This window comes from Phoenix dactylifera, chromosome 5 (assembly GCF_009389715.1).
Source record: "Phoenix dactylifera cultivar Barhee BC4 chromosome 5, palm_55x_up_171113_PBpolish2nd_filt_p, whole genome shotgun sequence".
Taxonomy (NCBI): Eukaryota; Viridiplantae; Streptophyta; class Magnoliopsida; order Arecales; family Arecaceae; genus Phoenix; species Phoenix dactylifera.
The window spans coordinates 10,495,588-10,639,766 of NC_052396.1; the positions used below are offsets into that span (position 1 = coordinate 10,495,588).

The window sequence follows — 144,179 nt, forward strand, 5'->3', positions numbered from 1 at the left end:
AAGGAAAGTAGGAGGCTGGCGGAAGGTGCAGTGACCCTTCGGGTTGGCAACGGGGCAAGAGTTGCTGCTGTAGCTGTGGGCACCTACCCTCTGCGATTACCGTCTGGATTTAGTTTATTGCTTAGAGACTGTTATTATGTCCCTGCTGCTAGCAGGAATTTGATTTCTGTTTCGTGTTTAGCACAGGATGGTCATGTTTTGACCTTTGACAAAGACTGCTGTTCTATTTATTTCAGAAATAAATTAGTTGCACGTGGTTTCATGATTGATAGTCTCTATCACTTGCATATTGATGTGTCTGTGAATGTGTCTGAGCAAGTAGTGAGTGCCATAGGATCTAAAAGATCCAGAGATGAGATAAACCAGAAGTATTTGTGGCACCTCAGGCTTGGCCATATTGGAGAGGACAGAATGAACAAAATGGAGAAAGATGGGCTTCTTGGCCCATTGACTTCTGAGTCATATCCAGTTTGTGAGTCCTGTCTTCAAGGAAAAATGGCTAGATTACCCTTTGTAGGTCATGGGGAGAGGACCACTGAAATACTTACCCTGGTACACACTGATGTGTGTGGCCCATTCGATGTGCTAGCCAGGAGTCGTTATTCATACTTCATTACCTTTACCGATGACTATTCACGATATGGGTATGTGTATCTTATGAGATACAAATCTGAGTCTTTTGAAAAGTTCAAAGAGTTCAGAAATGAAGTAGAAAAACAGACTGGAAAAACTCTTAAGGTTCTTCGATCAGATCGAGGAGGAGAATACCTTAGTGGGGAATTCCGGGATTATCTCAAGGAAAATGGCATAGTCTCACAATGGACACCTCCGGGTACACCTCAACTCAACGGGGTGTCAGAAAGGAGGAATCGGACTCTATTGGATATGGTCCGATCCATGATGAGCTTCACTGATCTACCTATGTTTCTTTGGGGAGATGCCTTATTATCCGCAATTTATTTATTGAATAGAGTTCCCTCTAAATCCGTTCCTACCACACCGTATGAGATATGGCATGGTAAGAAGCCGAGTCTTGGTCATCTCAAGATTTGGAGATGTCCGGCCCACGTCAAGCGACTACAGGCGGACAAGTTAGAGCCTAGGACCATAAGTGCTCGTTTCATTGGATATCCTAAAGAGTCATTAGGATACAATTTTTACATCTCAGAGGATCACAATGTGTTTGTGAGCCGATATGCCGTCTTTCTGGAAAAACAGTTTATCCTTGATAGAGGCAGTGGGAGAAAAATTGAGCTTGAAGAGAGAGTCTCTGAAAAGCAACGAGTCATGGATCCTATAGAACCTATTCATACAGAGCCAGTACACGTAGTACCTCCTCCACCTCGTAGATCTAGTAGGGTCTCCCATCCTCCCGATAGATACTTAGGTATACTAGTAGAGGACACCGAGGAAATGTTCCTCATGGGAGATAGGGAACATGTACAGGATCCCAATACCTACGACGAGGCGATATCTGATATCGATTCCGAGAAATGGCTGGAAGCCATGAAGTCGGAGATAGACTCCATGTATTCCAACCAAGTCTGGACCTTAGTAGATCCACCAGAAGGTATAGTACCTATTGGATGTAAATGGATCTATAAAAGGAAGATAGGTTCGGATGGAAAGGTAGAGACCTATAAGGCAAGGCTAGTAGCGAAAGGGTATAGTCAGCGCGAAGGCATTGACTATCAGGAGACCTTTTCACCTGTAGCCATGCTGAAATCCATTCGAACATTGCTTGCTATTGCAGCATTTCATGATTATAAAATATGGCAGATGGATGTGAAAACTGCTTTCCTGAATGGATATCTTGATGAAGATATCTATATGGAGCAGCCTTTGGGTTTCACTTCCAGTGATAGTGATCACAAGGTCTGCAAGCTGCAAAGGTCCATCTATGGACTAAAGCAAGCATCTCGGAGTTGGAACACTCATTTTAATGATGCGATCAAATCGTTTGAGTTCATCAAGAACGAAGAGGAACCGTGTGTTTACAAGAAGATTAGTGGGAGTGCTGTCGTGTTCCTCGTACTGTACGTGGATGACATCCTCCTGATAGGAAATGATATTCCTATGCTAACCTCGGTCAAGGTCTGGTTATCAAAAGAGTTCTCCATGAAAGACCTTGGGGAAGCATCCTACATTTTGGGGATAAAGGTCTATAGGGATAGATCTAAAAGGATGCTTGGCCTATCACAAAAGATGTACATAGAGGAGGTACTGAAGAGGTTCAGTATGGAAAACTCCAAGAGGGGTCTATTACCCCTTAGGCATGGGATTCATCTCTCCAAAAAGATGTGCCCCAACACATCTGAAGAGATTCAACGCATGAGCAGGATTCCTTATGCTTCTGCAATAGGAAGCCTCATGTATGCCATGCTGTGTACACGACCTGATATAGCCCTTGCTGTGAGTGTCACTAGCAGATATCAGTCGAATCCAGGTGAAGAGCACTGGACAGCTGTGAAGAACATTCTTAAGTACTTAAGAAGAACTAAAGATTTGTTCTTGGTCTTTGGAGGAGCATTGGAGTTAAAGGTAGAAGGATACACAGATTCAGACTTTATGACTGATATTGATGATAGAAAGTCTACATCTGGATATGTGTTCTTGTGCAATGGTGGTACGGTAAATTGGAAGAGTTCCAAACAACCGATCATTGCTGATTCTACCATGGAAGCTGAGTATATCGCCGCCTCTGAAGCTGCAAAGAAAGCCTTCTGGTTCAACAAATTCATTGCAGAGCTAGATGTAATGCCATCGGATGCCATCACACTCTACTGCGATAATAATGGCGCCATAGCTCTTGCTAAGGAGCCAAGGTCTCATCAGAAGTCCAAGCACATAGAGCGGCGCTTTCACCTCATACGCGAATACCTCGAGAAGAAATATGTCGAGGTACAGAGAGTAGACTCCGCAGACAACGTGGCAGACCCGCTCACTAAGCAGTTAAATCAGCAGAAGACAGAAGCCCACCTTGAGAAGATGGGACTTAGATATATGTCTGATTGGCTTTAGTGCAAGTGGGAGATTGTTAGATGTATGCCCTAGAAGCCAATCTGGCGGACACATTATTAATTCTAGGACATAAATTTGTACTTGACTTTATTATTATCGAATAATAAATGGGCATCTTTTCATTCATATTGTTTATGTGTCTATGAATCGTCCAAAAAATTAATAAGATGATGGTACATATTCTCAAGAGTTGAGAATTTGAGCCATGTATCATTGGTGATTAATTTCTAAATGCTCATGATCAATGGATCATCACGAGGACGGTGATCGATCCGATCAGTGCACAGATCGCTTTCCTTATGGATGGACGAGACTCGAGTCCACAGTGTAGGGACACTGAAGTGATAGTGCAGGTGCTTGTTAGAGAACAAGGGTACTGAGCGTGACCAAGACAAGAAGTCACTTGGATGTCTATCCACTCGTCAGTGACTTGCTTGATGTTGCAGTAGTATGACTGGTCCTTTGACCTGCGGTGCTTCAGCTACTCACAGTGAGGTTATTGTAGTTTGACTACACGTATACATGGTCTCTAGCCATATGGGTCCTTGTAGTGTAGATTGGCTGCAGTAAGTTCACTGTAGGAGTAGGGTATGCACTTACATGGAATCTATTGACCTTGATAGAAGAGGAGTGATCCTATGTGATTTATTAGACTGAGTTCTAAGACCTTGGCCAGGGCAGTAATATAAAGTGGAGAAAGAGTTTTTCACTATCGAACTCAAGTCAAATAAATCTAGACATATGACAGACGACGGGGTTTGACGAGTTATCCATGACCTCCGGTCTGTAGGGATCCACGATAGAAGGACTATATCATACGATTGCTGCACCTAGAGGTTCATCATTCTATTCTGCTGGGTGGCCACTACATACTGCTAGGTGTCACTGGTGGATGGTGAGACTCACAGGGATCATCTCGATGGTCGATAATCCCAGGTGAGTTGAGTTGGAATTGTTTCAACCTATTGAAAGGAGTTTTCAATGATATTGTGATAGAGATCATAATATATCTCACTACCAGTCAGAATGGAACCTATGGGGTCACACACATTAGAGGTATTGACCTATCCAATGGTTGAATGTGATTAGGAATCACAAATAATCAATTAGATTGATAAATGAAAACCCGCTAAGAGTTAGTGGCTAGAAGAAGGAATAATTGTAATCGGATTGTAATTTAATTTAATTAATTGGATTTAATTAATTGGACTAGATCATGAGTCCTACTTGGAGTAGGATCTTTGGAGTCCTAATTGGATTAGAATTTCAAATTAAATTAGAATCCTATTTGGAATAGGATTTCTAAAGTCCAAATTGTCTTAGGGCTGAAAATTGAACAAGTCCTGATTAGATTAGGATTTTCTTAAGTCCTAATTAATTTTAAATTTAATCTAATTAATTTCATGACTCCTAATTGGATTAGGATTGAAGAGTTCAATAGAGTCAAGGCTCAATTAAATTCTAATTGGATTAGAAATTGGAGGAAATTGAAATGGGTTCATAAAAATCCTATTTTGACTAGGATTGGACTCATGCATTGGACCCAAATTAAAACCCCCTTTAATTTATTTAAATAGCAGATTTAAATGAACTTGAGGGAGGGGCCCACGCCCCTCCCCTTGGGGTGTGCGTGGGAGAAAGAGGAGGGGCGCACGCCCCTCCTTGTTAGCCAAAAGAAGAGATAAAGATGAGTTCCTAAAAAATAGGAACTCATCCTTATCTCTTAACTAATTAAAAGGGAGCATGGAATTTCGAAAAAAAAGTAGGTTTTTTCTCCTCATTCCAGCCGTGAGCACCCTCCTCCATCTTCCTCCTTTGAGCCACAATCAAGAGAAGCAAAAGAAAAGCTTGGGACGCCCTCTTCCTTCTTCATCTTGGTTCCAAAAGGAAGAAAAAGAGAAAGGCTGCGGGTCTTGTTTTCTTCTTCCTAAATCCATCCTTCTTCTTCTTCCTCTCAAGCCAATCAAAGGTTGATTCAAAGGAGAGGACTTCAGCCATCCATAGTCATCTCTGCAAGGGAGCTAGCACCCCGGTGAGATCCAAAGGCTTCGATCGAGTCAGTACTTCGTGTGGATACCTGTAGAGGCCGGACGCGTGTGCGGCTTCCACTGAGCCTTGATCAAATACCACGTAAATCAGATTTGCGGAGACCATCTACCCGCACAAGGTGAAGATCTGATCTTCTTAATGATTTTAAAATGGTTTAAAATAATTTAATTCTAATCTATCTACAAATGAAAGGTTTTAAAACACATTCATGCGATGAACGGATCCCGCATATGTTTTTCCGCTGCAATCTGAAAATTATTTCGAATTTTTATGGCATATGTGGGATCCTAACAGCAACATGTTGGATGTGGAAAAAATTCAAGGTCGAGATGAGATCTCGTACCTTCCGAAGATACTCCTGCATTGTGGGGTCTCTGGCTTCGAAGTCACCCAGGATTTGGTTGACGACGAGCTGAGAATCGCTGAAGGCCCTCAGGTCTTTCACTCCTAGCTCTCTGGCTAACTTGAGCCCGGCGATGAGTGCTTCGTATTCCGCCATGTTGTTGGAAGCAGGAAACTCGAGGCGTAGAGCTTATTCGGCAACCACCCCATCCGGGCTGGTGAGGATGAGACCCGCTCTGCTGCCCCCCGAGTTTGAAGAACCATCGACGTGCAGAGCCCACGCCAAGCTCGGGGTCTGCTCTGTTGGCGCAGGCTCAGGTTCGGGCTTGGCCTCGTCCGGTACAGTGCACTCGACTATAAAGTCGGCGAGTGCCTACGCCTTGATCGCCAGTCTGGATCGGTACTCGAGGTCAAATTCTCCGAGCTCGACGGCCCACTTGGTGATCCGGCCTGCGCGGTCTGATCTTTGCAGGATCTGCTTTACTAGCTGGTCGGTCAGCACGACCATCGTATGGGCTTGAAAATAGAGCCGAAGCCTCCGAGCTAAGATGACCAAGGCATAAACAGTCTTCTCCAGCTTGGAGTATCGGGTCTCAGCATCCCTCAAGACCCGGCTGGTGTAATATACTGGTTTTTAGAGCTTGCCTTCCTCCCGAACCCGAACCGAGCTTACTGCTACAGGGGAAACAGCTAAGTAAAGGTAGAGGAGTTCACCCTGCCGAGGCTTTGTGAGCAGGGGAGGGGACGCAAGAAGGTGCTTGAGCTCTTCGAAAGATTGCTGGCACTCGGCCGACCATAGAAAGTTCTTTGGCTTCTTAAGAGTTGCAAAAAATGGAAGGCAGCGCTCGGCTGATCGGGAGATGAATCTCCCGAGGGCTGCGACTCAGCCCGTGAGCCGTTGTACCTTCTTGACTGTCCTTAGAGGCGTCATCTCTTGGAGTGCTCGGATCTTTTCAGGATTGGCTTCGATTCCCCGCTGCGTAATTACGAAGCCAAGGAATTTGCCCGAAGTGACTCCGAACGCACATTTGGCCGGGTTGAGCTTCATTTGGTACCTTCGGAGTGTGGAGAATGCTTCACCGAGGTCGGTCACATGATCTTGCGTCACCTTGCTTTTCACCAACATGTCATCAACATAGACCTCCATGTTTCGGCCTATTTGGGCTTTGAAGATCCGGCTGACCAGCCTCTGATAAGCTGCTCCGGCATTCTTTAAGCCGAATGGCATTACTTTGTAGCAATAGGTACCTCCGTCGGTGATGAAGGCCGTCTTTTCTTCATCTTCTGGCGCCATCCGGATCTGGTTGTATCCGGAGAAGGCGTCCATGAATGCCAACAGCTCGTGTCCCGAGGTGGAGTCCACGAGCTGGTCGATACTGGGGAGTGGAAAGCTGTCCTTTGGGCAGGCCTAATTTAAGTCGGTGTAGTCCACGCACATGCGCCATTTTTCGTTAGCCTTTTTAACGAGGACCACATTGGCGAGCCACTCTGGATAGGATATCTTCCGGATGAAGCCAGCCTTGAGAAGTTTATCAACTTCCTCGGCTGTTGCTCGTTGTCGTTCAGGAGCGGCACCTCGCTTTTTTTGTCGCACGGGCTTGCAGGACGGCTTTACTTGGAGTCGGTGGACCATGACCTCCGGATCTATCCCCGGCATATCCGTGGGCGACCAGGCGAAGACGTCCATGTTGTTCCGCAAGAAATTGACGAGGCGATCCCAGGCTCTACCCGATTCTTCTGAGGGCCGACCCGTGCCTCCAGGGTTTCAGCCGAAGGCTGGTCTGTTGTTGGGACCGACACCTCGGCCGGTCGCTTCGCCTCATGGGTCGCCATATAGCATCGTCTTGCTATCGCCTGGTCCCCACGGACTTCGCCAACTCCTTGGCTGGTGGGGAATCGCATAAGCAGGTGGTGAGTTGAAACCACGGCTCGAAGGGCGTTGAGCCCTGGTCTTCCAAGAATGGCATTATAAGCCGAGGGCAGGCATATCACAAGGAAGCCCATCCTCACGGTACTTTCCTAGGGGGCGAGCCCGACTGTGACCAGGAGATCGACCTCGCCCTCTACTGGGACCGAGTCTCCAGTAAATCCGACCAACGGAGCATTCATCCTCTGTAGTTGCTTTTCTGTCATCCCCATTTTACAATAGGCATCAAAATACAAAACGTTCGCCGAGCTTCCATTTATCGATTAAGATGCGTTTTACATCAAATCTATTCATGATCATAGAGATGACCACATCATCATCGTGGGGAGTTACGACTCCCTTCAAGTCTTCATCTGAGAATGAGATGGCTTCCGAGGCGCGTAGGCGCTTCGAGGAGGTCCCTTCCCCTGGAGCTTCTCCAACCGAGGCTCCGCCTCGGATGGTGTTGATGGTGCCGGCGATGGGCCTATTGGCGTTTGGATCTTCAGGTTGTGCGGCTCTTTCCGCTGGCCTTTTCTCTTCACGTCGGCCTCGTACAAACCGATCGAGCACCCCTCGGCGAATGAGTGCTTCGATCTCGTCCCGGAGCTGGAAGCAGTCCTCCATATCATGGCCATGATCCCGATGGAAATGACAGTACTTCCGGAGATCGCGCCGGGCTCCGGGATCTCGTCTCGGGGGCGGGGGCCGAAAATAATCCCGGCCCTCAATCTCCATGAGGATTTCGGTCCGAGGAGCAGTAAGGGGAGTGTAGTTTTCATACCTCCCTTCGGGTATGCGGGCCCGTGGTGGAAACCTCGGGCGGAGCGGTGACCTCTGCCGAGGTGGTTCCCGTAATTGGGGTGGACTCTTCAGACGGGGCGGATTCTTGGCTCGGTGCGGGGACAGGCTTCTAAGATGGCCGCGCTCCTCGCGGCGCCTTTTCTGCTTCTTGGGAGTCTGCTCGGCCCCGCTTCGCCTAATGGCAACAGCTTCCTCGGCTTTTGCGTACTTCCGCGCTCGAACCAGCATTTCAGTGAGGTCCGCGGAAAAGTTCTTCTCAATGGAGAAGAGGAACCTGTAAGACCGGGCTCCAGTCTTTAGTGCTGACATGGCAATTGACTGGTCAAGCTCCCGGACTTTCCATGTCGCGGCGGTAAATCGGTCCAAATATTCCCTAAGGGACTCCCCCTCCTTTTGTTTTATATCAAGGAGGGAGTCCGAGGTCCGCCGCTGGGGTTGGCTGGCAGCGAAGTTGCTGGCGAATTGTCTGCCGAGCTGCTCGAAGGAGGAGACAGTGCTTGGCTTCAGCCCGGTAAACCAAAGCCGGGCTGGTCCTCGGAGTGTTGCCGGGAAGGCTTTGCACAGCATGGCCTCCGAAGCTCCCTGTAGGGCCATTGGGGCCCGATAGCTTTCCAGGTGGTCAAGGGGGTCGGTCCTGCCATTGTAAGGCTCCACCTGGGGCATCTTGAACCTTGGCGGGACCGGTTCATCTTCAATCTATTGGGAGAAGGGGGACTTCGTGGTGAACTCGAAGTCACCATCACGTCCCGACCTCCTTTCGTGGAGTGCCTGAATCTGGCGCTCCAGCTTCTCGACCTTCTTGTCGAGCTCATCATTCTGGGGGATCGCCGCGGCGGTCCGCTCCGGTACAGGTTGCCCTGGGACCGACTCAGCCTCTGATGGTTGTGGCCAGCCACCAGGACCCCTAACCGGATGCTCTCTCCAGAGGGAGGCCTGAACTTGAGAGTCCTGACCTCGAAGGGGGAGTCTGCTTGTAGGAGGCACCGGCTGAACTGGAGCTGGAGGGAGCGGTGCTGTCGGGATGCTCCTGGGTTGCAAGCTTTGGAAAGCAGTGGCCAAGGCCTGGACTTGTTGCACCAGGGCATCAAACTGCTCCGGCCGAACTTGAGGAGTTGACTCGGCCGGAGGTGGCGAGTTCTGGACGGAGTGTCCGGGACTGAGTGGAGGACGTCGAGAGGCATTGGAAACTCCTTTACTTCTCAATTTCATGGCTGCGACTCGGGCCCTTCCTCTAGCGCCAACTGTTGCTGGAAATTGGACCTGGGGGCGACCGTGGGCTGAGAGGGGAGGAGCTCCGCTGCTGGAACAGTAGGTGGCGGCGCGTCAGCTGGAGGCGTCCTCCTGGAGAGTCCTGCAAGAAGCCGGTGGCCGGGATCTCCGACGCCGGCCCTCCGATGCTTAAGTCAGAGGGGGGGCTAGTATATGAGTGGAGTAAAAGAGGAGAATGTTTGTTCTTGTGTCTGTCCCTTTCTTTTTTTCTCCAGGTTCCCTTTTATAGAAGGATATTATGTTACCTGAGAGGTGACAGGGCAAATTGTCTTTTTCGTGATAATTGGGCACGATCATGCTCATTAATGGCGTTGTGGAGAATAAGATCGGATCAGACCGGAGTCAGCGAATTATCATGGTTGATCGGACCTGTTGGAGTGGTTGAACCGCCGGCCGTGGTGGGCCTGGGGTTCGTAGATAGCAAGTGCATTAATTGCTGAGTGAACCGGTGATCAGGGAGAGCCATACGCTTTGATAGTCTAGTGATCCGGAGATCATCTTGAGCTGTGTTCATTTAATGGTTGAGTGCATTGAAGGCCCGCAGGGGTCATACGCATTAATGATAGGGCGTGCCGAAAGCCTGCGGAGGTCACGTGCCTTAATGGCTTGACGACGGCAACAGAGTACGGTGGAGTCAGGTATCTAGTTGTCAGATTCTCTAAGGGGTTAGGCTGGGGTCAAATATTTGGACAAGGCATAGGCTCGGCACCTGGTCGGGTGCCGAGCCGAGCCAGTTGCTCAGTGGAGGGCCTCCAGTTTGAGCGTTGCGAGGTCGGGCGCCTTTATGGTCGGCGCCTTCCTGGTCGAGCGCCTTTCTAGTCGGCGCCTTCCTGGTCGGGCGCCTTGGTCGAGCGCCTTCCTGGTCGGCGCTCCCTGGTCGAGCGCCTTCCGGGTTGGCACGACTTGGTTTTTTCCCCAATGGTCGGCGCCTTCCTGGTCGGGCGCCTTTCTGGTCGGCGCCTTCCTGGTCGGGCGCCTTGGTCGAGCGCCTTCCTGGTCGGCGCTCCCTAGTCGAGCGCCTTCCGGGTTGGCACGACTTGGTTTTTCCCCCCAATAAGTATTATTATCAATGATGAACTGCATCAATTAACTGTACCCCAATTAATACAACATGGGATTTATACTCCATCAATTAACTGTACCCCAATCAACTACAGCCAAAATGTTTCCTATCATAGTTGGAACATTAATATTATTTTTTTCTTGCATGAATCCATGTTATGACAGTGGAAGAGTACTTTCAATCCATATTTGATATCTGAGTAGCCAAACAATTTCTAATACCGTGGTTACTTGATGCTCGGTGGTATTAGGAGCATGCAGACACCCCTCTGCTATTCAATGACAAATTGCGATTGCTAACCTAGAACTGAACTTGGAATGGTAGTAACACTCCTATCTGCTCGGCAACTAAAAATTTTAGCTTCAATTATTTTTGATGATGCATTTCTAAAAATCTATGCCTTGATAATCAGAAATGCGGTCCCATAGGGGGCTGCTAATCACAAATGCCCCTGGTTAGCGGAGGCTAGAGAAAAGCTACCGATCATCATTGACCTTATCATTGGAAAAACAAAGAAAATAAAAGAAAATTGCTGCCTAAATACCAATGCTTCTGAAACCGGACCGACAGCGAACCAGCAAGCTGTCCAGTTCCTAGGTCGACTAGTCCGACCGCTTGGTTGACATCAGTAGACATCATGACATCATAATTATGTTTTATTTTAAAAAATATAAAAAAAGAGAAAAATCAAAAAATATAGAAAAAAATCTCAAAACATAGGGAGAAAAAATAGTTGTTTTTCTTGTTCTACAAGAAGAATGTTTATCCTACTGCAATGAAATGAATGTTGCTCTAAATTAAGACGAGATCAAGAAATTCCTCAAGATTTGCCCAATTTCCAAGTGAAAACAGAGAGAGAGAGAGAAAGAGAGAGGTCCGATCATCACAAGCATATAGGAATCAAGATATTCACCATAAGATGCGTACTATTTTCACATGAATCTAGCCACATTTAAAAAAAAAAAAAGAAAAAGAAATCAAGAAATCTTAAAGCAAACTGATCAAAAGTAGCACTCATTAAACAAAATGCAAAAGAAAGAGTAGCACAAGCAAATACTATTCTGAACGACATGGCTCCTCCTCCATCTCAAAGGCAGAGAGAGATGGATGAATGAATGAATAAAGAGAGGAACGGGGAGGTAGGGAGATTAAAAAGGCTGAGTAATTTGGTCGGAAAGGTGAACAAAAAAATAAAAAAAAGGAACAACAGAACAAAAGAATATTTTTTTTCTCTGTATTTTTTCAGAAAGAAAAAGAAAAAAGAAATCAAGAAAATATTTAGAGGAGAAAGATGGAGGAAGACCATGGACGAAGAAAAGGTAATTAAAGGAGAGGAAATAAATAATCCCAATCCCACTCACTGGCTCCCAAAAGACACTAACAGTAGTAGAGGGGAAAAAACTAGAGCGAATTTGTCATGCAAAGAAAAACTGGAAGAAAACGTTGGATCAGAATGAAAGGAGACGAGATTGGTGTACCTTCGATGATGAGTTTGAGGTGTCGATCTGGCGTCTTCTTCTCCTCCTCTTCTAAGTCAGCCGGGACTGCGGGCGGGGGTCAACGTAGGAATTCGGGTGGTCGGATTGGTGGAGATGGGACTCGGCGGAAGTGGATGGCGATTAGTTGGACCATCTAAGCCTTCGTAGAGGAATTAGGGTCCGATTAGTCAATCACATCGGCCCTAGGGTGAACCAAAAAAAAATGTAGGAATCGGACCGAAGCGGCCAAGGACGGTTGGAGGGAAGGAGGAGGGGCCAATGGCGGTGGAGTGGAAGGAGATATAAAAAAAAGGAAGGAAAGGTTTTAAGCATTGTTACGAGGCCCAAGAACTAATCCCCAAAAAGTTTTCTATGTCACCTATTGTACCATTATACTCGAATCACGTCAATCAAGTTGTGTGAGCAACCATTCTGGGGTCGTGTAGCATTCTAGACTAGTTTTTCTTTTTATTTTTTTTTGGTTTTTTTGAAACTTATTTGCATTCTTATAGGCCTCCAATGATGTGCTTTTAGAATAGCAGTTAGGGATGGAAATGAGTTCGGACCGGCCCGAAGCTCATCGGGCCAAGTTGACTTCAAATCGAGCTACGAGCTAAGTCCAAAAGAGTTTAGACCAGATTTGGACTTAAATATAGAGCTCATTTATTTTTCGCATTGGCTCAGATATTATTGACCTAGCTTGGGGTAGGCCTGGGCCCGAGACCGAACAAGACCCAAAATGGAGCCTGAATTCGGTCCAGACCTAGCCGTTTTAGTTCTTAAATAGTCCCATCCTCAGTGGCTCAGCCCGAGCCTTTTATATTATATGGCTTGATTAACTTATATTTGCTAATATCCCCATTGTTGAAGGCTCAATTGCTCGAACTGCTCAAATGAAGCGAAGTCTCCCATCTCCCCTCCTCCATGGCATTACTAGGGCCTTTTCTCCCATTCTACCTGCTGCCTCTCCCTACTCTTCCTCTTCGCCTTTGGTCCTATGCAAGAGCCTTGCCCTTCGAACTGTGTCGTCGTTGGTTGTCGATCACTATTCTTCAATCAAAGTAGGGCGGATGCCAAACGACCCTCCTCTCGTTGGTTGATGGATCTTCCATTCAACTATTGAGGGTTTTTGGCTTACTCCCTCCCTAGCCTATAACCTTCCTTGGCTTCTCTTGTGTTGAGTTCCTCCAAATCTTTCCATCCGTTGATGTTTCTAGGGTTTCATTCCATCCAAGTAAATCATATTGTGATCTCTCGATTTTATCCTTTCATTGCAGTGAATCCTGTTCTAATATATCTACCTTGCATTATATTAAGTGAAATAGCTTGATTTTTATATGGTTCTTGATGCGCTCTTTAGATCCTCCCCCACCCCTTCTTCTCTTGTAATTTCTTTAGATTAGGATAGTTCGTGCACTGGTTCTTTGAAATGGTTTGTAAGGTTCTCATTATTATTATCATGGAAAGAAAGCCTATGTTTAGAATGAAATGGTTCATTTTGTTAGTCACATTATAAAGGCTAGCTTCAATATCCATCTAAATTTGAGTTATAAAAAAAAAGAAAAGAAAGAAGCATATGCTTGGAGTTATGCAGCAAGATGTTAGAATCCCCTAAGAATGTTGTAGACTTTTTGGATTGCAGAAAGCATGGATAACAAAGTATCAACTAACAAAGTTGGGGTGTAAGAGTATATATCAAAATGAGAAATATGTAACAAATTGTTCAGTTGTATTTTACTTATAATCCTGTATACACATGCTATCTAGAACGGTTAGAATTGACCAAGACATGTGTAGATTAAATCTCACACTGAATATTTAACTTCAGTCATAGAGAACTAGTGAGACTATATCTCGAGTTATAGTCATAGAAAATGAGCCCAGCCAAATAAGATCACAAGCACCACTAGTAAAAACTAGAATGTGTCTCTGAGGGATATATTGGAACAACACACCAATGGATGCTTTATTGAGTTATTGTTAAAATCTAACCTAAAAGCTTAAACAACTAGGTGAATAAGCCTGTGAGTCTATAATCACTGGAACTACAACCACAATTTGCTTTTCTCTCCATTCTTCATTTTTATTCCTTCAAAACTTAAAAACAAAGACAAATCATGGCTATAATGAAATATATGGTACATTACTGCTTAAATTGGGAAAAGAGATGTCTGCTGATGTTGTCTTCTTTATAAACAATTCTTATGGATCATTCTCTTGTTCAACATGTGCCAACTAAGAAGCACACAATTGTACCAATCCAATATGGAACTATCCTTCAACACCATCCCTATCCAATATGGGACTATTCCTCAATACCACCCCTCACATGTAGAGAGAGAGGCAACGTGTGGATTAGTAAGTAGGAGCATGAAGATATTGGCAAGCAAAATGGATTGTGGCTCTAATACCATGTTAAAATCCAATCCAAAAGCTTGATTTAGTAGGTGGATGGGTCGAACCCATGAGTACATAAGCACCACTAGAATCCTTCACCTATCCAATATCGGACTATTCCTCAACAATTATAAAGGATGGTATATTACAAAGAACCACAATCCTCCCAAAGTCCAATTAAAACATAAGTAGTTATGGTGCTATAGGTCATAAAAAATCAATTGATATGGAAGAGATTTGATTTACATATAATAACATAAAGACCTAATTAGGACCCTCACCTGCTACACTGCAAGTTGTCATCTCACAAATCGCTCAAAATATTCCATATTATTGTGTATCTAAAAAGCTATAAAATGAATGTATTCTTTCTTGTAATAAGGCTTAATAGACAAACTATCTATTGTATCCACCAAATGCCATGTTGTTTACACTCTTTTATAGCTCACATCCAACTCATATAGCCTTCCAAAACTTCACAAGACAAGAAAGCTTGAAGACTAGCATTTTATAAATACACATTGATCAATGGATACCTGGTGGCTATATGATGTCGCCCCCTCCTCCCTCCCATATGTCACATTATCTTTTTGGATTTTATTAAACACCTTGATATACCATTAGAGGTCATCTCTCCTCATTTGAGCTGGATTGATATAGAACCCTATGTGTTAAATTGTAGCTAAAATTACTGACAAAACAACACATTAGCAACACCAAAAACGATCAAATTACCAATGGTCATTTGACAATGGATCTTTCAAAATGACTCAGTTCACACACATGACAGTCATTCACACATGTAGGAAGATTTCCAAAGTGGTAACTCCATTCCCACATGTGAATTGTGCGATAGAGAGTTGGGTTTGAGCTAAGGTTGAATTACCAGGAGGCCATAATGATGTAATTAGGTTGTTATGGGAATGCTTAGAAGAGAGATGGGTCATTAGGCTTTTTGAGTCTATGAGGGTATGATGGGTTTGGGATGTGTTTTTGATGGGCCTTAACACTGCTTGTTTTTAGAGGCTAATTACGCATGCTTGAATGAGAAGCATGGAGTGCTGCCGACCTAATTTGTAAAGTATCAAACAAATGCCTGCAAAAGTGGGCTTTGGTGAAGCAAGCCTATTAGGCTTAATATGCGCTTGCTTCCAAAGCAAACAAAAAGTTTTGGATGGATCAGTAGAAAAGCATATAGGTTGAAGTGGTCCATTGCCCTAACAATCTCTCTCTCTCTCTTATTAAATTTTCTAAGTTGGTAAAATTGATTCCAAACTATTTGCGAGGAAGCAAGTCAGCAAGCCTGTAGCCTTGCTATGGGCATGCTAGGAAGCTTGTTTCACAAGTCTCGGATCTAGAATGGATGCATGGGTGTGCCATCAATGTTGAGCTAGCCAAAAATAGGATAATCATAAGATCATAATGAGAGCTGCATAAATTTAGATGCCTTGACTTTCAAGAATTTTGCTAGCATCACACCACCTACTTCCGAAGAAAATAGATAAAGTTAGATAGGACATAGCCGAGGCTATGATAGAAGAGATCTACTATTGCTATTATACCTAAGAGTAAAGTAGAATACTATTGGTAAACTACGAACAAGCTAAAGTAAAAGTAAGGCAAAGATAGTTAAAGATAAATAGGATTCATTGATGTGTCCAACGATGTTTTCCTTTTAGCATTATAATATGATATTTATAAATGACCTTTATTAACTACTGTGATACTTTTTCTTACCATTGCATGCCATATAAGCCATTATTGCCAAGAGTAGTAGGTAATACTACCACTCCACTCACATCCGAGTTAGTGGTAAGATGAGTACCATTAATTAGTTCTTCCACTTATCCTGGTTATTGTACTACATGACCTACTATCCTTATGCATGGTAGGTAATGCCCCCATTCTTCTCACTTCTTAAGTAGTCTGACTACTCCCAAATAATGCATATGGAAACCACTATCCTCAGACTCCACTCCACTAAAGTTCTCATCCAAGGTCGATAGCTTTCATTTTCTTCTATCTACACTATAATCATTCAACCTACACCTTTGGTGTTTCAATCTATACTTTTGATCTGCACAACCCACTTGATTATCTACTACTTGGCCTACTCTAGAGGGCCTTCCAAGGCTTATTATTTGATCAACCTTTGGAATACCATTATTGTTTTGGATGTGGTGTAAACAATGCCTCCCACATCCCATCAGTCGATGGTTAGGAGGAGGTAATGGGATGCATCTGATAGTACATCCATCTATCTCTTTGATATCATTCAACTTGGCCGATTTGGGAAAAAAAAAGCCGATAGAGATCTTTCAAACTTGAGCAATTAGTAGAAATCATGAAACTTTAATAGAGGTAAGACCCATCGTCGTATTTTTCCACCAGCATAGAGACTTGATATATATATATATATATCAATCCAGGTAGCCTTGGAGATCTCCATTGAGAAAGTTGCCTTCCAACATGGAAATTCACCATGCATGGCTACTGATGAAGAGTAGGTGAGGGTACCCCTTAGGGTGGTTATTCTCCAGCCCTTGAAATAGAGGCAAGTTTTGTTGTTGGCTAGTTGAATTGTTGCTCACCATCTGTTGCCTCTAAGAGACAATAGTCCCTAATAATAGGGATTTGTCAGCATAATTCAACTAGCATTTCTTTTAACATCCATCGTGGACTAAGATGGTCGAAGTGTCCCTTGGGCTCTATTGTTAGCCTCATGCTGAATAGAACATGTGCAATCGCACATTCTGACTAACTCTTTCATCTAGCATTCTCTTAAGTAATCTCTCTTTCACCTCGATATTTAGGCCCCAAGGATTTTCCAAGATAAAATTTTCAACCACATCTTTCTAGTAAGCCAAAGCCCAAAAGTCAAGTTTTCTAAGAATCCTGATGCTTTTGTATTATAAAAAATGATGAGCCGTTATGTCCTTTTCAAAGGCATGGTCGGTTGGGTTTGTTGCATTATGCATCAAGTCATTCTACAACACATGGTACTCGATTTCAATAATCAAAATAAGCCTCTTGACTTGTTCCGCCATCACAACTGACGATGAAACATGTCGCTCCAGTAGTAGCCTTAGTGCCATGGCCACTTTGTTTATAGCTACTTTGTTGATTTTTTTGTGTAGTGATATGACAATGCTAACTATCCTATTAGGCATACCAAATAAAACTTATTCGTGAAGAAGCAAGCTGACAAGCTTGCAGCCTAGATATAGGCATGCCAGAAAGATTGTTTCACAAGTCTTATGGCAAGGGTAGGTGTGTATGCCTGCCACTGATGTTGGATTAGCCAAAAAAAAGATGATTATAGAGAGATAGTAAGAGTAGTATGGGTCCAAGTGCCTTGACCTTTAAGAACTTTAACTGCGGTCACATTGCCTACTTCAAAAAAAGATAGATGGGGTTGGGTGGGGTATAGCTGAGGCTATGATAGAAGAGACATACTATTATCACTACTTCTAAAGATAAAGTAGAGTCCAATTAGTAAACTATAAGCATGATAAAGTGAAGGTAATGCAAAGATAATTAAGGATAAACTAGGTTCATTGATGTATCCAAGGGTGTTTTTCCTTTAGCATTATAATATGACATTTATAAGTGACCCTCATTAACTATCTTGAGGCTCGTCCTTGGCCATGGCATGCTAAATAGGCCACTATTGTCAAGAGTGGCAAGTAGTGCTACCACTCCACTCACATCCTAGGTAGTAGTAAGATAAGGATCATCAACTAGTTCTGCCACTTGTTCTTGTTGATATACCACATGGCCCACTATTCCTATGCATGGTAGGTAGTGTAACCACTCTTCTCACATCTTGACCGGTTTGACTACTCCTCTCACATCATGGATATGGCAACCATCAACCTTGGACTATGCTCCACTAAAGTCCTCATCCTAGGTTAATAGTTCTCTTTCTCTTCAGTCTATATTACATTATTTGGCCTATACCCTTAATGTTTTAGCTTATATCATTGGTCTATACAACCTACTTGAAGACCTACTACTTGCTCTATGCCAGTGGATCTTCCAAGGCATTATTTGATTGGCCTTTGGAATACTATTGTCAAGCTAGATGTGGTATAAGCACAACCATTCATCACTCCATTAAAATGTCAGATTATGCTAAAAGTTAAATTGATGTTAGACTGTATCTACTTCTCTTTGCACTCCTCCTTTATTTATCCCTTCAACTATCCTTTGGACCAAAAACACCAAAATGGCTCCACTAAGCCTACATGAATGACCACAAGGTTTAGACCAAAAGTACTCCTTTATACAATAGTAGCAAGATCACCAAATTAGTATCGAGTGTTATACCAGCCAAGTACCACACCAACCCATGGTATACTGGAGGCTATCCCACGCATAATCTCGTGGAGGCTATCCCACACATAAGCTCGTGGAGGCTATCCCAATGTGTTAGCCCATGATACTGTAAAGATTTCATGCATAAACCTGTAGAGGTTATCTCATGCATAACCTCGTGGAGGCTATCCCCATGTGTCAACCTATTGTGCTATAAAGATTTCACGCTTAAACCCATGGAGGCTATCCGATGATGAGCTTAGTCCAAACCATACCTTGTTTGTTTAATTTACATATGGCTCTTGTCAAATCAGTTACCATTATATAACGATTTTTTTTCAAATTCAAAGTATCTTTGTTCACATAATTATGTTCTCAATAGCTAATATGTATGATAACCATACGAATATATTTGTACTGAAAGTTATTTACAACATACCATCATAGGCTAAACCAAATTTATCTATGCAAATCTCATGAAGTAAATCCAGCAATACAAACCAATGAACATATATATATATATAATGACCGAGTATAGAGATTCTTACCTCTACCGAATACTGACTAAACACAATGATTATTGACCCACTTCACGGTCTACGAGCTAGGGTGCAGAATACCCTAATCAGAACTGTCTTGCATATATGACTCCTCCTCTACAGAATTAAATTCGATTATCAAAATAAAATTAAACAGTGGACTGTAACTTAGACCACCTATCGACGTCCACTAGGGTCCATTACCTGATCCTCCAAGTCCTAGTTACCACCTACCCATGTCAAATAGAGAGAGACACCAATATAGAGAAAAAGAGGAAGAAGGAAGAGAGAGAAATAGAGAGGAGAGAGAAAGAGAGGGAAGAAGAGAGAGAAACTCTCTCTTCTCTCTTCACGAATGGGGAAGCTCGACTTCCCTCTTCTTCCCTCTTCTAGATCGCTCCTTCTCTCTCCTCTCTCTTCACGAATGGGGAAGCTCGACTTCTCCTTCTCCTTTCTCTTTCCCCGCAAGTCCAATAGGGTGGCAGCCATGGTGGCCTGGCCCCTACTCGACGACAGTCATGGGGGCCGCAGCCCTGGCTAAACTAGCGGCCGGCAGCAGTAAAACTTAAAAGAAGAAGCCAAAATAGGGCACCCCTATTTCACATCAAATCTCGACGATTTGCTAGTATAAAAATAAGGTAAATCATTACTAAAAGACCGGAAGAAATAAGGAAAGAGAGAAGTCGAAAATCATACCTCGGTCTAGCGAAGTTCCGATAACGTTTCTGGCGAGGAATCGAGGAAGGAAACTCAGGAATAAAACTCGGAATCGATGGCTATTCTTAACAATTCTGGTGGTGGAAATCAAAGGAGGGGGAGGGAATCCTTAAATAGACAAAAATCCTTATTTGTGTTGCCTTGAAACTTTGGATTTTCCGGCGTGAACGGACCGAGATCGAGGCGGAAGAAGACTCCCAGCCGGAGTCTTCCTCCTCATTCCCTCATGCGCCGCGCACGTGAGGCGTTGTGGGCCTAGCTACTTCGGGCTGGCGGACAAGCCAATGGACCACCATCACAGTTATAATTGAAAAATTTCAACAAGCAAGAGATATCATGAGAATTACAAATTTGGGTTGGGGGGGGGGGGGTTAGAAATTAATTTGTAATTCTAGAATTTAAGAGTCGTATAATTCTAATATTTAATATTTTGGAAAGCCAGTGACATCTTAAGTAAACAAAGAGTTATGTAGAGATCAAAATGTCACTTTTGCATTCATAAGTGGTAGCCTAGGAGTCGCTTTTTATATCTATAAAAAGGTGGGCTAGAGTCTCAGCATGGACAAGCCATTGGGAGCCTCTTGTTCCACTCTAGTATGCATGAATAAAAATCCTCCGTGCTTCTCACTAAAAAATTCTCCTTATTTTATTTTTGTACCAAACAGAAACAGCAGGCACCATCTCGCTCCAGCGCTTGGCAACTCAAAACAGTCTCCAGGCAACGGATTTTCATTCAATGAGTTGAGAGCTACACTTCAAGGATGTGGTTTCGCCCCGTGCATGGTGCGTGGCTCCCTGAAGTTACCTACGGGACCCAGACCTCTAATTCGACTTCGTTTGGAACCCGCATCATTTATCCTTTTGAACTAACTCTAAATATGATAAACTAAAATGGGGGAGTACCGTTCTCCTTCATTCCTTTCGGGAAAAAAAAATGTTAATAACGGCTTTGAGTAGCCGTTATCATGGGATAGCTCTGGCTTCAGGAAACTCTCTCAACAGAGGATACGTTTGTTTCGGAATAACAAATACGTGCCGCATCCACATACGCAATGGAGTCATTACATGTCATTTGGCCAGCTCAAAAAGAGTGGCCCTCGTTCAAAAGGTGAGGATAGATATGGTGATGACCACCCCTAATTAGAGAGACTCGAAGAGTGGCTCAGAAGTTGGGTGGCTTTCAGGTAGTACATGTATTTTGGGAGGCGAACAGGACAGCAGACTGAGTCGCCTCCTTCGGAAAGTTTCTTTGGACATCTATAGGAGAGATTCTTTTCTCTTTGTACTTTTTATTTTCTCGTGATGTGATAGAATGTACTTACTTTAGAGCTATATAATTTGTCATTTTAAAAAAAAAAAAAGAAAAGAAGAAGAAGAAGAGAGAGAGTGGCCTTGCGTGCACATGTTCTTTGATGGGCTGCTTAGATGGGTAGAAAGGACATGGTGATGGTTTCCGAACTCGTATATCCATTCTAACTTCCCATGTACGAGGGCTCGGTCAAAGAGCCAAGAATGTATTGAACCAGGCTGTTCCCAGACGTGGCACCAAGCAAGTGCTTTGAGGACGTTACGCTGCTGCCGGCTCTCCATTCCCCCACTTTTTCCTCCTCCCCTCAAAGCCATTCCCTAAGAATATTCACCCAACCATCTTCCCACTACTCCCTTTCCTTAATTCCCTCCCCTTCTTCCTTCCTTTCCCTCTCTCTCTCTCTCTTCCTCATTTCCCAGGGATTGGCCAATCCCTCGTCAGAAAGAAACCATGGTAACTCTCTCCCTCTCATGAATTTGATGGCTTCATATTAATTAAAACTTTTGGTCTTAATTCATTAGTCACATAAGGTTAGCAATATTTCTAAATTTGCTTCTCCAATACCCAACATGTTGCCATAATCATTAATTCTTAGAAGATACAATCTTGACTATGAAGCATTGGCAAAGTAGTATCCAGGTAACAAACCTCAGACAGTTGAAATAAAACTTGTTGCTTAATTATTTTTTTTTAATTTCTAATTTTGATCCAATTGCTTTGATGATACTTATTGCTATAAAAAAGTTTTTCTGAAAGGAAAAAGGATATTTATTATTATTCAAATGAAATTACAAGCTTTATATATATTCTTTTGGGGGTGATAATTGATCGTTTTCATATATTTTGCAAAGGCAAATTCTGCATCTGGAATGGCAGTGAATGATGAGTGTAAGCTCAAGTTTTTGGAGCTGAAGACAAAGAGGAACTTCCGTTTCATCATCTTCAAGATTGACGAGAAGATACAGCAGGTCTCTGTGGAGAAGCTTGGCCAGCCTGATGAAAGCTATGATGATTTCACCGCAAGCTTGCCTGCTGATGAGTGCCGCTATGCGGTGTTTGATTTTGATTTTGTCACTGATGAGAATTGCCAGAAGAGCAAGATCTTCTTCATTTCTTGGTAACGGATGCACCAACCAACATTTTGAAATCCATACATGAATTATTATGATGCTCATCTATTAGCCTTCTATGGAAAATCGATACTCTTTCTTGATTATTATTATTTTTTTTTTTTTGATGTAAAATCGGTACTCATCGATTACCCATATCCATGGTTTTCTTCATTCTTCTTTCATAGAAGCAATTGAAGCTGCTTTAGTTGTCTCACTAGTGATATGAATAATACACGATCCAAATACTGCATTTATAGAAAATCCTTAAAAATCATCAGTGGGAAAAGGATTTCTTCTTGTCAGACCTTAAATCACTTTAAGAACGAGCCAAACCTTTGTGATGTCAGAAAGTATTTTATAGGGCTCCTTTATTCAGTCAACATGTCATGCCAAAATAAGAGATTCTTGGTTGCTAATGGGATATCTGAACTATGAAAACAAGTGGTGATCAAAAATTGAAGGTTTTTGGAATTTGCTTCTTGGAGAAGATCTGTTATGGCATTTTCATCATAATTTTAATATTTGTGTGGACTTCAAGGTATTGATTCATAAAGCTAGCTAATCGTTCATTTCTTTGAAGAAGAAGCAGTAGTGCGGTGGCAAGGTGAAACTCTTGATCAAGTGTAGTATAAGAGCATTCACGGGCTGGGGATGTTTCTGAAAGACAAGGAAGATGAGATCTCTTTTTGGTAGAAGATGAAGAAGAAAGTAATCGACCATCTTTCTCCCTTAAATTTCTGTTGAGACTTGCTCCTAAAGTTGCAATCTCTTTGATGAGGACAGAAAGCTACAAGCAATTGACCATATGACATATGAATGTAAATAAGCATCTAGTTTCATTGGAAGCCAAAGGTTCTTGTCACTATATATAAGATTGTTGAGGTTCAAATCAGAGATTAATTTAAGTGGGTAACTGAAAATAATAGGAGAACTAATCACCTGGTTCTTTAGTTCACTGCCATTTTATGTTTAGTCCTTACACACTTAGCATTTACAAATAAGCCAAATGACTGAGGCAGGACATCAGTCACACTAAATTTTGTTCAAAGGGATGACTACCTTTCCTCCTAACCAATTCCTCTGATGGAATGTGAGAAAGCAAGCAAGTCTATACCTTTTCTGATGTAGCAAGCGCAATTTTTCCTCAATCACTTATATGTTTGTAAGATTGCTCATAACTTGGTTGACCTGTATTAGCCAACCACACAAGGAAGAATATTTAATAATCGAGGAAGCAAATTTGGGTGAAACATGGGGAAACGCTAGAGTATTATAGGTATGAAGTTCATAGGAAACTGCAATTGCTTTCACAAGTTGATCCTTTTATTATTTCTTTCTTGTAATTGTAAGTGTTCCCAGCACCGTCATTTGTTGATCATGATTTTGTTGGACTGGATAGCATCATTCTCCCAATTTAACTCTTGATTCAGAACTTGAAAGATGTATGTTTATTTTGAAGAGAATTTGTTCTTGGCAAGCAGTTCTGTTCATGCTCTTCTTATCAGGGAAGAAAAGGTCTTCTCAAAAGCAAAAAGAAGAAAATCTCACCAATAAGTGATAAGAGTAGACTTTAGTAAACTAAACATGTTAATATTCTATCTACGATGTAATGCCGTTATCTGAATTTACAAAAGTAATCTACAATAAAAAGTTAATTTGATGCCAATTATTTCATCTAGATATACTGTAACAAATGCAAAATAATCTGCAAGGAGTGTCCGCAGAATACAACCATGATATGTGAATGATGCATACAAAGAAACTAATCTGTAAAATCTCCTGCCCAATATGTGGGCAAAATTTTACTGTTTTCTTTGTTCGCAGGTCTCCTGATACATCGAGGGTAAGGAGTAAGATGCTATATGCTAGCTCCAAGGACAGATTCAAGAGAGAACTTGATGGCATCCAAGTTGAACTACAAGCAACGGATCCAAGTGAGATGAGCCTCGATATTGTCAAAGGGCGAGCTTTCTGAAGAGCTGATTGTTTACCCTCTTTAGCTCTGGGCCAGAAGTTTCACTAAAATGAGTTACCGGTCTTTATATTCGATGATCTTTACGTGATTAATTCTTCAAACCATGCCAAAAATGTTATAATGTGTATTCCATTTTCTCATTTAAGTTTCTAAGAATTTCAAATGTGACTTGATTGTGACTAAAGGCATTATTTAATGTAAAATAGATATTCAGATTAAGCAATTGTTGTTTTCTTCTTTCATGAGTATACTATGCTTTATCAGTTTGAGCTTTGTGTTTTCCTTTGCCGAGAATCATTTGTAAAGAATAATAAATTTGAGCAATAACAATTTAGTCAGCTATTTTTCATATTTTCTTCTGTACTGAGCTTGGAGTTGGACAATGCCGCTATTAGTTTATCATATAACCATAGGCATACAGTTAAACCTCAGAACCCATGCCACCCATGAGATAATTATTACAAATTATTTTCCATGAGTAATTCAATACGAGCACAAAGAATAAGATCATGATTGCTTTTTGGCTTGATAGGATGTTAGACATGTTGACTTTCATTCCCTCGAACAGGTGCCATCAGGATTGCCTGTCGCTTCCAATGCCAACAACAAAAAGGACGGAAGACTAAACAAGTCAACAACCATATCTGACCCACATTACTGAAGAACGAATATACAGTATCTCCCCCAAACCTCCTCTTGAATACGGTTTATAGACAATAAAAATTCTCTAACTTTTTTGGTCATTAAAACCTCAGAAAATAGGTATTACACTCTAAACCTAGAGCATAATAAATGTCGCATACTTATAGAGTGAACCATACAAACAAGCAAGGCTACTGATCAAATTATAATAATTTCAAAAAAAAAAATTCTTTAATTCTCAAAAATTAATTTAATCAAGATCCAATCAAATCATTCTCATAAACAAATATCCCAAAAAAACAAGAGTCATATTGTTCTAACAAATTATAGAAAACTAAATGACACTAAACTAAATCAAAGTAACGGGTCCAAATAATCATGAATATCGTCAGAAGATCTAGCGCACTCCCACATATCCCAAGCAATTCATGACTCAAGATCTGAAAAATAGAAAAAAAAAAGATTAATAAGCTATACCGGCCTAATAAGTAATAAAACACTTTAAAGTGGAGTCTAAGCATGCAAGTATATGGTGAATCAAATCTAATTTATAACATATAATTGACCGGACATATTAAACTTCAGAGAATAATATTCTTTTTACTGTTTAAGAGTTTCAAAAACTAATACTAAACCCATCATCAGACTATGGCTCTGTAACCCAATGGCATGTATCGATATAATAGATACAAGGTGCACAAGTGCCTAGATAACAAATAGCACTATTTTAATTGGTGGCTTGATGCCAAAACTAGTTTCTCGGATTACAAGTCGACATGACTAATGTATAATCTCTATTGACGGGGTCAGATCATAGCCATGCTGAGAATATGTGTATAAAAAATAAATTTCATAAATAACCTAGTCAAATTTTCCAAAATCTATCTTACAAAAATATCAAAATACATAATATATTTTCAAATAATTATGACAGTAATAATAGCATAGTTGATCTGCTAAGTCAAATATAAAATAGAAATCATAACCAAATTTAATAAACTAATTAATTTTTTTTAAAGTTATTAGAAAACACACTTCGAAGATGTTAAGTTACTTATCTTTTCTCGCTTCAAATTTCTACTTCAATCCAGTAGATCAGATACACTTGTTCAAGATCATTGAAATTTAATAAATTTTATAGTCAATGTCTTAGAAGCCCAACAGATAAGAAACTTTGGAGAACCTAAACAGGTCAAGAAACCTAATTTGGCAGTTATATCAAAAAAAAAGAAAAACTATAACAAACACATATATTTAGAAATTAATTCATACATAATTAGTCCTAATGAATAAAAAAAATATGACAGATTTTATATATAGTCATTTACTTATACATTAACCTATTTTAATGTATAACATGGGGTTGGTTAGACCATAATGAATTCACCAAACTATATAAAAATAATTACAAAACTTACAACATATATCAAAAGCCTCATGCAACGACTACTCTACCTTGACAATTATTTGCAATTTCAAAGGACTACACTCCAGGGATCATGTAATTCCATTTTCTAAACGAAATAGTAATGACATAACTTATTCAAGAAATGGAACTATTGTTTCTTGTGATGCAGGTCTCATGATACATCAAAGGTGAGTAAGATGGTATATGCCAGTTCAAAGGATAGATTCAGAAGAGAGCTTGATGGCATACAAGGGGAGTTGCAAACAACCAATCCAAGTGAGATGAGCATGGACATTGTAAAAGGGCGAGCTATATAAAGAAGGAACATGCCTTTTACTCTATTCTAAACACTCAGCCTTCTTTTCACCCAAGCGGTCATGGTGGCATTTATCTCTTAAAAATGGACTACGTTGAACTTTACCCTTGATGACCCTGTGTGAGTAGAGCATCAACATCAACATCAACATCAACAATGTTATAATATCCATTTCTTTTACTTATAAATAATTTTAAAGATCATAAATCTTGTTGCCCTTAAATGATTATTTCTAAATATGCAAGAAAAATTTAAAACATTTATTAGTTTCTCTATGTTGACCCTAAAGGGTTGATTTTGATGATACAAAATAAATGAGTAAAAAAATAACTAATCTATTGCTTTAAGTTTAATTGATTGATTTCAGAAAACAAAAAAAGAAAGCCATCGGTTACTCCCAAATGAAGATTATCTATCTGAAGCTCCACATCAAGAAGCATAACTCTAAAAAGACCATAAAAATAATCCTTAGAAGCTCACATATGACTCTAAGAAGGATAACTCTAAATATGACTTTCCTTCGTTTCATCCTAAGGTACCTCAAGAGTCGACCCTAAGCTTGCAACGAGTAAACCCTGGCACACTGTCACTGACTAATATGCCTTCATGGGCCAACTCTAGAATAGACTTGGAAGATAGACAGAAAGTCATAAAATTTAACATACTCATGAGCAGACCCATGAAGTACACAAGCTGACTCTAATCAAATAAAAGTCGAGCCTAGAAAATAATGAGTCGACCCCTAAATGGCTATAGAAGAAAGATAGAGAGTAATAAAAGTTAGTTTGTTGAAGAGTCAACCCCTAAAAAATAATGAGTCGACTCCAGAACTGAGAAAGCTGACTCCATAATATATATAGAAGAAAGACAGAGAGTAGTAAAAGCAAAAGCAAGCTCGAACTGACTCTTGAAGATCATGAGTCGACTCCCAAAAATTACAAGACGACTCCTAAAGATCATAAGTTGACCCTTGAAGATGTCGAGTCGACGCCTCTACATCTAACAACAGAAATGACTAGTTTTGTTATGAGTCAAAATGGTTGTTTTTCATCTCATAATGGCTCTTTTACCTATCTAACAGCTAGGAGTATGTTCTAACATCTTCCAAAGGGTATAAATGTATGAGAACACTAAAGGATAATGAGAGCTCAAGTAGTACAAAGAAAAATTCAGTAGAGTAAGAAAAAAAAGAAAAAGAAGAGAGATTCAAACAGAAAATCATTTAAGACTATTCATAATGAGCTGAACGATCACATCTTCTAAGTGAAGGTGCTCAGTCGGTGACAATGTGCTGGGGCCAACTTGTTGCAAGCTCGGGGTCAACTCTTGAAGTAGCTCAGGAGAAAATTTTAGTACTTGTCTGTGAGCTTTTAAGAAATGTTCTTATGGTCTTTTGGAGTTTGGCTTCTGATGTAGAGCTTCAGATGGAATCTTCTCTTGAAAGTAGCTGAAGATTTTCTTCTTTATTTTCTAAAATTTTTCACTTAAACTCAAAGCAAATAGATTAGTCAACTTTTGACTCAACTATTTTGCATTATCAAAATTAACTTTTTAGGTTCAACAATGGCACATCTGTGCATTGTGAATCTACCTTTAGCTACGAGACTTGTCAAACAAGCTTTCTGGCATGCCCATATCCAACCTTCTTGTGGGAAGATAGGGAGCATGAGAATCATTCATGGACAATGTTGCATAGCTTGAGGTAGAAGAAAATATATGCAAAATTAAAAATATGAATTCTAGCTAGAAAGTATCTCCTTCCATAGTTATATGATTTCTAAAGGTGGGATCTCTATAGATTGAAAGAATATGGAGGTAATTATAGATTACAACCCACCAACTAATGCATCTGAGGTTTGTGGCTTTCTCAGGCTGGCTAGAAATTACTAGAGGTTTGTTGAAGGATCTTCTTACATCGAAGTGCCTCTAACCTGCTCGGTTTATAAAGAAATTAAATTTGAGTGGATAAAAGAATGTGAAAAAATCTTTTAGGAGCCAAAAAAACTTCTTGTATTGTCCCCTATTGTCACACTAGTTGAGGCTTCACCCTTTATAGTAGTGCTATAAAGAAAAGTCAGCTACATGTCCTAATGTAGAAAGCAAGATGATGTTTTAAGCCTCCAAGTAGCTCAAGCCATGAAGTAGAACTACACTCTCTATAACTTGTAGTTGGCAATGATGTTTTTTGCCTTTAAAATTTGGAGATGCTAACCATATGAAACCTAAGAGGTTTTGAAGATCACAGGTTTCTGAAGTATATCTTCACTTAGAAAGAACTGAATTTGAGGTAGAGGAGGTGGTTGGGGCTACTAAAGGATTATGATCTAATTATCGATTATCACCAGGGAAAAGTAAATATAATGGTAGATGCTTTGAATAGAAAATCCATGGGTGACTTAACAGCTTTGATCTCTTTATAGAAGCATCTTCTAGAAGATTTAAAGAAGTTAAGAATTGAACTGTGGCTGCATTTTTCTGATGCCCAACTTGCTACCTTTAGTATACATCCTTCCTTGATTGAGAAGATCATGGCATCTAAGGAAGACAATCTAGAATTATAGAAGATTGGAGAAGGGGCACAATCTAGCACTTAGTTAAAATTTAGAATATATGAAGATTGTTTTCTAAAAGTTGGTAACATGTAATATATCCTTAAGAATCTAAAGCTGAAGAAAGTGATTTTAGAGAAGGCCTATAACATTCTTTATACCATGCCCCATGGAGGTATAGAGACTTAGGAAAAATTTTGGTGGAATGATGTGAAAAGGGAAATTACCTAGTTTATTGCATAGCGTTTGGTTTGTTAACAAGGAAAAAATGAGAATTAAAGGGCCACAACAACCGCCTCCTGCCCTAGAATGGAAATGAGAGCATGTAACTATGAACTTCATAACATGGCTACCTAATATTCTTAGTAGAAATTGGTGTTGTTTGGGTGACTGACTAATAAAGTCAGTACATTTATATTGATGAGATCATATTTTCTCGGTGCTTATTTTCTCTCGAAAGGATAGCAAACCTGTATATTGATGAGATCATAACACACCATGGTACTCTAAGACATCTATTGTATTTGATAAGCATATAAAATTACTCTCTCAAATTTGGAGAAATTTGCATCAAGCCATGAAAATGAAATTAGAGTACAACATAACCTTTCACCCTCAAACTGATAGGTAGTCATGGAGAATAATCTAGATTGTATAACATATGTTGAGGCCCCATATTTAGGATTTTAGCAGTTGTTGGGATGAGCACTTACCCTTAGTGGAATTTGCTTATATCAACAACTACTAGGCTAGCATCTAAATGGCTCCTTTTGAATCCGTGTATATGGGGTGATGTAGATCTTAAATATCGTACGACGATATTGGTGAAAGAATTATTGGGTTCAAAGATTGTGTAGCAGATAGTGAAAAAAATTCAGCTTATCAAGAGAGACTCCTTATGGCTCAAAGCAAATAGAAGAGCTGTGTGGATCATAGAAGGAGAAATCTTGAACTTTAGGTGAGAGAGAATGTGTTTCTTAAGGTGTCACCTACCAAGAGTGTAATGAGATTTGGAGTTCAGGATAAGCGGAACTCCAAATATGTGTGCCATTTTGAGATCTTAAAATCATAGAGGTAGCCATCGCCTAACTCTACTATCTACTTTTGTTAAAGTTAATATTGCATTTTATATCTCTATGTTCAAAAAAATGTGACATATCGTAGCTAGATGGTGTAATTCAAGTCTTCATAGCTCAAAAAAGATTTCTCTTATAAGGAGCAACCTATGAGAATTATGGATTGGAGGGAGCAGGTTTTGAGGTGATATACTATTTCATATGTTAAGGTTTAGTGGAGCAACTGTTTAGAGTACAAGGCAATTAAGGAGCATAAAGAGGAGATTAAGAAGAAGTACCCTAATCTTTTTGAAAACTTATGTATATCAAATTTTGAACATAGAATTTCTTCAACATGGTAGGATGAAACACCTAACTTCTCCTCCTCCTCCAAGTCCTCCACCTCTCCTTATTTTCTTGTATATCCTTCTTTTTGTTTCATTTCCTTCTTCTTCTTCCCAACTGAGCATCAAGTTCCTTCTTCTCTTCCCTTTTTCTTCTCCTTCCTTCTCTTCCTTCACTTCTTTCGTTCTCTCCTTTTCTTCCCTTCCTCTTCTTCTTCTTCCTCTTTCCTTCTTCTCTACCAAGTCAAGCCTCTTTCCTTATTCTTCTCCATTTTTTATACTTCTTTGTTATTTTTTCCACTTTTATTCCTTTTTCTCTTCTTCTTCTTTCCCCTTCTTTCCTCAACACTAGCCAACCAATAAGGCCACGTGAACCGCCTATGATTCTCCCCTCCTCGTTTCCTTTTTCACCCTTCTCCTTACATGCTAGTTCGCTCTATCTTTCTTTTTCTCTCCCTATGTGGATGTAGTATCCTCATAATCTCGTGCACCTTTCTTCTTTTCTTTATCTCACTATGTGCCCTCTCTGTGCTTTTGGTATGCCTCTTCTCCCTTTTCTTTCTCCCTTCTATGCATTTCTCCTTGTTTTCTTTTTTATTTTCTCCCTGGTGTGCACGACTTTTATCTCTTCCCCTCTCCCCCGACACAATATCTCGAATGCATGCCCCGCCTCTCTTTCTTTCTTTCCTTTCTCTTGCTACACTGCATGCCTCCCTTTCTCTTTCAATTTTCCTCAATGCATGCCTCCCTTTCTCTTTCAATTTTCCTTCTACATGACAGCATCTCCCTCTCTCACTCTTCGTCATTCTCTCCCTGCTAGACTCCTCCAACTCTCTCCCTTCCGGTTTATTCCTTCTTCTCCATGCTATCTCTCTCTTTCTCCTTTTCTTCATGTATGAGCATCATCGAGCACCATCTTACAATGCCATTGTATGAAGTACTCTTTCTCTATCTTCTCCCTCTCTCATTCACCAAGACATCTCTTTTTAATTTGCATACATGTTCTTTCCATTCACCCTTCAAGATAAAGAGGCTAGAGCCCATGATCTCCTTGCAACATCCATCTTTGAGGGTCAATTCGTGCACCTGAGATAATCACAAAACACCTTTTTGGCATAGATTAGTTTATTAATGTTTAGATTAGAGATTATTGCATGTTAAGAATAGATTAATTGATTAGTGATCCATATATTTTAGCTTAATGGATCATGTGCCAGCATTGGAAAAATAATATCTAGAGGTAGAGCTTCCAATTTCCATATTTAGGGTCAACTTTTCCAATCTAGAAGGATCCTAGGGTGGAGAACCCTGAGGGATCTTGTAACACCATAGGACCTTTTATATGCCTAAAAGTGAGAAAAATGTTAGAATGTATAATTATGCTTTAGGATTATCAAAGGAAGCCTAAGTGATTGATATAATTATTTTATATTGGAAAGAGTCTTTTGCTGAACAAATTTATGAATTTTGTTGCTCTTGATCTATAAATGCCTCTACTGCCCTAATGTTTCATCATGCATTTCATGCAAAATTATTAGAAACTTTATTTTTAATTTTTTATCTAGATTCAATGAAACCAGCATGATTACATCCCTAGTTTAAAATATGTATTTGTAAAATATAACAATTCTTAAAAATTGAAATTTAAGAAATTATTTATAAAATTAAAGAAAATAAGTATTATGCTTTGATTTACCTTACATCATTTTTAAAAAGTTGATCAAGCATGGAAAAATTTATTGAGCATGCTAATAGATTTTTCATGATGTAAATGTGTTAAAAAGAGACATGTTATATTGGTGTATCATGTTGAATCATGAAATTTTGCAATATTATGTTATTTTCATGTTGATACATCTGAAGAGCTTATGAGTATTTGAAAAATCTTGTATTTGAAAAATCTTGTATTTGTCACTAAAAAGATAGTTTGGAATTGATATGAAAAATTCTTGGTTAATCTCTAGTCTGACTATGACTGAGGCTTGGACACTAGGAGAGATTACTAGCAATCATGTTTTTTAGAAACTAGTTTCATTTAGACCTCCACACAAGATTAAATGTGATTTTGATCCTTGTCGCATGACTAATCATGGCAGTAGTCATAAGGAGTAGGAAAGGGTTGTATATGTAAATATTTCTTTGATAGTTTTATAAAGTTATTCTTTTCTCAATGGTTATATCAAACCAAGTTATTTTACTCTTACTTTGAAAGGTTAATTACTTCAATGTTTGAAATATTTATAAGCCAAGTATGAAATTCTTATCTTGGTTACAAATTATTTCCTTTATGAATCCATAGTGATATCTGCATATATCTAAGTAAAATTTTATTATATAATTGTTCCAATTAGTGGAGTTAGAGGTATCTTATTGCATTGTCATCCATTATTTATTTTACTTCATTTTCAGATCCTGAGTAGACTAGATTATAGGCTATGTTCTAGAGAGCTTAGGGTTCAGTTTTGGTTCCTTACTCGAACATATATATAAATTGGGAAAAAACCTATATATGATTAATTGGTGATCTAAAGACCATGTTTTTGGTTGATCTTAACTTGATATTTATGAATTATGAAACATTACTATTTAAATTCTTAAGTTTTTAGATGTTTCAATATTGTTTCCTGTTATAACTGTAATAACTCTTTTTGGAAGGTAGGCCTTGCAGGTCATGGGGCTAAGCCCCATGTAATGTGCAGCCTTTTGTCATAATACTTGGCTTACATCATTGTATTGCAGAGTGACAATAAATTTATCATGATGAGTTTATTTCTAAAGTGAATTTTTTCTACAATATCTATTATAAGTTTCTAATGGTATGCATAACATTTTGTTTATCCTTGCATAAAGAACTTTTAGATGAACGATTTTAAATTAATTGTCAAAAGAAATTTTCAGAAACGATGGATCTATTCCAAATTAACTACAGACTATTGCTTCTACCTATCTTACCAGAGCTTAGTCTACAAACATTTTAAAAGGATTACATTAGCTCTCAATTATATTATATTATATTTTATTATATTCTAATATGATAGTACTATATTATTATCATTATTATATCATAATAATTATATTTTAATAATATTATATTATTATATTTCTATAATGTTATAGTAATATGTTACTATGTTATACCATGTTAAAAAATTGACAATACTATGCCATGTATTTTATTGTCAGTTTTCGTACCAATTTTTTATTTTAATTTAGATATCAAATTGATGTTAAAATTTTATAATATTTTAAAAATATAATTACCAATCAGTAAATAGTTTTTTTTTTTGGTTAAAAATCTCTAGCAGCTCTATTGATAAAAGATTTATTATCTACGGCAACCGGGTAAATCAATTTAGCTGCGGAAGAGGTTGGAAGCAAACCAAATCAAGCCGGTTCATAGTCTATTCCCTCCCCATCCCAGTTTACCACCCTCCCCTTCCTCCTACCTTCTCTCCCCCTCCTCTCTCTGTTCCCGTCGCCATGCTTCTCCTCTTGTAATCCAGGTAAGATCTCAGTCTTTCTATTCCTTCTTCATCTCTCCCTCCGTTTTCCGCCCTCTCATTTCTTCCAATCCTTCTCAGATCTCATCCCGCACTCTCCTCTCCCTCTCCCTCCCCATTTCCCCTCTTTTTTCTCGGTCAGATCTATAAACGTTTAGTCCAACATCGGTTTCTTTTCTACCACTCGCTCTCGTCATCTTCTCTGACCCCATCGCCCTCTTTGTTTTATTTTATTTACATGTTCGGATGAACTCTTTGATCCAGAAAGAAACAATGGAAGAGGATCCGCAAGAACCCGCCGAAGCCTCCCCGGAAGCCTCCTCGTCGCAGACTCCGGCATCCAGCGGGCCCCATCCCCCGGCCGGCAGCTCCCCCGCGGGCCCCACTCCCGACGACGACCTCTTTGAGCCCGTCTCCCTGGGAGATCCCGACCGCCCCGCCCCCGATCCATCCGCCTCCGACCGTGCCCACGCCGTCGAGTCCGTCTGCTCCTCCACCTCCGACAACCTGAACCGATCCTCCGGCGCCGACGCCGTCTCCAATTCCTCCCCCGCTGCTGCGGCCGCGGCCGCCGCCGCCACGGCCGCGGAGCTCCACGACTCTCTCTCCGCCGACATGCAAAATTCTCCGCCCTACAGCCCCTCCGGCCCGGCGCTCAGGCCGTCGCCCTCCTCGGGCAGCTTTGACTCCTACACGTCCCCCGCTGGCTCGCCACAGAAGCCGAGTGCAAAGCCGGCCATGCCAAACATTCCCCTGGAGCTCGTGCATTTGGTTGACTCCGCCATAATGGGGAAGGCGGAGAGCATCGAGAAGCTCAAATCAATGGTGTCGGATGGCGGCGGCGGCGATATCGGGGACGTGTTGAAATCCGTGGTTGATGCGCTGCTTGTTACCATGGGAGGTGTGGAAGGGCTTGATGAGACTGAAGGCGGTGCGCCTGCAAATCCTCCGAGCGTGATGTCCAGTTCGAGAGCTGCGGTAGTTGCTGCTGAGCTCATCCCTTGGTTCCCCTGGGAAGGAGACTCGGAGACCCACATGTCTCCGAGAACAAGAATGGTTAAAGGTTTGCTTTTAATTTTGCAAGCTTGCACCAGAAATCGCGCGATGTGCTCAGCTGCGGGATTGCTTGGAGTCTTGCTGCAATCAGCAGAGCAAATATTTGTCGATTCCATTGATCGGGTATCCTGGGATGGGACACCATTGTGCCAAAGCATTCAGGTTTTAGCAGGGCATTCGTTGAGTGTGATCGATCTTCACCGCTGGCTTGGAGTGGTCAAGAAGGCATTCAGAACTGACTGGGCAGTGCCGCTGATGCTGGCACTGGAGAAGGCCATGCGGAGCAAGGAGGCGCGTGGCCCGGCCCACTCATTTGAATTTGATGGTGAGAGCTCTGGCTTGCTTGGTCCAGGGGAGAGCCGGTGGCCTTTCTCCAACGGATATGGATTTGCCACATGGATATACATTGAGTCGTTCGCTGATACTCTCAACACAGCGACTGCTGCTGCTGCCATTGCTGCTGCAGCAGCTGCATGGTCAGGGAAGACATCTGCTATGTCGGCAGCAGCTGCAGCAAGCGCGCTTGCAGGGGAGGGTACCACTCACATGCCGAGGCTTTTTAGCTTTCTGTCCTCCGATAACCATGGTTTGGAGGCCTACTTTCATGGCCAGTTCTTGGTAGTGGAGGTTAGTGGTGGGAAGGGTAAAAAGGCTTCTTTACATTTCACGTATGCATTCAAGCCGCAAACTTGGTATTTTGTTGGGTTAGAACATACTTGCAAGCAGGGTTTGCTTGGAAAGGTGGAGAGTGAATTGAGATTGTATGTAAATGGCAACTTGCATGAGAGCCGCACTTTTGAGTTCCCACGGATCTCGAAGCCATTGGCTTTTTGCTGCATAGGGACAAATCCACCACCCACGATTGCTGGTCTCCAGCGGCGTCGGAGGCAGTGCCCCCTGTTTGCAGAGATGGGGCCTGTTTATATCTTTAAGGAACCCATTGGGCCAGAGAGGATGGGTCGACTGGCTTCAAGGGGAGGAGATGCACTGCCTTGTTTTGGAAATGGTGCAGGTTTACCCTGGTTGGGAATGAATGAACATGTGAGGAGTCTGGCAGAAGAGAGCTCGAAGTTGGATGCTGAGATTGGAGGAAGCTTGCATCTTCTCTACCACCCCAGCTTGCTGAGTGGGCGTTTCTGTCCAGATGCATCTCCTTCTGGTGCAGCAGGTTGGTTAGTTTGTCATTTTTTTAATCTTATGCACTTTCTTGAACACTGAGGAACAATGAAATTTTGGTGGATTTGTTGACAGAAAGGCAATAATACAAGTTTAAATAAAAAAATCATGGCAAGATTTGTAGTGTTTATAAACATTTCCTAGATCATACTGTATGGAAACTCAACTTAAGGTAGTAATTTACCCCTGAAGCTAAATGGTCCACATTTACGTAGTAATTTACACAAAAAGATGCTTTATGATATTTCTTTGGGCACTGTTCCATTTCCATAATGCACAAATGGTTCAGTTGTTAAGTTGGGGCCAAAATGCTAACTTTGCCCTTGTGGTTCATAATAAAACGTGGGTTGAAGCCATTTTGGGGAGGTTTTGGGGGATAAAAGCATTTCCCATATTTCCTTCCCAATGAATAGAACTGTGGATCATTTTCCCTTTGATAACTGTTTTATGCTTTAAAACTTGAACACCATCTCAATGACCTGTTCATAGAATGTCTATTTTATCCTTGCATAGTGTACCTTTTTGCATTGACAAATCTGCTTAGTCAGGCTTAAGAAGGGCAGGAGAAAACATTGCTGAAAGTAAACATTACAGAATGAAGAAGACTGCCCCTAGGATAACCATTTGCATTTTGACCTAGTTTTAGAGCTCCATATATTAAGATTCCTGAACACCTCTGGGATACAATTGGGGTAACTTAACTTACAAATAACTAGTTTAGAAATTTCTAACACTAGCATTACTCAGAGAATGGGGTCGTGAAGATACTTGGACCTTCACTACTATTCATAAACCAAGTCCTTAGCCAACTGACGTTGAGCTCTTTGATGATTGTTCCTTACCAAACAAAATGTGACTTTTCACTGACCTTCCTCCTTTTCAACTTTTACCAATCATGAACATTTATAGTAATAAAGATAATTTAAAAAACTGCTTATTGAACTTATTATAGTTGACGAACACTCAACTTAAGTCTGTTGTGCTTCAACTTGCTATTATGTTTCACACAACTGACAATTTCTTATTTGTTATTGCATGTTAAATGAAAAATGCAATGTGATGTAGGACTTTATCTACAACAGAAGTTATGCACCCTAAAATCAAACGAATCTAAATCATTAAAATAGTGGTTGGTCTAGAATCTAGTTTTACTCCCTCTTATCTTTTTTGACAAGTATACGATCTCTCTACGCAACTGAATCTCAAATGTCTTCAAATCTGATTGCTGAACTGTTGTAGAGGGGATAATTTCAGCAGCTTCATTCCAGATTTAGCTTCAGATCTGTTAAAACAGCAATACCCTGCTTTGACATTGCAGAGTTTTGTCACAGCTGAGGGCAGAATTCATATATAAAGAGAAGAGAAGAGAAGAGAGAGAAAGAGAGGGATAATAAGAAACTTTGAGAAAGCTTGGAGAAGGGCAAGGGAATAAGAGAAATGGATGAAAATATAAGGGAAGGGGAGGCCTGCATCCCTTCAATTTTCATGTACTAATGTCTCATAAAAACCATGAAAAATAGCCAGCTCTACTCCCCCTTTCAAGAGCCTTGGTTGGATGTAGTTTCTGAACACTGTTTAAAGGAAAGTAATAAAATTGTAGGCTTGCCAACTATTGCTCTATGTCTGGTAATAGAACAGGGTGGCTTTGTTTGACCAACACTCCACTTTTTGATCTGCCCATGGAACGTACGAATTTCCTGGAGGGTGAGACAGAATGGGTGGGCATGAGCAGTCTGGTATCCGAGCCGGTTGGTTTGGTCAGACAATGACTATTGCATGTATTAGATTAATATTAGCCACCTATCCTGGAATAGACTGGGATGGAATAGAAAGAATGTGAAGCACAAAACTGCACAGCCACATAAGTTTTCTAATTGAGCCCTTTTTGGGACCTGTAATCGATTTGTAACTTTCTCACATTGGACACTTATGGCTTCCTTAAAAGTTTCCTCATTGTCAGATTTAATAGAAGTTCCAAATATTTATAAGAGGGCTTGCATCTCAAGCAAAGGGCAGGTCAAAACCATTTTTGACCACAGCGATCAGGGAACCAGCAACTACCTGATTGAACTGGTCCTTTGCACCAAGAATGACTAAATGGTCATCTTGAGGTCCAGAGGGTGGGGGGTTGGAGGAATCCTTGTTCTCCATTAAAAGAATCAGCGAAGAACTATTCAATTAGTCTGGAATTAGACGAGAGTTTAATGATTTATGCATGAAATAATCTTGAGTAATTCAAGAAGCCATAAGCCTTTACTCCATTACAAATAAGTGATGTGATATATTTTTATTAGTGGTGCTGCATTTGATATCACTTATGTTCTTGCATCTCTTATGCTTCTTTTTTATATGATAAATACATAAATATTTTGATAATTTTGTATGTTGTTTATTTTTTTCCTCAGGTTTAGTTTTCAAGTTTTTTTTCCAAACTTTCTTGTATTTTTCTTTTTTAAAATTTTCCAGATTCTGAATATTCATCACTATCCAAGTTGTTCCCGAATGCTGAACTTGTTACTATGATAATTGTTGCTCAAATGTGCAAAATATTTTTTTTCTTGTACCTCAAATGTGTTCATAATGATAGTAAATAGCATAGGAGATGCAAGAAAATTGTTGATTGTTTAATATTTGATATACCTCAAATTTCGAACAGGTCAGGCTTGTTCATGTTGGCCTATTGGCGAGAAGAATTTATGACTGTGTCTTGAGATTATAGTTATTGATGAGTTGCACTGTTCTTCTTTTTCCCACCATCTGAACCGTAAAATATCATCTGTGTGGAAATATAGGCGTTCTGAATCATACATACAATCCAACTTGATTTGATTGGTGCCTTCGTATTATAATGCATCATCTGGACTTCACCTTTTTAGCTTCAGGATGAAACATTCAGCTTCCCTGTCTTGGGTAATTAAATCAAATACATGTTGTTCTTAAATTGTTTCCATGATTCTTGAGGATTCCACATTATGGCTTACATGTTCTTAGGGTGCTTGCTGGTCAGATAATAGTTTATGCCTTTCTTGAACTTTTCAGGTATTCACCGGAGACCTGCTGAGGTCCTTGGGCAAGTTCATGTTGCTTCCCGAGTACGCCCAGCAGAATCTTTATGGGCCTTAGCATCTGGGGGACCATTGGCTTTACTTCCACTGACAGTCAGCAATGTGCAGATGGATAGCCTGGAACCTGTAATTGGTGATTTTCCGCTTGCAACAACTTCACTCTCCGCCCCTATTTTCAGAATTATCTCCATTGCAATTCAACATCCTGGAAATAATGAGGAGTTATGTCGAGCACGAGCACCTGAGCTTTTGTCAAGAATTTTACATTATCTTCTTCAAACTCTATCAGCACTGGAACTTGGAAAACAAAATGGATTGAGTGACGAGGAAATTGTTGCTGCAATTGTGTCCCTATGTCAATCTCAGAAAAATAATCATGAACTTAAAGTGCAGCTTTTTAGTACTTTGCTGTTAGATTTGAAGACGTGGAGTTTGTGCAATTATGGTTTACAGAAGAAGCTTCTGTCTTCACTTGCAGACATGGTGTTTACAGAATTATCGGCCATGCGGGATGCCAATGCCCTGCAAATGCTTCTTGATGGCTGCAGAAGGTGCTATTGGGTTATTCGTGAAAAAGATTCTGTTGATACTTTTTCACTTCATGGTGCCCCGAGACCTATGGGTGAAGTGAATGCCCTGGTTGATGAGCTCTTAGTGGTCATTGAGCTTTTAGTAGGAGCAGCATCATCTTCATTTGCCGCTGATGATGTCCGTTGCTTGATAGGTTTCATTCTTGACTGTCCACAACCTAACCAGGTAGATTCATAAATTGTCATCAAATCATTTATTATTCTAGTAAAATGTCATGATGCCTATGGCCTGGTCAATTCAAATAATTCTTCTCCTTGAAATTTTAGATTAGTTGTTATATCATTGCTTATATTGCTCTTTTATTTTTTTTAATAATTGTCTTAGTAGTTAATTGCATTTGTCTGCACTTTCTTTAAGCTTTTGTATCATTGATTGAGGAAGCTTATGTGCAGCTTTCTTGCATGGCTTCTTGAGATTGACTTTCCCAAAACACCTTGAGGCTTATGGTTGAGGCTTTACATGGTGAAATATATCATATAAATTAGCTTGCTTGAACCATATGTGTAGCATTATGAGTGCGCCTTAATTTTTTTCACCTAATATTCTTTGCATTACATTATATGTGGATTTAAGTTTTAAAACTAGGCCGAAACTTTTTATTTTATCAGTTCCAACCGAAACCTAACATCCTTTAACTTTCTTATATTCACACATTTTTCTTAAATTTTTGATTTTTTATTATTTTAAACTTTTTATTTTTTGATCATTGCATAATTCATACAATATAATTTGTAGACCTGATGTTTGAATTTCTTGTGATTGAGTCTACATGCTTAGTGAATATTAGTCAGTTTCACTCTAATCATTGTGCAGTTTTTAATTCTAATTTCTTTAGTAATATGCTTTGCACTAGAGTTCTACAAGTTATTTGGTTAAGAACGTTACTTAGTTATGTTTTTTTTTCAGGTTGCAAGAGTGTTACACCTAATCTATAGACTGGTTGTGCAGCCCAATACGTCTAGGGCTCACACATTTGCACAGTCATTTATATCTTGTGGTGGGATAGAAGCACTTCTTGTTCTTTTGCAGCGAGAAGCCAGAGCTGGTAATCATAATATTTTGGATAATTCTAGTGTATCTCACGCTGACAATGCATCCTGGGCATCTGGGAATGTGTCTAGGTTGGAAACTACTGGTGATGAACCAAAAAGCCAGGAGGATGAACTAGAATCTCCTGACCAGAAGGAATCTTGTTCCCATGAAGAGGGCACAAAATCTGGGTCATCAAGTACTCATAATGGTTTTTTTAAGGTTTCCTTGGGCATGAATATTGAAAGAATGGAATCTGCTTCTGATAACCAACTTTTAAAGAATTTGGGTGGCATTAGTTTCTCAATAAGTGCTGACAGTGCTAGGAACAATGTGTATAATATTGACAATGGTGATGGAATTATAGTGGGGATAATCACCCTATTGGGTGCTCTTGTCGCATCAGGTCATCTCAAGTTTAACTCAAATGCTGCTTCTTCAAGTTTGCCTAGTAACATTCTGAGTATTGCGGGCCCTGAAGAAGGGAGTACCATGTTTGAAGACAAAGTTGCTTTGTTACTTTTTGCATTACAAAAAGCACTGCAAGCAGCTCCACAAAGGCTTATGACTACCAACATGTATATGGCTTTATTGGCAGCAACAGTATGTACAGTTTGCACTAATTTGTCAATATCTTCTATTATGATTCCTTCCAGTATAGATTTAAATAGCTAAGCTATTTTGAAATGTCAATCATACACTACTTTATTGAGGATTTGGCATGAATAGTCTCACCTATGTGTATCATTTCTCAAAATGTTGAGACTCATACATGAGTGAAGTTAGCTGTTTTAAGTTAGCTGTTTTCATAGATTTTTTTCCTGCCACACTTTTCCACCTTATCAGGCTTTTCTTTTTTATTCATGACAATGAACTATTCGCTACTTGCTGGAAATGTTAAATTCTGAAATTTTTATGTATTCATTTCCTTGCTATTACTTTGTATTCAGATAATTAAAGTCCATCAGGTCATCTTGCATGATTTTCTAGTACTTTTCTATTTGGTTGTCCGACACCATTTGGTGCTTTTTCATCATGTTACTGTTATTACTCATAAAAACTCTTACATGGAGTTCAAGAAGCAATTTTTTTTTTGAGAAAAATGTTTGTCCACAGAAAAATATGTCCTGTACATGAAAATGTTGTTTAATACAAAGACGATATACTTGTCCAGTTGTCCCAGTACAGGTAAAAGATACTTCGGTAATATAGACATGAACAATCATGTCAGAGTTGTTGATAGACTTAGTCATGACTGCTATTGCAGAGCAGGTAAGTTGACCCATCTACACCTAAACATTTTAGTACAAATATAAGTATGTTAACTAGATTCTGAAAAGTGGCCCTCCATGGTTTTCTCACATGGTCTAGTTCTGAAATATGGACTAATTGAATCTGGAACCATTGTGCAGGCAGATATTTCAAAATTTTCTTAATGTTGCTAAAGCTGACTTATATTGCTGTCTTATAGTAAAGAGGTAAACCGTATAAAATAAAAATCTCTATAAAAGGTACTGCAGGAAGGATTTTGAAACTAGAAATTGATTTTAAAACACTTCATTGGTAAGACTATCTCTGTAATTAAAAATATACTGAAAGACGGTCTGGCTAAGCATAGGTTCTGTTAGATGGCTGAAGCTGGTTTGGCACTGCATAAGTTGCAAATATGAAAAGGAGAGAGTTTTAGGGCTATGCTGTTTTGCCCCTTTTTATTTTTTCACTAGAAATGCCTATACAGTGTGGCTGCAGCAATTCTCAGTTTGTTGGAGCAACTGATTTCTCAATACTATTAAAGGATGATAAGTGCACCTGATTTTCTATTTTGATTTGAGTTAAATCTCATTGGCCAGATATTTGGAAGTTAGAACATGTTATCTCTCACAGGAGAAGGAAAAATCTCCACAAATTTCATTAAATGTGGACTTCCATCCACTATGCATGGTTCCCTTGCTCTTTCTAGTATCACTTTTATGTGGTAATGATTTGGAAATTGCAGAGAATGTGGTGGTTATGGTGTTGTATTTTTATTTTTTATTTTTATGAAACCAGCAGCATTTAAGTGAACCCGAGCTAGTCCTACATCAGTTAACTATAAAAAGGCATTTACTTTTTTCAAAAAAATGCAGTTGGGTATTTTAAATTGATTTGCACAAAAAATACCTAGATAATATTTTGAATTCATATCTTAGTTTGGTTATGTTGATCCTAAACCTTAACATGTTCTTGCAGCATTCATACCCTTACTGAATCATTGGCGTGTGTAAATGCTAAACCACATTGTCTATCTTTTGATTCAGACAAATGTTTTGTCAACTGATGATGGCCTGAACCTGTATGATTCTGGTCACTGCTTTGAGCATCTCCAACTTTTGTTGGTCCTTCTCTGTTCGCTTCCCTATGCATCCAGGGCATTCCAGGTTCGAGCTATACAGGTAATATGCTAGGACCTCTTTTTGTAACTTCTGTATGGTTATTTCTTACAAGTACTTTATTTTGACCTCATGCCTATGTCGTGCATATCACACAACTGTATGTTTCTTTTTTCTAGTAATAGTTCTTTTATGAATGTCTTGTGGTACTATAGAAGCCATCCACTATGAGATTATCAATGTCGAGTCTTTGCTGATATCACTAGCCAGGCTTTTAGATTATTGATCTCGTTCATTCTGTGAAGCTTTTGTCTAATTTTGTTCTTGTTGACATGATAGTTCTATCATTGCATAAGGCTTTCTAATGATGTCATTGTTTATATATGATCATCATTTCTGTAAAAAAAAAAGGGAAATACAAAGGGGAGTAAATTTTTCTATAGACCCCTAATCATCTATTAGGATTGCATTCTCACTGAATCATCAAACTTCTACACGAGTATGCGGTAGCCTAGTCTGGTCTATTTTCTGTACATATAATGCAAAAAGTAAATATTCAAGTTGAATTGCTTATCATTTTTGTAATCCTGGTAGCATACTGAGGCAATAGCTGTTGCCATGTATAAACATGCATTAGTTGTCGACTTATGCTGCCATCTCTGCTCGTGCTTTATCCCTTCAAAAGCGCCATGACAAAATTAAATAAGATAATAGCCATGTTGTAATAATTATTAGACCTGTTGCCAATAATTTTATTGCACTTTTATATACATATGCTGCATTACTTTTCTTAAGATGCCCATAAATGTTTGGCTCATCAAGACAGTGCATAGGTGGTTTCACTTTTTAACAACTCTATTAACTTGCTGATATGTTGTTTAATAAGAAATTTTCCTTTATATGATTTCAGGATCTTCTGTTTTTGGCTTGCAGTCATCCAGAAAATAGAAGTAGTCTTACTTGCATGGCAGAATGGCCCGAGTGGATATTGGAGGTTCTAATATCTAATTATGAGGTAAAATGTTCTGTTATGGCATTGCATTCTGTATAATTACACACAAATGTTTTCATATATGTATTTTTGTTAAGAAAAGTGGCAACTCTATGCATGCTAGTATGCATTACCTTTTTGGTATGGTTGTATGCAAAGTTTTAAAAATTGGTACCGAGCTTGGTACTGGTTTTTGGTTGGACTAGTATGATACTGGGCCGTCCCATACAGACATGGTACAAGGCTTCGTACTAGTAGCATACCTGGATGGCCAGAAATCAATTTTCTATTTTTCTTTGCATCATTTTTTTGTTCTATGCATAGTTATATTTAACTAGACATTGTTTTCTATTTTTTTTACAAAAAAGACTCAATTATCAATCAGTTAACAATATTTATGAGTGATGAATAGCAAATATAATACAGTATTGAAGAATTATATTAACTCACTTTAATAGTCTAATGCCATGTAGAATGTTGATTCCTTTCATATATATCTGGGTCTTGCGATTAGTTCGGACCTGGAATGTTTACCTATTTGGATATTGTCCCCTCCCATGGGGTCATAAGATGTTGGCTAATCACCTGGCTATGACTCCTGATGTTGCAGGTGTGTGTATATCTGATACTACTTGATCTGAGATACTGCGGCCCGACATCCTCAATCACCTTCTTCATCAAACCCAAGATGTAGTTAGAATCATGAATCCAATTAGATGCAACAATCGAGGTGTGAGAGAAAGTTAGCTTGTCACAGTATGTTAGGAAGTTGGTGATGCTTCTCATAGTTGGCTCGGACCTTCCATCACATCAGTGTCATGCCCTATAACAAATACTGCTACTTATATTTTTTCTAACCCTTTACCTCTGCCTTCAATTATGGTCCATGTATCTCATATGAAATGGGAGACTCAGTACTTAGACCCTACTCCTACACTTCGGTGATCATGTTTCAGATGAAATTGTTTGCTGCAGCCATGCTAGTATTTGACTATAATGGAACCACTAGGCTATGGTGGCCCCTACTATATGCTTCTTGTTCTTCTTGATGTAGCTGGGCTGCTTAGCTATTTGGATTGGTAGGCTATCGGATGGATGCCATAATTTGTGGGACCTTACTTGGTATTCTTTGCTTTCCCTTTTTGAAACATTCCGAATGGGGATTTGACCCCCTTGCCACCTCCTTTATGCACCGGGTCCTATGTAGCTCAAGGCTGTCCCTGGCTGTGTGCCCTCCCTTGGATGCACCAGAACCACCATCCCTCTCATAATGCAAATACCAAAACTATCCATGATGCCTTCTGGCCTCCTCATACTCCCACTGTTTAGAGGCCCGGACGACCTGTATCTCAACTACCTCCATATTGCCTGGATCAGATTGCTTAGTCCCATTGGCTTCATCATCCCTGCCATGGTGATCAACAACCTCCATGGCCTGTGGTCGTGTTGAACCAACTCATATTTGCCCACCTATTTTGCTTTCTTTAAACTTTGAAGATGGTCCCTCATTGCCCAATTCACCTGCCTAGACACTTTGGTACACTTCTGCACATCACTATAGCCATTCACCGGGTGCTGCTTCAACCTTTTATTGTCCATTATCACAATAATTGCGTACCTAGTGATGTCTTTTTGTGTCCATCCTTCCATGGTGTCACCCAAGATTTATCGAACCGGTACTGGAGGGCGTTCCGGCTGGTGATTGGTTCGGCATGATATGGGTCCATATGGTGCCGTTTTGGGATGTACCGAAATAGGGCGAGCTGGAGATAGAAGGGAAGAGGGAGAGGGAGAATAGGAGAGAAGAAGAGAGAGAGGGAGAGGTAGGGAGGAAAGGAGGGAGGAAGGGGAGGGCCGAGGGAAACCCTAATCCTAACGTGAGTGAGTGAGAGAGAGGGGGAGGGAGGAAGGGGAGGGCTGAGGGAAACCTAACTCTAACCTGAGAGAGAGGGAGGGAGGGAGGGAGGGAGGAGGGTGCCTACTAGTGGTGCCAAGGGGAGGGCGAGCAGCGTCTCGAGTGCTCTGAGCGGTCGCAAGCCTCGAAGGAGAGTGCTACAATCATGAGTGGCAGGGGAGGGGGGATTCTCTTGAAATTGCAAGCTGAGGGGGGACTGAGCTGGGAGGGGGGCCTTAATTGAGTTGGGTGAGGGGATTGAGCCAGGAGAGGAATTTTTTATTGAGCTAGGGTTTTTTTTTAATTGAACTCGGGGGTTGGTGGAGGGTTTGGATTCCGTTCTGAATCGGCAGAGGAACCATCCTCGTTTTCCATCGGTTTAGCTAGGTAAGTCCCGAACTAAGCAGTTCGAGACGTTACGGCCAACCATAGTGCCACCTAATATCGAGTTCTTTCTAGCCCTTCTTACTAGAAGCCATCTGCCAACTCCCTACACATCATCCACTTAAATCAATAATCAGACTTTTTTGATGCATATTTAGATTGCTAGAATTTTATCCTATTATTTATTGATAATCAATATCTTTTTTATTTAAAAAGTAATTTGAAGATTATGATATTTTTATCAATGAACAAAATGTAATTATTATTTTAGAATTGTTCTTAGTAATTATCAAATGCATGTTCTTCATTTTTAACAATTAAATAATTTTTATAACTATTTAGTAATTTTCCGTAAAAATTTTGTTGAAAATTATAAAATTATATGTTAATCAACAAAATACAAGATGACAATTTTAGAACTCATCTTTTTAATTATGAATGCATATTCCATAATTGTTACATTTAGCTAACATTTTTTAATTATTTATTTATTTTTCATTAAAAATAGTCCAAAAATCAGGAAAAATCCATTGCTATCGACATGCATGAAATTAAAATTTTAAGATTACATTTATACTTTAGGGCATCTTCTATTACATTTTAGATTTTAAGGAACTTGGTCATTTTAAATTATTTTCTTGATTTAGAAATTAGTTAAATGATTAAAACATATTTTCAAGAAGATATTCCAGCCATAAATATTTCAGCATGTGCATGCTATGAATGCAAGAATGTTACAGTTTTTGGACTAAATTGCAATATATTTCATTTTTATTAATATTTTAATGTGGGAATACATATTTTCTAATAATAACATATTGTTTGGAAAATTAAAAATACCATGTTGTTGGCTGCTGCCCAACCAGCAACATATCCAAAATTCAAATTGAAAAAAAATTGACATGGGTTTTTCTTTCTTTCAATTTTTGCCAACTTTGGGCCAAAAAAGGGGAGTTTGGAGGGCCTCACAAGAATGGAATGCCCTCCCCTGTTGCGGCGCTGGCAACCCCTCAGTAAGAGGAAAAACGCTCTCCTTCTCTCTTTCTTTCTCTCCTCTTCCTCTATCTTGTTTTCTCTCTCTCTCTCTACCCTCCTCTCTCTCACTCTTTCTCAAACATGATGAGGTTAGAAGGGCCTTACGAGGTGCCTAAAGGCATCTCTAAACCCAGCTGGCCTCCCCTTTTCCTTTAAAAAAGGATTCACGAGGTGTCCCGGTCAGGATAGCCTTTTACCAATAATATTGATTTTGGTAAAATCGATGCCAAACTGGTTTGGAAGGTATGACTGAACCGGATGGTTTGGAAGCCAGTACCAACCCGTTCCAGCGGCCCACCTGGGTTGGTTTTCAGCGACCTAGCCCTGGCCTGGTGCCTGAATTCTAGTGGAATGGTATGGTAATGCTGTACCATCCTGTTCCATTGATTTTTAGGACCATGGTTTTCTGTCTGATGTGGTTGAGGTTGCCTTTTGTTTTATTGGTTGTTTTAATATATCTCTTTCTTTTACAGGTGGGTTCAAGCAAAGATTCAACTTGTGTAAGCATTACTGAGATAGAGGACCTCATACACAACTTTCTCGTAATCATATTAGAGCATTCAATGCGGCAAAAAGATGGATGGAAGGTAAGCTTCTTTTATCTGTTGTTGCTAATTAGTTTCATTGCTCATTTCCCTATACTATCCCTAATTTTGTTGATGAATATTCCTTACTTTAGTGTTATGGTACTTACAGAGTAAGATCTGAAGGGTTAAGGTTGCAAGAACAATTCCACAAGGTTTATGACGTATTATGGAATGTAGTCAAAGTGATGACTTGGGCATACATTTTAGTGGCTATGTTTGTTCTTTTGAATTTGTTTTATAACCTAATGGAGGGGCTGATTAAGGAAAGCCTATAGAATTATAGCATTTCGATGAAGTAGAGTCCATCCTATTAAAAATAAGGAACAGAAGAAGTATAATTGTCAGAAAACAAATTAAAGCAAATTCGCCTTGCATTGTATTACTTGGGTTTTCTCATGGATTGAAATAGAAAACAAGCTTATGATTTTGTTACAACTTAGAAACTCACAATTGATGCAATTTGTATATTTGTCTGGACAGTAACTACAAGCAAATTTGAATTATTCTCACTAGCACCATGTACATGGGAAAGGTACGGACTGCTGTGATTACTCTAGGAGGCTGCATGAATATGGACCCAGGGTGGGGATTCTTTTGGGATATGCATGATCTTACTTTCTTGCTATTGTTAAAATGGTGCGTGTCTTGCAAGGAATAATATTATTAAAACAAGGCCTGATGTAAAGGCCTTAGAGGATGGATACACATGGCGGACTCCGGTTATAATATAGAATATGAATTCTTCTCTAACCATTTGAAGCTGCTCAAAAAGGGGTGGGTTTCATTTTCATTTAGCCGTTGTTATAAGTAAGGTAAGTTTTTCTAAAAGGTGGGAGTATCTGGTGAATTCCCACCCACTTTTCCTATGCAGTATTGTGAATGAAATTCATTTACAACTCTCACTTTTTTATGTCTAAGCAGCATTCACCTCTTCATATACAATAGTTGTGTTTGGCAAATTTTGGTCGCGCTTACAGTCTCCCCCTGTGTTTAGCACACTAAGTACTTGATCTTTTATGAGCTTGAGCCTTTGGATTTAAGAATTTTCAAATTCCGGAATGATTGGATATGGAGTCATTAGGACTCACAATTTAGATAAATCTATAATATTGGGGCTTATGTGTTATTCAGCTACATTGGGCCTAGAATTTGTGGCACAAAATTTTGACAATATTGTTTTCAGGAGAGAAGCTAAATGCATATATCATCCAAGGTTTGCTTGTCCTTGTCCAATTTAATGAACCACTTCTCACCACATACCACATTTGTTAGAAAGAACTATATAATTTAGAATTTGTGATTATGATCTAGTTAACTCTAATCTCCATGTTATTTCCTTTTTGAAGCCTAAGTTGGCCTGATATCTGGACTTTGAGGTGATGAGGCAATTGAAGGTTGCAAAAGGGGAAATTTATGTGCATTTTAGTCATGCACAGAAAGCATTATAAGCAATGATCAGGACCATAGGTTATGCTCTTCGTTCTGATAACAAATCAGAGTTTGAGTTTGAAAGGAAAAAGATTGGATCAGCAATCGGGATATGATGTAGAAATGTTATTGAAGTTTGTTATACTACCAAATATAGATATATTTGGTTATTATGGGCATGTTTGTTGTTGCTTCTACTTTTCAGATAGTTCTTACATAAGAAACCTGGTCTAGGTTTTCTAGTTTCTTCTAAAAGCACTTTTTAAACTTTTTCTTCTAGTAAAAGTACTTTTCAGATATTGTTGCCAACTCGTATTTTTTCTAGTAAGCAAATTTTTGCTTCGGAAGTTGTAAAGTTCTGTTTTTTCTAAGTAACACCAAGATACCCTATGCCAAGGTTGCAATGCCTTACAGAAGTATGTTAATGAGCTTACAATTTAAAATGAGGTTCCCTTGTGGAATTTGAGACAAAGTTCTATATAGATTATCCATAAGATTTTGATTGGAATGAAAGATGCATTTGATATTTACATGTTTATTGCAGGTCCGTTGCTGATGTTTTGTCAACCTGATAGGTCAACATTGGTCTAGCTATGCATAGATATTCTTTTCTACAGAATATTTTTTTACTGAGTATCAGTGTGATAGTGTTATAATATATTTAATTGTTTATAAAACTACACATACTACAGCCTACAAGTAGCATAAGTTAATTAGGTTAGTAGTTTTATAAATAATTAAATATATTGTAACACTATCATAAGGATACTCGGTAACAACTTATGCTACTTGTAAACTACTAAATTTGTAATATATTATGTGGCTGGACACTACATTTTTCCTAAAAAAGATACAACTTTGGGTTTTTATTTAAAGATATTTAGAAACTTGACTCAAAGTGGAGAAAGAACCAAATTCATCACATCTTTGAACCAAGATGGGGCATAGGAATTCTTAAAGTATAATGAACCAAAAAACTAAAGAATAGGTTATTGTTTCTGACACAGTGAGCTTGTCCTTTTAATATAGGTAACCTGTGATGTATGTGTAATAGATGAAGTGGAGTAGTTCTAGCTCCTGCCTCGAGATTAATGGTCAGACCAGTGGTTCAACAGGAAATATATTTAAAACATGTTCCCGTAATTTGTTAATTGATGAAATTCTATTTGTTTGGAAATTTAGATCTCTTCAAAAAATTTCATGAAGAACTGAATAAGTGAAACTTCAGTAGTTAAACTGAAGATTCCATTATGGGTACTAAAATAGCAAATGTGGCTGTACCTTTCACCATTCTCTTGATAAGCTTTCTACAAACTAATTGCATATTCTTGATTGTACAAGTGTATCTATATATTAAAATATATTGTAAGATATTTATGTATAAATATCTAATAATCTTCACTCTAGATGCCCTACCTAGCTGTCTAGACTTTCTGCGTAGCCTTCAAGAGTATCATGATCTAGTAGGGGTGCAATCAAGCCGAGCCGAGTTGAGTAGCTCAACTCGATTCAAAATACTCGGGCTCAAAACTCGACTCGAGATCAATCGAGCCTCATTATCCAAGTTTGAACCCGACTCGATAAAAAAAAAGAAGCAATGTTCGAGATCAACTCGACTTGAGACAAATATCAACGAGCCATATCGAGCTCGAATTGGCGTCTTGGTCATAAATAAAAAAGTATGGTTAAAACAAAATATAGCATAATATTATATTTTAATATTAAATTAATAAAATACATTATAAATAAAATAAAATATTATTAAAATATATATAGTCGACTAGTTTTGGGAGCTTTCGAGCCAACTATTTTGCTTCTTGAGCTTGACTCGAAAAACTGCTCGAGCTACTCGAGCTCGGTAATAGTCGAATCGAGTTCAGCTTGGACCTGAATCGAGCTCGAGTAGCTCGCCAGTTGCTCGACTCATTTTCACCCCTACCACCTAGGACCACTTAGCTTTTTATACACTGTAGTATGCTGTTCATTGATATCAATTTACCATCCAGCAATTTTCTTACTGTTGCTTAGCATAAATCATGGATTATCATATTCATCTCATCTTTTCATTTATAGGATGTAGAAGCAACGATTCATTGTGCAGAATGGCTGTCAATGGTTGGGGGATCTAGTACAGGGGACCAACGAATCAGGTACCTATGTGAAGCAGTCATTTAAGAATCATATCATAAATGTTATTATCTCATACTAAATGTTAACATTGCTGTTTGTTCTGCCAAACTATCTCCAATCTTGTGGAGAGGACAAATTGTTAATGTATCTTTTTAACTGATGAAACCTTTCTTTTACTATACTGCTAATTATTAATATTCTAATTTTATCGCTCACTAATTTTATTAGTGGCAAAGATCATTAGAAGAAAAATGCAATTTCTGGTTAAAAATAAAAATGAAGATTTGTCTGAATTGTTGTACTTATCTTTTGAAAGACTAATGATGATGGGCTTTTACCTTGAAGCATATTGCTTCTGACAGACTATAACTTATATCCTTTTAGATTCGGTTTATGGACCTATGCTATGTAAAAATTATTTTACATCACCTTTATTAACTCGGTTCTTATATTTGAAGACGTGAAGAGGCATTACCTATCTTCAAAAGAAGACTGTTGGGCGACTTGCTAGACTTGCTGCTAGGGAGCTTCAAGTTCAAGTAAATTCCAATTTCCAAATGTTTAATTTGCTATGTTATGCACTTAACTTTTAGTTAAACTCTTGTATTTCTTTTTTTTCTAAATTCTACTATTGTATAATTCTTTTTCTTTAAATTCTTCATATTGTCACACCTGCAACTATTCTCAAATAGTATACTCTAAAAGAATCATATTGGATATTTTATCTTACTGGTGTCATTGATATTAAGTAATTTTGCATGATAAGGCTGTTATGTTTGTGGCAATATATCACTGAATCTAGAATGAAAAACATTTGTCTAGATGATATAATGATTTTCAGTTCAACTATCACCACAGATCTTGTGGTTACCAGATGTAATCATAAAACCCTAGGATCACACAACTTGCATGATGTTCTAGAACATTTTTTAGTCTATGAACAAATTGACTGGGGTCTAGTTTATTAGCAAATTATCTAAATAATGATATTACTTATGATTGCATCATGCATGCTCACAGAGGGTGTGGTAGCCACCGCATGCTCACAGGGGGTTGGCCTTATAAGCGTTCAAGGCATTCCACTTTTCAATGAATCAATATAACCTATAGACATCATGTAATTCATATACAGGTAATAGTGATTATCAGGACCACTAAACTATTAGAACAAAATAGCATATCCAGACATGCACTCCACTGCAAATCATAAACACGGGTCTCCTAAAATTTACAGCTCAAACTTCTAACATTTAAGTTTAGATATAACTCTAAACCACATTTTAGTATATATGAATGATCAAAACCAAGCATGCTAACTAGCAAGATGGCTTTACCTCTATTTACGCATCCCCAATTCTTGGTCCAGTAAGGTATAACCCCAGCAAATTGTCATCCCATTGGTAATAACCAAGTTAAAAGTGCAAGTGCTTGGTATTGCACTTAATCTTCTATACATGTGTTGTATAAAAATGTATATGAAGGGTGCTAAAGCAAATAATGCCTTCGTTCTGCCATTGGTCTCTGTCTTGTTTCTCTAATCTCTAGTTGAGTATTTTTCCTTTTTGTGCCTTTGCTGCAGGATATAGAATTGCCAACCATATATAGTGTCAATGCTTAAATTTTATCATGTTTCACAAGTTGAACCTAGTTTGCTGTTATTTGACAAATAGAGGTGCTGCAAGAGTATCTTCATCTAGCTCTTGTTTCGCTGCAGACTCAAGTTATTGCAGCAGCAGCTGCTGGTGTAGCAGCTGAGGGGTTGTCACCACAAGAGGCTAAAGCACAAGCCGAAAATGCTGCTCATCTTTCAGTTGCTTTAGCTGAGAATGCAATTGTAATTCTAATGCTTGTAGAAGATCACCTGCGGTTACAAGGGCAGCTATTTTGCACTTCCAAGTCAGTTGATGGCAATGGATCTCCTGCTGCAGTGACATCATCCACTGTTAGTCGCTCAAATTCTCTAGGTAGAACTGGCAGTGAATCTATGGATACCATTGGATCCAGGAGGACATCATTGTCCCAGTGATACTGGTGGCCTTTCCCTTGATGTACGAATACTGATATCTCTGTAATTATTCTATTATTCACTGTGTGATAGTTGTTTTTATGGACTTTGCTTCTGATTAAGTGCCGGTTCATTTGTTGCTTCTGCTTTTATACTAGTATAATGAATTTATCTTGCTTTTTTCATTTAAGATGCCAATTGTTGCTTCGGGTAATGGGATGCTGGTATCAAATCACCCAGGAGCTGCTAAACACTGGATATGATTATGATTCTCAGTGAATTTCTGGTTATATCTACAGTTTTTAGAATTTTGTTGATAAATGTAAGAGGCTGCCTGTTAATTTTTTGCTTTTTTTTAACTTCTTTTTTCTTTAAAGCTCTGATGGAGTATTCCATTTGGTGACAAGATATCAATAATCTTTCCCTACGTGATTATATATCAGTATGTCTTAGTTTTTCAGTATTCAATATATCAAAATTCTGTTTGAGTGGTGTAATTGTTCATTTTATGGTACCACACTAATTATTTTTGACAGAATATATGGGTTTTCCTTGGACACTCAACTTATGTTTGCATGAATTTTAATTTTTTTTTGTTACGTTAGAATTAGCTAACATTTCAAGCATACCAATGCCCACCAATTTGACACTTAATATGAGAAACAGTCTTTACATATCCATCTTTATAGCCATCAGCATGTATTTAGGTGTTCTTTGATGAAATGATTTTTCAAGAACGAAATTTTATATATCATATCTTGGTTGATTTGGGATGTCGATACCAACATGTTGATGCATATATTTACATACACACATAAACATATTCAATTCTAATTAAATGACTTTATTTCTTGCTGAATCTGTTTTTCCATATCATCCTGTTCCTCTCTAATTATGTATACTGTGCTCCAAATCAGGTCCTTGCATCTATGGCTGATGCAAACGGCCAGATTTCTGCAGCAGTTATGGAGCGCCTTACTGCAGCAGCTGCTGCAGAGCCTTATGAATCTGTTCGGTGTGCATTTGTATCGTATGGGAGCTGTGTCTTGGATCTAGTTGAGGGTTGGAAGTATAGGAGCAAATTGTGGTATGGTGTTGGCCTTCTCCCAAAATCAACAGTCTTTGGTGGTGGGGGAAGTGGTTGGGAATCTTGGAGATCTGCTCTGGAGAAGGATTCAAATGGGAACTGGATTGAGCTTCCATTAGTGAAGAAATCAGTTGCCATGCTGCAGGCACTTCTGTTAGATGAATCTGGAATTGGGTGGTGGTCTTGGTATTGGAGGTGGTTCTGGCACTGGGATGGGAGGAATGATAGCACTTCTACCAGCTGTTGGACAGTGATCAGCCATTTTATGCATGCTTCGGATGGTACTTTTTGTCAATGAGGGAGGATGACAATGGTGAAGATGACATTTCATGAGTATAAGCATAAAAGATGGCATATCAGAAGGGGTTGAATTATCAATCTGGGAACACCAAGCCATTAGATAGTAATAATCGCTTGTCAACAAGGAAACCTCGCTCAGCACTGCTTTGGAGGGTAGCATTCTACTAAACCTATCTTGTCCATTACACTCATAATTGGTGCAACTTTGGATCTACATTTAATTGATACCGTATCTCTTCTACTAGATCAGTGTGTTGTTTCCTTTCCTCCGTTTGTAATAATATGCGATGCTATGTACTTCCAATGGCCATATTTAGGTCCTTTCTTTATCCCAGTGAATGAGGCCTATGTTTGTCCTCGAAGAGTCATGTTTCTCAATCCGTTCTCATTCATTATATTTCTATAATGAACCACTGAAGTTTCTCATGGTTTACTATTTTTCTTAAATTACTCATTCAAGTTTTGTTGCAAATCCAACTCTGCATCTTGTCCATTACACTCATAATTGGTGCAACTTTGGATCTACATTTAATTGATACCGTATTTCTTCTACTAGATCAGTGTGTTGTTTCCTTTCCTCCGTTTGTAATAATATGCGATGCTATGTACTTCCAATGGCCATATTTAGGTCCTTTCTTTATCCCAGTGAATGAGGCCTATGTTTGTCCTCGAAGAGTCACGTTTCTCAATCCATTCTCATTCATTATATTTCCATAATGAACCACTGAAGCTTCTCATGGTTTACTATTTTTCTTAAATTACTCATTCAAGTTTTGTTGCAAATCCAACTCTGCATTTTGTCCTTGCACGGTGCATAGATTTAACACCTCATTAGTGCATAACTTGATATTTGTGGCATAAGAATAATATTTAGACTTTGATGTATTTTTAATCAATATAAGATATTGCTTCAATTTACGAAAATAGCATATTTTGTCTTTTGTATCTCTTTCTCATGCTACAGTTCTGCTTCAACTTTTTGAATTCTCGGACTGCATTTGGTTGTGCAATAAGTTAACTTGGAGTAAATGGGTTATCTCACCCCTCACTCACTTTACTCTAGAATAAAATTCTCCATCTTTTTGGGTGGAATAATTTTCTCTCGGATAGGTGAAAAAAGTACTTTTACCAACTTTGAAATCTCCACTTTTCCCTTGGAATAAATTGGTTTTCTAGTGTAAATGGGTTAAAGGAGCCTATGTTCCATTTAGTCCTTTAACCCCTGACCATATACATCCTAGGACCTAAATGCCCTATGTCCATTTTTATCATAAGTAATGAACTATGTCAATGTGATTCTGCACATGAGATCAAGGTTTGCCGAACCAGGCCGTACCACCTGGTTCAGGCAGAACCGAACCGACCCGGTCCCAGAACCAGACCGGAACTAGTCCGGGTCGGTTCGCTATAGTAAAACGGTGGGCGAAACCTCAATGATACCATTTGTCACCTAACAGGCTGGTTGGTTCAGGCTGGTTCGCTATAGTAATCATCTACCCGCACAAGGTGAAGATCTGATCTTCTAATGTTTTTAAAAAAGTTTTTAATCCTTATCTATCTACGAACGGGTTCATGAAACAACGTTCATGAGATGAACGTCGATCCCGCTTATGTCGATTCCGCTGCCATCTGAAATTTTTGAATTTTCGGTAATTTTTTAGCCGAAACTGGCCAGAACCGGACGGTCCCATTCGGTTTGACTCAGACTCGGTTCGGAGGCCGGAACCTCAATGATACCGGCCGGAATCGGTAATTTTTTAGCCGAAACTGGTTGAAACTAAATGGTTCCATCCGGTTTGGCTCGGACTCGGTGCAAACTGACAGGAACTGGACGGTTCCATAGGGATGTAGCCCCCTATGGCAATTATTGCCATAATGCGGGCGTTGTGGCGTGGCGTCGGCTTTTTGGTTCCACACGGCTGTAGCCCCCTATGGCAATTATTGCCATAATGTGGGCGTTGTGGCGTGGCGTCGGCTTTAAAAACCGAACGCCACTGAAGGGGAAGACCCAAGAAGGCCTTCCTAACGGTCAGCTCAAACCTCTCTTTCCAAAAAAATTCACAAGTAACACTGCTTCAGGCTATAAGAAGGAAGAGCCAAGGCTAAATAAGGCATGCTTCCTTTTTTCTATCTTCTTTCTTCTTTTTTTTAAGGGACTTTGAAAAAATAGCTCAAAAATTGCAAAATAAAAGAAGATTATGCTAAATTTTTCGATTTGGGCTTGATTTTTTATATGTTGTAGATCCGTGGATGATGTATATGCTGACATAAAAATTTTTAATTTTTGGATTATATATAATTTTTAAAAATTAAAAATATATTTTCGAATTTAAAAAGAATATTTTTTTAAAATAAAAATATAAAATTAGAAATATATTTAGATGCATGCAAGCAACTCTATATAAAAATTTGGTGTCCATTCGTTGAAGTTTTGATGTGATCGTGAGCACAGTAGCTTATACCTAAATTTGGAAAAAATAAAAAATAAATAACCTTTATGTATATCTGAGGGTCTAGAAAAATATATGTAACATCCATTATGGGATTCTATATGGGTTTGAACTGAAAATAATTTTTTAAAATATTATTATTTAAAAATTAATTTTAATTTAAAACTAATTTAAAATATATAATTAATACCAAAAATTACAAAAAATTAGTAGCACGTATTAGATAATTTAGAAGTAATTTCTGAGGAAGAAATCATATATTTCTAAATTTATGATATATAAACATTTTTTTAAACTAGAACTTATTAAAAATATATAAATAAATAAGAAAAATAAGAAAAATTAGGGTTATCTATTAGATAAATCAGATGTATTTTTTGAGGTAAAAAAATATTGTTCTCGTATTAATATTTTGCTAATTTTAAATAATTGATAAACTAGCGTACTTGATCAACTCGGTGTAGAAATGGAGTCATCAAGAAAAAAGAACCCAAAGCGTGATATTGGTTGGGAGCATGGGCAAATGCTCTCGAGCCAGCACCAGTGGCAATGCAACTGGTGCAACACAGTTCAGGAAAGAAGGGATAACCAAGTTGAAGCAGCACTTAGGGGCAACCAGGTTAAAGCTATGTAATTAATTGTATCTTGATTTGAGAATTTTTTATGTTCATCTTATGATTTGTATCATTTTAAAGTAATAAGATGTATCATCTAGCTTAAATCGGAATCATAGAAACATCAAAAAAATGAAAAAAATAAAAAAAAATTAAATTAGACTTATTCATAGTAAAAGTACGAAAAGAGAGAACTCCAAAAAAAAAAATTAGGGTATGCCGGTTCGTGAACCAGCACGCGCAACCGGTTCGGTTCGGTTCTGTTCGGTCTGAACTGGTACTTAACCGTATCAGGTGCCGACTAGTACGGCACCCAATACTGGTTCAACGAACCTTGCATGAGATAGAGACATCCATTCAGGTTAGATTTTGGATGTAAGCTTCTATAGTTGTGTTTTTTTATTTTTATAATTATATTTATAGGGTTGTGATTCTTGTGAACTTCATCAGCATACATACATGAGAAAATTGTCTCACATAATTAGAAAAAAAATTATAGAATAGTTATTGTGATTATTGATATAATTCTATTTTTATCATGTGTATATGTATGTATCATGGTTGACAGAACCGTCCCAAACTGTCTAGTTTGGGGCGTACCGAGCTATACGGTGCTAGACGGGGATGGTTTTGCCAACAAAAATGAGAAATCAGTGATGGAGAGGGAGAAGGATAAGGAAAGAGAGGAAAGGAGAGGGAGAGTGAGAGGGAGAGGGAGAGGAAGGAAGAGAGAGGGAGGTGGAGGCTGGCCGGCGAAGGGACGGGGAGCCGTGCGGATGAGGCAGAGGCGGGGCTCTGCCTCCAAGAAAGCCTCCAATTTTCTTGGATCTCAGAGGGGCCACCTTTTTATTTTCACAATTTTTAAGTAAAGTCGGCAAACTCCTTAAAAAAAGTTTAGTGCAGTCGGCAAGGGGTTTGCTAACTTCACTTAAAAATAGCGAAAATAAAAAGGGGCCCCTTCGGAACCCTATTTTGAATGAAATAGGAGAATAGGAGGTGGAGCCCTCGCCCCTCCGCACGGCTCGCCGGCCCTCCGTCGGCCTCCACCACCCTCCTCTTTCCCTCCCTCTCTACCCGTTCTCTCTCCTTTTCTCTCTCATTCTTCCTCTCCCCCGCCCCCTCTACTGTGTCAGTATGGGTTTAGCACGGAATGGCATGGGACCGTACCGACCCGTACCCTCGGACAACCGGTTTGGGCTCCAGTTCCAACAGTCCTTAGTATGTATGTTGGTGTAAAGATACAAAATGATTTTTTGACATGGAGGGCACATTATTTCTTGGGTGTATCTCTCCTATTGGTCCATCATTACCTGTTGGGACATTTTTAATCTTATACACTTTCTAGCATTACAATTGTAGAGTCAAGCTTTTTTTTCCTTAAAAAATACTTATTTGAAATATCCCTATATAAATTAAGTGAACTCCATAAAACTACATATGGACACTTTTCTACTAAATTAATGACATATTTTAAAATATGAATATAATATCTTCATAGAAATTCTAATTTATAGATAGATGGAAAAGTTGAAGACTTGAAGAATTGTTAGTTAATTTAATTTACACATGTTAAAGGGCTTCTAGCTGTCACAAGTCATTACTTGTCAAATTAGTTGTATAAATTAATATATGATTATCGAAAGGTGCAGTGTCTTTTTGAACTTGCTGATGCTCAAATTTTAAGTCCCTCATGTTTGTTTACATGCTGCCTATAGTGGCATTGAATATACTAGTTTTAAATAAGTTAGTTGGTTGCTGATCTCTATCGAAGAATTCCCGTTTAAATTTTGCCAGTTAATTCATACAAAAACGTCCTGTACTTATAGTCGACCCTTTGAGTTGGCCTGTGGTATCAGGGTTTCAGCAGCCTTCTCAGATTTGACACAGCTTCAGCAGTTGCTGTCACATTTGTATTAAACAGGGACAACTATCAGATTACATCTCGTGAAGCTCATATTGTTTATTTGCTTGTGTTTGGTTTGAACTTTGTAACTATATGTTTAAACATTCTCTTGTGTGGCTATTTCATATGATTATTGCCTTCTATTTGGCTCTCAATTATGTTGCCCAGTTGGTAGTATCACACTTCAGAGTCAGACATGTGGTACTTTGCATGGTTCATGTCTTGCCATGCTTTAGCTGGCATTTTACACGGTTCATGTTGTGCCATGCTGATAGTTGATGTGCAATGTAACAAGATATGCATATGTTAAAGACCATAACTGGCTTGCTAAGACAAATACCTTGTTTGTCTTTTCTAGTGCATATTTTCATTAATCCTAGTGTATAGATATATTTTAACAAATAAGTACAGTTTTTTGCTAATCTAACATTATAAATCATCTTGGATATCTATGTTGTATGTTATGTGTTGCATGGTTTGAAGTAAAATATGATAAACTAACATTAAATAATTGTATTTAGACGTTAACAAGCCTAGAATTAATGATAGCAACTATAGGGAAAAAATTTTATTGACAAAAATAGTTAGACGTGATCTAAGTGATGTCTGTGGATAAATAATATAGTTTGAGGCTTTGAGCCAAGGTCCGCAGTCTCGATACTGGGTACCATATCGGTATCTTATTGGTTCAATATGGTACGGTACGGGATACTTGTGCCGAAATAGCTCTCTTACCCATTTTCTCAATTGTCATCTTGGTACGCACCTTGGCATGCCTCGGTACAGGTCAGTACGCCTCGGTACGAGATGATATAGCTTGGTATGGGCAGTACGGGGTTTGTACCGACTTGATTGTGTGTTTCGTACCGGTTTTCTTTCGGTGCGGTATGGTATGCTTTGTACCGAGTGATACGGAACGGTACAACAGACCTTGGTTTGAGCTCTTTTCCGAAAAAGGATGTCAATTCTTTGTCTTGAATCTAGTCATGAATGCACCATTTTCTTGGGATACACAAACAAGATCAGATGACTCTTTTCAGAGAAGATCAAACAATTGCATCCGACTTTTGGTCTAATACGTAGCAATAAGAGTTGGGACGTATGGCACACAATATTGTGCCCCTAAATTGTACCCTTCTCCATCAAGGACTTTGTATAGTAAGATACAACATGATACAGACCGACTAATTTTTGTTTCTCCAAATTAGTCGACTTTGATTCAAGGATTGAACCGAGCTGGTTTCAGGCTGGCATGCAACCGGCATGTGGTACTGACAATGTTGGTGCCAAGTAGTAGAATGGAGCTGGTATTGTACCAGTGTTGCATGCCAGTAAGGCACTGGCAGGGTGCATACCCTATTTCCATGCCATGCGACCAGCACTTATTTTTCTTATATCTCTCCGTACACGCTTGATATATTTGGGACAAATTCTGTTGTCTATAGTATCATGTCTGGCAGCTAAATCCTTTAGCTGTATTCATGCGTTCATGATTTTTGTTTGTATGGAGATCCAACAAGCCTACTCTTTTGGAGTGGTCACCGTCTAGCAACTTGTTAAAGTATTCTCCATTTTTCCTTACTAAAATGAGGCTAAGCTGTCCTGATGTATGGTGCATTAATATGGCTTATACTCTAAACATCTTTTAGTTTTGCCATCTTATAGATACCTTTCCTCATTAAGTTTCAGCTAAAGGGGGCTTTTTGGTAAGAGAGGAAATCACAGTGGGTGTAATCTGTCAATTTCTCATGTGTATGCCCATATTTATTTATTGATTTATCCAAAGCTAGTTGAAATTTATTACGGTATATATCAATCTTTCTGTGGGACAATGGTAATTGGTATGTAACAATGTTGGAGTTGGTTGACAAGATGAGCGAGAGAAAGAAATTGGACTATTATACTGTAGCACCTCAGGTGCTCGGTGCTTTTGTTCTCTTAACTTTGAGGAAGGGATGCTCAAAAGAACTAGGGAAATTAGGAAATCAAGTCTTAGCAGTCTAGTTGATGATCGTTGAAACCTCAAAACTAAGTGCATCAAGGATTTAGGTCCCATGCAGTGGGATGCTACCATCGGTACTGTATCATTTTGATAGGGAACCAGGACACTTGTGGGACACTAGTCAGCTGTTTCGAAATAAATAAAGAGAAGTGAGAAGTGGGGAGCCACACTCTCTTTCGCGTTGGCTTGGTCACAGGGGGCAGTGTGGGCAGAGATTGAAAAGAGAGGGAGAGATGGGGAGATGGAGAGAGGAAGAAGAGGATAAACGAGGGGAGGGAGGGCAGATCTGGCCTACCCTCATAGTGATCTAGTCTCCTTGATGCGAGAAACCTCCTGAAAAAACATGTCAATATTCACTCAAATGCTCATTTAAGGCAAAAATTTAAAAAGAAATTGAACAAACAAATGAAAAGATGGCATCAAGGTATGGTACTGGATTTCAAACATCACGATCGGGACAAAACTGGTACATGGTCTGATACTGGTACCTAACCTTTTGTTGCATAAGGATAACTAATGCTGATGTGTAATATGTTAGAGATAATTAAAAATATTTACTGCAGCAGTTAGATAAAATAAGATGAATTTTCTGTTGCTACTGAATTATGTTTAGCAAGCATGGACTTATTTTAGAAGTTTGGTAGTGAAGCTTTTACACGACAATGATGTGGTATTGGATATTTGTCAGAGATCTAAGACTCATTTTTTGTTTTAATTTGTTTTACTGCTGATGCTGTTCTGTTGTATCAAAATTTTGTAGATCATGCTGTCTGAGGGTTGGTGTATTTAAAAAAATTAATCTAATAATATTCTTCTGATGTACAGTGTACTTGCACCAATTTTGAACATGCCAATATCTGAATCCAAGAGACAAAGGGTGCTGGTTGCATGTTCTGTCCTGTACTCTGAGGTTAGTTAAATTTGTCATTTCTTTCACTTTTTCGATCTAAGTAAGATGTATTTACTTCTCTTTCTGGGAATGATCTAGCGATATGCCTAAACATGATTACAGATTTCAATTTGCAAGCATTTCATAACCTTTCATATTTGTATTCTAATGGTTTCTCTTGTTACTTATTTCAGTCCAAGATACTACTATCTATCCAATAAATCTGTAAATTGCTCCACTTTGTTTTTGCCTAAATTTCTAAGCTGTCACTATAATTTTATTTCTTTTGGAACCATTGGGACTTGCTTTTCTCTTCTCTCTTATCAGCTTGACATTCTTATAACAGGAATGCATTATTTGGGGTGGGGGGGGGGGGGGCAGTCTTTTCTTAAAGATTAACAGAATTGAAACAGATATATGATGCAGAACTTGAGGGATAAAAATATGGTTGGATTTTCCCCCAAAAATTGTTGACGGAGAGCATTACTAAATTTTAGATCCTCTATCAGTATTATTTAGGTGAAATGAGAGATGTACAAGGTTATTATAACTTTAATGGGGAGAACAAGGGATATATGTATTAGTTGTGTAATTGGCACAGCTGGTGAACCATTAAGCATGATCACTGACGCTATTGTTTGGCTAGAAGTGTTGGATGTAGTAAAGACGAGAATGCTGTGATGTAGACATGGTAGAATGAAAAAAATGTAAGAAGTGGAATTCACTTTACGATCTAGAAATAGTTTTTATTTTTTATTTTTTTCAATTTGTATGCTGTTTTACTGTTGCTTTAGAACAGTAGTGGTGGAAATGACTATCTCTTGCTATTGTCTCTTCACCTGCACAGGTTGTACTATATACTGCATCATGTATCGGAAAAAAAGAGACTGTTTTAGACTCCATGATACAGTTGATTAACTTTAGTAATGCTTTAATGAGAACATGGATAAGGTGGAGATAACAAGAATATGGTGTACTTGTTGGATCATAGTTTGCTGTACCAGTCGGTACCGGGGGGTGTACCGAGTGTTGTATGCCGAACCGACCTCCATACCGGGTGTACCGATATAGTATTAAGATAGTACTGGTATGAGATCCAGTACCAAGATGGCGAACCTTGAGTCATTGGGTGCATAGACCAGTTGTTGGGTAGTGGCTATCTCCTTAACTATCTCCTTAACTAGTTAAGCATGAATAAATAGATACACACTTTAGTTTATGCACATCTCTTTTCTAGATATTATTTGAATAAAACCATGAACATGTTTTAATAAAATTAGATTGTGCATTTTAAATTAATTGATATATGCATTTACAACCTCATTTTGCAGCCTCAAAATGCTAATCCTAATGTATATGTATTTGTAGTTCAAAGTGAACCACCTTTTTGGCTCATATGTGGGCCTTACTTCATATCATATCCGCATATGAGGAATGTAGCATAGTCGGGGGATTGCAGCTGCATATGTGGCCACATATGCAGCTTCATGCACGACATTTTAAAACACCAATATCAACTGTTACTTCAAATATCCTCTACTTTGCTAGTATCATTTGGACTGTGGCACAGTACATGTTACGATGTATTATGTCGAGTTTTGAAATAGGGCTTAATAGTGTACGAATTTGTCAGTCTTAACCTTATCAGGGTTGGGATGATGATAAAGTTGGGTACTTGTTAAGTGTTTATGTGCCTCTTTTGATTTCAACTTGTTTACACTGCAGCTAGGTTATCACTCATCCTGGCCAAAGTATTCACAGAGAAAGAGAGAGAGAGTTGGGTTGAGGGATTGCAAATTGTGGGCTTATGGTCGAGGTTGAAAAAAGCTGTTCAATGTTAACCTCGTCGGCCAAAAACAGAGCACATAAACCAGGATCATATATGGCACAACAGAAAACATATTTAAATTGACACTGGATAAATACATGCTGATTTCAAAAAGCAATCCAAGAAGTGTAGTAAATAATTGCTGTCACGTTAAACAATCTGACAGTGAGCATAATGGTGTCTTGTAAGCTGCCAGATCACAAAAAGTGGAACATGAGTGATGATTTCATGGAAATTTTAAACAGAATTGAACTGTCAATGTAGAATATTAGAGAGCATGGTTTTATGCATCTAAAAGAGATAAGTGGAAAGGAACCAAAGACTTACTTTCGCTAAATACAATTAAGGTAAGAACAGTGCTTTGCTAACACATAAAAGATATGATGCTTTATGTTATATAAAGTTGTATTATCCAAAATTCTAGACTTGAGGCAAAGATGTTAAAACATTATGTAGATGCTTTGTTTGAGATAGCTCTGACTATAACTGGTCGCATATCTCTTTCTTCTATGGGAACCTTAGAAGATCAAGAAATGCAAAAATTTGACATTCCAAATTTACTGCCCCATACAATGTCCTTTACTGCCCCATATTATGTACCATATTGACCCATATCGATCCATACTGTCATAGGTGTATCATCCATTCCAACAAGCCATGCGCAGATATGAGCGATTTACCATGAATTAAATATTGTCGAAATGGGATGGTACTACTGTGCTACGTGAAATCGGCATGAATACAAGCACCAGGATGCTGAAACATGAGAGATAGGGGCTGACAAATCTGAGAAGGAGAAAGAGGCGGCGGAAGCAAAGAAGGAGAAAGAGGCGATGTGGCCAGAGAAGGTGGCGGGGTGCCTAGAGAAGGCAGTGATTGGAGGTTCTAGAGGAGGTGAACAGGGGGGGGGGGTTGGTGGCCTCGATTCACTTAATGGTACTTATTGGTACAAGGAAAGGCCTCTCTGCCATCGCTTCTCTGCTCCAGGCCAAGTGGGAGGAGGAGGTGGCCATGTAGGGAGATAGAATGGAGAGAGGCATAACTGGGGAATAGACAATGCATAGCTTCCGCAGCTCTTTGCTTCACAAGGAGGAGAGGAGGAATTGGGGTCCTCTCCCTCCCATTGCATACCGACCCATAGACCCAGTGAAATTTTAACCCAGTGCAATAGCTGCAGTGACCCATAGACCCGTACCACAGCTATTTTTGACCCATATCCTGTACATTTTGTCAAAAATAGCTGCAATAGATGGTCTATCCTCTTATTTTCCTAGTGTCAGTGCTTTGCAGTCACTGCAGTAGAAACTTTCCAACTAATGCTTTCATTTCCTTGGTCTGCAGTATTATTCCCATGTATGATTCATTATCATTATAATAAGATTCACTGCATCTTAAAAGGAAAAAGATTATGCTATTTATCAATCTCATGATGCAGGTATGGCATGCCATTGGCAGGGACAGAGAACCTCTTAGAAAACAGTATGTTGAGGCAATTTTACCACCATTTGTAGCCATTCTAAGACGGTGGCGACCCCTTTTGGCTGGAATTCATGAGCTTACTTCCTCGGATGGTCAAAATCCCCTCATTGTTGATGATCGTGCTTTGGCAGCAGACGCACTGCCGGTTGAGGTGAATAAATTTCAGCTTTGATTTAATTATTCCTTTTATATAGACATAACTTCAAATTGTTTCATAACTTGGAATTTTGCTGCCTAGGAACCATGATGTTTTTCCTGTTAATCTCCATGTTTTACTTTTGAAATTAATTTGCAGCAAAAACATTACCATTTTCTTGTCCCAACAAATTTCTGGATTATTTACATGAAATATAATGTAGATTCTGGTTTCTTTACTTAGGTTTTGAGAATTTTATTATAAAAGTTAAGCTAATTGACCATGATTTATTTGGATTGTAATTCAACAATAAATTGGCTTTTGAACTTCATACATTGCTTGATTGAAATTCATGTCTAAGCTTCCTTTCTGATGCATTGGCAGTTTCAGTTGATTTTAGGGAGTTAACTTGCGAGAGTAAATTTAGTTATCCTTTATTATTTAATGTTATCATTAAAACTCTCTGATTTTTTTTTAAACAAGTGATTTAATGTACTTGTAAAGACTTTCTAGAATTTGGCCTTGTCAATATTGAGACATTGAGCTTCTGTGGACATGTTTTCTCTGTGTCCATTTTTCTTTTCTACAAGCCTCAGTTAAGTCAATAATCTGCAAAAGAGCTCCTGCAACAATCATATTGGTTATTTCATCAAAACCTAAGTGTTTCATGAAAACAGTTTTTACCAACATTTTGTTTTATTTGCTGGATATCACTGCATGCAATAGATTTCCTTATGTTTTCTACCACTTATGCTTGACTTGTATGAGGGTTTTGGACATTGCTATTCATAATTGCTCCTCTGATATTCTTCTCTCTTGTCCCTTCCAACCAAGTGTTTGCTGTTAATTTATTATGGTGCTTGTGTACTAGTTTCCCAACATCCCAGCCTGTGTAGCCTGAGTATCTGGCTTGGTGCAACATTCGTTGCTAAACCTTTAGCTGTTTCCAGCTGATAGTTAATTAGCTAATTTTACGCATAAATGACTAATCTACTTGAACAGGCTAACATTTTGAGGAAGATAATGATGGGTATAATATTATTTAAGGGTTGCTACATCAGTTGATGAATTTATGTGATAGTCTTTTTGGATCATATATTTCTTAATCTATTTACGTTGATGGACTAAGGGAGTACCAAAAACTTACACTGGTATTAGACAATATGAGAACATTTATGATATGGTTTTGGGATATATTTCAGGGCACTATTTTCCATAATCTGGTATTCATGTGCTTCAACTAGTTGTAAAAGCATTTCCAGTCCTACTAAAAACATTAATTAGACCTAAAGATAGGTTTAAGTGTTTAACTACATATTTTCATCCAAGCATGATTTATATTTTACAATGGATTATTTAGTTTAGATGATCTATTTCCAAATTAAATAGTTTTGGAGTTTGTTATCATTTATCTTATGATGCAATAGCTGATAATAATTAGAAAAATCATTGTACAAAGATTTGATTTGAAACATCATTTACTGCACTCTGCATATGTAGATGATTCTGAACAATTTTAGACTGTTACCTGCTAATTGCGTGTACCTCATTTTGACCGCTTCAATAATTTGTTCTAAGGTCTACTTGGTATATGTTCATACATGTAATGCATGCGGCACACCTATTAGTTATGCTTGGAATGATAATGATGACCTGTTACTTGTCATCTACTATACTTATTATTGAATATACAAAATTTACAGATCTGGAGGTCTGTAACCCTACATTTAATGATCTACAGTTTGATATGATGCTTCGCAGTTTATTCATGCCAACGTTTTATACTTGTGACATACTCTAGAGTTTCTTATTGTGTAATAAATTTGTTCTTTGGGTACCATAATATGCCAAATATCTTGTTCAAATGTACCAAAAGAGTATCTGAACTTTACTGTTGATGTACCTGGCATGGTTTCAGTTTATTTCCTGGTAATTACAAGTTTATTGTCTAACTTCATACAATATCATTTCCAATTTTATATCATTAATAATTCGTATAAAATATACTCAAAACTTGGTTCTGGCACTAGTTGTTGCACCTTTGCTCTCTGCATAGTCTTGTCATTTGTTTTCTGAGCTTGTATACTCTTATATAGTGAATTGGATTTTCCTGATGCCATTTTTCTAAAAAGCAGCTTCAAGTTATTTTCGTCGCCATTTTTATGAAATATTGATATTGCTCTAAATTTTTTTTCTCTCTCCGAATATTTCTTTTATGTCTTGGTAATACATCATCGATGGCCGAACTCAGGTCCTTGATTGGTTAACAAGGTAAAAATTGCTTTGTAAAGCTAACACCATATTCTATGGTCAGGTTTGTCTTCTTCTATTGTATTCCCTGCGTAAACTTGATATTTGTTTTCTGTGCTTGTATACTCTTAAATTGGATTTTCCTGATGCCACTTTTCTAAGTGCACCTTCAAGTTGTTCTCATTTTCATTTTTATGAAATATTGATATTGCTCTATATTTTTTCCATTCTCTCTGATTATGTCTTCTATGTCTTTGTAATCCATCATTGATGACCAAACTGAGGCTCTTGGTGGGAAAATATGGTAAAATTTCTTGATTAATAATTTGCTAACGTCATTTTAGGCCGCTCTTTCGATGATATCCCCTGGCTGGGCTGCTGCTTTTGCATCACCTCCTGCTGCAATGGCATTAGCAATGATTGCTGCAGGTGCTGGTGGTGGAGAAGCTGTGACATCTGCAAGAAATATCCCACTTAAGCGTGACACATCATTGCTTGAGCGCAGAACAGCTAGACTGCATACATTTTCAAGCTTCCAGAAGCCTCCTGATACACCTAACAAATCTTCACCAGTACCAAAGGACAAAGCGGCTGCAAAGGCTGCTGCATTGGCTGCTTCTCGTGATCTTGAACGTAATGCCAAGATTGGCTCTGGTAGAGGTCTTAGTGCTGTAGCAATGGCAACATCAGCACAAAGGAGGAGTGCAAGTGATTTTGAGCGTGCAAAGAGATGGAACATATCTGAAGCCATGGGTGCTGCCTGGACAGAATGCCTCCAGTCAGTTGATTCAAAAACAATATCAGGGAGGGATTTCTTTTCTGCATTGTCCTATAAATATGTTGCAGTCCTTGTCACAAGCTTTGCTTCAGCAAGAAACATGCAGCGCATGGAGGTGCGTTTGGCATGCTACTTCTTCCTCTTGTCATGTTTCTAAATAGTGATATAGCATATTATAACATTCAGACTTGCAGATGGATAGGCATGCACAAGTTGATGTATTAGATAGATATCGTGTATCCACTGGGACTCGTGCATGGAGGAAGCTTCTTCATTGCCTAATAGAGACGAATGGGCTTTTTGGACCTTTCGGAGATTTCCTGTCTAATCCTGAGCGTGTATGTCTAGTGTTATTTCTTAAATTATTGTGGTTCCTGTATTTTCTTTTCTCATCTGTATCATATTTTTTTTAAACAATATTAAATTTAGAAAATCTATGAATGTTTTAATATGCAGGTTTTTTTGAAATTAGATCTTACAGAAAGTTCTTCAAGGATGAGAAGATTTTTGAAGAGGAATTACCGGGGATCTGACCATTTGGGTGCAGCTGCTGATTATGAAGATCGATTGCATGTTAAATATGGTGAAGAATTAGATGTATGTAGTGCTGATCCTGATGCTTCGTTGACCACCAACCTTTCTTCTACAGCTTCCATTATAATATCAGAGGCAACGTCAATGGAGGAAAGGAATGAAGACGATGAGCAGATGGAAAATGAGAGCACTGAGAATAGTATGGACAACCAGAGGCTTTCTTCAGCTGCAGATCAATCTTCAAAGGCATCATTAGATTCTAGAATTTCTGGAGCTTCTGGTGAACAAAATTTGGTTCAATCCACATCAGTGGTTGCTCCTGGGTATGTGCCTAGTGAAACTGATGAAAGAATTATTTTTGAACTAACTTCATTGATGGTGCGGCCTTTGAAGGTTGTACGTGGAACCTTCCAAGTAAGTGTATATGTGACATTTATGCTTATGCTTAAGCTTTATGCTTTGATATGCAGTGGTCCAAGCTTTTGGACATCTATCCTGCTCATTTTAATACTCATATGAATTGAATGTGCTGGTATGCACTAATCTAGTCTTCTTGTCAAACATTTCCTTGCAGTTTTGAGTTTTCATCTGAATTGGAAGTCTTCGAGTTTGAATTCTTTAGAGTTTTCTGAGCTCACAAGATATTATGTCACAAGGTTTTGCAACAATCATATAACTAACACATTGTGGTTTTGGTTTCAGTGGGAATGAATGTCTAAGTGTACCTAACAAGCTACATCCATTGTTCGTGCTATTTCTATGTGGTTTGATTTGAAATGATATTTTGATGGAAACTTTTATATCTTCAATATTTGAAATTTTATTTTTTTTGAGGTTTACTGTTCCAGCCTGCTTAGACTCTCAATTGGTGGATATTTGGAACCTCCTGCTGTTGTGGGGATTGGCTGGGATTAAAAGGGAGCAGAAAGGATTAAAGAAATTGGGAAGGTCTACGGACTCGAATCCCTAGATCTCATGGTTACCAAATTATATTTGTCATGCAATTTAGTATTCTGAGGGTCTAAAGATTGTAGAATTGCTAAACTTTTGATCTTCTAGACGTATTGCTTCTGCCACCATCTCCTATTTGCTTCACACTTAAAATTTATCTTCAGACATACGATTGGATATCCAAGTTGTTACCCAGTACTAGGTATTGAACCAGTACCTTATTGGTGTAGTATGATACACCTAGTATGGTATATCTAGTACGATATGGTACAGTACGTCAGATATGGTACAATATAGCTCCAATATTGTCACAGGGTCGAGAGACCTTTTTCTTGTACTTAACTATGGTATTACTCAGAATTCGTTGAACTGGTACTAGGATCCATACTAGTAGGTAGTCGATTTAGTACCGAACTGACACGGTATGCGGAGGCATGCTGGTTCTGAATTGGCATGCCAATTTGTTTTTTCAATATTTTTTAAGTTTGAATTATTGGTAATCAATTTTTTTAATTTTTTCAATAATTTAAGTATAATTTGATGTCTCTTGATGTTTTTTGATATTTCTATGATCCTGATAGATCCTAAATGATGCCTCTTGATGTCTTAGAATGATATAAAATATAAAATAATTATTGAAAAGTTGCATGCTAGAAGAAGCAACTTGAAATATTCTAAAATTAATTAATCAGATACAAAACATAAAATGATACAATCAATTACATATATTTAAAGTACTACATACATATTGATATCTAAAACCTCGTCGAATGACGATGCATTTTAAAGATATTCGGACTATTAGCATAATAAAGAGGCACATCAACCCATCTCTCTAGCCAAGTGACATTGTAGCCCTGAATGCTCATTCCATAAGAAATGCGCTCTGGGTTATAACCAGTCTCAGATCTCTCATTGAAGCTCTGACTCTAAGAAATATCATTTGGCCGATAATACGATTGTGGAGGGGCCTATTTGAATTTGTTGGTAGCCAAATATGACCCATAAAATAATTTGGATAGCGTAGGACAAAAGCCACCGGAAGATGATGCCTTATGCGTACCATATCCATATTTGTATCTGTATGGGTCATAAGTTGTCTGTGGTTGCGGGTAATAGGATTCACACTCTCCATCGGGGCTGCAACTGTTTTTTTTTTCTTTTTTGCTACGCTGAGCAATTGTTTGCTTTTTCTTTGTGCCGCTCTCTATCTGGCTACGTTGGAAGGATGGATGTTGCTAAGATCTGTGATTTCAGTATCGAATACTGTATCGGTACCTTATCGGTTCAGTACAGTACGGTACGGTACACCTCTGTTCCAAAATATCTCTAGCCAATTTTCTTAATTTTATCTCGGTATGCCTCGGTACAGACCGGCAGCACCAGTATGCACCTCGAGACGCCTCGGCATAGGTCCGTACACCTTGGTACAGGGCGGTACGCCTCGATATCGGTGATATAGAGCTTGTACCAATAGGTAGGTATGTTTCGTACTGGTTTTCTTTTGGTACGGTACGCTCCGTATAGGGCAGTACGGGGTGGTACGGCAGACCATGGATGTTGCCCTCCTAATCGAGTGGATCGGGTAGTGTGGTGGCCTTGTTTAAGCAACTCTTGATCATATCTTTAGGAAGATGTCTTGGACAATGAGTCATATGATAATCGGCACCCCAGCGACCCCCGTGGCCGTGGCTGATCATCTGTAAGGATGCATGAAATGTTGCGATCTGCCCATTGCCCTGTATGCACCCTAGTCTCACTGGTTACGAAATTGGCATGTCGTGGAGCCGATCCTGACTCATCAAACTTTGACTCTTGTTGTTAGCCCACAAGCCATCGAATCATTAGATCATCCTTATCGTCAACAAAAGTGTTGTGAATCGGATCTATGTGCTTTAGCTTCACTTCCTTCTGAATATACTTCAATCTCAACCTCAGATTGTAGTGAATATATACAAGATTATTGAGGTGCTTCTATGATAGACAGTTCCTCTGTTTGTTGTGGATCGTCGAAAGCAGTGCGCCTTTGGCCTGAGGGGGGAGTGTTTGAAAAAATCGTAAAGGAAGGCTTGGCCTTCCCACTAGTTAAAAAGAAAGGGGGGAAGGGAGAACTAGTTCGGACCGGTTTGAACCGGTGCAAACCGCCATGTTCGCACTCAAAACCGTCCGGCTCGGATTGGTTATGAGTGATTTGGGGCCGGTTCCATATTCCACCACCGAACCAACCGGTCCTATGCCGGTTCGGTTTGGTACGTCCCGAACCGACCAGTTCGACAGTCCCTGGTACCACTCAAATTGGGCAATATGGATTAATACAACATGAAACCGAGTGGAAGTGGTTGGTTCCAGTTGGTACGAGCTAGTTTGGCCTCTGTATCGTTATTGAACTTATTGGTGCAGTGCGCTATGCATGGTACGGGACGTTAGGGGTCAATATGATGAACCTTGGTTTTTGTCATTGTTTGCAAAATGGAAATAGACCCGTCATGTTCTTTCATTTGTCTCATGTTTATCCAACCCACCAACCCCACCAACCCTTCTTTCCCAGCCAAATACAGTCAAGTAGACGGGACCTAAAATAACGCTAGGGTTGTCAGTTTCTCTAGTCTCTTTAACCGCATTTCTAATGTTACAAACTTTTTTGTTTAGGAAATATGTTATAATTTTAAAAATCTCTACTCTGTATATTGCTTATTATTGTATTATCAAAATGCTCTACAATAGAAATTCCATTGAATTATCTTGTTCTTTCTTGAATCATTTAGTTCATTTTGCAGCATCTAATAATTTTTGTATTCATAAAATTTTAATCTAATTTACTTTGCCACTTTCCAGATAACAACAAAGAGAATTAATTTCATAATCGATGAGCGCACCAAGGATACTTCAATGGAAGAGTCTGTGACTGCTTGTTGTAAAGAGCAGGACAAGGATCGAAGCTGGTTGATATCATCCCTTCATCAAATGTTCAGTAGAAGGTAAATGTGGTTTTACTATTATTTTTATTGCAATTATAGTCTGTCCCCATAAGTCTTTTTGTCATGTAGATTAATATGTGTTCTAAAGCAAGAAAAAAGAAACAAGAGGTTTGGTACAGACTGTCTTTCCTGCCACCCATAATTTGCAGTTTTGTCAAAACTCCAAATCCACAACAGAAAGGTTTCAGTTTTGAATGGTCTGAGTTTCCACTGAAACTAACTTATAAGCTCAATTATAATAATTATGTCTTTTTCCTTTTCTTTTTTTTGTTATTGTTGATGGAAAGAAGAATTTATTTCTTGATCTTGTGGGAAGAAAGACACCCCCAATTTAAACCCTAACATTTCTCGCCAGGGAAAGGGCCCAATTACAACCACCATGACTAGCCCATGGCCAGCCTTAAAGGGGCTTATGCTATAGTGTCCCCTAGCTACATGGGCTCTGGACTAGGTCCTCTGATACCGTTTCTAACGACCTAGGATCTCATCTAAAAAGGGCTAGTCAGATGCTACTAATTGGGATGGTTGGCCTTGCTTAACTACCCAAGGCCTCCTTAATGGACATTAAATGCGAGACTGAACACATGCTTGCACAGGTCCTCACATTCTCCCTGTTTAATACCTAGCATCCTCACCAAGGGAAAGGTCTAATCACAAACAATGTGACTGGCTCATGGTGAGCTCTAATAGGGTTGTTGCTACAATGTGTTGGCTTCAATACCATTTATTATGACCCAAGACCTCAACAAAAAATGGCCAGCAAGAAATTACTAAATTAGATCCTTGGCCCTGCTTTGGGTACTTAAGTAGTGCCAAGTACCCTAATTAATAACTTTTTGGCTAGCCTTTTCGGATGAGGTCCGGGTCTTTACAATTATGTCTGGGTTGATTAAACTTTTATACATTGTTCCAATCAAACAATCACTATGCTTATGCCAAGAGGGCAACTTTGACCATCATATTTTCATCATTGGGTATGATAAAATGGAAAAATTGCAGCTCAAGAAACAAGCTGCTTGTATACGATATATGTACTGAAATATACTTGCACAGAATACCTTGAATGCAATTGTTACAGATATTTACAGGCAGACTTCTACCAATTAATGTATGTGCTAATAATGGTTTTGCTTCTTATATATGGTCTTATAGGTACTTGTAACAAAGAAAATTGTTATTTTGGTGCTTGTTATTCTGGTGATTTTTGCTGGAGAATATGTAATGTATAGTGCATTTTTCATCTATATATGATTGACAGATGTATTTAACCATAAATGCATTTGTATATGAGTAAAGTTGCTTCTTTGATTGATTTAATACTCTGCAGCCCCATTAACTTTTAAAGTATTTAATGGTTAACATGGTCTCTGTCATTCTGTGACATGTCCTTTGCAGATATCTTTTAAGAAGGAGTGCTTTGGAGTTGTTTATGGTTGACCGGTCAAATTTTTTCTTTGACTTTGGGGTAAAAATTATGTGATCTATAGGTTTTTTCTCTTCTCATATTTCATGATCACATGACATGCTTGCTGCAACTGGCCATCATATTGCATAACTATGTTGAACCTTTTTTGCAATTCAATCCAGAGTATCGAAGGACGCAAGAATGCCTACCGTGCTATTGTTCAAGCTCGGCCTCCTCATCTAAATAATATATATCTGGCTACACAGGTCCTTTTGTTCGCATTACGATGAATAACTTATCATTGTTGTGGTCTAGTTCATATCAATCATCATTGCAACTTTTTAATTGTTTGCAGAGACCTGAACAAATTCTCAAAAGAACTCAGCTCATGGAACGTTGGGCAAGGTGGGAGGTAAAAGATAAGACTGTATTCTTTTTGATTCCATAGTTGTTACGTTTTAGGGATTTAATGTTAATAATGAAGTACAATCACATTACTACAGATTAGCAATTTTGAGTATTTAATGGAACTCAACACTCTGGCTGGGCGTAGTTACAATGACATCACCCAGGTCAGTTTGCTGGATGGCTTCTTTTAGTTATTTTTTGATTAATTTCCTCGTAAGTCAGTTCCTGAATAACCTTTTATTCTTTGTAGTATCCTGTTTTCCCATGGATCCTGGCAGATTATTGTTCAAAGGCATTGGATCTTGCAGATCCTGCTTCATACAGAGATCTTTCGAAGGTAGACTTCGTTTTTTTTTCAAGGTCATGCTTGTACCTACTATCTATAATTCAATTCTATGCTTGACCAGACTAAATATAATCATGCAGCCAATTGGTGCATTGAATCCTGAAAGGCTAAAGAAGTTCCAAGAGAGGTACTCCAGCTTTGATGATCCAGTTATCCCCAAGTTCCATTATGGTTCGCATTATTCTAGTGCGGGAACGGTAATTATTTTCTTTCTAATTTAACCTACGTGACCATCTTGGCTATCATGAAGCTGCAAGAGTTGGCACATGAATCTGTGCATCCATAACCTATGTCCATTTCCTCCTTTTGTTTATGCCTTCATGCCTTCATGCCTTCATTTGCTCTGCCTAATTTTCTCAATATGAGTTCTCATTTCCTCATACTGTAGCATGGATATCATAGAACTTGTTGCTTTGATTTCATCGGGTAGGATCTACATTGTCACAAAAAATGTCAGAGAATTATACATGATAAAATATTAGAACTCCAGAGCTAACCAGTTGTATGTACCGGCTTTAATAAATTGTGTAGCAGATTGATGCACTGTAGAGATTGATGAATTTGAACTGTGACTAAGCCTTAGATCATTCAAATTTTTCCTGTCATGTGCTTGACTATCTGGTATCATTCATGTCCTTTAGGCACTACAGTTTAACCTTAAAGGCATTGACCATTGAGCTTCTCTACCGTTGGTGCTTCTTATAAAGTTAGTGTTTCTTATCATTTATGTAGGGTATGCAAGGTTTAGAAGAGAGCCTAGACTAGACCTCTTCACTGTCAGTCACGAGATTATCTCCTCTGCTGTAATCCTCACTCCTGATCAAGGTCCGCCGAACCGGTACTGGAACCTATACCAGTCGACGCGCGGTATGGTTCGGTACTGGTTCTGTACCGTACCGAACCAGTACGGATAGGGCGTGCCGATTTATAGACCAGCATGCCTAATATTTTTTTGAGTTTGCAAGAATATTTAATTGGTAATCACTTTTTTTTGACCTTTTGCAATGAATGTAAGTCTAATTTGATTTTTTTTTTTTGATGTTTTTGAGGGTTTTTTTAAATGTATTTTGATATTTCTATAATCTCGATTTAACCTAGATGATGTATCTTATGCTTTAAAATGATACAAATCATAAAATGAATAACATAAAATATTCTCAAATCAAGTAGTGATGTAAAAATTAAAAAATAATATAATTAATTATATATATTTAAAGTCTAATATACATACTGATATATAAAGTCGGGTTGAGTGGCGATGCCTCGTAGATATCCGGATCATCAGTATAGTCAGGAGGCACATCAGCCCATCCCTCTAATCAAGCGGCGTTATAGTCTTGTATGCCTTAAGGAACGCGCGCCAGGTTATAAGCACTCTCGGATCTTTCGCTGAAGCTTTGACTTTGAGAGGTGTTCTCTAGCTGATAATACAGTTGTGAGGGGGCCATCCAAATATCTCGGCAGTAAAATTCGATCCGTAAGATGCTCCTAGCTGCATAGGATAGTAGCCACTAGAAGATGCCTCAGATGCACCATAACTATATTCGTATCCGTATAGGTCATAGGCTGCCTGTGGCTACGGATAATAGGATCTAGTATACAACTTAGAATCTGATACGTCTATGGATTTTAATCCACATGCGAGGTCATCTGCAGCTGCATCGTGTCCTGAATGACCTCGACGAGTCTGTTTTTTATATACAATCGTATTCTCGCGGGCTCTATCAGATCGTGCACCGTAATTCCTATTCTGTATAGTATGCATAAGCTGAAACTCACTGGTGAATCGAAGACCACCCTATGGCTGTCTCATAAATAGTGGTCTCCTGTCATCCACTCCTCTGGCCGGTAGATTTATGACCACCAGAATTGTCATCGCTGCTACTTTGGATCTCTGAATCTGAGTATACTGACTCCTCAACACTCTCCATTGGGACTGCAGGTGCCTTTTGTTTTTTTTGATGTGTTGGGCATTTGCCTTCTTACCCTTCGTGATTCTCTCTGCCTAGCTATGCTGAAAGGATATATGTCGCCCTCTTGATCAAGTCGACCGGATAGTATAGTGGCCTCGTCTAAGCATCTCTCGATAATATCTTTGAGAGTGTCTCGGACAAGGAGTCATATGGTGACTGGCTCCTCTGTGGTTGTGACTGATCAGCTGGAAGAACGCGTGGAATATTGCGCTCAACTTATTGCCCTGTATGACCTTAGCCTTGCTGGCTACGAAACTGGTCGGTTGTGGAGGTGATCCTTGCTTATTAAGCTCTGGCTCTGGCTCTGGCTCTAGCTCCTGCACTGGCCCACAAGTCATCCGATCATAGGATCATCTCATCATCAACGAAAGTACTATAGATTGGATCTGTATACTTAAACTCTATTTCCTCCTGAATGCACTTCAGTCTCAACCTCAGAGTGAACATATACATAGTCGTTGAGGTGCTTCTGTGTCAAAACAGATCCTCTTCTTGCTGTGCATGGGGGTTAAGGTGGACAAGTTGCGCTCACAGCCACTTGAGGATATCGTCTAAGAGAGAATCCGGATAGCTAGCCGCTTTAGATTTTCCGCGGACAGCGTAAAATGAATCCACCATTCAGCTGCAAAAATATTGAAGAAAATTACATATAAGAAGTACCATATTAGTAACCATTTAATGCCAAATAAATGTCCTCCTGATATGCTACATACCTGGATTCATACTTTTCTTACTTACGACAATTGCCGAGACTCCAAAGCTGTCGATGCCCTCTCTAAATATTTTAGTTTGTGAAAAAAATCGTATTGTACTATATTAACAATAGAAGATACCAGTAACTTATACTTGTCACTTAAGTTAATCCGAATATATATTTTAATCTGAAAAAATATTTTTAATTTTGAAAAATTATATATAATCCAAAAATTAAAAATTTTTATGTTCCTGTGTAGATCGTCTATAGATCTACAACATATAAAAAAATCAAGCCCAAATCGAAAAGTTTGGCATGATTTCTCCTTATTTTCAATTTTTGAGCTATTTTTTTAAGTCTTCAAAAAAATGAGGGAATGAGGTAGGAGAGAGAAAGCACACCTTATTTAGCCTTGGATCTTCCTTCTGATAGTCTGAATCGATGTTATTTTTGAAGTATTTGGGAAGGAGAGGTGGTGGAGCTGCTTTCAAATACTATTGGGAAGGCCTTCTCGGGCCTTCTCAATGGCCGCCTGATGCTTTAAAAGCATCAGGTGGCAATCATTCAAGGAACGGTGTCAACCCGGTTCGAAATTGGGTTGACTCGGTGCGAACTAGCGGGTTTGCACCGAGTCTGCACCGAACTGACTGGTTCCGGCCGGTTTGGATACTTACTGACTGGTTTCCGGCCGGTTTGGTAGAGGTTCTAGCCGGTACGGGGCCGGAACCAAAAATATTAGTCGAACCAATCCGGTTTCGCATTGGGTCGGCTCGTCCTTGCTCAAACCGGGTGATTCGGGTCTGTTCGGTAGACATTGCTCCTGATGGTATTTTCCCCTTTCTGCTTGAGTGCTCAAAATAGGAGTTGTTGGCAAGGAAATCTAGAGGAGTAAGCATTGTCGTTGAAGAGAAGAGTTATTTGTATCCCTCTCAAATCGTCCCTATATATGCAAATACATATACATGCATTATATATATGTATTTATGTATGTTTATATGCATATGTGCCTTATGTATATGTATACGTGTGTGCATGTGTGTGATATATAACTGTTGCTGGAAATTGGACCCGGGGGTGACCGCGGACCGAGGGGGAGGAGCTTCGATTGGTGGTGCGGCGGCGGACGACTGTCTTCGGCGGACCTGCAAGAAGCTTGTGGCCGGGGGTTCCGGCGTAGGCCCTCCGATGCTTAAGTCAGAGAGGGTTTTAATGGAGAGAAGAAAAGCAAAGGCATGGATGTGTTTTTAGGCCAGGACGGAAGAGCCGCCCCCTTGCCTAGAGCTCCCCCTCTTATTATAGGAGGGAGGGGCGGTTACCTGTGATCGGGCGTGATCGTGCGAATTGATGAGTTACCATAAATGATCCGAGATTCCGGGCTAGCTGGCGATTCGTCGAAATCGTGAGTATTCAAATGTTGACAGCCGTTAAGGCGAAGATCGTGGGATTTGATCCCAGAGATGGCGTGCTTAATTTTTGGTGTAGAGGGGGAAGTCAATTTCTTCCTTTGACTGGATCTTTTTTGGTCATGAGGCTGACCGGGCTCAATTCTGTCGAGATCGAAGTCGTGAGCTCTGTGGCTGTCGGTGCCGAGATCGGGTGCTCTAATGTCGGGCGCTCTGAGGTCGGGCGCTCTGTGGTCGGGACTGCCGAGAGCATGTTCGCCATTGTTACCTTCGCCGCCGAGTGCCGGCAGTTTGTCCGCATGCTTGGAGTGATCTATTTTTGCCCCAACACTACCCTCCGACTTTCGAGTTCGAGATATTTCAGAGCTCGGGCGAAGGAAGTAATTCATCTTTATCATGCGGATGAGATCAGGTGGATTTGAATTGTTTTGTCGTTTCGAACGGAGGGGGAAAGGGTGCTTTTGGGCGTCTTTAATGAGAACATAAGGTGGCGGCTTTTTGCTTTTCGAGGCGGTTTCGAGCCGTGGGCTCATGATGAGGCTCCAGTATTCGACGAGACGCCGCTTCGATTCTACTTTTAATTGGTTTCTGGGGTCGGGCACATGGCGCGATCTGGACGGGAGGCACGGTTCGCCTTCGTTGATCTGAGCCATTAGGAGGGTCTATATAAATCCTAGCCTGGCCCTAAAAGTTTTCATTTGGCCGTAATAGTCCTTGTCTCCTTCCTTTTTTGCCTTCTTCTCTCGGTCCTTATTCAGCTTCCTCTGGCGGCGTTCTGAGCTGTTTTCTGGTGATCGCCTTAATCCCTCGCTTCCGGCCGTCGGCATTTTCGGTGAAACCTACAGTAGGTCTCTTACTCACATTTGCTCGGAGGGCTATCATTTTTCTTTTTCTTCTCCTCCTTTATTTTCTTCTATTTGGTGAGCACGGCAATGTCGGGTGGTGCTTCATCTTCCGGCAGGGACCTTTCTCGTCAGAGGGAGGTCGCATCGGAGATGGGCCATTGCCCAGACGGAGTCGGGTCGAACTTGGCCGAGGAGGAGTTGGATTTGATTCGAGCCCGGTTTTTTCCTCAGCGCGGGTTCCGCCTTGAGCCTGCGAGGTCGGAAGACCGGATGACGAGACCTCCGGGTCGGATCGGAGTGTACATAGAAACACTCTGGGTCGGCCTGCGGTTCCCTCTGCACGGGTTTGTGAACGAGCTCTTGGCGGCGTACCAGCTCGTCCTGGTGCAGCTCACTCCGATCTGGTGAAGGACCATCATCGGCTTTTTGTCACTTTGCCTGGGGCACGAGATTTCAACCTCGGTAAATGTTTTCCGCCCGTGTTTTATGTTGAAATCCAACCCCGCAGACGGAGAATGGCTTTACCTCGCCCTTCGGGGTGGTAAGCCGTTTTTCTGAGGTGCTACTTCCTCCATTCGTGGGTGGAAGGAAAAATTTTTCTTCCTCTCCTTCGAGCACACGTGGGAGTTCGACCCATCATGGGGGCTACCCCAGCTCAAGGCCATCAACAAGCCCCTCAAGCTTTCGGTGAGCGAGCAGAAGATTCTCGACGCTCTTCACAGCATCGAGGGGAACATTCTTCTGAACGACCTCCTGAGCGAGGAGGCTCTGGTGAACGTTGGCCTGAGCTCGGTGCGCCCTATGGGTAAGGGTGGTCGTATTGCTCCCCTTCTGTTCCGTTGCTTTAATATTTCTTTCCCTCTTTATTTCCTCAGGACTTTGCTTGGCTTTAGCTCTTTTCTTTTTTCCAGAAGTTTCGAGGATGGTGTCAGCAACAACGCTCTCCTTGCCCGGTACAACAAGAGGGTGGCAGAAGCTGGCGGAGCTCGTCCAGTCCCAAGGAAGAAGCCTAGGACTACCTCGACTTCTGCTCCCATCGAAGATCTTGAGGTTGAAATCCCTCAGCTTGTTCGAAAGAGCAGCCGAAAGGGGGCTGGGGAGTCTGGGCCGGAGGAGGCTTGAGCGCGCTACCTTTGTCGAGCGCACAGTTTCTGCTGAGGCCGCGGAGGAGCATGGGGGCACGTGCTTGCCCGACCTCGGGCCCTTCTAGGGCCCGCACGGTCATTCGTCTGTGGGCGCTCAGGACCCGAGGCGGGGAGCGGTCTAGGGGTCTCGAACTCTTCTCGGACTCCTTTGCCGGGTCCTCCGGGGCCCGATGTTCCGAGCTCCTCGGGGGTTGAAGATCGCTCCGAGAGAAAGCTCTTTTGCCCTGAGTGGGCAATCTTCGAGGATGACTCCGCACTTCATAATAGCGAGGTCACTTGCCAAGTCATCCACTGCGCCCTTCTTCCGGCTGACCGCACCGAGCTACATGCCATCGGAGTCAGCGACTTTGTTGATCAGACCTACTGTTCGGCTATCAGGGTAAGTTCCTTCCTGCTCTTTCATTTTCATGCCCCGTCGGATTTCCAATCTTGGTTGACCTTTGCTTGTTTTTGTTATAGCACCTCCATGATATAGATATGTTTGTCTCTGCGGTGGCTGACTACTAGGCTCGAGCTCGGAGAAGCTAGAGAGGGGAGGAGGTCGCGATGAAGAAGCTCGCTGAGGGCGAGGCCAGGTGGAAAGAATCCATCATGAAGGTGGAAGCTCTCGAAGACCGAGCTCAAGCTTATGGCTGAGCGTTTTCAGGAGGTGGCGGCTTCGCACACCCTCGTTAGGTCAACTCTTCGTGCGGCTGAGGCCCGCTTGGCTGATGCTCAGTTCGAGCTCTCGGGCCTTAGGCACAAAGAGGGAGTCCTCCAGCTGAGAATCGAGCAGCTCGCGGTTCGAGAGAAGAGGACGACAGAGCAAGCCCGGAATGCGGTGCAGATCTTTCGTGAATCAGCCGAGTTTCGAAACTTGATAGAGGAGGCAGTTGACGCGCTTATCCGCAGCTTCGAAGACTGCCGATCCCAAGTGTGGAAACTTTGCCCAAAGCTCGACCTCAGCGGTCTAGGACCCCGCCTAGGGGTCGCTGAGGACGACGATGCACGTGGGAGCCCTGAGGATGACAGCACGCTTGACAGCGAGCCCGAGAGTCCTGAGGCCGAGACCGAGCATGCCGTCGCCGAGGCCGGGGTCGGGGTAGCTGAGCAAGTTGCTCGTGAGGTCCTTCTGGAGGAGTGACTCTTGAGTCTGCTCCTGAGTTCGCACATGAAGCTGCTCCCGAGGCCGCGCCTGAGGCCGCTTCTGAGGTCGCACCTGAGGTCGCTCCCGAGATCGCATCGGAGGCCGCTTCCGAAGTCACACCTGAGGTTGCTCCCGAAGTCGGCTCTGCATCAGAGGCAGCCTGATTCCCCTTTTCTTTTTCTCACACTTGTATTTTGCCAGTGAGGTTGGCTGCTGAAAGCATTGTACGGGCCAACCTCAGTTTTTGTACTTAGCCTTAAAGGCTTTTTCATTAATGAAGGCAATGTGTTTTTCAATTTTGTTGTGCTTCTGAACTTGTTTTTGCTTTACTTCGAGGGTCGCCGTGTAGCATTGCTTGGCTATTATCTGGTCCCCTCGAACTTCGCCAACTCCTCATTCGGTATGGAACCACACGAGCAGATGGTAAGTCGAGACTACGGCTCGGAGGGCATGGAGTCCTGATCGGCCGAGGATAGCGTTGTAGACTGAAGGCAGGCGGACCACTAGGAAGTCTGTCTTCACGATGCTTTCTCGGGGAGCGAGCCCGACCGTAATGGGTAAGTTAATTACACCTTCATCCGAGACTGAATCTACGGTGAATACGACCAGCGGAGCATTCATACTTCGGAGCTGGCCCTCTGTCATTCCCATTTTTTGGAAAGCATCATAATACGAAATGTTTGCCGAGCTTCCATTATCAACTAAAATGCGTTTTATATCAAATTTATTTATGACCATAGAAACGACCACAACGTCATCATGAGGAGTTTCAACTCCTTTTATGTTCTCGTCTGAGAACGAGATGGCTTCAAAGGTGCGCTGACGCTTCAGAGGAGCTTTCCTCTCAGTCAGTTCTTCAGCTGAGCTTCCTTCGGTCGGGCCCCTCCCTATGGTATTGATGGTGCCAGCGATAGGCCTGTTGTCGTTTTGACCCTCAGGTGGCGCAGTACTCTCTGCTGGTCTTCCTTCGTCACGCCGGTTTTGTATGAACCGGTTCAGCATCCCACGGCGTATGAGTGCTTCGATCTCGTCTCGGAGTCGGAAGCACTCCTCGGTGTCGTGACCGTGGTCTCAGTGGAAGCGACAATACTTCCTAAAACGTTGCCGAGCTTCTGAGTCCCGCATCGGTAGCGGCGGTTGGAGATAGCCTTGGCCTTCTATTTCCATGAGAATCTCGAACCGAGTAGCAGTGAGGGGGGTATAATTTCCGTACCCTCTTGGGGGTGTTCTCTGCCGAGGCGGTGATCACGGCCGGGGCCGCGGTCTCGGGCGAGGGGGACTCCTCAGCCGAGGTATGTTTTTCTCGCGGCGGGGTGACCGGCTCCTCGGTCGACCGTGTTCTTCGTGACGTCTCTTCTGCCCCTTTGTGGGTTTTTCAGTGGCATCGCGCCGAGAAGCCATGGCTTCCTCGGCTTTCGCATACTTTCGAGCTCGGGCTAGCATCTCCGTGAAGTCGGCGGAAATATTCTTCTCGAGGGAGAACAGGAACCTGTAGGACCGGGCTTCTGTTTTCAGTGCAGACATGGCGATCAACTGATCGAGCTCGCGGATCTCCCAGGTTGCAGCGGTGAAGCGGTCGATGTAGTCCTTGAGGGATTCTCCTTCCTTTTGCTTGATGTCGAGGAGAGAATCTGACATTCGTCGCTAGCGTCGGCTGGCGGCAAACTGTCTACCCAGCTGCTCGAAGGATGACACGGTGCTCGGCTTTAGGCCGTAGAACCAAAGCCGAGCCGTTCCTCGGAGAGTTGCGGGAAAAGCCTTGCAGAGCATGGCCTACGAGGAACCCTGTAGCGCCATGAGGGCTCGGTAACTCTCCAAGTGGTCCAGGGGGTCGGTGGTCCCGCGTAGGGCTCTATCTGAGGCATCTTAAACGTCGGTGGGACCAGCTCGTCCTAGATCTGGTGGAAAAAAGGTGACTTAGTGGTGAACTCAAGGTCGCCCTCACGCCTTGCCCTCTGGTCTTGGAGGACCTTTTTATCGAGTTCTCTGCCTTGGAAATCGCTACGGTGGTCTGCTCCGGTATTGACCGACCCAGGGTCGATTCGGCTTCGGAAGGCTGTGGCCTTTTGTCCTGGTTCTTCCCTGGTGGTTCTCTCTGGGGGGACGATCGGGTCGAACCCTGGTGATAGCGCTGTTCTCCATTGTTGACCCTTGAAGAGTCATGGGAATTTCGGCCCTGGGACATAGGTCCATCTGGAAGAAGCACCGATTGGACATGAACCCGCAGAGGGGGCACCGGAGGGCCCTCCACGCGTTGCAGGCCTTGGACTGCTGCTGCTAGGGTCTGGACTTGCTGCACCAGCGTGTTGAATTGCTCTGGCTAGATCTGAGGAACTTGATCTGCCGGAGGCCCTGGTGGCGGGTTATGGATCGAATGGCCAGGACTCGGCGCACGATGCCGGGAGGCATTAGAGGCTCCTCTGCTCCTCAATCTCACGATCACGACTTGTGCCCTTCCTCTAGCGTCGACTGTTGCTGGAAATTGGACCTGGGGGTGACCGCGGACCGAGGGGGAGGAGCTCCGGTTGGTGGTGCGGCGGCGGACGGCTGTCTCCGGCGGACCTGCAAGAAGCCTGTGGCCGGGGGTTCCGGCGCAGGCCCTCCGATGCTTAAGTCAGAGAGGATTTTAATAGAGAGAAGAAAAGCAAAGGCATGGATGTGTTTTCAGGCCGGGGCGGAAGAGCCGTCCCCTTGCCTAGAGCTCCCCCTCTTTTTGTAGGAGGGAGGGGCGGTTACCTGTGATCGGGTGTGATCGTGCGAATTGATGAGTTACCATAAACGACCCGAGATTTTGGGCTAGCTGGCGATTCGTCGAGATCGTGAGTATTCAAATGTTGACAGCCGTTAAGGCAGAGATTGCGGAATTTGATCCTGAAGATGGAGGGCTTGATTTTCGGTGTAGAGGGGGAGGTCTGCTTCTTCCTTTGACTGGGTCTTTCTTGGTCATGAGGCTGATCGGGTTCAATTCTGTCGAGATTGAAGTCGTGAGCTCTGTGGCTGTCGGTGCCGAGACCGGGTGCTCTGAGGTCGGGCGCTCTGTGGTCGGGACTGCCGAGAGCATATTCGCCGTTGTTACTGCCGAGAGCATGTTCGCCGTTGTTACCTTCGCCGCCGAGTGTCGGCAGTTTGTCCGCATGCTTGGAGTGATCCATTTTCCCCCCAACACTAACCATTTTCTCTCCACTCTTATTGTTGATGCTTGTGGGGCTCACCTATTTAGATGCTGGTTAGAATGTGATCTCTTCCAGAAAGGATAATTATTCCAAAGCTGTGAGAGTAAACTCTAGATCAAGTTGCTGAGAGCTGGAAATGATTAATCCAGTCTGGTGCTTCTTCTAAGGTTAATGTAGAACAGTAAAAGTTATTTTTGATGATTGTTAAACATTGCAGATATTAGATAGTAAATAGGCATGCTTTTGGGCCTTTGTTGATCAGTCCATGATATTCATACTGATAAACAGTGAACCTCCTTTTGCTATGACTGTAAACTTCTTTTCAAATCTCTCTGGTTCTTTAGAAGTTTTAAGATTTTGCAGAGTAATTAAAACCTGCAAGAATAAAATATATTTTCTGTAAGTATATTAACAACTTTTGTTATAACAAACTTGACTTTGATCATGTTGCCATATTGTCTTGGAAAAACATGGTACTTGTAAAATTTTTTGAATGTCAAACAACTTAATATGAAATAAGTAGAAGGTACTCTATATTTTTTATTGGATAATTCTCATAAAAAACAAGAGAAATTACAAACTCTCTTGAATCTCCTAAGATATTTATTTGCCAATGAGAACCTGGGCACAATTATTTGTCCTACATTTATGAACCTGCTGCTAATGTAGGATATTTTATTTTTTGACACTTGAATAGTGGCTGCATTGAAAATTAAAGCAAGAGTGTTTCCTTCAATCTTGCAATTGTTCTATCTTCTTGTACCTTTTCTCCTCTTATTTCTATTTTCTTTGATTTTCTATTCATTTTTCGGATTGTTTATGTACTTTGAGGGGAATAAATCAGATAGCAGATTATAGATGTGATATTCTAGGTTGTCTGCATGTTGCGGTTTGAAGGAAGCTATCTTGATCATGGTATGTCAAACCGGCCCGTACCGGCCGGTACGGGCCGGTACGAACCAGTCCGGCCAGCTACCGGTACGCTAGAGCCATGAAACCGATACGGGCCAGTTCTGTGCCGGAGACGAAGAAGACGAAGAGAAGGAGAGAGAGAGTGGGGAAGAGGGGGATGGAGGAGACCTGTGGCCGCCATCGGAGAGCCGCGGAGGGGCGGCGGTTGCTGACTTCACTTAAAAACCCCAACTTAAAAACCCGTGGTCGTGTCCCTTGTTTCTTTCGAAACAGGGGACGCGGCTGCGGCCTTGGCCTCCGCCGCGCCCCCGCGGGTTTCCACGCCCCCCGGCCTCCGCTGCCCCTCCAGGGCTCTCCGATGGCGGCCACAGGTCTCCTTCCTCCCTTTCTTGCCCACGCTCTCTCTCGTTCTCTTCTTCTTCCCCAGCTCCGGCGGGAAAGAGCTGGTCGGTTCGTACCGCCCGATTTCGGTACGAATCGGAGCCGTACCGGTTCAATTGGCGACCGTTCGCCTACCGGATCCGGTATGGCGGACCTTGATCTTGATTGTTATTGAGAGAGACCTTTTGAAGCTTTAGAAAGAATTTCATGATTATGAAAGAAACAATGTGGAGGTGTTTTCTAGGAGTATGCCAAGCTAGTTTTTACTTGCATCAGTTAGGCAGTAGAACATTTACTTGTTTGCATCATTGATTAACTCTAGAAAGTCATTAGATGCTCATCTTTTTTTTTGTACAAATTATTGCTTTAATGCTTCCAATTACCACTATGATTGAAGTGGATGTTTCCAATTAGTGGTTGACGAAATTGCCCTCTTGTATTTTATATGGAATTCCTGAGTAATTCTGTGCTTTGACAACCAATCATTTAACATGGTTTGGGAAGGGATAGTACATTGTTAAATTTGTTTCCTTCTGTCATTCTGTTCTGATGCAGGTCTTGTACTACCTCGTTAGCGTGGAACCATTTACTACTCTTGCTATTCAACTCCAAGGCGGAAAATTTGATCATGCTGATCGTATGTTTTCCGATATTAGCAGTACTTGGAATGGTGTCCTTGAGGACATGAGTGATGTGAAAGAGTTGGTATGGATTTGCATATGCAATGCATAAAAGCAATTTCATTTCAGTTTATATTTCCTTAGTGATGTAGATAATTATAGATTTGGATGCCATCCATCATTTCTTCCTTTTGGTCATTACTGTTTCATGTGAAGCTAAATGTGGCTTTTCATATCTAAGTTCTTATTTTGTGCCTTCAGGTTCCAGAGATGTTTTACCTCCCTGAGGTACTAACTAATGTGAACTCAATTGATTTTGGGACCACACAACTTGGAGGAAAGCTGGGTATGTACATTTTGATAGCCATACAGATGCAATCTAGCTGATGCAAATCTGCAAACTGAGCATTTACCTCAAGTCATGCTTTGCAGATTCTGTCAAATTGCCTCCTTGGGCTGACAGCCCTGTTGATTTTATCCATAAGCATCAGATGGCTCTTGAGAGTGAGCATGTATCTGCTCATCTGCATGAATGGATTGACCTTATATTTGGGTATGTTAGTTATGTTCAAAACATATACTTAGCAGGTGTTCTGCTTTCTTTACTCTTGACGCTGTAACTTCAAATGTGATGGTAGGAGTTATATGTAAGGAGGCCCGGTATTTGTTCTTCTTGGCCTTCTTTTATTTATTTGTGTCTCTTTGTAGTAGAACCCACCAAGATATGTCCGTAACAACTTTGCCACTACATAGGTCTAATAGGCCAAATAGTTAGTATGGGTCACTCTGAACAGGTAAGACCATGAAAACCAACAACCCATCATGTTGATAGCCATAGTAGGCAGCCCTATTCAACCAATAATACCATCAAATGCAGGATATCTATGGGACTTTAACTAGTGTTAACCTTTCCGTACATCACCCTACATGGCACACCTGTCATAGAGCTTCAGGAATTTCAAATTCCAGCGAGTCTCAATGGGATTGAAAACCAAATCCTCCAAATGGAGAGTACCCATATCTGGGCTGAGCACCTGTTTGTAATTTTTTTATCGTATAGCTTTGATCATTGACTATTCGGATGGATAAATTGATGTTTCAGATACAAGCAGCGAGGCAAAGAAGCTGTGGCGGCAAATAATGTTTTTTTCTACATTACTTACGAAGGGACAATTGACATTGATAAAATTGCAGACCCAGTAAGCTTATTGAAGTTTATTTCTTGTTAATTTTCATAATTGGATATGATGGTTGTTTATATACCTTTTAAAACATATAAAGGTGCAACGACGTGCAACACAAGACCAGATAGCATACTTTGGACAAACTCCGTCTCAGTTATTGACTGCTCCGCACCTAAAGAAAAAACCACTTTCAGATGTATTGCACTTACAGGTACTCCATGATGCATTTCTATGATACACTTTGTTTCTCTTTTTTCTTTTCTTCTTTTATTTAATATTTTGATACAGGCTTCCCATTAACATGAGTTGTTATATAAATTCTTTTTCTTTCTTCTGTCAGTATGTTTTCCTGACAATGATAATTCGGAAAATATTTCCATGGACCTAATCTTACCCATCTATCATAGGGCCAAAAGCACATGCCAATGCCCAAAGTTGACTAAGGATGATGTGGTTTCTTGTACATTCATAAAATTGAAACTAGTAATACAAAGGGTTTAAAGCATGGTACGCTATACTAGTCCAAACGGGGCAATACGGGGCTTTCCGTACCATACCAGTTCGGTACTGGCACATGGTGCGAGAGGTATACTGATACTCGGTATGCCAAATAGATCCCACACTATACCGTACCGACGCAGTACAAGTGTGGCACCGGTATGGGGGCTGGTATTGAGATGGTGAACCTTGGTTTAAAGTATAAATGTTGTTAAATATGGTATGTTTAATGTAAAATTTAGTAGGAAAGCTGACATTTATATAATTTTTGGTATATGGCAACTGCTTGATGCTAAATAATTTAAGCATTTTTATCCAACTTACAGTATAAGTCAACATTAAGAAACATTGTCCCCCTGGTGTGTGTTTGTCTCTTAGGGCTGATTAGAATGGGAAACTCGATGTAATACCCATGTTTAAGTAACAGGTGCTAAGATTTATGTTGTTTGACCATGTCCTAAAGAAAGGTGGAAAGTGCATATGTTATTGAAGATTACAACAAATTTTGGATATTGATATAGCAGAAATAATTGTCGGCAGTATGTAAGATGATTATCAAGATAGTCACTTTATTCTCATTATGGTCCGGAGTCATCAAATATTGTTTATTCATTGCAATTCTATCATCATTGCTATAACCTTCTGAGTGGAGGAGGGCTAGTAAGTTCATTCGCATTGTTGTCTTTGCTTCATGTTAGCATCATGAGTCTTGTTTCACAGTTCTTCCAGACGATATCTTCTAGAATTTTAGACATCTTCCCCCAAGATCTAATCATGCTTGGCTTAATGAAATTGTTGCACATGAAAGTTGCTCCCACCATCAGATGTAGAGGCCTTACTTGATTGTTTTATCCTCTGCCTATCATATGTTCTAGAAGATCTCCATTCCAGTAACCATCTTCAATTTGGATTTCCTAAAGAAATTCAGATTATCCTCCAATATAAGTTTCTAATATCAAACTCTTGGATTTGTTTTTTGCCAATCATGCTGGTTTTACAAAATAGGTTACTTGTGGATCATATCATGGAGTGCTTTGAGAGGCAGGTTGGGCTTCTTTCATTGATCTGTAGTCACGTCATCACTATGACTATCCAAATTGTTGTTTTCTAACAACAGTAAAGCCCATCGATCTCTGCTCTTGAAGTCACTTAATTGTATTTCAGATGTTCATTGATAGAGTATCTTACTCCACTGCAGAAACACAAGAAGCACTGAATAAACTTTTGAAAGTCGGTTAATGTGTGATTTGTAATTCCATAGGATAACATTCTATTTTTTATAGACTTGTTTCCTTTTGAAAACAGATTTTTATGTCATCCTTTCAACAGTTAGTAATAACAGCTCAATGGTAATAGTCTGTATGCGACAAACAGTTCTTCCACTTGTTCGTATTTGCAATACAAGTCATTTGCTACCCTGAAGGTAACAATCAATTTAAATGCGCATTATAAACAGTTTGAGACATACAGACTTGTCATGGATTTCAATTTGTGAATTGTTTTCTCATTGTCTTGTAATATTATATGTGACATAGTGATTGATTTTTTCCTTTTGTACATAATGATTTTCACTTTCTCTGCTGGAATTATGTTAATTTTCTTAGGCATGGAGTATGGTGGATAAGGAGCTGATCCCTGCTTGGAGTTTCTAAGTGTTTCTGCCTTTTTTTTCAGACAATATTTCGGAATCCTAGTGAAGTTAGGCCTTATGTGGTTCCAAATCCAGAACGCTGCAATGTTCCTGCTGCTGCTATGTTAGCATCACATGATTCTGTCATAGTTGTAGATGTAAATGCACCTGCAGCAAAGGTAGCACTGCACAAATGGCAACCGAATACACCTGATGGCCAAGGAACACCTTTCCTGTTTCAACATGGGAAAGCTTCTGCAAGTTCCACAGGTGGAGCACTCATGCGCATGTTCAAAGGACCAGGGGGATCTGGGGCAGAAGACTGGCAATTCCCTCGGGCATTAGCATTTGCTGCATCTGGAATACGGAGTTCTGCTGTTGTTGCAATAACATGTGACAAAGAAATTATCACTGGTAGGTGTTTTCTATTCATCTTTTACCATTTATCCTAAATTGAATTTCAACTGGTTGAGCACCTTTTCCCATTTCTCCTAGAGAATTTTTTTTGAAGATTATCACCTGTTTTAACATTCTCTTTCATTAGCAGATATGTCAGATTATGATATTAATTTCTAGATGGAGCATGTTATTTAAATCATCCAAATTTTGATTTATACTGATCTCATTGACATCATAATTATGGACAATACAATTGTTTTATATTTTTGGATAAGTTCATACCATCAATGCTATACTTCTAACAGGTATAGTTCAGTTATGCAGCATGATGAGAATATGCATGCTTTCAAAGCTTTCTCGCTTTTCAGTTGAAAGTCTTATTTATATGTTGGAATAGCATCAATATTAAATGCATTGGTTGTTTACTAATATGGAAATGTTTAGACCACCAAAGCTAGCATGCTACATTGGTTTAGGTTGTTATTTTGAGCATTCTGAGTCAATTCACTCAAGGAAACATCTCCTTGTAATATATCAGTTGTCAATCCAAACTTCTAGTTGAAAAACATAAGACAAACTACTGACCAGTTTATTATTTTATAGATGATTTTGTTTCCTGTTCAAATATGGCTTTTCATTGTCCTGTGCGGCAGCTGCATTAGTCTATCAAAGACAGTGTCCTCTTTATCTGTCTTTCTTATATAGTGAGAGGATTGCATGTTAGGACCTTTGCTGCCTAACTGTATGTTCATCCTGCTGACTGTTTGTACTGCGTATATAGGTGGGCATGCTGATAATTCTGTCAAATTGATATCCTCTGATGGAGCCAAGACTATTGAAACTGCAGCAGGACATTGTGCACCTGTTACTTGTCTATCTCTCTCTCCGGACAGTAAATATCTGGTTACAGGTTCACGTGACACGACAGTAATACTTTGGAGAATCCATCGGATATCCCCTTTGCACATGAATAGTGTTTCAGAATCTTCCTCGACTACACCTGCAACTCCAACAAGTCCTAATGCAGGTGTTAGTAGCTCAAACAGTATCCCAGAAACTAGGAGGCGCCGGATTGAAGGGCCTATGCATGTATTAAGAGGTCATCTTGGGGTAGTAACATGCTGTTCTGTTAGTTCCGACCTAGGCATTATTGCTTCCTGCTCAAACACATCTGGTGTTCTTCTGCATTCATTGAGGAGAGGTCGGTTGATGCGAATGCTAGATATTAGAGGAGTCCATGCAGTCTGCCTCTCATCTCAAGGAGTTGTATTAATTTGGGACAAGTTGGGGAAAAAACTTTCCACCTTTACAGTCAATGGGATCCCCATTGCTACCACAAATCTATCACCTTTCTGTGGCACAATCAGTTGCATTGAGATTTCTGTTGATGGAAAAAATGCTTTAATTGGGACCTGTTCTTGTAGAGATGATGACCCAAGAGAAGAGAGTTCTTCAAAAGATGATTCGCAATTGAATATGCCCAAATGTAGTGCAACTATTTCCCATCCAAATGAAGCCACTGCTGAGCAAAGACAATCCATTCCTGTGCCTTCAATTTGTTTCCTTAATTTGCATACTCTGAAGGTAAAGAAAATAGTTTCAAAAAGGAACTACTAAGGCTGATTTTCAAAATTTTCTCATTATCGTTGTTCTTTTTTGGAATGGTCTGAATTAACAGAATTGCCATGCAGGTATTTCACACCTTGACACTAGGAGAAGGTCAAAATATCACTGCTATAGCTCTGAACAAGGATAACACCAATCTTTTGGTTTCAACAGCAGATAAACAGCTCGTAGTCTTCACCGATCCTGCTGTAAGTGTTTCTAAAATAAATTTTGCATATTTTTTTGTCTGCCTATTAGATTTTTGTATTGGTGACTGGAATTTTAGATTTTTGCTTTGTAGTTAATTTCGACATATTAGAAATGGAAACTCTATGATAAAGTTGAATCTTATCCTCTTCTCTCAACCTTTATGATTCAATCCTCGATGTCAACCCCTAGTGTGGATGTTTTTGTGGTATGCATGCATGGACTCGTTATCCACTGTTTCTCAGGGTTGTTGATTATCGTCTTCTCATCATTGCAGTTAAGCCTGAAGGTAGTGGATCAGATGCTTCGGCTTGGTTGGGAAGGTGATGGGCTACTTCGGTGATGAGCAAGTGCAAGATGATTAGTAAAATTTTTGGAACTTTGGCCAATCTTGGCCTGCTGTGGTTCAATCACACAAGTTAGAAAAGTCACCACATGTGCAAAGAGTAGGTTGATATACTGTTTAAAATGTTGTTCGAAGCAGGGAAAGTGAGGCCTGAAGGATCAGTTGCTTGTTTTTTTCCATTTTTACCTATTTGTGTAATCTTATTCTTTTAGATATAAGAAAATCAGTTTTGTGATAATTTCCCTCTTGACTTTTATTTTCCTAGATTTTCTGGCCATTCTAACAATTCAAATGTAGTTGAAGTGTACAATTGAAATAATGCACTGTACTGGCTTTAGATTATAGCCATAATCTTGATAAACTGCTGGAGAAAGGTTTTTTTATAAATTTTCCTTGAAACAGAATCCAATCTGCCACTCCTTTCCAGGACCCTGCATGTATTCTGTACAATTTCTCAGTATCTTTGAAGTCATGTGCATTTATTAATGTATGTTATCCTGGACAACTGCCACATTAATGATGAACAAAATCTTTCTTAAATCATAAGCAAATGACATTATTATATCTGCTCGTGTATGGTTGGGACCTGCTGGTAATGCTCATGTGGTAGAGAGATTGAAAGATAGAAATAGGAGAGTTTTTGTTTGGAGACTAGCTTCTAATCTAATAAAAACATCCAGTTTTTCTGATTGAGTTGGTCCCAAGTTACCTTAAGCTGGAGTAGTACACGGCTCAATTTAAGCATGTGTTTTGTGATTTCTACATTGTATCTCTGTTGCTGTACTCATTTTGTCTCCAAGTGTACTGATAAGAACTTCCCATCTTTTTCCTTCAAAAAGAGGGGGAAAAAAAAAGAAAATGCATGTATTCTGTTTAGTCTTGTTTCACAATATTATCAAATCATGTCGAGTTTTATATATTCGTATCAAGTCCTTTTGAGGGCCAAATGCCACTAACATGAGCAAAATCAGCAAGTTCCAATTATTATATGAACTCATGTCAACTATTTTTCTACGGACTCCACAAATATTGGGAGGCGTAGTTGCTCAACCTCCTAAACGGCGGTAGGGTAACTCAAAAAGTAAACCCAAGAATAGAGGTGAGATCAAGTTGTCGGGTCTGGGTTTCAATGAATCCAGAAAACTACCCTTTGGGGTTTCTAATCTAAATTTTGTTCCATACCTGGAGCATTGGAGGATCAAGTTTGAGTTCAAATAGCAAAAATTCATCTGGTCTTCGAGGCAGGTTCAGGTATGTTAAGACCTGTGCCGTACTTTGTGTGCATTGTTCAGGTAGATAATGGATCAAGTACAAGATCTCATTAGGTACTAAAGAATATATTTAGAATAAGTAGTAAAGCTAAAACCATCCATATTTTGAGAAGTTTATCAATGAAATATCCAATTAAATATTCTAAAATTAAATCATGAACAATAAACACTTTGGATCGAAGTTCCTGTTGGGCACTAAAATGTATATTTGCTTGGTCAGTCAATCAAGCTAAAGCCTTTCATGCTTTGAGAAGTTTGCCAATGAAATATTCGGTTTAATACTTTGAAAATTAAATTATTAGCAATAAGCTTTAGATAGTTAACAATATATCAATGATTGTACTTAGTTTAAGGTTAAGAACAAGCATCTAATTGTTTTCATTCTTTCTACCCTGTTAACTATGTAGATAAGATTGATATTAAATATATATGTATATAAATAGACCTAGTAATTTATTGGGACTAGGTTTACTCTGACTCTAAAAAACTCAAACCTAGACCTGACAAGTGTTTTAAAAACCTACTGTATGCGGACAACATACATAGGCTCGTATGCGATTACTATTCATAATATTTACAAATAAATGACATATAAGATAAATATTAGATGGCCAAGAATTAGAACTTAATCAATCTAAATTAGAAATAACAAAAACTAAATATAGACATTCAGACATGTTCGCCTAATAAAATGACTATAAAGATGTTTGTGTGTGTGTATCATCCTATATATGTAAACCTTGCTTAAAGTTCAAATATGGTAATGAAATTTAAAGTAACAAATCCCCAAATTGTCTTCACCAATGAACTCAAAATATAAACTACAAAGTAAAATATAAATTGTAACAGAGCATCGTGAGAAATGCACGAAAAAGTTTAAACATTGAAGTATATACTTCATAAATAAAAGTGACAAAACATAGGTTTGCAATAAAGTTTAAGCTTTACATTACATACTTATAAACAAAAGTGATATAGTGCACGGGTGCATCTACAGCTGCATAGTAGTATGTGACTGCATGTATACATAGCCTGCTTATGTGATCGCATATATAAGGGACCACATATGGTATATATGCATGCATACATAGTAGGGGCGACCTCTCTATATACAGCTGCATAAAGTGCTTTTTAAAATAGTAGACTAGACTTAAAATTTTGCATGGTTTAACTTTGGACCTTGCCCAACCAATTTATTTATGGCTTGGAGTCAACTATCGGCTTTGCGGGTTGAAGTGACCGCTCTACCATTTAGCTAACATAGAGATTTCCTGTTGGCCCTTTTCAATTCATACAACATAATTTCACATGATGATAGTTTTGCTATTAGATTTATAAGTTTATGAATCATTTTCCTTCTGAAATTGCAGCATTTCCATACTTCTTGAGAAAGTAGTTGGATGGTAATGCCCAATAGCTGTAGTTGGGCGACTGGTTATAGCAGGCGACGAATAGAATCAAGGACGGTTGAATGCATTTGGAGTCCTAAGACGATCACATTAAGGAGGTCCTTTTTTTGTGAAAAGTAATAGAAAAATTTTAATAAGTACAAAATACTTTAAAAAATTATTTAAAAATAATTCGTCTAGCTTTTTTATATGCAAAATTATTAATCGAACTTTTGTACTCAAGATTCATTAAAATACTATTTTCAATCGATAATATAGCTAATCTATTTAATCCTTCTTGTGATATAATTGATCGCAAATAAGAGTTTATCAACTTTAATTTTGAAAAACTTCTTTCAGCCGGAGCAACTGTTACAGATTTTGTTAATAATATACTGTATGCAATGCATGCATTTGAAATATAATATATTTTTTTATAAAATTTAAAATAGCAATAGGAGTACTAGTTTCTGTTTGTAAAACTTCTTTTAAAACTTTTTAACTCTGAAAACAGATCAAGACGGTTATTTTTGGAAGTCTTTTATCAATAGGTAAAGTGGGGGTTTTATTTAGGCTGGGGCTTAGGCAGCCGCCTCAATCGCCTAAGGGTTGAGCTAGCCCTGAATAGAATTTTCATGTCAAGGTAGCAACTTTTATGAGGTTGCAAAAACTTTAGCTCCAGTTTAGATGGCATCTTGCTGGTTTTAAATAATCATCTATGCCTTCTTTTTTTTTGTGAGATTTGCAGGGAGTCTTGTCCCAAGAGTCCCACCTGTATAAGTACAGAACTGGTATGAGAATTGAATCAGGATTTTCACTTAGAGGGGAAGCTCACTTGTAGAAGGATTCACCATCAATTGTTAGCTCGGCCTAATTTTCAGGATACGCTACTCAAAATTCGAATATTTTTCCCAGATTCCAATTGATAATTACTCTAAATATCAGACAACATATGTCCATGTTGTGCCTAAAAGATTATGTCCAACAGGAGTCTAGCACATATGTATGCTATGTGCACATTCATAAAAACAGAAAGAGAAAAATTATTGCTTATTTAAATATTGATAGTCTTACTTATTAAAAAAAGATAGATGAAAATAAAGAGCCCAAGGAATCTTTATCTCACATGAGATCAAAGTAGCACAAGAAAAGTGAAAATGAAGCTAAAATTGAAGCTAAAATCAAACTATAAGCAAAAAAATATAAAGCAATAACTAAGGTCTGGCACCTTTTCTTTCTAATGGACCTTTAGTATTACATCTCTTCTCAAACCATTGCCTTGCACCGCAGGCTCTTGACTAGCCTCTTGAGAAGAATCTTAAAAGAAAAGAAAATCCTCTATTAATTACCATGATAAAAAAGAAGTAAATATAGAGGTATTTATAGGTTCCAAGGCTCCTACAATAAAAGAAACTAAAACTAAAAGGTCTCACTTTAAGGGAACAATAAGGATTAGAATATCGATTTCCTATGGATGGCAGTCGTTATGCTATTTGTTTCGTTGAATGGTGGATGGGACACAATTGATTCTTCATGGTCCCATTTCATGTTAAAGTCAGCCCCAGTTTACTTTGATAGTAGGGTGGTGTCATTGTCCGTTGGCTCTAATGGCTAGATCTTTTATCTTTAGTTGGTTCTAACGAGGGGCTTGGGTTGCTTTTTGTTGGCCGTCGACTTTGTACTTCTATTCTGGTCATTCTTTCTTCATCTATAAGGAGGCTCGGACTCCATTAGGGTGCTTGTTCAATATTCAATGTTAGTTATAGCCTCTTCTGCTTCTTGGTGCACCAATGGCTTGCATACTAGTGATAATATTAGGAAATAGTAAAGGTGGAGTCGTTCTAGAGCATGGAGTTGCATACTAAATTGTTGCCTTTTTATATGAAAGAAATGCACTCAGGGAACATCAAGAAAAGGATTAAAAATTTGTAAGAGGAAGCTAGGCATTCATGTCTAAGCTTCCTAAGTAGTGTTCTCATGTCCTTTAATTGGTTGTTCAATGCAAAAATCAAAGAATGTGAGGAGACTCTTTAGTTAGTTAGATAAAATATCTATTCTATGCCTCTTCAACCATCAATATCTTCTCTATTTTTGCACTTGTACCACCTCCAATTCCTCTTTCACCTCAACACTTCTACCCTCTTTTCTCTTCTCTATTTCTTTTCATCTCCTTCTTCCCTTTCCCCTCCCTCAATTTCGAAACTACAACTCCAAGGGTGGTGAAAATGAAATCTCAATTCCAACTAAACAAATATCTAGAAGTTTCATGAAAAATAAAAAGCTCAAGCTCAAAATATCGTAAGTAATAAAAAAATTTGAATTTAAAAAACTTAAGTCATCCAACAAGAGGAATAGCGAATAACAAACCATGGGAGAGGTCTCTCTCTCTCTCTCTCTCTCTCTCTCTATTGCATGCTCCCTCATTTAGTAGGAAGGGCCCTAAGAAGTCCAAATTTCAATCTTTCCAAGGTTCCCAAACTCAAAACCAAATTATGAATGAGAATAGGCTCTTATTTAGAAGTCTGTACTTGATAAAGTTTACTTAAAAGAAAAAAATCTGCAAAATAAGAAAATCAATAGAGTTCACTTTTAAAGAAGATTCAACAAAAGTATGAACCATATAAATTTGGTGTTTCTATCATAACAGGAGGTCGTGAGAGACATGAAGCTAGTGGCACCCTAAATTAGCAGTGCACCTTGAATACCTATGAGCATTTGTTAGTGTAAAAGATTTTTTGAAGGAGAAATGGATAAACCAGTTGCTTGGAGCATGGGAGTTGGGGCATGAGAAGATAAAAAATGCTTTTAAGGTACTTGTTATGCACAGACGATGTAATACCCTCCATCCTTAACCCTGACTCGACCCCAACTTAGTTGAGTTGACTGAGTCAACCTAGTGGTGAGACTTGTTAGCAAGTGATCGAGTGCCAACAAAGCAGCAAGATCCCATCATTAGGCTAGGAGGCTAGGGCTCTATTATGTGTAATGGGCTAGTGTGACTTTCAGAAAATTTTCGGATCAATTGCCACCACGAGTTGTCCAATAAGGGCATGCGAAAATATTCAGAACCCTCGCCGCCTTCTCCCTTCCCCCTCCTTTTCCTTTGAATCATCTCCTCCACTGCCTTAATCCATTGTCTCTCCACCTTCTCCAACCTCAATAGACCTCGATTATGATTGCTGGCCCTTCTCTTCATTTGAATTTATAATGATCAACCCCTTTCTTCCTTTCCTATTTCAAGATTGAGACTGTCTTCTTCCTCTATTTTGAAGGTAAGGCGTTAGCCCTCTTTTCGTGTTTCTACCCATACCTCCTCCATGTCGGATGCTTATGGAGTGGTCGTACTCAATAGATCTCGCTACTCGGCAGTGGTTGATCTCGAGTCAATTTGGGAAATCTTGTTTTGAGACAAGGCACCCTATTTTCCTTTTGTTTCAATTTTATCTCTCACTGAACCAGCCACCTATCTCCCTGCCACCACTTGTGCCAATGGCATGTGCATTAGGTCTCGCCCTTTGCAAGGTTGAGCAAGCCCCCTTCCCTATGACCCTATTTCATGGCAAGACTCCTATCTGAGGATATGGAACACCTACCTTTTTCCGATTTAGAGAAATCAGACCTCTCTTCCTTTGACCTTTCTCCTTCTCTTTGTTGCAAATCAAACCACCACTGATTGTCGAACCTCATTGCTCTACTAGGAAGCTAACCATGCTTTAAATTCTTGGCCTCATTTTTTCCTATCTCAGTGATTGATTGCCTCATTTTGCTAGATCGATCTCTCATCAGCCCTTCTCTATCTCTTTCTCTACGGATGTTGAGCCACTGGACCTCACGTCTAGATTGGCGATTGACAAAGCTTAAACCATTTGAATTCTCCGTATTTTATCTTTTTTCCTTTTTGATCCAACATGTTCCCAGCTCTTTCCAAGCTACCACCCGACTTAACCATCATGTCTCTCTAATCAGTCTTTCTTTCATCGGTGAGCTCCATTCATGCCACCTCCACCGCTTGATCATTAATCTTCATCTAACCTTATATATTGAGCCATCGACGAATGTTGTCTCTACTCAGATTGAATCCCTACCCCTAACCTTGTTGGATGTAGATCTAATCAATTTCGGGCCATCGGGCGCCACTACCTAATTGGTCTTGTACTCTCTCTCTCATTTTATTTTCACTATTGCCTTTCTTTAATCAGTTTTGATTTTGTGTAGGGGTGCAATCGTTTGATTGAGGAGCGGTCTAGCAAGAGGAATTCTGCACTTGAACCTTTCAATTGAAGATAAAGATCTAATCTTCTCAATTATTTTAATTTAGATAATTAGTTTGGAAAGAACCTGCAGAGTAGAGTTAGTTTTGTTGGATTTTGATGTGAATTATTAGTTTTTCTATTTTTGATAAATTTTACTATCAAATTGATTAGATATGCTAGAGGGACATATGGACTATTAAATGTCGTGCTTAGGTTTTGTCATCAATAGAGGTAAGAATCTCCTTTACATGCTTACTTGTGTAAATGTGTAATTTTGATATATAAATACACAATTACGATATTAGAATATATATTATCGAAAAAAATGAGTTTGATTGTATATGGAAAGTGATAATAATGTTGCATGTGGTGATGTAAGCATGTTGCGCATGTATGTTATAGAAAAAAACAAGAAATTAAAATTATGATTAAAAATTAATAATATTTTGTATTTTATAATGTGAGCATATTGAAATATTTAATTAATAATTAAGACTTACATAGCTAGATTATTGGATGGAGTGCTTTGAACTGGCCGTGTTATTATCAACTGCCCTGTAACGGATTAGAAATATGGTATCATCGATTGCCCTATCATGGATAAGAAATGTGATATTGTCGATTACTCCATCATGGACGATAAATATGATTATGGTTTAGTCTAAAGCCAAAGATAATTTAATATAATTGATATGCATTCTTGAAATAAATGGATGGATATGAGCTCTAGATTAACCATGTTAATTATGGATTGCCAGTCACATGCCAAAGCATGACATTATGACTAATAGGAATACGATACTATCGATTACCTTGCCATGGGTAGAAACATAGTACTATACATTGTCCTGTCACATATGAAAAATGTGACCATGGTTAATCTAAAACCAAAAATAAAATATTAAAATATTAGATATATGTATGTAAACCTGTTTGGAGAATATGGACTTTGGGCTAATCTTGTTATTATCGATTGCCTCATTATAGACTAGAAATGTGGTATTATCAATTGCTCCATCACAGATTGGAAACATCACCAAAGTTAGCCTAAAGTCAAAAGATAATTGTTGTTGGAGATAGACTGTATTGATCAAAAAATGATGAATAAGCTATTTAAAATAGTTAATTTGATGTTACATGGAATATCATTTCTGAATAGAATGGTCATTTTGATATATGATGTATATATGTCTTTTTTGTTTTATTCGAGTCATGTTGGATTGTTGATAAGTGATTTTATGATAATTGTATATATTTTGGTGTAAATCATTTGCTATTTTATATTTTTAAATTATTTATGATCATGTGTGCATATGAAAATTCCTACTAAGCCGTAAGCTCATGTCATTGCTTTTCTCTCTCTTTTTTTTTTTTTTTTTTTTTTGAAGAACCACAGAATATTGAGCATTTAGATAAGGTAGAGAGGTGGAAGGCAAATCAATATCTCTGATACTATTGAAAAAATGTATTTGGATTGCTCTTGTTACTTAGTAAAGTTGAAACCACTTGTTCATTTGAAATTGATGGAATTATTATGAAATTTTATTATCATGTAGACTTTGCACATTTCATAGGGTCATGCTTTGTACAGCCGTATCGTGTGCCAATTTAAAGGGCGAATTTGGGATGTGCTAGATTCGGTAACTCCATGATCAACCAATCCCCGTGATGGGCAATGCATTCAGCAAGTTGTATGAAAATCCTCTTGCTGTATGATCAAAGAATTGTTAGTTGCAACAATGAGGATTTCGTAGCATTACTCTTAGGTAGCCGTGTATGGCTCTATAACTTAATCTTTGTTGCTATATTTTTTCATGGAAACCAAAAATGAAGGAGATTTTGATTGTAATCTCAACCTATAACTTTTGGTCTATACCACATTCTCAACCTGTGAAACTAGCTCATGCTGTTAAAGAACCGCTTTATTTTATTTGCTGGAATCCAGTTCTCTGAGCGACTTCACCAATTTTGCTCCCCCTCTCTCCCTTCATGGATATAGTTGACCGGACGGCGGTCACGTCAGGTTCAGGGTCTCCGTCGGTCAGGTCAGGCCGGTCAAGCTGAGTGGCCCGGTCCGAGCCATCCTGGCCCTGACCTGGCCCACTTGCGTCTCCTCCGCGGTCACTTTCTCCCCCTGGGGTGCGGAACCCCACCACGCGCTGCGTTCAAACATTCCGGTCCGGTCAGAGACCGCGGACGGCGCAACCCCCCACCCTCCCACAGCTCCTATAAATAACCCCACCGAAAAAAGATGCGTCGAACTCGTCTCCACCCCCTTTCTCGACCATCCTCCCTCCCTCTCTCTTTCTCTTAATTTTTTTTTTTAATTTTTCCAAGGTTTCTTCAGCAATCCGCAAAGCAAGCTAGGTATTGTCTCTTTCGATCCCTTCTCCAATCCCCGATCTCGAGCAAAAAAAAAAAGGTAAATTGTGGGGTCCTGATCCATTCCAACCGCTCCGATCCCCCTTTTTTGCTTCAATTTTTGTTAAAATTTTCCAATTCTTGGATCTTAAACCCCGGATCTCATCGAAATTTTAAGGAATTCGAGATGTTGGAGCAGCTGCTGATCTTCACGCGGGGCGGGCTGATCCTGTGGACCTACCGGGAGCTCGGTAACGCCCTTAAGGGCTCCCCCGTCGACGCCCTCATTCGCTCCTGCCTCCTCGAGGAGCGCTCCGCCGAGACCTCCTTCAGCTACGAAGCCCCCGCCGGGGGCGGCTCCTACACCCTCAAGTGGGCCTTCCACAACGACCTTGGCCTCGTCTTCGTCGCCGTCTACCAGCGGATCCTCCACCTCCTCTACGTCGACGACCTCCTCGCCGCCGTCCGCCGCGAGTTCTCGCAGATATACGACCCCAAGCGCACGGCGTACGATGAGTTCGATGAGATCTTCCGGCAGCTACAAAAGGAGGCCGAGGCTCGCGCCGAGGAGATGAGGAAGTCGAAGCAGTTTAATCGGGCCCCTCCCGTCGCTGGAAAGAAGCAGAGGCCGGGCCAGAGGGCTGGGTCGCAGGGAAACGGGAAGCAGAAAGGCGGTAAAGTTGGTTCTGGTAAAGATGATGCTGATGGTGAGTCGGGAAAAGGGCGTGGATTATCAAACGGGAGTTCGAACGGGCAGGAGAATGGAATCAAGGAGCCTTCTCGTGCCCCGAGTGTTCTTGTTAAGGGAAAAGAGAACGGAGCCCCCGAAGTGGGGGCTTTCGATGTAAATAAGCTACAGAAGTTACGCCCCAAAGGTGGGAAGAAGACGGATGCAGGTGGTGGTGGTGGGAAGGCTTCGAAGGCGGAGCAGAAGAAGATGGTGAAGAAAAATAGGGTTTGGGATGATTCACCTCCCGAGTCGAGGCTGGATTTTACAGATCCAGCAGATGAGAAAGGGGACAGCATCGTAGATGTTGTGGCAACAGATCAGGGGGAGAGCATGATGGACAAGGAGGAAATAGTGAGCAGTGAGAGCGAGAGCGAGGAAGATGAGGGAGTGGAGAGTGCCAAACCTGGCACCAAGAAGAAGGGATGGTTCTCATCAATGTTTCAGAGGTAAGAATTTTTTTATGTTACTCTCCATGCTACTTGGCTATGTAGGTGGTTGTGATAGGATGATTTATCGTATATAAGCTTAATAAGTCATGAATGCTTTTTGTAGGGGTGGAAATAATGAATTGGATGATATCCATCCATATCTGTTTCCATATCCAAATCTATTTGCATGTGGGTATAAATTTTAACATCTGACCGATATCTGTATATGTGTTTGTGTCCATGAGAAAAACAAATATAGATATAGATACAGAAATATTTAATCCAAATCCAGATATTAGACTATATTTGCAGTCATATTTGGTGTCATATATCTCTCATTAGTTCCTAAAAGAGAGTAAATAACAACATCAGTGCCTTTAGTTTAATTTTTCTGTATAGTGGTGGCATCTTTGATATGGTGAATTCCATCCTTGACTGTCAGCTTTTAATCCAAAGTATGCAACTTAGCAAAATTATTAGGGTCCACTAAAGAGTCTGGTGATTAAATGAGTGCAGCTGTATCTTTGTCAATTTTTCATATGACCATTTATTTGTTTTTGAGATTGAATGAAAGAAAGTTGTGGAGAGGTTTGTATACTTATTTTAAGTAACCAAAATATAATGTAGTATAATATTCTATCCAAGGTCCGCCGTACCAGTACCGGTGGCCGGACCGGTACTGCGAGCCGGATTTTGGATTTCATTTTTTTTTTTTTAAGTGTTGTCTTTGTTGGATCTTAAATTAAGTAAAGTTTGATGTTTTTTTTTTGCTTTTTTCATGATTTTTGATGTTTCTATGTTTAAATTTAGGGTTGAAACATAGATGATGCATGTTATTACTTCCTTCCATTCCAAATGATAAAATGATATATATAAAATATCTTCAAATTAAGATATAATCATTTATATACATTTAAAGCACTCGCAGATATCTAAAATCGGGATGAGTGCCGATGGCTCTCGTAAATATCCGGATCATAAGGATAGTCAGAATGAAGCAGATCAATCCAATCAGAAGGAACGCGCGCTAGGTTACAAGAACTGTTGGATCTCTCGCTTACGCTTTGGTCCTCTGATTGTATAGGGGCCCATCTGAATATGGCGGAAGCAAAATTCGATGCATCATATCCAGGCTGAGGCTGTGGATAATAGAATCCGTATCCGTATGCGAGCTCATTTGCAGCTGTATCTTGTCTTCCTGAACGATCTCGAGGAGCCCGTCTTCTATATCCAATGATATCCTCACGGAATCTATCAGATGGTCGACCGTGGTTCGTATCCTATGTAGCACCCGTAAATTAGGACTCACCGATGAAATGAAGACTACCCTCCGGCTGTGTCTCATAAGTATGATACTGTCCTCCGCTCCTTCCATGGCTAGAAGATCCATCACCACCAGAATCTTCATCGCTGCTGGTCCAAGTTTCCTCCTCGACACTCTCCATTGGGACCCTTTGCTTTTCTTTCCTGGCCCTCTCTGTCTAGCTATGTCGCCCTTCTCTGCTGAGCATCTCTTGATCAACTCTCTCGGAGGGTTTCTCGTACCAATCATGTGTGACTGGCTCCTTTATGCCTGCGACTGATCAGTTCTGGGAGTGCGTGGAATATTGCGCTCAGCTCATTGCTCTGGATCGACCCTAGCCTCGGTGGCTATGAAGCTAGCTGGTCGTGGAGGCAATCCTGGCTCATCAAGCTCAGGCTCTTGCGGCTGACCTACAAGCCAGTCGAGCAGTGGATCATCGTTATCATCGGTGAAGATCCCGTAAATCGGATCTGCATACTTGAGCTCTACTTCCTCCTGAATGCACTTTAGCCTCAACCGCAGATTATAGTGCACATAAACAAGGTCGTTGAGGCGCTTTTGTGTCAAACGGTTTCTTTGTTTGATGTGGCTGAGGGCGAAGGTGGACCAGTTGCGCTCATAGCCACTAGAGGAGACTGTCTGGGAGAGGATCCGGATAGTTATCCGCTTTAGATTTTTCGCGGACCCACCAAAATGCACCCACCATTCAGCTGCAAAAATATTTATGAAAATTACATATATGATAGTTCCATATTAGTAACCAAGTAACATCAGGTGAATGTCTTTCTGATGTGTGACGTACCTGGATTCATATTGTATTTACTGACGACAGCCACTGGTTGGCCAAAACTGTAGCTGCGCTCTCTAAATATTTTGCTCTGTGAAAAAGAAGCGTGTTCTACCATGTTAATAATTGAAGATGCCGGTATACTTACAAATGCTGGTAATTTCTAAATCATAGTTACCTCTTCCAGACATAGGGCTGCTTTTTCTAGATCGTGCTCTATCTTGTAAATCACATTACGTAAAGCATCCAGAAGTGTTTCATCCATACCAATTCCATCTATGTTGTACTGAAACTGAGGGTTTAGGTAGTATGCTGCACATATACGAGGCTATCTTAGCATAATTATATAAGTACATCCATCACTATAATTGTCAATATTCTTGCTCATCTGCTAGATGTAATTTTCTACCCATTTGCGCTCTCCACCGTCGCTCAATGATGTTGATGTATGACTAGCCATGCGCTGGATCTGCCTCCACAATCTGATCCTTTGCCTTGACTATCATGTGATATAAAAATTCCATCTGGGGGTAGATCTCGCTATATACGACCCGCAACACTTCATATAATGGTTTGATAGTTTTAACTATTGCAGTGGCCCGTTGCCAGAATGACTGTCTTGTCACCAAGTTTTCTATCTTATTCCTTTTAGTGTCGGCATAAGAATATCTACTATCATGCCACTCGGGACTGACAAACATCTGACGTAGGGCTTCTCTCTTCTCGAGAATGCTATCAAGTGCGATGAAGTTGGTAGCAAACCGTGTGACTCCTGATCTCAGAATCTCTCCCCCTGCATACTTTTTCATTAGTGAAAGGACCCAGTTATGGTTATAAATATACCTGGTGATGCGTTGGGCTGTCTCCACCGTTTGCTGCATCCTACGGATTTTTTCAATATCCATCAGCATGAGATCGATACAATGTGCAGCACATGGGGTACAGAAAATATGTGGTCGCCACTCCATCAAGATCTTCCTGGAAGCCTTGTATTGCGGCCCATTATCAGTAATGACCTGCACGACATTCTCCTCTCCTACCAGATCAATCACATCCTTCATAAGTTTCAGCATGTACGCAGTGTTGTGCACATAAGCCGAAGTATCAACCGACTTGTGGAAGATGGTCTTCGCATCACAGTATGTCAGGAAGCTGATGATGCTCCGCCAGGTCGGACCGGTCCAACCATCGCACATGATGGTTAGTCAATATATGGGCTACTTGCTCTGGTAGGAGTCAATCCAATTCTCCAGCTTCTCCTTATTGTTGTCAAGAAGCTCACCGTAGATGTCCTTCGGGCCTGAAGGAACTACATCGAGACCGGCAGCTTGTATGGCGGCAATGGCAGACCTATAGTACGTATTGTCTATCACATACGCTGGGATGTGGCTGAAGTGAAACCAAGATCCAATAGCTCGCCATATAGTTTTCTTCTTATCTTTCATCTACATTTTATCTACCCTCAGCTGCCTTGAATTTCTGCATGCGGATCTATATCATGAATTGTCGCTCCTCGTGGAATTTCTCTAGATGATTTTTTTCAGCTACCAAAACTACCCAACATAGATGCATTCCGGCCACGTTCTTTGCCGACGCCCTCCCTGACTGAAGTCGTCTTCAAGAACTCTAGATCTTGTCTAGTGCTCCCAGAACCGCTGCCCGACTCGTATGCAGAAGGCCCAAATCGAGCTCTATGCTTGGCCACCTCCTCCTGCTGCTACTGATCATTCAGGCTTGCCTGGATGGCCGCCTGAATATCTGCCTCCTCCTCATCTAGATCCTCAACCTCCTCTGGCTCCCTAGAGTGATGGAAAGGTGGCTTTGCTGCTCGGCGATCCACCTCCGCCCTTTTCTTGGAAACTCTCTCCTTCACTTCTTTGACCTTAGCAAGATTCTGCCTCATCAGCACACAAATCTTGCCTAGACAATTCGGGCACGTAGCAACCTCACCAGAATTTCCGGCTAAGTGTTGCTTCAACCTGATTACCCCTCTTCCCTTAAAGACCTTGTCGCAAAAGTTGCATTGAAACTGGTGCCAATGCTCCTCTCTTCCAAGTCTTCGCCTATAAGACCAGCCAATATCATGCTTTATAGGGTTCGTTTTTCTTGATGGCTCCATTCCTATCATAAATGTACAACATATCAAAAAATTAAGTTAATGGGGTAAATTTTGGCATGATCTTATTTTTTTAAACAATTTATAAACTATTTTTTTTAAGCTACTTATTAACAAAATTAATGAAATAACATAGGACAAAGAAACCACACCTTAAATAGTTTCCGCTGGATTTTTTGGAAAGGACCTCCTCCTGAATTTGTGGGCTATCTCTCAAATCTTCCCTTCTTCGGTTACCCCTAAGAGGCTCGCTGGATTTAAGAACTCTAGATGCTCTCGTTCGGTTTTTATAGCCGAACGAGTGAGGAAGGCCGAGGAGCAGGACGAGTGCCGGTGCCATTGCCTGCTGTCTCGGTCATCAAATTTGAAAAAAGAAGCGGCCATTGTCGGCCACTTCTTTTTTTCAAAAGAATGAGAAGTGGTTGAGGCCACTTCTTTTTTTCAAAACAAACAGAAGTGGCCTCTCGGCCACTTCTTTTACTGTGGTCGAAAGGCCACAACTTTTTTTTTTAAAAAAATAAGTGGCCCACATGGCCACTTCTTTCTTAAACCACGCGCGGTGCAAACATCGGTACGATTCCGGTACTAAGCAGTACCGGCCGGTACGGACTACGTACTGGTCGGCTCTTCTATAAAAACCATCTGGTACCGGATTCCACGTGGATCCGGTACCGGTTTAGGGCCAGACCGGTACGTACCGGCCTGTACCGGCAGACCATGATCCTGTCCATAATGCTTGGCTATCCGATTTATGACCCTGCATTTGTGAATAACTGATTGATATCTCTTTATGTTTAAAACAAATATGGTTTAGGTCCGCTACAAAGTGGAAACCAAGTTTCCCGGGGCTGTTTGCTATACAAGGAAGACTTTGAGATTCTGAAACCGCTTTCGAAAAGGTTTTGGCGCTCTGCTTAACACGGGATCTCATTTTGAAATCTCGTAGTCTGCCATGGATGGCAAATTGGCCCAAAGTGGAAATTTGGTTTCCAGTTCACGGTATAGTTAAACTGCATGCTGATTGGTGTTTGTGGCCATATTTCTACTAACCAAATAAAAATGGATATGAAAATCGATCTTAGATGGATAACATATCTGCTTCAGAATCTACTTGAAATTTCAAACTTACACCTGCTTCCTAAGTGCTTTCTTGCGCAAGGTGTTTCTAAACCATCCGCTTCTTATAACTGCTCTTGATGCTGGAAACTAAGAAATGGATATATTGCTATTCATCCATGTCCATTCCTTTCTTAGGCCTATTGCTTTGCTTCGATTAGTATAACATAGTTTTTTTTCTTATTACTTCGGTGATTGTTTTATGTTGCATATGCTTTCTTCTGATGATGAATAAAAACTATAATTATGATTTTGAAGCAAATACATTGATTTCTGGAGCATAATTACCTATACTGGTTAACTTCATTTTAGTTCCTGTTTAACATTCCGACAATTAATTTACAAGTTTAGAGAATTTATATGCTAGAGGTGAATTTACATATTTTGTATTTATTGCTTCAGTATAGTTTAAGTCTGCAATATGTGCTGATTTTGCATGTGATTTGTTGATCAGATATTTAAATTTTATCTAAGGTATATGATAAAAGGTCAGGAGTGATAAATCAGTGCTAGAACATGTGTTGCCTCCTGTCCTTTTTTCTTTCTGAGTAAAACATAGTTAGCAGCCTATAGACGATGCATCACTATAAAACACTTGTTGGATTTGATTGTAATGGATTACTAAAACTGCCCTTATATCTGCAAGTCTTCCACCCCTTACTGCTAATAATGATGCTACCAAAAAGAGAAATTGATGTTTGTATACGGTCTGAGAAAATCACACTTATATGGAGGTGACAAATGGACCTTCAGTTGGATGATCCTGATATGTAATCCTAGTTTTGCTTTTGACAACTCTTTTTAAGAAAGTGCTACTTTCTGTGCTGCAGGTAATGTAAAATTTTAATGATCTTTCATGAAACCTTTGCTCAATGGGTTGAGTATTTGGTCATGATTCCATAATTTAGACAATTGGATCTGCAAAGCAGAGTCCTCTCTTAAGCACACATTCTAGGTATACAGCCAGGGTTGTGCTTGTTGCAACCATTGGAAGGGGTTGCTTGGTTAGTAGAGTCATAATATTATCTGAAATGATGAATTTCTCTTCTGATTCATGATCCTTAGTTTCTTGCTCCTTTTGATATTAGTTGAAAAATTGATTTATGAAGCATTTACAGGAGTTGGGAGTCAAATGAAGAAACAAGATGATTTAAAGAGAATTGTAGTTTAGAAAATTTTGAAAAGATATTCAATGCTTATAAATTTGAGTATGATGAGGTACTGATGAAGTGGGTGAGAAATAAGCAAGTTGCATTTGGAGTGTAAATTCATTATATGGAGGAGATGACTGCAACCTTGGTTTCTTTTGATTTCGAAGTTTAATATTCTTTTCATGAAGTAGTAAACTTTAGGGGTTCTGTATTTGCAAAGTATTGATGTCAAGAAAGAGGCTTACAAAACTTGATGAATGTCATGTCAAAGATTATATCGTACTTTCAAGTTTCAAACTATCTTTTCTTTGTTCTGCTGAGAGCTAGGTTGGCTCACATGTGGGGACTCCTAAAAAATAATAATAAAAAAACTTCATGTTTCTATATGTTAAAATGCTGCTTCGTATATGGGAAATGATGTAGAAGTTGCTTCTTTCTTAAACTGGATATTTTAAGCAATGCTTGAATATTTGGTTTGCATTGAATAAGGTTACCTTATATGCAAGTTAGTTGTATGAGAGAATCTTTAAGATTGTGTCGCCTCAACTTCAAGTGGTGTTGGAAGTTTATTAAGTTGGAGGGCCTTTGTAGTTAAACTTTGTCTCAATATCTGCAATGATCTGGATGGGTATGTTGTTGGCTTGTATCTAGAGTTGAGATTGTTGCAACCTAGTTGCTGCTAGGCTTGTAGAATAATAACAATAACCTCTGAAATAATGAATATATTTTCTATTTATTTTTGTTTTTTAATCAACCAATGGTTCCTTTTACTTGATTTGTTAAGTTTCAACAAATATTGTTTAATTATTAAGTTTTTATGTTATATTTGTGAAATTACTGTTAAATGTTAGGTAATCAGTGTTTGATATGGTGTTGGCGTCAGTGCTCTATCCCTTTGCTTGTTACCTATTACTGTGAGGAAACTAGAAGAGGCGTGTGTTGATACACAAACCCTTTCCTATTCCCATGGTTGGCATTGCAGATCAAGGCATGACTTCATAAAAGTCTGCAAATGTGTTACTACCAGATCTTGAATTTATGTCAACCCTTTGTGTTGGTACCAAATATCTAATTAAGTTTGGGCTATAAAGCAAGTTGCTGGATACAGAAACCTATCTCACTTGTTATACAATTAAGCTCATGTAATTAGGGAGGAGTGTTTTAATTAAGAAAAAAATAATCATACATCGACACATACATGCATGATTGCATGCATGCATGCATAATGAACACTGTATTGGGGACAAATATGTTTTTGGTAAACATGTGCAATCAGATTTATATTGCAGTTAGAGATAGATGGAGAGTTTTTACTGGAATGGAAAGTTATGTCTAAGAATGTAGGTGAATTGGACCTATCATTATGTTTTAAGAAGAATGAATCCAGGTCTCCATTATTAAGCCCTCAGAATTGTAGATATGATGATCTTTGTTATGTTGTATATTTTGAAAATATAAATGATGCTGAAACAACTTACTGACATGATAAAACCTAAAAGGGGATTTGTTTCCAGAAGCAAGCTTCAATTGGTCATGATATTTGCCCATGCTAATATTAAATGGACATGGTTGTGCTTCTGGGGTGCTGTTTCTGGTTCTCCAGTATAATGAATCTCTTTTATTTTTGAGTTCATTGGCACATGAACATTGATGCCAGACTATTGCCTTTGGAGATCAAACTTAGATTGCCTTAAGGAAAATTCTAAAAAGATGCAGAATTGAAGAACATTATCGGTAACACCTGTTTTTTTGAGACTTCTGATTTATCAATAGTAGAGAATCATCTTAATGTTATAAGACTAATGTACCTGATTCATATTTTGTAAAGGAAAAGAACTCTCTATTTCTTCTTGTCATCTTTCACTCGATATTTATGAAGAGGAGGGTTCTGAGTAGCCCTACCAATTTGCCAGTTTAATTTAAAAGAAAATGTGTAGATTGAGCTACCTATGAAAAAATTATCATATGTAAATTGATAAAAAAAGGATGACCTCTCGTTACAGGATATCTCCTATTTTAGTGTAGCTAATGAGATTTACATTCTTTTGTTAACATTATTTCTGTAGCTATTTATTTAATTTAATCATGAAATATGGTGAACCATTTGTACTAACAATTATTTTTCTCCCTTGTATGTTCCTGAATTCAGCATTGCAGGTAATGCTGTTTTGGAGAAGTCGGACTTGACACCAGCATTGAAAGCTCTTAAGGATAGGTTGATGACTAAAAACGTGGTATGTGTCTGGTCATCATATATGCTCATTTACATGCCTATCCAAGTATGATGCTTGTTTTGTTTCAGTCCTTGACTCCACTTCTGGAGTTACTAAGTCATAGCATTTTGCAGGCAGAGGAAATAGCTGAGAAGCTTTGTGAATCAGTAGCAGCTAGTCTTGAAGGGAAAAAGCTGGGATCATTCACGAGAGTTTCCTCAACTGTCCAGGTTTGTTAATGACATTCCTTTTTAGTTATTCATTATTGATTGTCAACTGCATTCTGCTTTTGTGGAAACTTCCAGAACCCTATTTCCTGTTGTTAAATAACTATGCAGACGGCAATGGAGGAGGCTCTTCTTCGCATTTTAACTCCAAAACGATCCATTGACATTTTGAGAGATGTACATGCTGCTAAAGAGCAAGGGAAGCCATATGTTGTAGTTTTTGTTGGTGTTAATGGAGTTGGGAAATCTACCAATCTCGCCAAGGTTAAAATAAATATATTCTTTTTTTTACTTTTTACTTAAGTATGAAACTTGGATCAGTTTGAATAAACCCCAGCACTTATGCTATGTCTTCTCTTACATACAATGCACAGGTTGCATACTGGCTCCTCCAGCATAATATCAGTGTCATGATGGCAGCATGTGACACATTTAGGTCAGGTGCTGTTGAGCAGCTCCGTACGCATGCACGCAGACTCCAGGTATGACTTTAACACACTTTTCTCTTGTCATAATCACATCTTTTTGATGGTGTATGTAAGAAAAGTCGAGTGATTCAGATTAAACATGAAAAGGGTTATATCTTTCAGTCCAAAAAGTGTGTGCATATATTGCTGTCTTTCTGGCTCTTAGATTAACCAATAAGATTTCAGCCTACTCATGCCAAAAGATTGCAGTAGTTCCTTAAGCATGCTGTTAGTAGAGTGCTTAATTTGCTTTTTGGCATGACAACACCAAAATCACCCATCACGAGTCCATTCAATTGATTATAAAATATCTCTGACTTGCAATGGTTCCCAGTACTTAATTCAGAGGGAACTATAGATGATTACAGTTCCGGTATTTGCAATTGTCTCAAAGTGCTACATAGGTGTCCTATAAATATCTACTACTTATACTCAAGACAATAGTCAGTTGGGATGACAAATATTAAATATATTTTCCAATTTGTAAGTCTGCTGTGTGATGAGAAACATCGGTGATAATTGAAACTTCTCTGCAGATACCTATATTTGAGAAAGGTTATGAAAAAGACCCAGCAATTGTAGCAAGAGAAGCTATTCAGGATGCTAGTCGTCATAGTTCAGATGTTGTTCTTGTTGATACAGCTGGCCGGATGCAGGTATAGTTTGATTGAGGCGTCCTTTTCTTTTCCTTTTCCCTCTCTGTCCCTGTCTTCTGACTGCAAAACTATTTGTGCATTTCTGAATAACTATGTGAAATATCAGGACAATGAACCACTGATGAGGGCACTCTCCAAGCTCATCAATCTCAACAACCCAGATTTAGTTCTTTTTGTTGGAGAAGCATTGGTTGGAAATGATGCAGTCGATCAACTATCAAAGTTTAATCAGGTACTGAAATTCTTGTGGTTAACTGATTCTAATTTTGCTTGAAAGGGCTTGGAGTAGTGTGCAAAAATACCTATTGAAAGGGGGAAGAAAAATGTTTTGTTGTTTCACATTTACTGTTTGACAGTTATAGTAATCACTTGGTGCAAAACCTTTGTGCAGAAATTAGCAGACCTATCAACAGTTCCTAATGCTAGGTTGATTGATGGCATCCTGCTTACCAAGTTTGATACAATCGATGATAAGGTTATAAGCTGTTAGGCATTGAAGTTTACATTAAATTATCTGTTGGTTTCTTTTCTTAGCTCACTTGTAAATTACTTGCAGGTTGGTGCAGCCCTTTCCATGGTTTACATTTCTGGAGCTCCTGTAATGTTTGTTGGCTGTGGTCAGTCCTATACGGACCTCAAGAAGCTCAACGTCAAGTCCATTGTCAAAACTCTTCTGAAGTGAATGCTGTTCCGCATACTCTCACATGACTGGCTGTTGTTTCTTTGCAAACTTAAATCCCCCATGACCTCATCGTATTGACTTTGGAAGTGGAATCAATCTGCTTTTGTTTAAATCCATATCATCAATTTATCTTTTGGTATATGCCGTCTCTGTTTATTTTTCGCTCTTTTCGATCAGATGTGTGCCAAAACGAAATGAATCTGTTGTTGATAAATGCATAGGCATATGCTACATATAGTAAATGGCAGGGAGAGGACTATATCTGCATTATGGATAGTTTTCTTTTTTGGTACAATAAATTATAGTAGTTTACGGTAGACCAAATTAACTGTTTTCAAAAGTAGATTTAGGCCATTGAACGTCGAATGTCAAAATCAATTGTTGGTGCAATTTTTTTAATTTTCATTTTTTTTATTTTTTGTACGAGGTGCCGAAAAGAACATCTCCTTCACACATGGATAAGTCAGTGACTGGAAAACTATATATCTGTGTTTGAAACCAGTAATTTTTAGGGGTATTTGTCGGTTTTCATGATTAGATCGCTAATCACTTGGTGAGTTTGTGAGATTTTATGTTTGGTGTGTGTGGGCATGAAAACTATTTAGTCGTCATGGCTCTCTACTCTGTTGAGGTGCTAACAGCGTCCAAGTAGATGTTCTTGTTTTTTTTTGTTTTGTTTTTTTTTTTTGGTGTACCGGCATTTTACTACAAACTATGAGAACACCTAGAATAATTAAAAAGCAAAACATGCTCTAGTGCCACTGGCATTTGCTCCAAACTCCTCCATAGGATGGCTCCAGAGTAGTGTGCTGCGAATGAGGCGATTTAATCCGCCGCACTATTCATCTTATGAAAGACATGCATGGCTCGGAAGGAGTCCAACTCCCCCACAAGATGGCATATATCATGGATGTTCTATTTTTGTTGGCACGGCTGTAGCTGTGCATGAATTTGAAGGAGCACAATGAATATAAGTACATGTCAATGTAGAGCTTGCCATAAAATTGACTCCCGAGTCAGATGATGGGTTATGTTTAACTAATGGGTACATTAGGTGTTGTATTCCAAAAAGACTCGGATAGAAAGTTGAGCATCCATCTAGGGGATGTTGGTGTGACGATAGTATTCATGATATCAGTATCACCAAAGGATGGAAGGATAGTTGTTATCAAGCCTATCAAGTTGGGTCTACTCATAGTGCGCACACGAAAGCAGATACACAATGCATGGATAATGTAATACTATTCTCTGACTGTGTCTATGCTTTATATGCATTGGGCTTAGTATTGCTATTTCTTGGTATAAAAATGACTTCGAGTAATTTTAATCCTTCAAAGGAAATTTTGAGAGAAGATAAGTTGATTGATCGTGACTATGTCACTTGGAGATGTAATTTGGATTTGTTGTGGAGAACCTTAACTAGGTGTTGGCAGAGGGAGTCCTAACATATTCTGATGGTGCTAACCTCATAGATCAGTAGAAAGAAGTATCTGAGAGTTGGGACTATGCTAACAAAAAGGTAAGGATTATTATTCTGATCAGTACATCAGATATTCTGAATGTGTTGCTCATGCATCTAGAGTGATCCCATCAACTCCTCAATGGTCAATCATCGAAGATTTTGGACTCTTCGATTACCATCACCACATGCTCAGATTTAGAGGTGAGAGAAGGAAACATCATTTTGATAACATGAACATCTTCTATTTTTCTCTGTATCTTAACATTATTCATGATCACAGTAATCACGAAAATTAATCAGAGATATTTCCTTTTTCCTTCATATGAACTACCTCAAACTCACTACCGAGTGTCTACAAGTGCACTCGATTGACTGACACATCCACTTACTTGCAGATGGTGCCTACGATGTCCCTTGCTTGCTAGGTGTCGCTTCAAGAACCATCTCAAATGATGTCTCGTCCTACTATTTTCAGAGTAAGAGGAAAGCCTTCTGTCAATCTTCCTTTGATCTAAAGACTCATTTGGTTTATGAAATTTTTTTTTCCAGAAATATTCTTCTTGAAAAGTTGATGCCCACACAAGTAATGACTGAAAAACTGCTTTTTGCATATATGATTGACCATGAAAAATTAGCACATTTCAAAGTGGCTTATATTTGGTTGAGCATCTACTTTCTTAGCAAAGTTGTAACCTATTATACCGTTAACAAAGAAAAAAATCTTTATCCTATTCTATTTAAATGCCTAAGGGCACTTTTGGAAAAAAAAATTTACTCAATTCCAAGCTAATGGGAATTGGATTTTTCTCATATTCTTTATGGTTTTTTTTTGTTTCCATGAGATGTGAGAATCTTATTTTCATAGAAAAGTTACTTTTCCATCCCTCTACTTTGAAAACTTCAATTAAACATGAGGCATCTCTATTTTTCAGTTGACTCCACTTTCTATCTCTTTTTTCTAGAAACGAGTCCTAAAAATGCTATGCTGCTCTGCTATCTAGGTAGCCTCTTGCACTCATTGCTTATACTTATTCAAAAACCAAATATTTTGATTTGGATACTCTAGTTGTTATAGTTCTCCTTTGTCAATCTTGGGAGAAAAGGTTGAATAAGATTTTAGGCCATCTTTTGTACTAAGGACTTGTTTGGTTCGTAGAAAAAGAAGGAAGAAAAGTATGGTCAATAGAGAAATAAAAAAATGCCTCTTGTTTGGTTGAAGTTTTCAAAGAAGAAAGATGGAAAAGTAGCATTCCCATGAAAATAAGATTCCCATATTTCATGAAAAATAAAAATCAATAGGGGCATGGAAAAGCTACTTTCTCACCTGTTAAGAATTGGAATTTCTTTTTTTTCAAAAGTATCCTTAAGCCATCAAATCAATGGATATGGTTTTTTTCTTTATCAAGGGTATAATACGTATTTCATACAATATTCTCAAAAAAATAAATGTTCAACCAAATATAAGCCATTTTGGAATGTGTCGCTTTTCCATGATCAACCAAATATGCTCAACCAAATGAGTTTGCACCCAGTGACCGGGTTACCAAACCTTCTTCTCGCTCGACCTATATGAGGAGATTTTGAGGGTCGGGTTAAGACTTCCCATTCACCCTTTTTTCATCTAGCTGATGAGGGTCTACTGCCTCGTTCCAACCTAACTGGTTCTGAACTCTTAGCGGATCCTCGTTAGCTTTCTCTCCTTTTGCCTTCTTTGGAATATTCCTGCCTTGGTTTCGCTTTACTGAGGATGCTTCACTTTGAAAAGGCATCATCGGGATAGTAGCTGGTGGTACTTTTCTCCTTGAAAAGGTCATTAGTTGATTTGCGGTACTCCGTCTTCCATCCATGAATAGAAGGGGAGGTTCTTCTTCGTCTCCTTCGAGTAGCCATGGTGGTTTGAAACCATATGGAGGACACCTCAAAGAAATTTGAATCGGCCCCCGAGGCTTTCTAGCGATGATCAAAGGGCCTTGGCCAAACTTCTCTAGTCTCAATTCGAGATTCCTACCTTGCAGGAGTTGTTGTCCGAGGAGATACTGATCAACATTGGTCGGAGCCCAGCCGACCCTCAGGGTAAGCTTCTTCTGAATTTCTCTATCTTTTCACCTTGTCTCATTCTTTTATAGCCTTGTCCTCGGTTTTGCAGCTATCGTAGCGATGAAGACTAACAAGGTCATGATCCGCAAGAAGATGCGAAAGAGGGCGATCGGGGCATCCAGGGTCGAAGCCCCCCAAAGGAAGAAGTCAGGGGGGGGGGATTCCTCATTAGCCCCTACCGCCGAAGTTATCGCCAAGGTTACTGTCGAGGCCTCGATTCCTACCGTCGAAGCCACCACCATGGTCCCTGCCAAGCCTCGGTTTCCGAGGCCTCCCTCGAGGTGCCTGTACCTCGGGGGGAGAATGTGGAGCTCGACCCCGAGGTCGAGGTTGTATTTCCAATTAGGTTGGCCCCTTCGGAGGGGGTCGTCCTCGTACAATCTTTTGTCGCTGCCACATCTTTGTGTCGTCTCCCTCTAAGGCCCATGGGTTAGCTTGGATAAGTCCGAGCTCGTCTGCTCCAGCCGAGGAGGCCCCTTCAACTCCAGCCCATACCTTAAGGACCTACTACTCGAGGTTCTCAGTCCAAGAGTCCAATTCGGCTCTAGCGATCCTCAGGGTGGCGAAAGAGATGGTCCGAGCCATGCGGCTCCAGGCTGATAGGGAGATCATGCGTCCCCTCAGCGCCGGTGAGCTGTTCAATGGGGCCTTTGCCTTGATCATCTGGGTAAGTTTCTAACTTACAAATTTTCATTAAGTTGTTCACTTTGGAATTAACCCTTCTTCCTCTTTTCAGTAAGCCCACAAGATCGGCATATGTATGAGTCGATCACGACGCTCACGAAGTGTGGCTTGGAGCTCAGGTCAAGGTGGGAAGCTACCAAGGGGAGCAAGCCCGGTGGCTCGATGTGAGGGTGGAGGCTGTAGAGGAGCGGGGCCGACAGCTCGAGGAGAGGGCAAAGGATGCAGAAGACAATTGAGCATTTTAGAGACTGAGCGTATTGAGGTTTAGGTTTGGGAGGAAATCTCCCACTCTGTAATTTTCAATTTTTATAGTGAAGCATTTGTATCATCTCTACCCATGAATGTACATCAATAGACCGAACCACATAAATATTACTTGCTCTTGTTTTTTTTCCTTTTTTTCACTTCGTATTTCATTATTCTCTTTTCCTGCCGCAGTAGATACCACTAATGATATTGAGGAGACACCAAAACAAAATTGCTCATCTTCTTCAAGTCATGTTACTCCATCCCACCAGGTGTCTAGTTGCACCTTTAATCGTTGCATTCTTATTAGCCCTATTTAAAAATTCTATACACTTTTTTAATTTGGTTTTTATGCTGCTAAAATATGCTCTATGCTTCTCATTTATGACTTAAATAAGCTAGTAAGTAAGCCAAATACTTGAAGAAAACACTCAAATTTATTGTATGAGATAGATTTATTTATACTGGTCAAATAAGTTGATTCTTCTATAGAGGGTCAGTGAAAGAGAGAGAGAGACAGAAAGAGAGAGATGAGAAAGGATCAACCAATTGCTCGGAAATCCCGGCTGCATTTACAACACGGCAGATTGAAATAGAGAGATGTCAGTTGTTTGTCTGGATTCTGGGTTTCGTGGAAGTTTCGTTTCGGCTCCATCTCCGGGAATTTCGCCTCAAATCTCTCAACTTAGTTTTCACCTACGTTAAAATTTTTCTTTGTTGTTTTGCGACTCCAATCTATGATACTTACGTGAACATTTACATTATCGCCGCATATTCATGAATTGATACAACTCATGTTGGTTAATTATTTACTGACATCCTTATATTTTATGTAATCTAAGATATCTTTATCTTATTTCTGTAGGAAGATTTGTCTACGTACACGAAACAGATCATATAATAAACACAGCTGGGATATTCTTTGAACACATTCAACAGGGACATCTTTATAAACTCAAGGCCATAGAATGATAAATGATAAAGATTCCAATCTAGTCGATTGGGTTGTACATGTAAATGGGGAATCTTTTGTTTTGGTTCTCTCTTTCTTAATCAAAGTTTCGCAGAATAAATCTTGCAGTTTGGTGGTTACTGTGTTAAATGATTTTGGGGATCCTCAAAAGGCCATAATTGCTTCAACCCCGGACTCCACATGTTTGCATCAAGAGAAGTATTTTAGCGGCATACGATGGTGTGTTGAACTTGTTTAATGTACCTGCTAGGCCTGCAAATAATGTAATGTTGTCACTTACCACTTGTATCCTCATGATGGAAGACGGTTTTACATGCCCACTTGGTGGTGCCTGATGAACAGTAAGGTCACTGATGTTTTGAATATTTATCGGTCTGATATCGGTATAATTAAACCGAAGTTATGGTAACCTTGGTAAAGACTAAAATAAATTTTATATTAGTACTGGCCGAGATGCTGGATGGACCTCGAAAACTTTCTCGTAGGATGCTTGTTTCACTGTCGGAAATCTGAACGTAGGATGGTGTCTGCCTCGAAAATTTTGCCAATTTTGCTTTCAAGTCACAGTCCACTGGTACTTTTTTTTGTTTGAAGCCTCCTATTTCCACCAACTTGAGCGTGGGTTTTGGTCTGGCCCCGCGCGCCGACCTCATCCAATTTTAATCTGCATGGACAATAAGGTCACTGATGTGTTGAATATTTGTTCGTCCGATATCAGTATAAGCCAAAATTATGGTAACCTCGGTAAAGATTAAAACAAATTTTACCTCAGTATTGGCCAAGGTGCTGGATGGACCTCGAAAACTTCACCTTTGTAGGATGCTTAAAGATTTATTCTTTACATCGTGCAACTTATGTTTTCACTGTTTTCCTAACTCGTATCATCGTAGTATACTTGTCAGCTAGCAGTATTGTCGTAGATTCCCGGATTGAGGTTGGAGCGCAGCTTAGTGGACACTAGGGTCGACAGAAACTGAGCTGATCGAGGCGTCCAAGGTGTAGGGGAGTAGATCTTCTATAGAGATGGCCTGCAAGAAGCCTACTCGCTAGAGAGTTTTCGGAGGGGACTCTCTGATGCCTAAGTTAGGACAGAACGACTGTATGGAAAAGAAAAATTTTAGCGGAGTACTATTCTCTAAGTGAACATAACTTAATATCACATACCTGAGGACCCCTATACTGCGTTTTTGTATTGGGTAGTTCATTTTGTCATTATCTGAGTTGATGCGACGTATGTTAATAGTCTATCGTACATTTACAACGTGGGCATCATTTCGCGTGGGTGGCATATCGCACTGATCGTGCGTTAACTACAGTGCTGCCAAATCCACCGATTGTTAGAACTGTCAGTCTTTGTCGGCATGTGCCGATTGGTTCCTCGGCTTTCGTTGGATTCACTCACCTCAGTTTATATCGAGGTCAAGTTGGTCGGTCCTATCCGAGGTTAAGGTGCCCAATATTTTCTCCAGTCACTTGCTCCCTACTTTCAAGGCCGAGCTGCATTTCAGTTTGAGCGACGGAAGTCATGTCGTCATCTCGATCGAGGACAAGGCTTTTGTCAGAGTGCATTAAATGCATTGGTTAATCTTCTCGAACCGTTACCTAATCCGAGCTATCCCGAGACATTATTATTATAGAGTTATTCCAAGGAACTATTAACACAGTGATCCTGTTGAACCACTCATGTCATATCTCGAGCTAACACATAGCTAAATTTGTATGGGTAGCTGAACTGTTGCTTTGATCAGGGTCGTCTGTGCCTCTATATAAGGGTAACCCTCCCTCTAATTGAACTCTTGCTTTATTTGCAAAGCTTCCTAAGTGCTCAAGCTTCCGGGTGGTGCTTTGGTAAAGTTCCTCTTCTCCGGCACCGGCATCTTTCGTGCTCCTCCATTCTCTGGTGGGTACCTATTCTTGGCTGCTCGGCCTTCCCTTTTTTTGAATCTTCTCCTTTGTCTTTTTCTTCTTCTCCTCCACCGCCATGCGTGAAGCCGAGGTCAACACCTCGGAGGAGAGTTGGTTGTTTGACTACTCTCCTCGAGCTAGGCAATCATCACGTTTGGGTGGGGCTGAGCCTGATGTCCGATAAGGCTAGGACTATGAGGTGTCCATCCTCACCCAAGGAGAAATGGGCCTCATCAAACTCAACACTTTATACCTCATGAGTAAACCTTGGAGCAAATCGGTCCTGATGATCGGGTAACCAGTCTCCCACATTCTCGGCTTGGCCTATACAACGAGACTCACAGGGTCGTGTTGAGACTGCCCCTCCACCCTTTCTTTATTCAGTTGATGAGGGTTTACAGCCTCGTCCTGACCTAGCTAGTCCCGAACTTTGGGTGGGTCCTCATCAGTTTTTTTTCTTTTTGTCTTTTCTAGAATAGCTGGGCCTCAGTTTCCCTCTTTCAAGGATGGTTTACTCTGAAGAGACATCCTCAGAACTGCAAAGGATGGTACTTTTCTCATCAGAAAGGCTACCAATTGATCCGAGGTACTCCCTTTTCTATCTATAGATGGAATGGGAGATTCTTTTTCTTTCCTCTGAGCAGTCATAGTGGTTGGAAACCCTATGGAGGACACCTTGAAGATCTTTGAATCAGCCTCCAAGATTGTCTGGCAATGATCAACAGTACTTGGACACACTTCTTAATTTCCAATCCAAGATTCTTGCATTACAAGAATTGTTTTTCGAGGAGACGCTGATCAATGTCGGTTTAAGCCCAGCAGATCCTTAGAGTAAACTTCTTTTGAATTTTTTCTATATTTTCACTTCGTCATATTCTTCTTTGACCTTTTCTGCAGCCTTGTGGCTATCGCAACAATGAAGACCGACCGACCTGGTGCTAATCGGCAAGAAGATGCAAAATAGGTCGATAGCGGTGTCCGAGAGTGAAACTTCCTAAAAACAAGAAGTCGAGGGGAGAGACCTCCTCAGCCCCTACCGCTGAAGTTGCCACTAAAGCTATTGCTGAGCCTCAGTTCCTGAGGTCTCCCTCGAGGTGCTGAAACCTCGGGCAGAGAATGTGGACCTCGACCCGGTGGTCGAGATCATATCACCGATCATGTTGGCCCCTCTAAAGGGGTTCATTTGGCTCAGCCATCTACTGTTGGCTCATACATGCATCTGTTGTCTCATACATGCATCCGTCATCATTCGAGTCGTGTACTTTGGCTTAGACTAGTCCGCGTTCATTTGCCCCAATCGAGGGCAACCCTTCGAGCCTCTAGGGCCTCCAAGACGACAAGAAGCTCATGCGCTCCTTCAATGTCAATGAGCTGATCGATGGAGCCTTCTCCTCGGTCATCTAGGTAAGCCCCTGATTTACAAATCTTCACCAAGTCATTCGCTTCGGTTGCTAATCCTTCTTCTTCTTTTCATCATGCTTACGAGATGAGCTATATGTTCAAGTCAATCTCGGTGCTCAAGAGGCATTGCTCGGAGCTCGGGATGAAGTGGGAGGCTATCGAGGAGTGGACCCGGCGGGCTGAGGAGAGGGCAAAGGCGGTCGAAGATAAGATGGTGTCAGCAGAAGCCTAAGCCTTGGCTGTATAGACCTAGAAAACGATCAAGGAGAGCCAATTGTCCATGGCTAGGGAGGCTATCCTGGCTGCCGAGCAGAGGGTCGCGGAGCTTTCTGAGACTATCTTGTTTCGGCTACTCGGTATGGGACATCCCAATTTAGGCTCAATTGTTTGAGATCTCCTAGTTGTGACACTTCGGTCTTCCTCAAGACGAGATCACTAGATCGAAAGAGCTTCTCTTGACTCTTGAATTGTAGTACTGAGCCGCTTTCTATGAATTTGTCGCCATGCCAATTCAAGCTCTTTCTTTGATTTTTTTTCTTATAGATAAAGGTTAGTTCGGAGCTGATTTGAGTTTGTTTGATCGACGAAGCTTTCTACCCAAGGTGACCAAAGCTCGATCTCTAGTGGAATCACCGCCTCCATTCCGAAAGCAATGTTGAATGGCATCTCCTCGGTGCAAACTCGATGCATCGTTTGATATGCCCACAAGACATTGTATAGCTCTTCGGCCCACAATCCTTTTGCTCAGTCCAGCCTTGCCTTTAGCCCCAACGGGATCGTTCGGTTGGTCACCTTAGCCTCTCCATTTGTCTACGAGTGTGCTACGGAAGTGAACTGATGGTCGATTTCAAGCTCGGTACAGAATTCTTTGAATCAGATATTGTTGAACTAATGTCAATTATATGTGATGAATACCTGAGGAAGTCTGAACCTACAACTTATGTATTTATAATTGTAACCAAGTATAGGGATCCTTACCTCTATTGAAGACTAACTAAACACAGTAATTATAGACCCATATCATGATCTATGAGTTCGGGTACAGAGTACTCCAACCAGAACCTTCTTACACAGAAGACTCTCTCACTAAAGAATCAAACTCGAATATCAAAAAAAAAAAATACATGAATTAGTAACCTAGACCACCTACCGACGTCCATAAGGGATTCATCACTAGGTCCCCCGAGTCCCTCCTACCACTTACCTGGGTCAACTAGAGAGAGACAAAGAAACCATAAGAGAGAGAGAAAGAGAGAAGGAAGCTCTTAACAACTTCTTTCTATAGACAAAGCCTTATTAACAACTTCTTTATAAGTAGGTAGCTCAAATGCAGTAACCTACTGCTGGATCCGCCCCTCGAGTCCATTCTCAAATTTTCTACCTAGGTCACTTTCCTCTAATATTAAGGTTGGAGCATATTGAGACATCTTCTTGAACTTTGTTGCATACTGGCCAAATGTCATGTTGCCCATCTCTAGCTGATCAAACTCATGAAATTTTAGAAATCGGATACTCTGAGAAAAATACGTCTCATAGAAGACTTTTTTAAATTCTTCCTAAGTAAAGGGGGCATCATTCAGACCGAGCTTCCCTTTCTCCATCTCTGACCAATCAGCAGCCTCCCCTTGTAATATGAATGCAGCAAAAATGACTTTCTCTTCATCAAGGCATCTCAAGGCCCGAAAGACTTTCTCTGTCACCTTCAGCTAGTTCTCAGCCTCCATCATATTAGCAATGCCCTTGAAAGCTAGTGTTGCACACTTTTTGAAGTCAATCAAACTAACTTGATGCTCCAACTGGACCCCATTGCCCTATAGATGTTGTTGTTGCTGCAGTTGTTATTGATACAACACTTGCTACTGCTGCAACTACTGCTGGAAGAACTGTTGTTGTTGTTGCATAAATTGTTGTTGTTGTTATTGCTGCTATATCTCCATCACCTTTATCATGTTTGCCCTAGCAGCATTCTGTTGTTGCATCATCACTTGCATCAGCTCTACAACACTAATTGTTCCCCAAGCTGAACTTTGAGTCCCCTAGAAGATTTTATCCCCGGAGTTCCCCTCTCCGGAGTACTGCCAGTGGGGTCAATGGGGTGTTCCTGCTGATGTGTACCTCGGCAAGGGTGGAGCACCATTTTGCTATTTAGATGATGCCCAAGCAATAGAGCCATCTGCAAATCGCGTCGACCTCCTAGCACACCTATGTGTACTCCCTCACGCCATATCAACCTACATATATCTCCAGCATCAAGAATGTTTAATTTAGATTATTTAAGTATAGATATTGCATCTACCATGTCATAACATCATTTATTTATGTTCACCCTACTTACACTTACTTCAAATCTAACCCTAGAATACTTAAAACTTAAGCTTTGGTACCACTTCGGTCATGCCCAAACCTATCACCCGGGTCGACCACATGACATACCCACATAATCCCTAAAGTGAAGCCCTAGAGATAATGTAAGGCCTAAGATGAACAATATCCACATAATACCAATAATAATCAAATGAATCTAATAAACTACTAACATTAAATAATCAATTAATTCAATTACAAAGTTTCAAATGTCTATCGGTATCAAAAAAATAAAAGAGATAACTACCTAATTAACTGCTAGCTACACAAACTCTTCATCCCTCCCATTGCAATCTATGCCTCATGTGACTTTGAAAAAAATGAAAGGAAGAATAAGAGCTTGATGGGGACATCAGAGCCCTTTATCCAGATGATCCTGAGCTCCTGGATTGAGTCAGACTCGTTTATTTGCGTATTTATTTTATTTTTATTTTTGGTCTTGTTTGCATTTTAGGGCTTATTTGTGTTATTTGTGGGTTTATTAGGAGTTATTTTTGTGTAAGGAGGTTTTATATTAATTGTGTTTATTTGGCCCTATATATAGGGGACTATTTTTATGATTAGGATTTTAATGAAGTGATTTGGAATTTTCTTCCCCCTACGTTCTTTCTTCTTTTTTTCTCCTCTCCTCCTCTATTCTTCCTGCGTCTCTACAACCTCTTCTTTCTTCTTCTTCTCTTATTCTTCCTTCTTCTCCTCTTCCCCCGCATTGGTGCTGCATCAACTTGGTATCAGAGCCCTGGCTTTGCCCCGTTGCCAAAGCCACAATCGAGCATTTTCTCCCTCAACCTCCTACGGTCCACTGGCCCTATTCATTCACTCCACCAAAATCCCACCCGAGACATCATCTCTCTCTTCCCCTGGGTGCTCACTAGAAGAACACACACACACACACAAAAAAAAAAGAGGGAAGGTCCCTCCCTCCCTCTCGGTTCTCATCAGAGAAAAAAAAAAAAAGAGGGGAAGACCCCTGTTCGTCGGCCCTTTCCCGCCGGCCGCCAAGCCCGCAGCCACCACTCCCACGCTCCACTGCCGCTGCATCATGCCACTGCCAAGCCGAGCGCCCCCCCTCCGAAGTGTCGCCGCGCCCCCCGAGCGCTCCGCCACAATCGGGCACCCTATTGCCGCCTGCGGAAGCCTGAGATCGGCCGCCTGCGTCGTATCCGCATAGGGGACCGCCGCCGTGGAGCCCCGCGGTCGGTCGCCGCAAGCTCGCAGCCGCTGCTGCGCCCTCCGTCCGCTAGCAGCTGCCGCCACGATTATCGGCATGCCCTCCCGTAACCATAGGGAGGTTGAAGAAAGCCCTAGCGGGTAAGTACCGAGCCCGTTAACCCACGACCCGTTAGCCCGGTTCCGTTCCAAAAAAAAAAAAGAGCAAAGAAAAAAAAAACTTACCTCTATCCTGACGAAGAGGAAACCCTAAGGGGTTTCCGCCGCCGCCGCCATCAACGCCGCCAACGTCGCCGCATCCTCGTCGCAGCGCCGCCATCTGCCACCGCCGCCGACACGCAGCGCCGCCCTGTGCTGCGACCGCCTCCACCGCAGCGCCGTCCTCTTCCTCCATCGGCCGCCGCCCAATACTCCCTACCGCTTCATCCACCATCGGTGCCCTCGCCCTGCCTCCCTTCGGCCTCATCCCACCTGAGGCACCCCGCCTCCCTCGCCCCGTCGTATGCCCACTTTCGTCGCCGCCCACAGGCTGTCCGCTGCCGGCTGCCAAGTACCCCTTCTTCACCGTCCCCGCTTTCGTCCACCATCCGCCGCTTCGCCACCCAAGAGCGCCGCTTCCTCGCCCCGCCTCCCTTCGGTCGCTTCCTCCTCCCACCAAGCACCATCACTTCGTCACCTCCTTCCCTCGGTCACCCACCCCCCCTGTCGCATTCATCCAAGCCACCATCGCGGGCTTCCTTAGGCCCACCTTCCACCAACCCCCCCCCTTTTTGGCCCTGTTGTCACTTGTCCAGCAGGCCACCAGCCCAGTCCACCTCTACAGCCCGAATCTGTTCCGACAGCCCAGCCGTTTACTGTAGCGCGGTCCAAGGCCCTTGCCCGCAGGCCCTATTTCAGGCCCGATCCAGAGTGTACTTCAGCCCCGTTCAACAGCCCAGGAATCCTTGTGCTGTAGATCCAGGTCCACAACTCCAGCTAGCTCTGCCCGGCGCCAACTTCGTGTTCGAGACTCCACAACGGACGCTTCCGGTTGACTGCATCCGCCACAGGTGATAGGTTTCTACTTTTTTTGGCTTGTTCATTTAATTATGTTCTGGTTCTCTTGCATGATAGCCACATTTTGAAAACTTATATTGCTGTCAAAATTCAGAAAATTAAACCTTTCACTTTCGAACCCATCCTATTACCCATTAAATCTTGATATTAAATTAGCACATCCTAGCAACATGATGTTTTTCACATTATTCGCTCAAATTACTTTAGGATCAGAACAACTAAACTACTTGATTGCAATCTAATTTCTTAAATTGAATAATCTTAATCCTTAATTCTGAATAACCGAAGTAAAAATCAGCAACATTTAAATTTTAAGTTATTATTGTGAAGACTTGCTGATTTCTGAAATCATAATAGATTGCATTAGTAGGTTGTCCTGCATCAAATTTGGTCCTGCATTATAGTTATTAGGATTTCATTAGTGACACTGCATTTCACATCATCACCTAGTGTCATCATTGCATGCCAACCTGTAGTGATATGGAGTACTATCTCAGTCAACCTAAAACCCCTGTAGCTACCATAAATTCCGACATTTTGAGATCTATCAAGGAACAGATCGTTGCCATGCGGGCTGAATACAAGGAATTCACACAAGAGATCCGTGAACTCATGCAAAATTCTAGGACCCCTACACCGCCAACCCCTGTTGCAGCCCAACCTAAAATCGGTTTGGTTGCACCACCTGTAATCCTTCCCCATTTTCTTGGGCACCAAACCCAATGCTCAAGGTGTCAACAATTCGACCACATAGCATCCCAATGTTCCATTAGGACCTACCTGATTACTGAACCAGAAGCTAGGAGCCAAGAGGTCGAATATGTCGAAGAAGTCTATGAACCAAATATAGAAGACTATGAAGAAGACTTGGAAGACGAACCTATAGAATTAGATTTTGTCCAAAATGATTCCAAAAGGGAGACTATTGATCTAAGTACAATCAAGCCACTTCACATCACTACTGTGGAAGAGGTAGTGACAGATATTGAGAGCCAGTCACCTGAATTGGCACTTGTAGCTAAAGATACCCATGTGGAGTCCAATCTTGAATATTCCCCTATAGTAGCTTTCCTTCTAGAGGAGTTTAATGATGTAGTCCCTGATGATCTTCCGGATGCACTTTCTCCGATGCGTGATATCCAACACGCAATTGATCTAGTTTCCGGAGTATTTCTGCCCAACTTTCCACATCATAGGCTCAACCCAAATGCATATGCTAGGACCTGGGATTTAATATTATCGACAGTTGAGTTTGCATATCATAGTTCAGTTAACAAGTCCATAGGTATGAGTTCATTCGAAGTGGTGCATGATTACAAACTTAGGCAACCCATAGACTTGTTTTTCATGTCTCATCAGTATAGAGTCGTTGAGTCTGCACAATCAATTGCATCACATCCATGTTCATTGCATCAAGAAATCAGCAATTGTAGTCACTTTAATAACTTAAAATATAAATTCCTTACTAATTTACACAGATGTTATAAAGAGTAAAAAGATTACGTCATGATAAGAATTAGGCTTGAACGATTTTCTTCAAATACGTTTAAGAAATTGTAAACTTGTAGTGCAGAACCGTTCAAAATCTTAAAGAAAATCAATTCGAATACATATGTTGTGGATCTTCCTGATGACTATGGGATTAGTGCGATATTTAATATTGAAGATTTAGTCCCATACAAAAAGATAATATTCATGCCTTCTGACCCCTTTATTGATATACCTGCCCATGTTGGACACCCTAACCTATTACCTGTTGTTGAGCCACCACCTCTCAAATTTCATGCACACAGAGAACAAATAGAACATATTTTGGATGAGCAGGTTATTTCAACCAGGAGCGGTGGTTACCAACATTATCTTGTTCGGTGGAAAGGTCGACTAAAGTCCGATATGACGTAGATTTCCAAAGCACAATTGCAGCGCCTTGACCTGGATCTTCTGGAGCAGTACGACAGCCGGCCAGACCTGTACTCGACGGGGTCGAGTTTTTCTCACCCGGAAAGAGTTGATGGGGACATCAAAGCCCTTCATCCAGATGATCCTGAGCTCCCAGATTGAGTCAGACCCGTTTATTTGCATATTTATTTTATTTTTATTTTTGGGCTTGTTTGCATTTTAGGGCTTATTTGTGTTATTTGTGGATTTATTAGGAGTTATTTTTGTGTAAGGGGGTTTTATATTAATTGTGTGCCCTATATATAGGGGACTATTTTCATGATTAGGATTTTAATGAAGTGATTTGGAATTTTTTTTCCCCTACGTTCTTTCTTCTCTTTTTCTCCTCTCCTCCTCTATTCTTCCTGCATCTCTACAACCTCTTCTTCCTTCTCCTTCTCTTGTTCTTCCTTCTTCTCCTCTTTCCCCTCACTGGTGCTGCATCAGAACTTTTTCAGCCCAGTAAGAATTCCGAACCACTACACTATAAGTTATAATCAAATGAACAATACCAGAAAGAATGAATACTATATCAATACCCAAAAAGCTCATATAAATAACAAGCACGTAAGCCTTCATTATCACCTTAGTAAAGAAGCATACACACACACACACATATATATCTTAAATTTAACCAATTGTTCAATAATAGTTCCTTATATCATGTCATCCATTTTTCATTAACTTGATTTTCAGGTTTCATAGCAATACTTTTCTAGCATTAGGCTAACCAAGATCATAACCCAATCCAAGACTGACAAAATCTCAAGTATAAGCCCATGGATGTTGTTCCACACATAAGCTCGTGCAGGCTATCCCATGCATAAACTCATAGATGCTATCCCATACATAAGCTCGTGAGGCTATCTCACACATAAGTTCATGAAGGCTATCCCATCTGTAAAGCCTTGGAGCTATTCTACGTGGAGGCTATCCCATAATATGATTAGTCGAAACCATTCTTATCCATCTGATTTACATGTTGTTACTCTTGTGAAATCAATTTCCACTTATATAGTGCATTTTTTTCGAATTCAAGTATTATTGTTCACATAATCATATTTTCAATATTTGATACATATAATAACTGTACAAATATATTTGTACTGAAAATTATATAACACAAAACCATCATATGCTAAACCAAATTTATCAATGTATATCTTATAATGTAAATCCAGTAGTACAAATCAATAACATGTATATATATATATATAACGATAACTAAGTAAATGGATCTTTATCTCTACCAAAGACTGACTAAACACAATAATCATAGACCCACATTACGATCTATGAGTTGGGGTGTAGAGTACCCCAATCAGAACCTTCTCGCATAGAAGACTCCTCCCACTTAAGAATCAAGCTCGAATATCAGGAAAAAAAGTACATAGACTAGTAACCTAGACCACCTACTGACATCCATAAGGGATCCATCACTAAGACCCCGAGTCCCTCCTACCACTTACTTGGGTCAACTAGAGAGACAAAGAAACCATGAGAGAGAAAAACTAGCGAGAGAAGTAGAGAGAGGAGAGAGAAAGATAGAAGGAAAAGAAGAGAGAAATGTATCTTCTCTCTTCATGAATAGAGGGATTCATCACTTCCTTCGCCTTCGGTCAGCACCAGGGGCAGCCATGGTGGCACAGCCCTCCCCCCTAATGGCGGCCACAGGCGGCCTGCAACGTCAGCCACAATTATTGCCGACGACGGTGGCCGACCGGTGCATAGAAGAAGAAGGGAAGAAAAAGAAGTCGGCACCAATCAAGCCATCAGTTCAGCCATTACAGTAGCTGTTTTGCTAACCCAGCACCATGTGATATTAGGGTTACCCAGGGGTAGCAAGGCTCGACCAAATCAAGTGGCCGGTGGGGGCGAGCATAGGAAGAAGAGAGACCGAAATAGGGCACCCCTATTTCAAATAAATTTCCAGTGATTTGCTGGCCCCATAAACAATGCCTAGAAGACCAGGAAAGACAGAGAAGATAGCGAGGAACACTTACTTCAGTCCGGCGAGGTGGTCTAGTAACTTCTCCAACGACGAGTCGAGGAACAAAGATTCGGAAGAGGAGCTTGGGATCGGCGGTTTGCTTCGACGGATTTGCAATGGTTTCAATAGGGGAGGAAGAGATCTTAAATAGAAGAGATCCTATCTCTTGGCGGTCTTTGATCACCCTAAAACTCTAGGGTTCCATGATTGGCGAGGTTGGAGTCTTCTTCTCTACCTCTCCACGATCGGTCGACTGCAATAACTGCCAATGGGCCTATCCTTTTCAGGCCAGCCCATTAGCTTACATTTGTTGTTGGCAGGCCTGTTAACGAGCCAAACTGCTCGGGCTCGGCTCGGGCTCGACCCAGTAAAAGCTTGGCTCATTAGTCAAACGAGCCCGAGCTCGAGCCCAAAATGAAGCCCGTTTAAACCCGAGCCCGAGCCCGAGCTTGAGTCTGAGTAGCTCACGAGCCCAAACGAAGCTCGTGAGCCCTCATTAAATTTTCCAAACCCGACCCCCGCCATCTCAGTCCAAGACTAAAACCCTCGGCTCTCACACAGTCCCCACTTTCCTCTAGGGTTTATGCGCTCTCTTCGATCTGATGGTTTCCGAAACGCTCGAGGAGGAGAAGAAGAGCTCAGAGGACAAATCTCCTCTAGTGGTGGGGGAGGCAGCGAGGGATCCGGCGGTGGAGGAGGCAGTGGCCGGAGGAGAGGCGAGTAAGGAGGCAGAGAAATGAGAAGAGGAGGAGGAGGAGGAGTAGGAGGAGGAGGAGCAGTGGAAGCGGAAGAGGAGGGATGCGGTGGAGAAGGGTGAGGAGAAAGGGATGGAGAAAAAGGAGAGGAAGTGGGGGGACCAACGTATGCTTCTCCCAGCACAAGAGCTCGAGCCAAGCCTGAGCAGCACAAGAGCCATGTCCCACATCTAGCACGAGAGCATCAAGGCCCAGATCTGGGACACTGCCGGCCAAGAGAGGTACCTCCTCCCAAATCTTAGACTTCCGATGCGGTTCTCGTTCTCTTCTATTCTCGGATTTGTTCCATTTTGTCTTCTTTAGTATGGAACTCCTTGGATCCAGTAATAGTATCTTGTTTCTCGTTGGTGTTTGAGTTTGAATCTATGTGGTCGTATTTAGTATTTGAGTCGAGATTTCGGGGGCGGCTTCGGGATCCGACAGTCCCTGGATCCCAGTGGGGACGTTGGCTCCCCGTCGGGGTGGGGAGGAGGTGATGTTGGTAGGTAGGTCTGTTAACGAGCCGAGCCGAGCCCGAGCCTGAGCCTTTACTTTACCAAGCAAGCCTGAGCTCGAGCCCAATGCAGAGCTCGGTACCAAACCCAAGCCCGAGCTCGAACCTGAGATTCTGTGAAACAAGCCGAGCCCAGGTCTTGGGCTCGGCTCGGCTCGGCTCGTTAACAAGTCTAGTTGTTGGGTGGTCAGTCTTTTTTTTTTTGTTTTTTTCGGTACGAAGTTTCGTGATTCTTTTGCTTGATTGACTTGACTGCAGAAGTCATCTTGTACCTTTTTTTTTTTTTTGGTACCAAGTTCCCGTGATTTTTTTGCTCGACTGACTTGACTGCAGATGTCATCTGGCACGGGTTTTTTTTTGGTACAAAGTTCCCGCGAGTTTTTTGCTTGACTGACCAACTGCAGAAATCATCTGGTACTATTAACCTATATATCTTCCTATAATAAGGGACCTAGCTAATGTTCATTCCTTGCATTGTAGAAAAGAGGATATCCTAAGCATTCCAGAGCCATGAGTGGATCACTCTTCTTGTCAGTAGTTCTATTTCTTGGTTACTTATGCACTGCAACCAGTGCCGTCTCACTTTTAGGTTGCGTCAAGTTTGAGAGACTGGCTCTTCTCAAGCTGAAACAAAGCCTGAAAGATCCAATGAATGAGCTTGCTTCATGGAAGGGCATCAACTGCTGCAGTTGGGGAGGAGTAGGCTGCCACAATCGCAGTGGCCATGTTTTCAGGCTCACGCTTGACAGCATGTCCTTGGGAGGTGAGATCAATCCTTCTTTACTAGAATTGAAGCATTTGAGGTCTCTGGATCTCAGCATGAATGATTTCAATGGAACTAACATCCCAGAATTCATTGGTTCGCTCCCAAAACTAAAGTATCTTAATCTTTCGAATGCGAATTTTGGCGGTCCTATTCCTCATCAGCTTGGCAATCTCTCTAGCCTTCGCTACCTTGACCTTGGCTCGAACGACATTCCTCCCACTCGTGGGCTTCAGGATCATGATCTTGGATGGGTTTCCAACCTTTCTTCTTTGCGATATCTCGACATGAGTGTTGCAAACCTCACAAAAGCGGGTAATTGGTTTTATGCAATGAACAAGATTCCATCTCTGTCAGCGCTACGGTTATCATCCTGTGAGATAGAATACATTCCTCGATCTGTCCCATACCTGAATCTTACATCTCTTGCTATTCTTGATCTCTCTAGGAACAACTTGAATTGCACATTACCCAAATGGTTGCAAAACATGACCAACCTCAACCTTCTGGACTTCAGTGAACAGAATTCTCTTCATGGTCCGATTCCTGATGTTTTTGGGAGCATGACTTCTCTGTCTGTCCTTAACCTCAACTTGAATCAACTTGAGGGTGAGATACCACAAACCATGGGAAATCTCTGCAGCTTGGAGGGTTTGGATCTATCATGGAACAACATTACTGGACAGATGACCCAACTAGTGGTAGGGTTGTCTCGATGCTTTTCCAATTCATCACCCCAGATAAGTTCACTTAATCTTGCCCACAACTCGCTCTCCGGTCCCATTCCTTTGACAATAGAGAAGCTATCATCTTTGGAATTTCTGTATCTGCAGTCTAACCAGTTAATTGGGACTGTTCCAGAGGGTATAGGGCGGTTCTCGAAGCTTATTGTTTTAGATGTATCCTCCAATTCCTTGACCGGCGTTGTTTCTGAAGCTCATTTCGCCAACCTTGGTGTACTGAAGGAACTGTACATGTCTCTGAATAACTTGTCTCTTAAGGTGAACTCCAATTGGGTTCCTCCGTTTGAGCTTAATTTTATTTATTTGCCATCCTGTCAACTGGGTCCACTTTTTCCCTCATGGCTTCAGACACAGAAGGGCTTCTCAAAACTAGATTTATCCAAAGCTGGTATATCAGATACAATGCCACACTGGTTTTGGAGCTTGACCACGGAGATCATGTACTTGAATCTCTCTCAGAACCAAATCAAGGGTAGCCTACCATTGTCCTTGGAAAGTATAAGCATTTCTCTTGTGGATTTGAGTTCGAACTGTTTTGAAGGCCCTCTGCCTCGTTTTGGTCGTGATACACTAGTGTTGCATCTCTACGACAACTCATTTGAGGGGCCCCTTCCTGCAGACATTGGAGAAGCAATGCCTGTGTTGAGAAATTTATTGGTTTCTAATAACCTCATCAATGGTAGCATTCCTCAGTCCATCTGTACAATGGAAAATTTGGAGGTTCTTGGGCTCGCCGATAATCTTTTGTCAGGAAGACTCCCTCATTGCTGGAGCGATTCACAAATTCTCATGGTAGTGGATTTGGGAAATAATAACATATCTGGAATTATTCCTGGGACAATGGGTTCCTTACTTTCCCTAGCATCGCTGCACTTGAACAACAACAGTCTCTCAGGTGAACTCCCTTCGTCTCTGAAAAATTGCACAAGTTTGGTTGCACTCGATCTAGGCGAGAACCAAATATCTGGAAATATACCATCTTGGATTGGAAGCAGCCTACCAAACTTGGTGATCCTTCGCCTGCGGTCAAATAAGTTTACTGGGGGCATCCCTCCTGAGCTATCCTATCTTAGTTCTCTTCAAGTGCTGGACATTGCACAAAATAGTCTTTCAGGAATCATCCCGAGATCTTTCGGCAATCTCACTGCTATGACCAAAATACAGGAGAAGGGATTTATTTTATATGAAAATTGGGGCAGCTACCTGGACAATGTGTTGGTCTACATGAAAGGAAGAGAGCTCGAATACAGCAAGACACTAGGACTGGTCACGAGTGTGGACCTATCAAGCAATAAATTGCATGGGAAGATCCCGGAAGAACTAACGAGTCTCTTCGGTTTGCTTGCTCTCAACCTCTCTGAAAATGCGCTGACAGGAGAGATTCCGAAGAAGATTGGTAACTTAAGGTGGTTGGAGTCATTAGATCTTTCGAGAAACAATCTCTCTGGTGAAATCCCTTCAAGCATGTCCTCTTTGACTTCTTTAAGTCGCTTGAACTTGTCATATAACAATCTGAAGGGAAGAATTCCTTCAGGCTTCCAACTCCAGACCCTCAATGATCCTTCTATCTATATTGGAAACCAGGATCTATGTGGTCCTCCATTAACTGATGGCTGTCCAAGTGATGGTGAATCTCCTCCAAGCAGAAATTCTAGTATTACTGGTGAAGAAGATGGATCTGAGTTCTTGTGGTATTACTCTGGCTTTTCGCCAGGATTTGCAGTGGCAATCTTGGGGGTATTCAGTGTGTTATTTTTCATGCCATCTTGGAGGTACGCCCTCTTTATATTAGTTGATGACATCGTTGACTGGTTCTACGTAACCACAACAGTGACAATGGCCAAGTTGAGGTGATTGTTTAAGAGGAGGCATTTGATATGGATCATTATCATTTATTTCGAAATTAAGTCTCCTGTCATGAAGTCGGCTTTTTGTGCTCAGTATGTGGTGGGTCATGTCAATGCCGGAGTTGTTAGTTTTGATAAGCATGTTACTGTAATTTAAGAACCTTATAAGTTTGCATATCTCAACTAGATTTGTCACAGTAATTTGTCACAGTATATGGTTATTAATAAGATGATATAAAATCGTATAATGTGATTCTGTACCAATATTAATCAGTCTTTTCTCTTTCTTATGTGATAAAATTTGGGCTCGTACCCGGCTTCATTTCACGAAGAGTGAAAAGCAGCAGCACGGAAAGCAAAAAAGAAAGGTCTGGTCCCCTATGACAGAATATCAGACAAATAAAAAGCATAAATGTAAAACTTCTGGTCCTCTAATCCCTTCCCTTGATCGACCTATCTAGTACGTGATATATGCACCAGTACACCTCCAGCTGTTGTTTCCTTGCACACCTCTAGCTGTTGTTTCCTTGCTTATCAGCACAGCTTACATTCCTTGTATAGTGCATAGTTTTAGCCTATAATCGTGTAGTCCTAGCTCTATATATTCCTTGTACAGCCTTTTTCCATTCAATATGAGATAATATCCTTCTCTATTCAATGTGTGATATTCCTTTTCTATCATGGTATCAGAGCAGTCTTCTTCATGAGACTCTAATCAGCCTCATCTCTTGCAGGCCATTAGTGATGTCGCATCTCCTTATTTTATTCATTCGGTTGATCATCCGAATGCTATTCTTGTCTCTTCCTTACTCACAGGAGACAACTGTTCTACTTGGCGTCGCTCCATGAAAATGGCTCTCAAGCTTGATTTTGTTGATGGAACACTAAAAAAACCAACTGATGATACTGCTGCAATTCAGTTGTGGGATCGGTGCAATGATATGCTACTCTAGCTCTTGGCTTTTGAATAGCATCGATAAATCTCTCACTGGTAGTTTAATATATTGCAGCAACCCACACAAGGCAGATTTTCTCAAAGCAACAATCCACGAGTCTTCCGCCTCAAACGTGATATCGCAACTCTCCGCCAAGATACCATGTCTCTCGCTCAATATTACAATACAGTCAAAACTTATTGGGAGGAATTGAGCGCTTTGCAAACCCCACCATCTTGCACTTGTGGTGGACTCAAGGAACTTGCTGCACTTCAAGCTACAGGGAGAGTTTTTCAATTTTTAATGGGCCTGAATGATTTCTATGCATCTATTCGTAGCCAAATTTTGGCCATGGACTCACTCCCTCCAGTTGGCAGGGTATATTCAATCCTACATCACGAAGAAATCCAACGGAACCTCCATCTCCCTTTACCAACAGCAGAAATTCAAGCTATGTCTATCAATCGCTCGTTGCCCTCTTTTACTGATTCTAAACTATGAGAATCTGTGCGGGCGTATGTTTAGTCCCACATCGGTTATTCGCTGGGTAGATCTTAGGTACTTATATAGGATCAAGGAACCTAAATAATACCTTCCGGCTAACCATTTTGGGTGAAGTCCTAGGTTGTTACAAATGGTATTAAAGCGGACCTAGCCCATAACCTATGTGGACTAGAGGACACTGCAGCACGGATCCATTAGGGCTGACCATGGACCAATTGTAGTGTTTGTGAATAGATTTGAACCCTTTACTTGACGAGGACGTCAGGGCTTGAATGGGAGGAGTATGTGAGGACCCGTGCGGGCGTGTGTTTAGTCCCACATCGGTTATTCACTGGATAGATCTTGGGTACTTATACAGGATCAAGAAACCCAAATAATACCTTCCGGCTAGCCATTTTGGGTAAGGTCCTGAGTTGTTACATAAACAAAGAGGCCGTGGGCGACCCAATTAAGTGTGATCAATGTGGTAAGCCCAGGCATTTAAAGGAATCACTACAGTAAAAGTGTGAAAAGCCGACGCTTAAATGCCGATGCTAGGGAAAAGCGTCGGCATTTTCTGCTCCCGCGCCAAGCTTTCCCGACGCTCTTGGTGAGCGTGGGTAATTTGAAGCAGTGGACGACGCTTAAACGCGTCGTCGTAGACTTGATGCTAAAACGACGCTCATAAGCGTCGCCAAGGCCCCCTTAAAACCCAGCGCCCGACCCCAATCCGCATACTTGCCCTAGCTACTCCCGATACCCCTTATTTTCCTCTTCGGCACTGCCCTTGCCTTCGTCTCCGGCGCTGCCCCCATCTCCCTCCTCTCCGGCGGCTGAAAGCCACGAATGGGACTTCCTTGACGCCAACGGCCACGTTCCAGAAGGCCTACCTCCTCTCCGGCATCGACCGACCGACCCCAATGCGCTCCGCCCGAGGTAGTTTCTCCTACTCCATCCTCTCCCTCCGTCTCGCTTGTTCTCCTCCTTCTCCTCCTTCCTCAACACGCTCCTTCTCCTCTTCTTTGGTATAAGCCTTGATCGAGCTTCACCTCCGCCGGAGGATCTTCTCCTCCTCCCTCCTCTCCGGCGTCGACCGACCGGCCCGAAGTCCCGATCGATCCAGGCCTGCCTCCGCCCGAGGATTTCTAATTTTACTGGCCTGCCTCCGCCGGAGGATTTCTAATTCTCGTAATTTAGTTTCCCTTAGTTTCCCTTATGTGATTTATGGTTATCGGTTCGATTGAAATAGGAATCAGATACAAGATGCAGCCTTATGCACTGCATTTTAAAACACTGGCATTAATTATTAATCGTTCTGTAGACTTGTTGCATTAAGTTGCTTCAAGTATTAAATATGATCTTTCTTTGATGATTAATTAGTCATGCTGCACAAACTGTGGGGAAAATTTGCAAATTTACAAGTCAATGTATTTTGTTACAATGTAATTGTTTCTCAAATAGATGTAAAAAGTTCCTTAAATTACCTAATCACTCTAATTTCTCTTAATTTATTTCTGATTTTCTGTTTTCATATTTTTTTGAATTTTTTTTTAGATATTGGGTGTTCAGGTATTGGCCTAGGCCTCGACCTTCTGCCTAAGGGTTAAGCTGTCCCTTGAATGCTGCATATTGCAACTAAATGATCTTGTTGTGTCATGTTGAAAACTCAAGTGGATCAAAGCAGTTATAATTAAATCATTACCCAACATTCAGATCGATAAAATACGACCTATTATTAACTTATGAATGGTAGTATAGTACACATCTCAGGAGGGCCAAATTCATGAAGCAGTTTGCTATTTTTTCTTATGTTCTTAGTTCTTTTTGGAATCTGCAGAAGACAGCTTCTATGATATATAGAGGTCTTAAAAGAGTTTGATGTAGTAGCTCTGTGCTAATGTTTTAAGTTTTCCTATGACTTTGAATTGTAAGTGTCATAGATTTCATTGTTTAAGAAGCCATATAAGGCCATACTTTGCTTTGCATCTAGAGGTAAGCCTCTTCAAAAATGCGTCGAGGCTCGTTAGCAAGGCTTTATAGGTGTGAAGGATATCATATCAGGTTAAAAGGTGTGTAACATGCAAACCCTGTACTTCTATGTTATGCCTTATTTGAGAATTTTAGCAGTTAGACCTTTATTATTTTCACAACCAAATATAATGAAAAACACGGTGTTTTTTTTTAAATTTTTGCATACTCAAATTTCAAACTGTGGTGCAGTGCGTTAGTGTAGCTGTTCATTATTATTTGGTTAGTGGAATTTGATCCTCCAGATTATCCTTGGTAATAAAGTAACAAGAATATTTAATTATTTGCCATTATCATAGATTTTATGATTTACTCATGAATTGCCCATGACTGATTCAAAAACTTTGATGCCTTACAAATTAATGATGCTCTATGTTGTTACTGGTGGTCTTGTTTTTGCTACTATTTATGGTTAGTTCTCACCAATTCTATTTTTCTTGTGAAGAAATATAATAGATAGTTCAATAATCAAAGTTTCTTTATTTTTGTTGTTTTTCTAATCTTTGATCATCAGAAATCTTTCCAAACGTGAATTGTCCTCATTAGCTGATTTCCATCAGCTCATTTAATGGGGCATTTGTACTTGTACCCTTACTAAGTTGCTAAGCCTTTGTTCTGTAGGAGCTGGAAAAATAATCACAGTTCCCAATGACTTATAGCTGGATGGTCCATATAAAGTTTTGTTCCTGCTTTTTGCTTTCCCTTTGAGTGTCTGTCTACCTTCGCTATATGGATTGTTTGGTTTCCTAGTTTATTGTTAATTATTTCTTTTCTTCCTGTATTTTTCTTATTATTCGACAACATAGTAGATTTTATGTATACAATGCTAATGCTTTTACATAAGTGGCACTGCTTATGCATTGGGTGAATTGAGAAATATGACCCTACGGTGAATAATGGGAACTGTAACAGTTCTAGGTCAACTTGGGAGCTTGGATCATTTTTTTCTCCGCGTTATAAAATTTATACTTTCACCTGGCATGTTGGTACCCACAATGGTATCATATGTGATTTTACTAGCCGCTTGTTTTGCTAGTTACCTTTTATATGCGAAGCAATTCAGTTTCTTATCCATGATTGCTGACCACAAATTTGGATGTATTAAGCAACAATCCTTTATGCAGGTCAGCCTTTTGCATATTCCACATAATTTAGATTTCAGATAAATTTAATATAACAAACTAGCGAGGATTTTTGTATGCTATATAATTTTGACATACTGATTTTGGATATTAATTTATTTGTTTAAGAAGTGGAGGTATTGTAACAGAATATTAATGTTTGTGTACTATTGTAAATAATTTGTCTTTATGGTGGAACAAAGCTTCAAAGTAGTTCACAACATCTTTTTTCTTTTTATTTTTTTCTTATCTTTTTTCCTTTTTTAAAAAAATCCTATGGAATCTCCGTGTTATCTTTTCTCGACCAATTAAATTGTAATATTAAAATTTAAATTCTCATAACTTGTAATATCCAATCTGTGCACTTGTGCTTCTGTCACATATTTGGTAGTTTTCCTGTTAAGGATGCTTTTTCAAATCATAGAGTGGAAAAGTTTGACTTGTCTAACTTAGAATGGATTGAGAAGATCCCAGAGTGTCCTGTATTCTCCTCCTCCTCCCTCCTCTCCGGCGCCGTCCGAGCAGGCCTCAAGACTCGATCGAGCGATATCCCTCCTGTCCGGAGACCTGCGTCGACCGACCGGCCTGAAGCAACGAGGTAATGCATTATGCTCTTGTATTGTTCTTTCTACGTGTGTTTCTGTTGGATTTAAATTTTGTTATTTGAGAAAGGATTGGACATCCATATTAGAATGGTTTTAAGCATATCTGTTCTCAGTGCAATTTGACTATACCTATCTTGCAATATATATGTTAGTTGATAATAGAATGGTTTCAAGCATATCTGTTCTCAGTGCATGTCTTGGTCCTCATAATCTCTACAGAAAAATAATAATATATGGGAAAAGGAAACATATGTTAGCTAAGTGCTTGCAGAGCTCTTTGTTGAATTTAGAGGATCTTCTTGTGCAGCTATGAAGTGACAATTTTAGTACTCTTAATGCTGTAGTTTGTACTAGATTCTGCTCCAGTGGGGTCATATATATTTTTTTTTTTTGTTGTATTTTTTTATTCCACCTTTTGCAGTATATGTGGCAACTGGCCCTGATTTTCTTTTCCAGAGAGGACTATTAAGTTGCTTTTGTTATGAAACTTAGTATGATTAACATTAATGCTTTTGCAATTTGTGGTATTTATGTGCATCAGCATTTTTATTTTGTCCCACAGTGGTAACTACGACAGCAAATCGAGGGCTATGCTATATTTTATACAGAAGGTGCTGAGTGCATTTTTGTGGTTGTTGACCACAATTGGATAAGTTAAATCTAATCCTTGTACATATTTGTTAACATGTCAATGTTTTTCACCATTAACAGCATTGTTACTATTCATACTAGCATAAAAGCTTTACTGTTCATATTAGCACAAAGGAGCATTATTAGGTCATATGGACAGAAAGTATTTAAGGTTGCGAATGGGAAGAAGTGCATCTTCATTGCTTACTTGAATACAATAAATGCTTCCATCAAACAAAGCTCATCCTTTTGCTTGAGGATGTCTTTCGGGCAGCCATGAATGCTCTAGTGTGAAAATAATGCAGGTTGAGGTCTGAATAATCCATGGTGTTAAATGGTCTAACTCATCCAGAACCATTTTAGGGTTTTACATATCGAACTGTTGTTGTGTCTGTCATGGATCAGTCTTGAGGTGGTGGGACTTTTTTGCCACCCTTTGACAATCGTGACAGGGAGTGTAATTATTCTAGGGTAAAGTTGGTGCAAGGTAGTAACTGTACTCATATCGAAAGGTTGTCGTTAGGCACCATCTGGTAACCTGCAAAAGCAGAATTTAACTAATTCCAGGAACTGAATTCTCAAGTATGTCTTTGCAGTGTTATTCCCTCACAAAAAAAAAAAATCTTTGCACTGATATTTCATCAAGATGTCCAGTAGAAGTACTTTACTTAATTTAAGGAGTTTCATGTTTCAATGTCAATGACTGCATCAAAAAATCTGTGAAGGATGCGGAGAATATTCTAGTTAAAATAGTTGAGATTGGTTTAGGACAGGACTTGCCGGAAATGTCAAACCTGCTTGGATCCAAATATTGATTCTTTTTTGTGCATACCAGGTAACAATATGCCCCGAGGGAGACGATTTAGAGATGTGGAGTTCCAACATTCTCAGGTGGGATCTACTTCTGATCAGTCCCTACAGTCCCAGCAGCCATGTGAGCATCAGCAGCACGAGTCAGGATCTCAGCGCGAGCCTCCTGCTGATTGCCCGGAGGATGAGCTCCGGATCCA

General features: G+C 40.3%; 4 protein-coding genes across 6 annotated transcripts; all 4 read left to right on the forward strand.

Moving 5' to 3' along the window:
* The first annotated feature begins 21,523 nt into the window (after window positions 1–21,523).
* LOC103710307 (actin-depolymerizing factor) lies at window positions 21,524–24,540 on the forward strand. Its single transcript, XM_008795973.3, has 3 exons — window positions 21,524–21,664; window positions 22,063–22,328; window positions 24,148–24,540. Exons 1-3 carry the CDS (start codon window positions 21,662–21,664, stop codon window positions 24,296–24,298), a joined length of 420 nt encoding a protein of 139 aa, XP_008794195.1. The 5' UTR covers window positions 21,524–21,661; the 3' UTR covers window positions 24,299–24,540.
* A 9,485-nt stretch (window positions 24,541–34,025) lies between these two features.
* LOC103710306 (BEACH domain-containing protein C2-like) lies at window positions 34,026–94,735 on the forward strand. The gene is given in 36 exon segments (XM_039126789.1): window positions 34,026–34,115; window positions 34,377–36,336; window positions 39,384–40,165; window positions 40,907–41,632; window positions 43,327–43,461; window positions 44,309–44,413; window positions 48,176–48,289; window positions 51,791–51,867; window positions 52,306–52,358; window positions 52,361–52,386; window positions 53,562–53,867; window positions 53,869–53,895; window positions 54,770–55,108; window positions 55,110–55,172; window positions 55,174–55,391; window positions 63,034–63,118; window positions 66,361–66,555; window positions 69,135–69,683; window positions 69,763–69,906; window positions 70,025–70,516; window positions 73,889–74,031; window positions 75,427–75,496; window positions 75,619–75,702; window positions 75,792–75,848; window positions 75,940–76,008; window positions 76,095–76,181; window positions 76,271–76,387; window positions 88,398–88,547; window positions 88,724–88,808; window positions 88,895–89,015; window positions 89,565–89,661; window positions 89,744–89,857; window positions 91,819–92,188; window positions 92,955–93,757; window positions 93,865–93,987; window positions 94,263–94,735. Coding segments are annotated over 35 exon segments (8,943 nt in total). The 5' UTR covers window positions 34,026–34,115; window positions 34,377–34,385; the 3' UTR covers window positions 94,329–94,735.
* An 8,733-nt stretch (window positions 94,736–103,468) lies between these two features.
* Window positions 103,469–115,636, forward strand: LOC103710305 (signal recognition particle receptor subunit alpha-like). 3 transcript variants are annotated; one of them, XM_039126791.1, is made up of 10 exons: window positions 103,469–103,664; window positions 103,779–104,780; window positions 113,385–113,469; window positions 113,583–113,678; window positions 113,787–113,939; window positions 114,050–114,157; window positions 114,679–114,798; window positions 114,905–115,030; window positions 115,190–115,273; window positions 115,355–115,636. In XM_039126791.1, the coding sequence occupies exons 2-10, from the start codon at window positions 103,792–103,794 to the stop codon at window positions 115,478–115,480; spliced, it is 1,887 nt and encodes a 628-aa protein (XP_038982719.1). In that variant the 5' UTR covers window positions 103,469–103,664; window positions 103,779–103,791; the 3' UTR covers window positions 115,481–115,636. The 3 variants fall into 3 exon arrangements, with proteins under 3 accessions (XP_038982719.1, XP_038982718.1, XP_017699081.2); XM_039126790.1 differs by having other exon boundaries at window positions 103,470–103,665; window positions 103,783–104,780; XM_017843592.3 differs by having other exon boundaries at window positions 103,471–103,610; window positions 103,783–104,780.
* Window positions 115,637–134,507: 18,871 nt separating this feature from the next.
* LOC103710322 (receptor-like protein EIX2) lies at window positions 134,508–137,537 on the forward strand. The gene has a single exon (XM_008795994.3). It carries the CDS (start codon window positions 134,525–134,527, stop codon window positions 137,372–137,374), a length of 2,850 nt encoding a protein of 949 aa, XP_008794216.3. The 5' UTR covers window positions 134,508–134,524; the 3' UTR covers window positions 137,375–137,537.
* The last annotated feature ends 6,642 nt before the right edge of the window (window positions 137,538–144,179 follow it).

Coding starts and splice junctions, on each gene's coding strand:
- LOC103710305 (XM_039126791.1), top strand. CDS start 103,792: ATGTTGGAGCAGCTGCTGATCTTCACGCGGGGCGGGCTGATCCTGTGG. Junction 104,781..113,384: donor TTCTCATCAATGTTTCAGAG/GTAAGAATTTTT, acceptor TCCTGAATTCAG/CATTGCAGGTAATGCTGTTT. Junction 113,940..114,049: donor AATCTACCAATCTCGCCAAG/GTTAAAATAAAT, acceptor TACAATGCACAG/GTTGCATACTGGCTCCTCCA.
- LOC103710322 (XM_008795994.3), top strand. CDS start 134,525: ATGAGTGGATCACTCTTCTTGTCAGTAGTTCTATTTCTTGGTTACTTA.
- LOC103710307 (XM_008795973.3), top strand. Junction 22,329..24,147: donor AAGATCTTCTTCATTTCTTG/GTAACGGATGCA, acceptor CTTTGTTCGCAG/GTCTCCTGATACATCGAGGG.